This window comes from Caretta caretta, chromosome 4 (assembly GCF_965140235.1).
Source record: "Caretta caretta isolate rCarCar2 chromosome 4, rCarCar1.hap1, whole genome shotgun sequence".
Lineage (NCBI taxonomy): Eukaryota > Metazoa > Chordata > Testudines > Cheloniidae > Caretta > Caretta caretta.
Window position 1 is genome coordinate 129,046,693 of NC_134209.1, and position 115,435 is coordinate 129,162,127.

Below are 115,435 nucleotides of genomic sequence, written 5' to 3' on the forward strand. Positions count from 1 at the left end.
AACTACACCATTATGCTAACAAATGAGGAGATGGTGGGGCTGCGAATCACCTCAGCCAGACAAAGCCAGCTGCGCTGAGACAGACAGACACCCGGAGGGGGAGGGATTGGAGAACACCTGTCTGCGCGCCGGCCCTCCAGGCCGCCCGCGCCATTTTGCCCTGGGCTATATTGCGCAACACGGCGCGGCGGTCTGTCGGGTCGCCCTCTGGGCGGAAGGATACGGGGCGGAGCCGCTGGCTCCGTCCGCCGGGGCGCTGAGTCCTGTTGCCGGGTGACGGAGCTGCCGGCCCTCCTCCCTCCCCGTGGCGCTGGGAGCCGCCGCCGGTTTACGTAACGCCTCCCAGGGCAGGTCCCAGCTCCGTCCCGCCCGCCTCACTCGGGGACGGCAGCAGCGGGACGGAGTCCGCCGCCGCCGCCTCCTCCGGCTGCTAGAGGCCCTCGGGCCCCGCTGTGCGCCTCCACCGCCACGGCAGGTAACTAGCCGCCAGCGGGCTCGGGTGGAGGGGCAGTTACAGGGCGGGCCGGCCTCAGGGACCCGGGCGAGAAAGGGCCCCCCGCTGAGGGCGAGGCTGGCGGGTCCGGTGTCCCGAGATGGTCCGGGTGGGCGGCGGGAAAGACCCGGGGCTGGCGAGGCCTGAGCCGGCTCACTGCTCTTGGCGCACCCGGATGGGAGCTGTGGGGGTGCCGGGCAGGTTCGTGTCCTTCAGCGGCTCGGGCGGGGATTCCGGCGCAGGGCTCCCAGCTCCACGCTGCCCGGAGCCTGTCTGCAGGAGCGGGACCGGGAGGCCCAGCGCGCAAGGGGAGGGGCGGGAGGGGCCGGCGAGAGGGGCTGGCGAGAGGCCGGTTAGGAGGGAGGGCTCGGGGGCGGGGCTGGGGGGCCCGTCCGGGGTTCCCTGGCCCGAGCGCGGACTCTGCCTGGGAGGTGATTCCTCCCCGGCCCTCGGCGTCTCCGGGCTCACCGTGGCAGGTACGCGGGGCTGGGCATGGGGCTCAGGGGAGGGGAGGACGGCCTGTCCCGCGGTCGGGAGCTTTGTGTAGGGGCCTCAAGCGTTGCCTCCCTCCGCTCTGATTTCCTCGGGCCCAGACGCTAGCAGGGGGCAGCGGCCATCCGTGCGCTTCCCTGGCCCGCGCCGCTGTCCCGATGTCATCTAGGCGCAGCGGGTAGAAACGTGGGATTTTGCCTCGGGAGTATTCAACGCCCCAAGCTTTTGATTAAGATAAGCAGGCCCTGCCCGGCTTGTATGTGGCGGCGGCCACCAGGCCCAGATCGTGAATAGATGGGGTTCACTCCGTGACCTTTTCTCCTGCGAGTTACTGTACAAGACGTAGGCGGCGGCTGGTGCTGCCCTATCGGGAGAAGCTGTGTGATCGGTCTAAACGCTAGTAATGAGGGCAGGATGAAATACTCACTGTCTAACGTACAATGTGTAAGGCTTGCGCTAAGGGCAGACTTGGTCGGACACTCAAGTGTGTGTGTCTTCCAACAGCATTGTCCTTTAGGGGCCTATTGAAGGAAAAGGCGGATAGAGGAGGTTGGGGCTGGGGGCTGCTGCTGTTTAAAGAGGAGGAGCTACGATGGCGGGAGATTGACGGGGAGTTATGTCCTATGGTAACTGAACTGTTCTCCATCTGGGCGGGCTCTAAAGTGCTGCAGCCTCTCACAGGCCATGGGCGGAGAGGCAGGGGTACAAGGTTTGGCGAAGGTTACGGCTGAATGCAGAAGTGGCACAAACTGACACTTCATTTCAGGAAAGTCGGCCTCGCTTCTATCTCCTCCCCAGTCTTTACTGTTTTAAAATCATGTATTTAATCTGCTTTTACTATCTCTTGTTTTAGTTAGTTTCAAATGCTCATTGTCTGTATCTCTACTCATTTGAAGGGGGCTGATTCTGCTCTTTTAATAAGGGCAAGCAAACTATCCTATCCTATGTTTTAATATTGTATGTTAAAGGATTTGGAGTACAGTTGGCAGAATTAAAGATTAAAGGTTACTGTCGTTGTGAGTGTGGTTTTTTTATACCAGAAAAGTGTTGTAAAGGCAACTTCTTCTGCCTTTGGTCTTGCACCATATTCTATACATTACTTTTATAAAGAGGTAGTATTACTGGTTGGGGACGTTGGGGTGGACATTTCTAGGGTTAAACTCGGCGTCAGATTATAGATATGTAAAAGCTTAACCCATCATGATTCCATGGACAGTTTTTTGTAAAATACATATTTCACTGAAGAATAGAAGTTTTGTGCTAATGTAGGAGAATCTGAAAATAGACAGTAGACTTAGTTTCTAGTCAAAATTGAGAAAAATTCTTTGTAATAACATAAGGAAGTCTCTTATCTTTTAAAATGACATGTAATCGAATAGTGTCCCTTGAAATTTTAAATGGTACCAGTTTATGCACCTGCCACATGTTTGTGCTGTAAATAGAATAGACTGTTAACATAGTGTTGTACAGAAAAGGCTAATAAATAAATAATGTGTAATATATGAAGTGAAAGATCCTTCACCTTCAGAATGGAGGTGGTGAACAATTTTAATAAAATAACTGTGCAACACCGCCATGCATTTATAGTACACTTCACATTGTCTGAGATCAAACATTAAAGTGAGAATCTGCAGACTTGAATTGCAGGGTAGGATTTCTGACTGCCTGTTGCTCATCAGCAGGTTGATGTCTAGAATCAGTGGAGGAGGAAAGGGTTTTTGGATGATGCAGTAGGAATGTTAAAGAACTATCCCTGCTTTGACAGGTTTCAGAGTAACAGCCGTGTTAGTCTGTATTCACAAAAAGAAAAGGAGTACTTGTGACACCTTAGAGACTAACCAGTTTATTTGAGCATAAGCTTTTGTGAGCTACAGATGCATCCGATGAAGTGAGCTGTAGCTCATGAAAGCTTATGCTCAAATAAATTGGTTAGCTTCTAAGGTGCCACAAGTACTCCTATCCCTGCTTTGAGATCTGCTGGCTTGGTAGTCTGATCACCTCAAGAGAAGCAGCAGGAAATACAATATCCTTTCCCTCTTCATAAGAAGGAAATTCCAAGGATACATCATGAAGGGCAATGCACACAAGGTATTTCTGATTTGGTCAGCATTGTCCTGCAGTGGTTTGCTCCATGGCTTTAGTGGGAAGTGGGACAAAGGAAGGAAAATGACACCAAGAGCAGCCACCCTACCATCTAATGTGCAGATTTGGATCTTTTTGGAATTTCATACAGTTTTAAGGCGTATACTACAGGAGCCAGCTCTCTTCCCTTTTTTTTAGAGCTTTAACTAGGATTTAGGCTTTGTCTACACTGGAAACTGAAAGACAAAACTTTTGTCATTCAGGCGTGTGGACCCTCTCCCCCACCCCAAACGGCAGAATTTTTGCTGCCGAAAAATGAAAGCGCTAGTGTAAATAGCGCTTCATCGGTCAGAGCGCTCTCCTGCCAACAAAGCTACTGCTGCTCGTTGGGAGTGGAAGTTTTTTGTTGGTGGGAGAGCTCTCTCCTGCCAACAAACAGTGGCTACGCAATGTGCCTTTTCGTGGCACGGCTGTAGCGGCATAGCTGGGTCGCTAAAAGGTGCATAGTGTAGACAAAGCCTTACTAGTTTTGTCTCCCTTTCATTTAACAAAAGTAAAGGAGGGCATTGGGCTATAGTCCAGAATAGTGGGTGTTAAAAGGAATTGATATAGGGGTTGATTAACAGCTTTTAAAAGTATAAGATCTGGCTGTAAACAAAACTCTTATTCAAACATTTCTTAAGTGTTTGAAAGATACTTATTTGTAAAGTAGCTGTTTGCTCAGAACAGGGAGTGAAATTATCCTAGTTTACTTTTACTTAGTACCTGATTTTTTTTTTTTTTTAAATACATGAAAGTTTACAGAAAAGATAAATTCTATAGTGGTCTAACAGAACAATATAATGTCCTTAAAACTGCCTCTGAGGGAAACAGTAATTATACTAATGGATGAATATCACTGTAATAGGAATAAATAAATGACCATGCAGAGTAAAGTGAAATGCACATTAAGAGTAGGAATAGGAAATATTCTAGTTATCCATACCACTTGTGGAACTCGGAAAGCAAATTGCTTTCAGAAAATGCTTACTGTAGTCTCTCTACCATATTTCCTTTTGAACTGTTCAGTGGTGGTTGGAGCCACCATTTAGGTCAATAAAACAGTGTGTCTGGCCTAATAAATCATTTGCAAGTAGAGCTATTATCATAGACAAAAGTTAGACTTCTTGAAATTCTCCAGCAAATCAAGAGGAAAGTAGACTTTACACATAAAATTGTAAAGATTTAAATGGATACTTAATTTCTGTGTTCAATTTCTTTTTTAATGTTAATTTATATTTAAATTGACAACAATTTGAGGAAAAATCTTATTTTCCTGTATTCATCACATTTGTTAAGTGATGTGCAAATTGTTCTTTGGAAGAAATACCTAGTAACTGTAGGGTGGTTTGGTGAATGCCTCAGCTAGCAAGGTTATTCCTACAGTTACTGACTTTAAAGAGGATTTACGATCAATATTTTATTTTGAAGTTATGTTGCAGGAGATGATTTCACAAAAGTGAATTCAGCATATCAGCAGTAGATGTTTAGGGGTTAAATGTGTGGTGTAGTGGTCCATCGTATATGTTGTGGTTTTGTTAAGCTAGCTTAAGCATTTTAGTCAGACAGCTCTTATTTCACGATAGCTAAAACTAGAAATCTAGCTTTTTTTTTAAAGTTGTAGGAGGAGTCACAAAATTTACTATAAATACTCAACTTCAATCTATCAGTTATTTCTTAAATAATTTCAGGCAAAAATATCGGAATTTATGAATTTAAAAACTTCTTGAACTGTCTTCCAGAATTCTTACATTTTAATCTACAGTTAATATTCCAGCTTCTCTGCCTCCACTCTAGTATCTGCTTTGCTGAAGTCTTTGAAGGAAGAATGGTTTATTTGAAAGTAGGTAATTCACCCCATACACTGCTTAAGTTCTAACAACTGTAGTTAAACTATAGCCTGCTGAAGACTTAAATTGGTGCATAGGCCCTGTACACAACTGCTACAGTGTATTTCAACCTGAATGATATAGCATCATTTGAATTTTTGTCTTTTACGTATTGGTCTACAACGGTAAGGGAGAAGCAGTCATTGCTTTCTTAATTGTGTAATGAGTATTTTTTTAATAAATATTTATGTTCCAGTAATCCCTACAACTTTATAGGCGGTATGCATATACACAGGAAGACTCAGCTCCTGTCCCAAGGAGCTTACTATCTAAGAAAACAAATAACATTGGAACCGAGATAAAATCTAACCATACACTTTTTATATACTTAATGTTTTATTCTCTCCAATTTATAACATTATACATGAAACAGTGTTGCCTATTAAGTAGAGTACTGGACTAAGACATGAGAGACCTCGGTTCTACTCCCTGCTGTCAATGGTCTGCTGGGTTTCCTTTGCCAAGTGATAGCACCTCTGTACTTCCATTTCCCCATCTGTAAAATGGGGATATTGATACTGACTTACTTTGTAAAGCACTTTGAGATCTACTGATGAAAAGTACTGTATAAGAGTCGGGTATTATATTACATGTTGTTAGTTGGCCAGTTTCTTGTAGGTTTCATGGAAGAAGTTGCTCTTGTCAAGGGGTTTTGAAGGAGAGGGTAATAGCCTTACATACTGGTTTAGGGAAGGCGTTCTGTGCGTATAAACCATGGAAGGTGGTGTGAAGATGTGTGAGAGATGGATCAGTGGGCAACAGGAGACTGGAGAAGAGGAGGCTGTTTATATAATGCTTTACAATTTTGATGTCAAAGCAGTATAGAAATGTAATGTGAAGCATACAGGGAACCAGTCAAAACTTACGAGCATACCTCTGCATGTGAATTTTTTAATATGTTAGCTAATCACTTTAATAGTAAAGTGATGAAACTGACTTAGCAGGTTAAGGTTTTAAGCTGTTGTGTGTGTACTTTTTTTGGTTTAAGAACACCTAAACTACCTTTATTGGTACTTCAGCTAGCCTTTTGGCTAGAAATCAGCAAACGGATCAAAAGTAGTTATCGTCATTTAATGAGGAACTAATTCCAGTGATCTCTTTTGACACTATAAATTGTCATCAGTTGCTTGAAATAGAGAAATTTGAAATCTGTAGGAATGGAGTAGTTAAAATGTATGGTATGTAAATAAGAATTCTAATGCTTTGAAGTGTTACCTAGCTTTATTAGTTTAGTATTTTGGGATGTGTTTAGGATCCAGACCTTGAAGAGAGAATTTTTTTTATCGTCTTGCCTGATACAACTGAAGATCACAAAGTAAGCCTGTTGCATTAGAACCACATTGTTCATTGCTCTTTTCAGCATGAGATACCATTAACCTCCTAACTTGTAGACTATTTACACTAGAACAGTGTTTTTCAAAGTGTGGGTTGTGACCCAGTACTGGGTTGCGGCATATAAGGTGCTGGGCGCTCTGGTCAGCACCGTTGACTGGGACGTTAAAAGTCCCTTTGGTGGTGCTGCCCAGCTAAGGTAGGCTAGTGCCTACTTTTCCCAACACTGTGCTGTGCTGGAAGTGGCCAGCAGTGGGTCCGGCTTCTAGGCAAGGGGGCCATGGGGCTCCACGCACTGCCCTTGCCCCCAGCACCAGCTCCGCACTCTCATTGGCCGATGGGAGCGAGGGGCAGTGCCTGCTGGTGAGAGTCGAGCTTGCGTGTCTCCATCTAGGAGCTGGACCTGCTGCTGGCCGCTTCCAGGGCGCGGTGCCAGGACAGGCGGGAAGCCTGCCTCTGCACCCTGGCTGCACTGCTGGCTGGGAACCGTCAGAGGTAAGTCTGTGCCCCATCCTTGCCACAGCCCTGAGCCCCCCAAAACCTGGAACCCCTTCCTGCACCCCAAACCCCTCATTCCCGGCCCCACCCCAGAGCCTGCACTCCCAGCCCAGAGCCCCCTTCCACACCCTGAACCCCTCATTCCTGGCCCCACCCCTCAGCCCTCACCCTCAAACCCCTCATCCCCAGTTCCGTTGGGGCACAGGCATCAAAAATTTTCTTCAACTAGGTCACCAGAAAAAAAGTTTGGAAATCACTGCACTAGAAGCATCCCACCCAATTATGTACAGCCATAATTGGGTGTTAGATCTGAAAGGCTGCATGGTTGAGTGGAAGTATATCATTGCTAGCCCAAATAAATTTGTTTTAGAGTACTGAAAAAATTGTACCCTGTTCCTTGTGATTTATATAGTAGTGTACTGTAAAAATCTTTTATTGTAAACTTTTCTGGGTGACCTCATGATGCTGCTTGAGGATTTGGAGTTTGTCACCTAATTAGCTGAAAGTTGCTCTTGAATGACTTCCTGTTCCCCTTTTTTCTTCTCTGTCCAGTCTTCTGGAGTGGAGCAAGTTCATTTTGCTCCTTATTTGGTTGTAATATTAGACAGTATAAATAAGATTATAAAGTGCTTGATCTTACTGCAGCATGTCTAACTGCTTTGCTGAAAATTATACTGAGTTGTGTGGCTAACATGGGCCTGTTGGTCTACACTTCAAAAATTAGATCAACCTAGCTGTGGTGTTCAGGACTCTGAAAAATTTTGCACCCTGAGCCCTGTAGTTAGGTTGACCTAACCCCCTAGGCAGATGCAGCTATGTGGACAGAATAATTCTTCAGTCAGCCTACCTACCGCCTCTCAGAGCGGTGGATTAATAACATTGACAGAAAAACCCCTTCCGTCAAAGTAGGAAGCATCTACAGCTATGGCGCCAGAGAAACACAGCTGAGTGCTATAGCTGTGGTGCTGTAGCATGGCCATACCTATGCTCTACTGCTGGTGAAGTTGCCTAGAGCAGTGGTCTCCAAACTTTTTGGCTCGCGCACCCCCAGGGTGAAGACCAGAAGACCAGCCGCAGATGTGCCGCTGGAGGAAAACACCAGCTGTGGACGTGCAGAGCTGCCGCTGAAGAAACAAAACGGCTGAGTGCCATGCAGCAGCGCTCCTGTTGCTGCGCACCCCCTAAGATCATCTCATGCACCACCTGGGATCATCTTGCGCACCCCAGTTGGAAGACCACTGGCCAAAAGTATCCTGATCAACTGAGTTCAGTTAAATGATCATTTAAAGGGGCAGCATAATTATTTTAATTCATTGTCACTTGAAAATGTTAATTTCCAGTTCAATACTTGAGTGGAAGCCCTGCTTTTGTCAACTGTATATGGCAAGCAGGATAATCTTACAATAAGCTTGAGGGGGAATGTGTGGGCAGTGACTGCAACATAAGACCAGAGTTTGAACTCCAGCTCAAGGCTTATACCCCTTTCCGTCAACGCACAAAGTGTGCTAACCCAGGGTTTGGACCCAGGACCCCATGGGGGTGGATGGTCCAAGCCAGAGTCGAGATGGAACCCAGGGTTCAAGCCCTCTTGCTTGGAAGTATAGATGCAGTCCCACTGGATTCATGCTCTGGGAGTCTGCCAAAATTATTCCATAATCCCTCGGGCTGACTTTCTTTGTCCTCTGGACAGTCATGTTTTGTGGACAGTCAAATTTTTTTATGCTGTGCCTTGAAGAAAGGGCTAGAGTGGCCACATTTTGGGGAGGGCACAGGGAAGTTTGGGTTATGGGTGGTTGGACTTGGGCTTGCTTAATGCAGTGTAGATGCTAGAGCCCCAGACTGGGACCTGGGATTACAGATGAGTGTAGACGCTCAAGCCCTAGGTTAACGAACCCAGGGTCTGCTAACCCTGGGCTTATGTTGCAGTGTAGGTATGCCCAGAAAAACTTCAGAGTTCTAATTTTTAGTAACGTGGTTCAGTAGCTGTGACTTACATACCTTATTTTAAGAACAGAAGTATTTTTCTTGAGGGATGTAGACCTGCCATTTTTGCCACTGTTGTCATCATTTGGTGAAGTGATATGTAAATGCTCAGCATGTTAATAAAATGCTAAGAATGCGCAGTTAAAATACAATTGGCAATGGGAGAGACAAGGTGGATGAGGTAATATTTTATTAGATCTACTTCGGTTGATGGACGAGACAAACTTTTGAGTTTCACAGAGCTCTTCTTCAGGTCTGGAAAAAATAACCAGTATGTGTCAGCTAAAATCAAGGTGGGCTAGATTAAGGATAAGGGCTTGACAGATGTTACAAGAAACCACTTAAAATGAAGTGAGCAATTAATACTTTTATAGTCATAGGACAAAGAACGGTTAGTAGGTCATAAATTGTTGTAATGAGGCATATAACCAGTATCCTGTACTTTTGAGGCCATGATTTTTAGTCTTTCAGAGTTATGAATTTAAATTCCTAGGTTTGTCTTCTGAAGGTGGTGTGATGGTTTCCTTCTGAGGAAGAAGAGTGAAAGGTCAGATATGGAGTGACCACATTGTGAAGTGTTCTCCCATAGGTGATAGGATGTTTTTGTCTTGATCTTTTTTTTTTTTCTGATAGTTCATTCGAGAGTGTAGTGATTGTCTGTCTGATTTCACCCACATAGTTGTTGGGGCCTTTGACGCACTGGATGAGGTACACCACCTGTTAATAGGCTTGTGTAACACCCATGGATCTTGAAAGGTATGTTGTGGAGAGTGCTGACCATATTACTGGAGATATATCTGCAGGTTTTGCATCTGTTGTTCTGGCAGAATCTGGTGCCTCTTAAAGTTGATGTGTCCTGGTCTGTGGGGAGCTTGCTTCTGAGGATCATCTTGGTGGTGATGTGGTTTTTTTTTTTTTTGGGAGGGGAATGCTTGGGGGAAAAATGTTCAGAATGTAGTCCCTATCAAATATGAGTTGTAATTGTTTGATGATACCCCATCTGGGTTCCATTGTGGGGTGGTAGGTGACAATTAAGGGTGGATGGTCGCTGCTTTGTTTTTTTTCTTCCCTGCATTGAAGCATGTTCTCCTGGAGCATTTTATCCTGGAGCAGCCCATTCCATTATGCTATCTACTTCTCTGTTGGAGTGTCCTTGTTCAATGAAAGCAGTTTTAACTTTCTCCTCAGAGCATATTTTGTGATATCTGAATAGCTGGTTGTAGACAACAGATTTCTTCATGTCTGGGGTGGTTACTGGAACTGTGAAGGTAAGTGTGGTGGTCCGTGGGTTTCTTGTATATAGTTGTCTGTAGGGTTGCGTTGCTGAAGCTGATCCTGGCATCAGGGAAGTTGATGCTGATGTGGGAGTATTCTAGACAGAGTTTGATGGTGTTGGGTTGGCATTGCTCATATGCTCAGGGTGTAACTGATTGCCATATGTGGGGTCAGGAAAGACGCTCTTCCCCCCCCCCCCCCCCCCCCCAGTCATATTGGCAGTGACATTGGGCAGATTTCACCTTCCTTTGCAACACAGAGTGGGGGCACTTACTGGGATTATCTGGGATATATCTCACTTAATTCCCTGCCTTTGGGGGCGGGGAGAGGGGAGGCTCTGGGGTTGGTGCATCTCAGTGCCTCCTATTCCATCCCTGTGGCACATGATAGTTTAGTCTCCCATGGGCTGTAATACTTGGGTCCAACTGTGGTTGTTGGGTTTAGTGTATGGGGGCTGAGTGGTGTTGATGGCTTGTGACATAAGGAGGTCAGACTATATGAACTGGTGGTTCCTTCTGGCCTTAACCTCTGACTCTCTTTAGTTAAAAGTTAAGGTACACAGAAAAGTAAAAAGCTCACGTTCATGCACTGACTACATTGGTTTCTGAAGAGTGTGTGAACAGTTTGAATACTCTTCCAGTGTAACATTCTTTCAAATGTGGCTGTTGGAAACTGTGTTGCTTTGTGTACACAGGGCATCTAAATTATGTTGAGTTGGAACAGTGCTTAAGCAGAGGTCAAACGTGACATGGCCTTTCAAAGTGACATAATATAAACCAGAAAAGGGTACTCTTCTGGAATAAGTGTGTCTGCAGTGGAAGTTATCTGTGTAACATCTGTGTGGTATAACTTAGGCCTTCTCTATACTGCTACTTTACAGCACTGCAACTTTCTCGCTCAGGGGTGTGAAAAAACATCCCCCGGAGCACTGCAAATTTCAGCATTGTAAAGTGGCAGTGTAGACAGTGCACCAGTGCTGAGAGCTACTACCCTTGTGAGGGTGGGGTTTTGTTTTTATTTTGTTTTTATTTTTATTTTTTACAGTGCTGTTGCCGCAACTACACAGGCAGCACTTTAACATTGCTGGTGAAGACATACCCTTATACTGGCATAGTTCTGCTGCTAATTTCCCTGTGTAGGGAAGCCCTGTGATTCCTCTCTTAAATGAGGAATGAAATAGATAACAATGTTGACATTTATATTATCATCACTGGACATCTGAGTTAACACTTAAATGATCTAACTAGGATGAATCAGGCAGTTTCCACCTTTCACAGCTGATCTCCAGACACTCAGGGCATGGCTACACTCTAAACTTCAAAGCACTGCCATGGGAGCACTCCCGCGGCAGCGCTTTGAGGTGCAAGTGTGATCATGCGCCAGTGCTGGGAGAGAGCTCTCCCAGCGCTCCTGGTACTCTACCTCCATGAGGGGATTAGCTTAGAGCGCTGGGAGCATGGCTCCCAGCCCTGGGGCACTGTTTACACTGGCGTTTTACAGTGCTGTAACTTGCTGTGCTCAGGCGGGGGTGTGTTTTCACACCCCTGAGCGAGAAAGTTGCAGCGCTGTAAAGTGCCAGTGTAGCCATAGCCACATCTATTTAGGGGACACCATCATAGGGCCTAATCACATCATACACGCTATCAGAGGCTTGTTCACCTGCACATCTACCAATGTGATATATGCCATCATGTGCCAGCAATGCCCCTCTGCCATGTACATTGGCCAAACTGGACAGTCTCTATGTAAAAAAAGAACAAATGGACACAAATCAGAATTATAGTCAAGTCAAGAATTATAACATTCAAAAACCAGTCGGAGAGCACTTCAGTCTCTTTGGTCACTCGATTACAGACCTAAAAGTGGCAATTCTTCAACAAAAACACTTCAAAAACAGACTCCAACGAGAGACTGCTGAATTGGAATTAATTTGCAAACTGGATACAATTAACTTAGGCCTGAATAAAGACTGGGAGTGGATGGGTCATTACACAAAGTAAAACTATTTCCCCATGTTTATTCTCCCCCCCCCCCGTCCCCCACTGTTCCTCAGACATTCTTGTCAACTGCTTGAAATGACCCACCTTGATTATCACTACAAAAGGTCCCCCCCCCCCCCCCCCACTCCTGCTGGTAATAGCTCACTTTACCTGATCACTCTGGTTACAGTGTGTATGGTAACACCCATTGTTTCATGTTCTCTGTGTACATAAATCTCCCCACTGTATTTTCCACTGAATGCATCCGATGAAGTGAGCTGTAGCTCACGAAAGCTTATGCTTAAATAAATTTGTCAGTCTCTAAGGTGCCACAAGTACTCCTGTATTTGCAAAAAGAAAAGACTAACACGGCTGCTACTCTGAAACCTGCCATAGCCTCAGACTCGCATAAAAAGATGCCTATCAGTTACAGGTGGTTGACACTTAGGGCTAGTCGACACTGGCAACGCTAAAGCACTACCGTGACAGCGCTTTAACGTGGCTTGTGTGGTCACGGCAGAGCGCTGGGAGAGAGTTCTCCCAGTGCTCTAAAAAACCACCTTCACAAGGGGTGTAGGTACCAGTGTTGGTGCACTGTCTACATTGGTGCTTTACAGCGCTGAAACTTGCACTCAGGGGCGTGTTGTTTTCACACCACTGAGCGAGAAAGTTGCGGCGCTGTAAATTGCCAGGGTAGACAGGTCCTTAAATTCCACCTCTCTTCCTCCTATCCCCACCAGTTGTAACAACTAGAGCCTTCTTTTTTTTTTTTTTTAAAGCTGAGATTCTGGAAAACAAGTTAGCAGCAGTTTGAGAGAGATGGCAGTATGTTGTAACGGTCAGGGATTTGGAGCAATCAAATTTTTGAATTGCTCCGCTCCAGCACTGGCACCAACAGTGACTGCTCCAGCTCCACTCCGACTCCGTGCTACGACTCAAATTAATTTTTAACTAAATAAAAAAGTGCATACTGTAATTTTAAAGAAAAAATTATTTTTATTCAGACTTTTAAAACAATTTAAATGTCATCAATGATACAAACTAGTCATTCATAATTCATTCTGTAAAAAATTATTGCAGCAATCAAGTAGTCTTCCATTGTCTGCTGCAAATGATTTAAAATTAACTTTAAAGCCAAAAAAAGTCGCTCTACACTAGTTTGAGTTGTTGGCATGCTCAAAGCAATTCTACAGGCAGCCTGAATGTGGTGTGGGTAGCTGTGAATGGCCTCAAAAACAGACTTAACTTTTAGCCTACCAATAGACTCCATTGCCTCACAATCTTCCCAAAAGTTTCTCTCAAATTAATGCTTCATTACAATTACGAATCGCAGAAACTTGCCGGCGTCTGTCTTGTTTATCCAATTCCTTTTTGAGGGCGTCATCTTCTGAAGAATTGATGCTTGAATTATCTCCATTTCTCTGTGATGGTTGAAGACGTCTCAGGGATGAACGCTCGAACAAGTTCAGAGTGGAGGCGGAAGTTGGAGAACAGCTTGCTGTTTCTGAAGGATGTGAACTTTCAGAAACAGCAAATTCAATTGTTGATGACTACTTTTGTTGTGTTTCATTTTCTTCAACCTCTTTCGCTGAGTTCAAACGTAGCAACAGACTTTGTTTTTCGAGTCGTCATGCAATATCAAGGAGCTCTTCCTTTTCCTTTGGTATTTCCCTTGAGGTGAGAAGAATCCGATACCATGGGTCAACATAAACTCCAGCAAGGAAATTAATATTGTCAAAAAGCTTCTCTTCGCGTTTCTGCATGGAGGTTAGAATTCCTTCTGCAATATGTCCACCATTTTCTTGCAAGAATTTTGACAGTTTTCGCCATTCCTTCATTAAAACTCCTGGGGTTACATCTACAGCATGAAGATTCATGGTTGTTTGGTTTGGCTTTGCCAGGAAGTCTTGCAGGTTCTTCACTTCGTCCCATTCAGCTTTTGTTAACTTGAGTTCTCTTGTTCCAGCAGCAGCCACTTGTTCACAGTAAGATTGAAAAATGAGAAGCCGATTAGTCATCGCAAATGTTGAACCCCGACAAGTCACAGTATCCAGTGATTGAGTTACCCCATGTAGATCAAGCAGAACACTTCAAGTACTTGGGGTTCATAGTTTGACAATGACTTGTCAAATTTTTGCCAGAAATTTCTTTGTATGTTCTTTGTTCAGTCCATCCCAGATCACACGCTTCAGCTGGCAAATACCACACCTGCTCAGTTGGACTTCTGAGTTGTCATGAAGCCATGTTGGAAGTATGATGCTCGGGTCATTAACCCATTGCACAGCAGCATCCATGTTGAGTTCAAATTCATCCATTCCTTTAGTTCCTTCATCAGGCAAAATAGCTTCAGTTCTGTCCACATCCCTGTTCTTAGAGGTAGAAATGGTTTCATTGTCCTTGTTGAAATTTTTGACGGCACATGTCATGTTTGCTGCATTGTCAACACAGATGCTCAGCACTTGCATTTCACTGATCCCAAATTTTTCTAAAATAGCTTTTACTTGACTTTTCATGTACAAAGAATTGAGACACCCTTCAGTGTTGTTTATGTCCAGGGTTTTTACCACAGCTTTATCTTTTCCTTCTTTGTAGTACTGAGCATTGATTGCAAGGAAATTTCTGTTTCCATGGGTTGCCACGTGCATTTTCAGGTAGCACAGTTTTTTGCTCCAAAGCTTTCTTGAGCTCTTCGCGACCAGACTCAGCTGTGCTGACATCTAAATGATGAACCGCATCGTGCCCTGTCGAAACGCCAAGCTTCTGACCCATTTCACTTGCAGTTTTTTAGAATCCTTTGTTCTTTAGCCTGAAGGTAGTGAGTGGTGTTGAACTCAAGCAAACCATTTCCATCAGCCCTTCACGGAAAGTATTGGCATCCATGGTGACTGTAACCTTTGAGGACTTCAAATACGAGTCAAGTTTTGTTTGCTCAATTTTGGGTTTCTTTTCAGATGAAGCTCAGCAAAAAAATCTTTTCTCCAGGAGTTTTCAAAGAGCCAGATGAATGTCATTTAGCCACGTCAGCTTTCTTCTTTGCCTTATCTTCCTGGTCCTTTTCTGTAATCAGAGCCGCATAGTTTTCAGGATGGTTACGTTTTACATGCTGCCAGAGGTTGAAACTTTCCACGGCACTTGCTTCACTTGTCTTGAAGCTATATGGTTTGAGCTTGCCATTCACTTCCTTTTCCACCTTGCACATTGCCAATTTCTTCTTTGCTTTTCCCAAAAGACCAAATTTGGGCTTTTCAAATTCAAAAGTAAAGACTTCGTTGAGATCCTTTTCTATAAATCGTCTATCAATCATGGGGGGCAGATTTGATTTTTTTTTTTTTTTTTTGAAGCCATGGCCAAATCTTCTTGTGCTGCTACCGCATCCAAATGTTTCTTGTTATGATCTTCAAAAAGCAATGAACAAAAGCATTACGTTGTTTTTTTTTTTAAAAATGTACCTGCTTGTGATATCTTAACCAATTTTATTTTATTATAATTTATTTTGGATTTTCTGGACAAAAATGGTCGCATTTTCTTTTTACACAAAATTATTATTGGAGTATATTTAATATTTTAACATGTTTCTTGCAGTTTTAATGAAGTAAAAAGGATTTTTAATATACATAAATTTTTATTTATAAATTACAAATTAGTTTTTCTTATGAAATTTTGCAGTAAAAATATTTGAAATTTTCAAAGTTTTTAATTAATATCTCAAAAACACTTTAATATAGATATATTAATGAAATTTGGTATGTGCCATAGCGTTAGTACAAGCTATTGCTGTTCTACAACATTAATTGTTGGGTAGTAAAGAGGCTACACGTTACAAGGTTGAAAATAAACTTTAACAGGAAAGCAGATTCAAATTGCAAGCACAGTCCTCTTAGTAAAGAGAGCAAATTGTCGGAAATTTTTTTTTTCCTTCATCAGGCTGGAAACATTATACAAGATGATAGAGCAAATAACAGGTTCTATCATCTTGTACAATGTTTCCAGCCTGATGAAGGAAAAAAACATTTCCGAAAATTTGCTCTCTTTACTAAGAGGACTGTGCTTGCAATTTGAATCCGCTTTCTTGTTAAAGTTTATTTCTAGCATTCTGTCATACATCGTCATTCAAATAAAAATTATTTAAAGTACAGGCATCGTGAACTGGGGGGACTGGACCAATTTTCTTTAATATTTTTAAAATCTTTGACTATTTAACAGATACGACCCTGAAATATGATTTAATGCTAAAACATGCATTAAAATGGTACTCTTAATTTATTTTGTATAATTAACAGTTTCAAAAAAACTGTTTAAAAATTTTAATCTGCTTAGATGCTTAGAATGATACAATTTTACTTATTAATTTATTACGTTTAAAATTTATGGTTCCAAAGTTGAAAAAGTAATAATTTTTGGTTATTTATTATTATGGAACATATTACCGCTTGTAGCTGAGGCAGTCGACAACCAGCCTTTCTTGAAATATGAAATAAAAATGACCCAACTGCCAGTTCGGGACGCCTATGGTTTAAATAATTTCGGATAATGTAATATGGTAGCACGTACTAACGCTAAGACACAAACAGACATAATTTCATTACTTTATATTATAGCGTTTTTGAGATATTAATCAGAAATTGACTTTTCATCACCTCCTTGAGGGGACTGTAGCTCCCTTAGGAAGAATTTTAGGACATGTTCACAGAAACGTTTTTTCTTCAGATGACCTAACGATTCACCCCCAAAGTTGTGTTGGACATTTTCCAGTCACTCTGGATATATCACAAAAATCACTCCTAATTTATGCAAAAATGTTTACTGTATATTTATATGCTTGCTGCACTCGACTTTTCAGTAAATTTAAAATTATAAACAACGCTAACAAAAGACCGTTGAACAGATGACATAAGTAAGTCCGCCAGAGTGATATGGGAGCATGTACAAATGAACAAATGTACCGGTAACAGGAGCCTAAGTGGTTAATATCTCTTGCGATATCTTAATATATCAATAAACCATTATTTTTTTTGCAATATATACCTGTTTGTGACATCTTAAATGTTGCATCTTGCGTCACACTTTTCCATAATTGCAGCACTTGGCGCGTTTTGTTGATCAACCCTTACAAAAGAAGTATCAACACATACTTATCTAACTCATTTACGCAAGTACGTACTCGCCTAACCTTTGCACAAGGGTGGGAGCAGTCTGAAGTGTTGCTGGATGTCGGATGATTATCTGATTCTTTAATAAAACATATCTCCAAAAAACTTTGTAATTTTGTATCTGTACATTAAATCTTGATTTTGGCCAAAGTGAGAATAACTGTGACATATTACATAAAGTAGATGTTAGTGTCAATTGTTATACAGTCAAACTTTTTGGCACCTTTAGGACTTTGTTGCTAAATATCATTCATTTTGGATTGAAAATGGAAAAAAAACAAAACTGGAGCAGTCAAGATTTTCTGTGCTCCAGCTCCGGGGAAAAACGTGCAGCTCCGCACTCCACTCCAAAGCCCTGGTAACAGTGTACCAACTCAATCCAAGCCTTTCCACAAAGAACTGTCAGAGCTTACTCTTTGCTCAAATATTTCTTTACTTGAAGTCCTGAAAACTAATTGCCAGACATCTGGCCAAGTTCAGTATCCTGACAAAAGAAGAAAGGAGATCAGTAGAATATGTATCCTGGACTTCAGAAAAGCAGACTTTGACTCCCTCAGGGAAATGATGGGCAGAATCTGCTGGGAGGCTAATATGAAGGGGAAAGGAGTCCAGGAGAGCTGGCTGTATTTTAAAGGAGTCTTATTGGGGGCTCAGGAACAAACCATCCCGATGTGCAGAAAGAATAGCAAATATGGCAGGCAACCAGCTTGGCTTAACAGAGAAATCTTCAGTGAGCTTAAACACAAAAAGGAAGCTTACTAGAAGTGAAAACTTGGACACGTGACTAGGGAGGAGTATAATAAATTTGCTCGAGCATGAAGGGGTGCAATCAGGAAGGCCAAAGCGCAGTTGGAGTTGCAGCTTGCAAGAGATGTGAAGGGTAACGAGAACGGTTTCTACAGGAATGTTAGCAGCAAGAAGGTGGCCAGGGAAAGTGTGGGACCCTTACTGAATGGGGGAGGCAACCTAGTGACAGATCTGAAAAATTGAAGTACTCTAGGCTTTTTTTTGCCGTGGTCTTCACAGACAAAGTCAGTTTCCAGACTGCTGCACTGGGCAGCACAATATGGGGAGGGGGTGAGCAGCCTTCAGTCTTGAAAGAACAGGTTAAGGACTATTGAGAAAAGCTGGACATGCACAAGTCCATGGGGCCAGATGCAATGCATCCGAGCGTGCTGAGGGAGTTGGCTTATGTGATTGGAGAACCGTTCGCCATTATCTTTGAAAACTCATGGCGATCGAAAGAGGTCCCGGACAATTGGAAAAAGGCAAATACCGTGCCCATCTTCAAAAAAAGGGAAGAAGGAGAATCCAGGGAACTACAGACTGGTCAGCCTTACCTCAGTCTTCAGAAAAATCATGGAGCGGGTCCTCAGAAATCCATTCTGAAGCACTTGGAGGAGAGGAAGGTGATCAGGAACAGTCAAAATGGATTTACCAAGGGCAAGTCATGCCTGACCAACCTGATTGCTTTCTATGATGTGATAACTGGCTCTGTGGATATGGGGAAAGCAGTGGAGGTGATATACCTTGACTTTAGCAAAGCTTTTGATACAGTCTCCCACAATATTCTTGGCAGCAAGTTAGAGGTGAGGATTAGATGAATGGACTATAAGGTGGATAGACAGCTGGCTCGATAGTCTGTCTCAACGGGTAGTGATCAACGGCTTAATGTCTAGATGGCAGCCAGTATCAAGCAGAGTGCCTCAGGGGTCAGTCCTGGGGCTGATTTTTGTTCAACATCTTCATTAATGATCTGGATGATGGGATGGATTGCACCCTCAGCAAGTTTGCAGTTAACACTAAAATGGGGAGAGAGGTTGATATGCTGGAGGGTAGGGATAGGGTCCAGAGTGACCTAGACAAATTGGAGGATTGGGCCAAAAGAAATCTGATGAGGTTCAACAAGGACAAGTACAGAGAGAGTCCTGCACTTTGGATGGAAGAATCCCATGCACTGCTACAGGCTGGGGACTGACTGGCTAACCGACAGCTCTGCAGAAAAGGACAAGGGGATTACAGATGACAGAACAAGAAGCAATAATCTCAAGTTGCAGTGGGAGAGGTCTAGGTTGGATATTAGGAATAACTATTTCACTAGGAGGGGGTGAAGCACTGGAATGGGTTATCTCAGGAGGTGGTGGAATCTCCATCCTTAGAAGTTTTTAAGGCCCGGCTTGACAAAGCCCTGGCTGGGGTTGGTCCTGCTTTGAGCATGGGGTTGGACTGGATGACCTCCTGAGGTCTCTTCCAACCCTAATCTTCTATGACTCTATGATCTCAGGAGGCCATAAAGAGGCAGTTTGTGTGTGTATGTAAGGGGAGTCAGAGAACGAGACGTTATTAGTGGAATACATGCTGGAAATCTGTGAGAGACACATTCCCTTCCTCCTTTATGGAAGTAAAAGACTGCTTGAAGGTCTCTGGTTGACTGACTTACTTCTGGATCAGAATTACAAAGGTACACAGATGGGACTGAGGGCTTATCTACACAGTCCTGCAGTCTGGACTACGGGGGTGTGAGTTGTTTGCAGTAAGCACTGAAGTGTTGCACTGTAACTGCCCTTTGTAGACCCTGCTAGCATGAACTAAAGATATCTAATTCACATTAATGTAGTCTTGTTTGAAATGGGACTACATTAATGCAAACTAGATAACTTTTTAGTTTGTGCTAGCAGGGGCTATACAGGCAGTTACAGCACAATACTTTAGTGTGTGCAGCAGTTGACATCCTCGTAATCTGCACTGTGGGGTCAGATAGACAAGCCCTAAGTGTTCATCAGAATGTGGACATGCAGTATTTATTTGTGACAGGATGGGAAAAGTGGAGATTATTTTAGCCTGTGTGAACATCTGATTCCTACACTCAGCTCTTATCCTGATGTTCTCAGGGTGCAAATTATGGAAAAGTGGGGAAATTGCCTTGGGGAAGCTGGCAGTGCTGGATAGTTATCGGGCAGTTGGGAAGTCCATGACTGGTGAAAATATGTTGAAAATGTGTCTAGCAGTACGTGCGGGGTGTTTGAAGAAGGTGACAAATATGCCTGCAATAACTGAAGGATATGAAAAATTGGGCCTCTCAAACTGTGCAGGAGCTATTGTTTGAGCCAATCTGTGCCTGCCCTATCAAGCTTAACAGAGAAGGCTAGTACTCTCTGATAATGAAGCCCTTAAAGGGTAGTTGTCTGTCTGATTCCTAGGTTTCCACATGATATAAATATATTAAAAACTCAACATTTCAGACATGGACAGAATAAAAAACTCTTCCCACTGCAGTGTGTTGATATTAATGGTGTATGTATCCTCTCAGTAATCTTTTGTGAAACCACTGCTTTCCTGGCTCATGAAACTGGATCCTGACTCTGCAGAGCTTGGTAGATGATAGTTCAGCAACAGATTGAGCAGATGCAGTGTCATTGTGGAGTATGTATTTAGACAACTTAAAGCAAGCTGAAGTAGCCTGCTGATGATGTGGTATTGCAGTGAGCAATATGGGTATCATATCTTCCTCTTGTATTCTACACAACATTTGTGAAAGCAAGGGTTAGATATCTGAGAGAGGCAGTGTTGTGTAGTAGATGGATCATTGGACTGGGACTCAGGACACTTGTTTTTGTTCTGTCTCAGCTACTGGCCCGCTGGGAGTCACATTACCCGTCTGTGTCTGTTTTCCCCATCTGTAAAATGGGGAGAATAATGCTTACCTGCTTTGTGAAGTCTACTTTCATCAGATCTACTGATGAATATCACTCTATTGGGGGGAGGGATAGCTCACTGGTTTGAGCATTGGCCTGCTAAACCCAGGGTTGTGAGTTCAATCCTTGAGGGGGCCATTTAGGGATCAGGGCAAAAATTGGGGATTGGTCCCGCTTTGAGCAGCGGGTTGGACTAGATGACCTCCTGAGGTCCCTTCAAACCCTGATATTCTATGATTCTATAAGAGCAAGGTATTAAGAGACACATGTTCTGTGAAGTGTTTGATCCCTTCAGTTCAGTAAGTAGCTGGATAGTAAAACAGTGGTACCAGAAGCTGACTGTTAAAGCTGAATGCAGTCCACATCAGGTATGCTTTGATCTTATATTGTGCATGTGCAGGGTTCTAAGGCCTCAGAATTGTATAGACCTAATAATTGCTTTTCCAGATTTCATCTCTGTGCTCCCATTTCATCTATCATCTCTGTGCTTTCTCCCATGTCTCCTCTTATGCACGGGAGGAGCTTCCTACAAAAATCCATGAAGCCACTACATTATCCCCCTTCAGATCTCGCTCTCAAACTCACCTCTGTTACAGTGCCTACAAAGCAAATTACAATGGCTAAGCAGTGAATGTTCTGTGACTGCTACTACTTACACCAATCATAATAGTTTTGCAGGTGCTTTGTGCTCTCTGTATCTATTCCTGTCTGTCATTTCTTGTCTTGTACAAAGATTGTAAGCTGTCTGGGTAGGTCTTCACTGAAGGAGAGTGGTGGGTGGGGGTGTGTGTGTTCATAGATTCATAGATAGTAAGGTCAGAAGAGACCATTATGATCATCTAGTCTGACCTCCTGCACAACACAGGCCACAGAATCTCACCCACCCACTCCTGTGATAAACCTCTCATCTATGTCTGAGCTATTGAAGTCCTCAAATCATGGTTTAAAGACTTCAAGGAACAGAGAATCCTCCAGCAAGCGACCTGGGCCCCATGCAACAGAGGAAGTTCTTACCTCTGGTTAGCTACCCCAAGTTTATAGATTCAAAGGCCAGAAGGGCCTATCTGCTAGACCATCTAGTTTGATCTAGAGCATATATTTTAGAAAAACTTCAATCTTGATTTTAAAGTTGACCTTGCTGGAAAATCTACCACAATCTTTAGTAAATTCCAGTGGCTAATTATACTCACTTCAAAATGTACACCCCAGTTCTAGCCTGAATTTGTCTGCCTTCAACTTCCAGCCATTGGATTTTGTGACACACTCTTCAACCTAGCAGACAAAAGGTATCTTTGTTAAACTAAACAAATTGAGCTCCTTGAATCTGTCACTATGAGGCATGTTTTCTAATGCTTTAATCCTTGTCAGGGCTCTTTTCTGAACACTTTTTTTGATTTATCAACATCCTACTTGAAAGGATTGAAAACCAACTATCTCAGGTTAAAATAGCAGTGAAGACATAGCAACTTGTTTTTTAGCTTAGGTTAGCTGATCAAGTTAGAGCCAGAGGTTGAACTCAAGCTGTTAAGCAGAATCTCTGTATTTTCACTGCTATTTTAGCCCAAGTTAAGAGTTAAAACACTTTTTTTTTTTAACTTTGGTATAGACATAAACAAAACAGTGTGCAATATCTCAAAGTATATGTGCACAAATGGGGCCCTGAAGCCTGTAGGTGCTATTGCAGTGCAAATAATTATAACACTTTAAGTTACAAACGCATCGTTCCTCTGCAATAAATAACTAGTGCAAAACCCTCCACATAAAGAATATGGTTCTGGACTTAGGAAACAAATGATATTGGATTCCAGTTCCTTACTCTGCTCACTGGCAGTGGTGGAGTGTAATCAGAATTCACGAGGCTAAGCAGATAATGATAGTACAGACCAATAAGAGCATTTTGTAGAGGACTTAGTACATGTCAAAAATGTACAGCCCTATGGATGGGCTAACAGTGCAGATTGCCTTTGACTCTGCATGTTTACCCTCATAGTTATGTTGGAACTTTCTATTGCAGCTGCATTTCTGTATTATAATGGATAATCTCTATCTTAGATTCTGTGTCCTATTGCCTAAATATGTTTTATGTTGTCGTCTTCCCCCCGCCCCCGGGTTGATTGTCCGTAGACTTCAAAAATTTTCAGTCTCTTTCATGCCTCTCTGACAGTAGAATAACTCACCTTCTTGTTTGAGATTGGTCAGGTGCTTTGCTCTTCTGTGTGACTGTAATGGTATGGCAATACTTCTGGTTGAAGCCTTGTTGCAGAAGTGGTCTTTGAAATGAGTAATAGGGCAAGGCTTGTTTATGGTGTAAGCATTATTATAATTATTTGTATTACAGTAGTGCTTAGGTACGCAATCCTGGATCAGGACCCTGTTGTGCTAAGCACTGTACAAACACAACAAAAAACTGCCCTTAAATCAAAGACTACAAAGTCACGTGGGAGATTAAGCTGTACCAAGGAATGCAACAAAAGTAACAATTTGTGTATTTCTGAATTCTTGTGCCTTTATTACAAGGCATTCTAACCTGGAAATTGAAATAGTAAGGACATAGATTTCAGTCCATGTGGTTAGGGTGGGCAACGGCAGAGTTTCTCATTACATTTTTGGAAAGATTATCTTCTTCCCAACAAAAGTGAAATCTGTGTATATGCTCATACAAGTATGTGTCTTGTGAAAGTCTTGCAGACTATAGAATACACAGAACAGTATTTTGTAACCAGGTTACCATATGGTGGACAATGAATTTTCTGTGCCGCCTTTTGGTTAAAAATGTTACTGGCTTGGGGGGGGGAGGGGGAGATAATGGGGGAATTCATTTTTTTTCACTTTGCCCTTCCATAAATTGTGTATTATACAACTACTGTAAATACAAAATTATGTGAATACCCAGTCTGTACAAAAAACATGTTCATATTATCATTACCCTGTCCTACCTTTCTCTTCTCCCATCACTGTCTGTCTGTTTTACACCCATCTTGTGTCATGTCTTAAAGTAGGACTAAGTTCATTGGAGCAGGAAGTTTTAGTTAAATAACCAATTCTTTACAGTACCTAACCCTCTGGGTGCCTGACATTTTTGCAGGTCTCTTGATGCTTGTGAAATGCGAGTAATAAGACTGTTTTAGATGTAGTTTGTCTGTATCTGCTTTGTTTGCTTCCCCATGACAAAAGACATATTTCTGTATTGAGAAAAAGATGTGGAGAAAGGAACAGTTAAAGACATGGAAAGCCCTGCCCCAGCTTGCACTTTTAGCTAGTCTACTTTGCTTGTTGATAGTTTGAATATAAATACATACTCCTAGCACTTCTGCAGTGAGCACATATTGAGGACAGTGCTTCAGTTAAGAGTGCAGTGATTATAACTTTTCTACTGTAATCTACCCATGCTAGTATCTAGATAACTGTTTGAAACGCCCATAGCTACAACTGCCACTCTACCGCAAAGCAGGATGGCCTTTTTGTCTATTTTAGGTACTTCCAAGGTCCCAATTACCATAGTATTTGAATACCTCAGTCTTCAATGTATTGATCCCCACAACACAACTAAAGTAGGGAGTTTACTGTTTTTCCCATTTTATAGCTGCTAAACTGAAGTGCAGAGAGACTTTGCCCCAGGCCACAGAGGAATGTCATTGATGGAGCAGGGAATAGCCAACTCCCAGGCTAATGCTACTGGATCATCCTTCCTCTCTTCTACTAGGGAAACTTTAATGTGCCCTAAAGATGTCTCCCTCCAATTGCTAATGAAAATGCAGTAGGCTCAGTTTGTCTGGTATATACAGAGTAACAAACAGTAGAAGATGGTACCTGTGTATCCTGGGACACAGAAAATGTGATGATATATTAATGTACTATTTGAGAAATAGTGTATGATCACGTGTTATAAATATAAAGGGAAGCACCTTTCTATATACAGTGCTATAAAATCCCTCCTGACCAGAGGCAACATCCTGTTACCCTGTGAAGGGTTAAGAAGTTAAGCTAACCTGGCTGGCACCTGACCCAAAGGACCAATAAGGGGACAAGATACTTTCAAATCTTGGGGGAAAGAAGGCTTTTATTTTGTGCTCTTAGTTTAAGTGGTTGGTCTCTCTTGGGACTGAGAGAGGCCAGACAGAAATCCATCTTCTCCAACCCATCCTAATCCAAGCTTCCAATATTGCAACCAGTATAGGTAAGACAGGCAAGGCGATTAGTTTCTTTTGGTTTATGTGAATTTTCCCTGTGTTAAGAGGGAGGTTTATTCCTGTTTTCTGTAACTTTAAGGTTTTGCCCAGAGGGGGATCCTCTGTGTTTTGAATCTGAATACCCTGTAAAGTATTTTCCATTGTGATTTTACAGAGATGATTTTTACCTTTTTTTTTTTTTTTTTTTTTTAAATATCCTTCTTTTAAGAACCTGACTGATTTTTTCCATTGTTCAAGATCCAGCGGTTTGGGTCTTTGACGATTTTGTAACAAATTGGTTAGGATATTATTTTCCAGCCTCCTCAGGAAAGGGGGTGTGTAGGGCTTGGGGGTGGAAATATTTTGGGGGAAGACATGTCCAAGTGGTCTCTCTCCCCATTTATTTAAAACGCTTGGTGGTGGCAGCATACTGTTCGAGGACAAGGCAAAGTTTGTACCTTGGGGAATTTTTGAACGTAAACTGGTAAGAATAAGCTTAGGGGGTCTTTCATGCGGGTCCCCACATCTGTACCCTAGAGTTCAGAGTGGGGGAAGGAACCCAGACATCACGTAATTAAAGTCTCTTGTAATGCATACACACAAGGGACTGAGTGAAGATTATGTGTGCAGCCTTAATTTGACATTTTCTGATATTGCTTAACTATGCAATCTTAAAGTTCTCAAAGTCCATCTTTTACATGGAATTTTGTAAATTTATTGTATATTATACTTGTGGATGTTATTTAGAATTGTCCTTAACAATGGTACTTTTTTCAAAGGGGAAAAGGCAAAGTACCACAAAGGAAAAAAGGAACCAGAAAATTGAATAAACAAGTATTGCCACACTATAAAAACTTCACAGAAATTCTTTGTTTGAGAAGGGTGACCTAACTTAATCTTGTTTCCATTAGTCATGAATAAGGCTGTGAGTCTGTCATGGAAGTCACAGATTCTGTGACTTTCCATGACCACTGTGACTTCTACAGTGTTTGGTGTGGCTGGCTCAGGGGCCACCCGAGTAGCTTGGGCAGCCCCTGGACCAGTGGCACCAGCCACTGCTGGGACAGTCTCGGGTCACCTTCTTTCCCCCCTCCCCAGCAGCAGCAGGAGTTTGGGTGCATGTGGGAGGGGGGGCTCAGGGCTGGGGGTTGAGGCATGGCAGGGAGTGAGGGCTATGGGCAGCACTTACCTTGGGGGACTCCCTGGAAGTGGTGACATGTCCCTCCGTCAGCTCCTAGCTCCAGCCAGTGGGAGCTGTGGAGCTGGCGCTTGGGGCGGGGACAGTGCGCAGAGATAAGAGCTAAGGGAGGAACATGTCACAGCTTCTGGGGAACTGTGTAGAGCCGAGTAGGGAGCCTGCCAGCCAGCCCCCCATCCCCTCAGCACCAGCATCCCCCTCTACTGGCAGTGCCCCCTAGGCCTCCCCCTCCCCAAGATTTAGTCAGGGGTATATAGTACAAGTCCTGGACAGGTCACAGGCTGTGAACTTTTGTTTACTGCTCATGACTTTTTACTAAAAATAACCGTGACTAAAACATAGCCTTAATCATGAGTAATATGTCAACTGTTATCAGAGGTGGTTAATTTGATCCCTTCAGACCATACTGCAGTCTCTCCCTTTTGGGGTGTCTTAAGCCATGTCCACACAGGGGGGAGGGAGGTATATATTTTTTAATGCAGTAGCTAATGCATGTCAATCCTAGTGTAGTCAAGACAAATTTTGTAGTTTTCACATGTATTAAAAATTCAACTTGTCTACATTAGAATACACAGTAGCTAACATGTTAACTGTGATAAAATGTCTTTTTCCTAGTGAAGATGAAGCTTTTGATACCAACGCTTCTCCCTCTAGACTGGCTGATATGTCCCTTCTAAAATCTTTTTTCCACATTTGCCAGTGTTGCTCTTCTCTAAGTCATGTCAGTGACTTCTTATTGCCTTACATATCAAACTGTAACTGCTGGGGGGAACTGGATTTTTTTGTTTTGCAGAGAATTTTGGAACTTCAAAGTTGCTTTGAAATTTCCTGCAAAAAGAAGTCCCAAAATAATGTTGCAGGTTGATTAGAAATGTTTCATTTTGATGAGATTGAAACATTTTGTTTCAATTTTGACTTTCTTTCATTATGTAATATAAAATTTAAAAATTGGAATGAAGTCCTTTTGGAATGGAAAATCAAAACATTTCATTCTGAAAAGGAAAAAATTGAACGTTTCAACCTTGTTGAAATGTTTTTCCAGTTTTTCTTGTTACATGAATTTTCATCAAAAGTGACAACGCTTCTGCAAAATGTTTTGCTTTCTATGACTTGTCATTGTCTGATTGAAAAAAATATTCTGTCGGAAAATTTCCGAATGACAGTGTTGCTTTCCCCTTTTTAGGCTTGCTTAGCCTGATCCCTGTAGGCAAGGATTCTCAGGAACCAAAGAGTACTTGAAGTGTGCTCTATCCTCCATCCCACTGCAGACCTTGTAAGAGGAGAAAGAGGGGAACAGGAATCCACAGAATCGGAATGGGCTTTTTTATTTTGTGTTGAGTCTGCTTTTTATTTTATAATTCAGCTTCTTTCTGCTTGATCCTGCTTTGCAGAAGTAATCCATGTACTTTTCAGGCTACTGCTATAGAAGTTACAGTGCTGAATTTTTACGTGTCCTAGGAATAGTTAATATGAAGACCATATTTTTTGCTCCAAAGAACTTTAGAATCTGAAAAGACACTTACAGGTAATGATGAGGGAAGGGATGCTTCAAAAAAGCAAAGTGAGAGAACTGATAGTGTGGTGAAGTTTGGCATATTTCTTGTTTTCACAATTTCTGTAACTTGTTATTTATAGAGTCTGCCAGTTTTGCTGGCTACTTTGAGGGAAGACTGGAGCATTTAGGCCTCGCTCCGTTAGAAAGAAGAGAGCTTTTGAGGGGATTTGGAGGAGTGGGTTGAGGTAGCACATACTGAGTCAGGAGAGGGGATTTTATCACATGCTGTAGCATGCAGATAATGAGAGAGAGAGACTTGAAGGAAAAGTTAATTGTGCAGCAGTTGACATTGCTGTCGGGCTAAATAGGAGGATGTGGTTTAAGAGAGGTTACTTTTTATCCAACAATTCACATTGATTTCAGTGGGATTTGTTGGTTCCCAGCATTTCTGGACCTCCATCTACTGTTTAGATGCCTAAATATGGTTTTAGGTACCTAACTTTAAGCTTCTAATTTTGAAAAATTTGGCCTCCATATAAACATAATTTTTGAAAGCTTTGATGAACTTAAATGGGCAATACTTTTTACTTTTAAACAAAATGCTTGGTGAAACAATATTTTTCTTTCAATCCTTCATGGCATTTTTCCTGTCAATTGGGCTAACTCATAAGAATCTGGCTGATGTAACTCTGATACTGACCAATTCATGTTGAATATTTTAAGAATAAAAGTTACTATTTTTATTTATTCATTCTCTCTCAAAATTAGGCTTATTATATTCCAACGGACAAGGTGGCAGGGGCTAATACTGGCAACTTTAATTGAAAAGTTGTCTTTGTATTAGGTGCCTGGCTACTAATGCCTGTAGTGTTAGGGTTAAAATGGGTGTCCTGCTTGTGGTGATGTCTATATTGAACCAGTGAACATATTGATATATCCTCCAGGTACTGGAAGCTATAATTGCACAAGGGGCTGTGGAATAAAGAAAGTCATCATGTATTAAGACTTCAGTTATTTTGTTGGCTAAACAGTGTAAGCGTGTACTGAGAGGCCACCCATTGGATCATGAATGACAGGGATTGAATTTGTGGGAGCAGTGGCAGTTTGCAGTACTCTCCCAAGCACTGCCCACAAAATAAATGATGTCCACATGAGATGTCACACGCAGATTGTGCAGATCTGCACAATGATCATGCCTGTCCTGCGAGCCCCTTGGGATCAATTATCTATAGTGGTGTCCAACTATACCCATAGGCTCTGCTGGGCTTCCCCTCAGTGAGACCATATTCCTGGCTAGTCGTCTTAAACTTGACTCTCCCATACTTGGGGGTTGAGGGAAGGAGTAGGGCTCAGATGCTTTGCTGGGCTTCTTGGGTTTGGCTCTTACTTGTAGATAGTTGATAAGAAAAGTTACAGAAATCTGGTAAAAATCGATGGCTGGCAGGGCTAAGGAGAACAAGAAACTTTGTAAGTATATCAGGAACAAAGGAAATCCTAACAATAGTCTAGGTCCATTAGTAGATGGAGACAGTAAAATTGTCAATGATGCAGAAAAGGCAGAAGCATTGAAATATTAAAGGATTAGAAAGCATGCCTTATAGCTGTGGTTTATAAACTTTCCAGACTACTGTACCCTTTTCAGGAGTCTGAAGCATAAGACCTATCCCCATTTCCCAGGTCTGAAGCGTGTAACATAAGGTATATCTACACTGGCACTTCGTCAGCAAAACTTTTGTCAGCACCCCCCCCAAACTCTCCCCCCTCCCCCCCCAAAAAACAAGTTTTACCAACAAAAAGCGCCAGTGTGAACAGCGCTTTGTCATCAGGAAAGTGCTCTTGCCGACAAAGCCTCTGTCACTCGGGGGTGTGTGTGTGTGAGAGAGAGAGAGAGAGAGTGAGTGAGGTTTTTTTTTTCTCTTGTTGGCAGGAGAGTTCTCTCCTGCTGACAAACAGCAGCTGCACTGTGCAGTTTTTAGCAGCATGGCTGTAGCAGCACAGCCGTGTTGCTAAAAGCTGTGTAGTATAGCCAGAGCCTCAGTTTCAAGGGGGCCCCCTATGATGTGCAGCCCAGGCAGTTGCCCTTCTTGCCACCCTTTAATGTCGGCCCTGCACTTGTGACCCCCACCTCCCCAAACTAGTCCTGCAACCTCCAGGTTGAAAAACACTGATCTAGATGAGTTGACATACCCCCAGCAATACATGTACACCTGGTTGAGAACCATTGCCTTTTCGTGATTGACTCTTTGAGTCAATCTATTTAGTTTAACAAAGAGGAGATGAGGGGTGACTTGATTAGTCTGCAAGAACCTACATGGGGAAAAGATATTCCAGCAACTGGTTTTACACCTTTCTTTGCTAGACTGAAAGTTTAAGCCTTATTTCCAGTCTGAATTTGTCTAGCTTCAAAATAATGAGGGTAATTAACCATTGGAACAATTTACCAAGGGTCATGGTGGATTCTCCATCACTGACCATTTTTAAATCCAGATTGGGTGTCTTTGTAAAAGATACATGCTCTAGGAAGTATTTTTGGGAAGTTCTATGTCCTGTGCTATATAGTAGGTAAGATGAGATGATCAATGGTCCCTTTTGGCCTTAGAATTTGAGATACTATGCAAATGTTTGGAAATACTAAGTGCAATTTGTTCTTCTTAGTCTTAAAAAGACTAGAAAACATACCATACAGTGAGAGACTCAATCTATTTAGCTTAACAAAGAGAAGCTTAATGGATGACTTGATCAGTCTGTAAATACCTACATGTGGAACAGAAATTTGGTGATAGAGGGCTCTTAAACAAAGATATAACAAGATCCAATGGTTGGAAGTGGAAACTAGACAAATTCAGACTAAAAATAAGGTACAATTAAAAAAGGGGAGGGGGTCCCTCATATACTTTGGAACAAGCTACCCAGGCTTGTGATGGGTTCAGTGGATTCTTCATCCCTGGAAATCTTTAAACCAAGATTGCCCATTTTTACAATGGGCAACTCTACACTACAAGATTAAGTAAACTTAAGTTATATTGACGTACAGCCACTGCAGTAATTAAATCCATTTTTCATGTCCACGCTAGGTTCATTCTCTTGGTGGTGTGTCGCCTCACCAGGAGCATTTCCACCAATTTTAACTGACAGGCTGGAGCCCTACCGCCCAGGGCTGGCACTGCATTGACCTAAATACACCGACCTAAGTGCTATGCCTCTTGCGGAGGTGGAGTTAAATCTGAATAGTTGGCGACTTACATTGGTGGGAGCAACATTGTAGTGTAGATGCGTATAGAGTTACGTTGACGTAAGCTGCCTGACATCAGCCTAACTTACTTTTAGCCTGGTGTATGCTACAGAAATGCTTGCTAGTTCAACCACAGCTATTGGACTTAAAGCAGGAATTAATTAATGAAAGATTTGTGGCCTGTGTCATGTTGGAGGTCTGTCTAAATGATTTCTGTGGTCCTTATTTCTTCAAAATCTATGAATAGATCAGAAAAGCAACTTTGGTATGTTAGTGGGAGTTATCTTTTTGAGGAGATGTGACTATGATTGTTAGACCATGTGGCCATATAACTCAACAGGGATGATGTCTGTTTACAGAATGGTAATGCTTTCTTTTTCGTTTATAAAATAAATGAAAGAACCCTGAATTTCAACTGCTCAGCAGTCTTCTGTCAGTTGACTAATAAAACTGTTGCTTCCCAAAAACCAAAACCGAGGTGCTGTTGCTCTAAGTGCCATTTCTAAAGCTATGATAACAATGGTAATAAAATTGAAGCTTTCAAACAAAGCCAGGTCAAGCAAATAAATTTCAAACTATGAATTGGTTGTTAGTTGCTTGGTAAAGTGCTTATTATCCCCCCTCTCCTGGTGTGTTGGTGTTTAAATAATGTTGCTTGAAAAGTTTCCTGGAAACTTGGAATTACTCCATAATTTTCATAAGAATAGTATACCTACTGTGTGTCATTTGGAAGTAAGCAACATGTAAATGGCTGCATTCTTGAATGTTTGCTCATTGTTCATATTTGTTTTATGGATACACATCACAACTTTCTTCTTCTTTTTCTTTTTCTTTCTATAGGTCCTGCTGGGGACTTGCATCTGGCCTCAATGTGAAATTAAGGTAGAAAAACACATCTTCATATGTGTTTGCTAGTAGGATTTAGTTTATTCACTGGTCATGCCTGAAGAGTGATGTTCGTCTCTAGATGGCTAACTGCCAGGAAATATAAATGATTGTCCTAGAAGTCAAGCCTCTCTCCTGTTTACTGGAGTGAAAATCACCTCCAGATATCGACGGAATATCAACTACAGAAAATGCTTCACGTTATAAGGATGCCAACCACCTAGATTCATGCGCCCTATCTGTACAATTGTTGTGGATGGTTTGCCATCTGAAAGCTCCTCAAGCTCTTATCCAGGCCCTGTATCTGTTTCTGAAATGTCTCTGCTTCATGCTTTGGGCCCAGTGCAGACCTGGCTGGGACAAGAGCTAGAGAAGTGTGGCATTGATGCCATGATATATACTCGGTATGTCCTCAGTCTTCTGCTGCATGATAGCTATGACTACGACCTGCAGGAACAGGTATTTACATATTTTAGATGTTGTCCAGTGAAAATGGATGCTTGTATCTCTTATGTATTGTGTATTATACATTGGATACAGTTCAGATGTTTTAAATGTCTCATCATTGAAAAACCATGACAGGATCCGATTTGATTAGATGAAAAATCAGGTTTGGTGTAGCTAGCTTACTCTAACAGCAGATGTATTGCATTAAAGCATTTTATCACTTTCTGACTTCTATTACATTATGAAATAGACCTTTGTAATCAACACTGGTATTTCATGAAGTATAAAAATAGAGCTTTGACATACATCCATAGGATGCACTAATTTGGTGTAGAGATTTCTATAAATTGAGAGAGCTGTGCCAACACAGATCAAATTGGGCTGGATCATAGTAATTTGTAACACCTTTTCCTGATGGATGTAGTCTTGTATTCAAGAATGTATGCTGGGACCAGGGATAACTAGGGTCTAGCTTTTTGTGTTTATAGATCTGCAGTTAACTTGAAACAAAAAGCTGAGGTATGAACTGCATTTATTTTAATGGGATGTCGGCTGTGTAGCCTAATAAAGAATATACAAAAAACTTGCTGTGAAACAGTTGCTACATTTATGATTCAAATCCAAAAAAGCAAGGAAATGAAAAGTTAAGCTGCCTAACACTATGTATAACTTCTGTTCCTCGACCCACAGGCGCAAAACTTATTATCAGCTGTGGAACATCAGACCATGCACTGCAACCTTAATTTTGCCCTCAACCTTTCCTTTCCCACCCCCCCATTATCCAACTACTCCTTCCTAACAATACTAGGTGTAATAATGTGTTGGTAGTGGGGGTTAGGGGGAGGGAGAAGAGAGGTGGCTTGGTAAAGGGAGTGATAGAAGGCTGGCATCCACAAGGCAGGGATAAGGTTGTGGTGTGTGGTTCATGCTATAAGGTAGTTGTGGTGATGGTAAGGATGTGCTTCTGGGTGGAAAAGTATGAAGTATTATCAGATGGCTTAACTTGTCATATCCATGGGGATGGTTTTGAATTTAGTAGATACAGAGTGTGTGGTAGAAAGTCTAACAATCACAATGAAAGATTTTTGTGTATTTCCCACTGGTGGGGTTTTTTGTTTGTATTTTCTAAGCTTAAGCAGGTGCAGGGATTTAGACTTGTGGAGGTGGTCTAAAGACAGCCCATGCCAAAGATTTTATGCACAAGGAGCTGCTGCTTCTGCACATAAGGTCTTGTGTCTTTACATTAAAACCTCTTCTGTTATGCACAGTAAACTTGCATATCTGTTGGTGCATAAACTCTTGCTTTATGAATGATAGCAGCCAAAAATGACCTGAAATTCAGTTAATACTCTTCCCCGCAAAAACCCTGTGTATTGAACCAGTTCTGCTCAAGATACATTGTCTGAATGTCAAGGAAATATCTCAGCCAGAATCCAATTTCTAACAAACAAAAGCTGCACAGAAAATTCAAAGGGCCTAAAATTTAACACTCCAAAATCTCACAGGAGACAGCCACCTACTGTTAGAGGAAAATACAGATTTATGCTGTATTTTAAGCCCACTTTGAAACACAAGCCTAACTCTAGAGTTGCTACCAGGAGCCTACATAATGATTAGGTGTCAAAATTATTCATTATTTATCAGAGCTTGCAAAAAGCAGGATAATCATAATCTGAAGATCTGTACAACTTACTGTGAATGACCTTTCATTTTGGTGCCTCAACTAAGTACAGCTTGGGTTGTGAGCAGAGCTTGGAAGAATGCTGCACTTTTTAAATCTTCCACCTCTGCCACCCAATCTAACACCTAGAATCTAGTGAACCACAGGGGAGGAGTAGAGCACAGGAGCCATCTGAATGCTCAAGTTACCTGGAGGGTCTCACAAATGGATGCCAACGTCAGGGCCGACTGTTACAAATCAGGGCACAAACACAAACTGGTTATGTGCTATACTTGGATTTCACCAATCAAGTATCAAGTCTGAACTCCTTTATTACTATAACAGCCTTAACAAGGAGTTGCAGACAGTCCCCTTGGGAACTCTGATCTATCTTGCCACCGAGATAAGCCTGCCTTTGTGATAGATGGTTCCTTACACCAAAAATTACAATATTCAGGTTACTCTGAGTCTCAAAGGACGAGTCACTTACACCAGGTGAATTGTACCTTGTTTTTGGTGAGAGAGCTAATGCTTGTAACCAATTGTCATGGGGTCCACTCACTGGTAGTGGCACCTCCTCCTGACCATTCTGGGGATTAGCTTTGCCAGGTGCTGTGCCCCCCTCTGTTGGTGCCTTTTCTGTCGTCCTCTCACCTTGCAGACCCCTCTGACTCCAGGAACTGCAGTCTCCCCTTCGTGAATTGGTCCTCCAGCCAGGTCACTATCTGTGTTTCCCCCTTTCAGCTATCAAAGCCCTGCTTGTCAAATGGACTCAGGCAGCATTCCTGCTCACTGGCTCCGCAGTGCCACTTTGTCAGAAGCTGGTAGGGGAACCAGAGCCCACCCTCTACTCCAGATCCTGACTCAGGGGCCCTCTCATGAGCAGGCAAGGTTTGACTTTCCCCTTAACCTTTTCCTACCTTCCTGGCTCTCCCTCTTCTCTGGGTTTCCTAGCCCAAACTCCCCCCTCCCAGGTTACTTGCCTCTAGCCCCAAACACATCTCCCTTCTCCCACAAAGTGAGACTTCTGCTCTCAGCTCCTGGGCTTTATACAGGCCCCACTGTTCCTGCCAGCTGAGCCTGCTTCCGTCAATCCCTGCTCCCTGGCTTCTGCCACAGGTGCAGCCTGGCAGTTAATTGGGCCTAATTTACCCTCTCAGGGTCAGTGTGGGGAGTACAATCCATCACCCTAATCCTATATTAACCTAACTAAAGATTTATTAACTAGAAAAAAAATGAGTTATTTATGAGGTAAACATACATATACAAATGAGTTAGTCTTCAGTTTCAAAAAGTTAATAGAAGCTGCTGTAATGCGCAAACTCTATATGTCTTTAGGTGTAATCCAAGATAAGCAGCATGGGGGATCTCTTGCTTACGCTTAGAAATAGTGCTTACTCCAAATTCCAAGCAGCGTAGTGATCCAGTTCTTTCTGGTTAAGGATTTTATTCACTTCCCCCAGAGTTCAAAGTGTGATTGTGCAAGTCCCAGTCAACAAAGTCTTTGTCCACTGATTTTTCCACAACGGTTTGTCTGGTGCATACAGGCCTTTTATTGGGCAGGAGATGGCACCTTTTGTGGTAAACTAGTATTTCACACTTGGTAATGCTTCTCTCTTGAGTGTATGGGGGTTACCAGTTTCATAGCAAACACTTTTATACAGTTACAAAGCAAACACTTTAATATTACCTTATAACATGGGCTACAGATATTGTACGTGAGATTAATGCAGGCAGCATCCTACAAACATTTTGTTCTTATAAATTTAACATCTATTTTAACCATGCTAACACACAGGTGAGCCAGCTAGTTTTCAGCTATGCATTTGTCAGTGTTCAGGGAGGCCTAGGGCATTGTCATGAGCTGGCATCTGGTCTGCCAGTATCACAAACCCCACCAAAGACAGGGTAGCCAAAAGCCACCTTGCCCAGCACACCTACTATTTAACATCTGTATAATCTACTTTTGGGTGTGTTTCAAATGGACAGAGCTTGAAAGAGTACAACTCCCCCTTCCACTTTGATTCCCAACTTGTAAGGAACCTTTGTGTTGCTTCTGCCCTCTATCGCACACAGCCTTTTCTTAAATTGGATAAGCTTCTGTTTTCCTTCAGTGATTTTGCACATATACATTCCACTGCAGGTTGTGTGTGCCTGTTACTCCTGGGGGAATTCTGTGCCAAAAAATTAAAAATATTGTGTGCACAAATTTAAAATTCTGCGTATTTTATTTGTCCTAATAGCACAATATAATCAGACAAGTTTCAATTATTTTTGGTCATTTATTTCAAAATACTGGTCAGCAAGTATGTCTGTAACAGTACAGACAACACAAGATTCAGGAAATGTTTTTTGACAAATATGAATCTATTTGAATTATGCATATTAATGAATTACTAGGTGGGGAGGGATTGTTAAGGAGCTTTCCCCGTGCAGACCCTGGCTGACCCATAGCCTCTCCCATTCAGTCAGGCACATTTGCCCCATCCCCATGTGTTCTTGCACCCCCTGTCCATGTGTCCCTTCACCCCCACTCGCACTCCCTTCCCCCTGTGTAGCTCTGCACCCTTCCTCCATCACCATGTGGTCCTGCACCTCCATCCCCACTGTGGCCCTGTGCCTCCATTCCCATTCAGTGCCTGCCCCAGTCCTGTCTTCTCCCACTAGCTCTTATGAGCTACTGTCTGACCTCCCCAGCACCCCACGCTGTCTGTCTCCACATAGCCCCTGTCTCCTGACCTGGCCTGCTGCGAAGAAGGCAGACTCTGTCTCTTCCCTTGCGGGCAGGGAGCTGCTGCTTTGCTCTATCACCACAGTACCTGCTGGTGGGCAGAAGGTGGATCTGCAGCAACATTTCAGCAGAAGTTTTTTTTATGCAAAAAATTAAAAATATGCAAGGCTCATTAATTATGCACACACGCAGTAACATAGAATTCAACCAGGAGTACGTTTGAGTTGACTTTTGTAAGCAATTCCAGTAGGCTGCTCATGCATCCTTGCTATTCTTATTCTTGGAGGAATTTTGTGCCAAAAAAAAAGTTCTGTGCACAAATTAAAATTCTGAAAAATGTTGCATATTTTATTTGTCAAAAACACAATATAATCACACCAATTTCAATTATTTTGTTAAGTTATTTCGAAATACGTGTCTGCAAGTATGTCTGTGACAATACAGAGGACTTTATACAATACACAGGACATATTTTTTGACAAATAGATTCCTTATTTGGCGTATTAATACAGAACTTTGAATAATTTATTTAAAGTACATCACAGAAACATATTTCCCGCACCCCTCAGAAGCAGTGCAAAGGCTTGGGGGAGTCAGAGGCAATGAAGGAACTGAGGAAGAGGGAAGTAATTGCTGGGAAGGAGCCTAGGAATGAACTTGGAGGGCAGTTTGTTGTGGGTGGAAGAAGTAAGAAACAGTTTTGATTTTTGGGAGGGCACGGGGGTAAGAATTGTTAGGGAATGGGGTGCCTCCTCCATGCAGACCCTGACTGACCCCTCTCCCATTCAGTCAGGCACCTCTGCTCCTGTCCCCATGTGTCCCTGCACCCCCACTCTCCATTCAGTCCATGGTTCAGTGTCACCCCACTAGCTCCTGTACCCCAGCCCCAATCTGTCGTCCTAACTAGCCTGAGCTGCAACAGCCCTGTGTGCCTCACTCTGTCCGTCTCTACATATTCCATGCTACCTCCACCTGGCCCCATGGGCAGAGTGCTGTGATGAAGGCAGCTTCTGCCTTCTCCCTCTCTGCGGCTGGCTGATCTGGCCTGTGAACCAACTGCCCTCTTTTCTGGCACCACATCAGCCCCTGGTGGGTGAAAAGTGTAATTGTAGCATGACCCCTCTCACGGCTTCCCAGAATAATCTGTTATTCTGGGGTGGGGGAAATCTGTGGGGGACATTAATTGTGCGCTTGCACAGTGGTACAGAATTCCCCCAGGAGCATCTCTTCATGCTCTCAGAAGAAGGCATAAAAGGGGCATGGTCACCACCTCCCTTTAAGGCTTTGTCTACACTAGTGCTTTTGTTGGCAAAACTTTTGTTGGTGAGGGGTGTGAAAAAAACCACACCCCGACATAAGTTTCACCAATAAAAGCACCGGTATGGACAGTGCTATGTCAGCTGGAGTGTCTCTCTGGCTGACATAGCTACTGCCAACCATTAGGGGTGGTTTAATTATGCTGGCAAGAGAGCTCTCTCCCACCAGCATAGAGTGGCTATGCAGGAATAGAATCATAGAATATAAGGGTTGGAAGGGACCCCAGAAGGTCATCTAGTCCAACCCCCTGCTCGAAGCAGGACCAATTCCCAGTTAAATCATCCCAGCCAGGGCTTTGTCAAGCCTGACCTTAAAAACCTCTAAGGAAGAAGATTCTACCACCTCCCTAGGTAACGCATTCCAGTGTTTCACCACCCTCTTAGTGAAAAAGTTTTTCCTAATATCCAATCTAAACCTCCCCCACTGCAACTTGAGACCATTACTCCTCGTTCTGTCATCTGCTACCATTGAGAACAGTCTAGAGCCATCCTCTTTGGAACCCCCTTTCAGGTAGTTGAAAGCAGCTATCAAATCCCCCCTCATTCTTCTCTTCTGCAGGCTAAACAATCCCAGCTCCCTCAGCCTCTCCTCATAAGTCATGTGTTCCAGACCCCTAATCATTTTTGTTGCCCTTCGCTGGACTCTCTCCAATTTATCCACATCCTTCTTGAAGTGTGGGGCCCAAAACTGGACACAGTACTCCAGATGAGGCCTCACCAATGTCGAATAGAGGGGAACGATCACGTCCCTCGATCTGCTCGCTATGCCCCTAGTTATACATCCCAAAATGCCATTGGCCTTCTTGGCAACAAGAGCACACTGCTGACTCATATCCAGCTTCTCGTCCACTGTCACCCCTAGGTCCTTTTCCGCAGAACTGCTGCCTAGCCATTCGGTCCCTAGTCTGTAGCTGTGCATTGGGTTCTTCCGTCCTAAGTGGAAGACCCTGCACTTATCCTTATTGAACCTCATCAGATTTCTTTTGGCCCAATCCTCCAATTTGTCTAGGTCCTTCTGTATCCTATCCCTCCCCTCCAGCGTATCTACCACTCCTCCCAGTTTAGTATCATCCGCAAATTTGCTGAGAGTGCAATCCACACCATCCTCCAGATCATTTATGAAGATATTGAACAAAACCGGCCCCAGGACCGACCCTTGGGGCACTCCACTTGATACCGGCTGCCAACTAGACATGGAGCCATTGATAACTACCCGTTGAGCCCGACAATCTAGCCAGCTTTCTACCCACCTTATAGTGCATTCTTCCAGCCCATACTTCCTTAACTTGCTGACAAGAATACTGTGGGAGACCGTGTCAAAAGCTTTGCTAAAGTCAAGAAACAATACATCCACTGCTTTCCCTTCATCCACAGAACCAGTAATCTCATCATAAAAGGCGATTAGATTAGTCAGGCATGACCTTCCCTTGGTGAATCCATGCTGGCTGTTCCTGATCACTTTCCTCTCATGCAAGTGCTTCAGAATTGATTCCTTGAGGACCTGCTCCATGATTTTTCCAGGGACTGAGGTGAGGCTGACTGGCCTGTAGTTCCCAGGATCCTCCTTCTTCCCTTTTTTAAAGATTGGCACTACATTAGTCTTTTTCCAGTCATCGCCACGAGTTTTCAAAGATAATGGCCAATGGCTCTGCAATCACAGCCGCCAATTCCTTCAGCACTCTCGGATGCAACTCGTCCGGCCCCATGGACTTGTGCACGTCCAGCTTTTCTAAATAGTCCCTAACCACCTCTATCTCCACAGAGGGCTGGCCATCTCTTCCCCATTTTGCGATGCCCAGCGCAGCAGTCTGGGAGCTGACCTTGTTAGTGAAAACAGGGGCAAAAAAAGCATTGAGTACATTAGCTTTTTCCACATCCTCTGTCACTAGGTTGCCTCCCTCATTCAGTAAGGGGCCTACACTTTCCTTGACTTTCTTCTTGTTGCCAACATACCTGAAGAAACCCTTCTTGTTACTCTTGACTTCTCTGGCTAGCTGCAGCTCTAGGTGCGATTTGGCCCTCCTGATATCATTCCTACATGCCCGAACAATATTTTTATACTCTTCCCTGGTCATATGTCCAACCTTCCACTTCTTGTAAGCCTCTTTTTTATGTTTAAGATCCGCTAGGATTTCACCATTAAGCCAAGCTGGTCGCCTGCCATATTTACTATTCTTTCGACTCATCAGGATGGTGTGTCCCTGTAACCTCAACAGGGATTCCTTGAAATACAGCCAGCTCTCCTGGACTCCTTTCCCCTTCAAGTTAGTCCCCCAGGGGATCCTGGCCATCCGTTCCCTGAGGGAGTCGAAGTCTGCTTTCCTGAAGTCCAGGGTCCGTATCCTGCTGCTTACCTTTCTTCCCTGCGTCAGGATCCTGAACTCAACCAACTCATGGTCACTGCCTCCCAGATTCCCATCCACTTTTGCTTCCCCCACTAATTCTACCCGGTTTGTGAGCAGCAGGTCAAGAAAAGCGCCCCCCCTAGTTGGCTCCTCTAGCACTTGCGCCAGGAAATTGTCCCCTACGCTTTCCAAAAACTTCCTGGATTGTCTATGCACCGCTGTATTGCTCTCCCAGCAGATATCAGGAAAATTAAAGTCACCCATGAGAATCAGGGCATGCGATCTAGTAGCTTCCGTGAGCTGCCGGAAGAAAGCCTCATCTACCTCATCCCCCTGGTCCGGTGGTCTATAGCAGACTCCCACCACTACATCACTCTTGTTGCACACACTTCTAAACTTAATCCAGAGACACTCAGGTTTTTCTGCACTTTCGTACCGGAGCTCTGAGGAGTCATACTGCTCCCTTACATACAGTGCTACTCCCCCACCTTTTCTGCCCTGCCTGTCCTTCCTGAACAGTTTATAACCATTCATGACAGTACTCCAGTCATGTGAGTTATCCCACCAAGTGTCTGTTATTCCGATCACGTCATAGTTCCTTGACATCACCAGGACCTCCAGTTCCCCCTGCTTGTTTCCAAGGCTTTGTGCATTTGTATATAAGCACTTGAGATAACCTGTTGATCGCCCCTCATTCCCAGTATGAGGCAGGAGCCCTCCCCTCACAGACATTCCTGCCTTAAGGAGACCTTAAGGTCTGAAGTGTAGACGTAGCCTAAGTTCCTTCTCGCCCACCGAGATACAGGTTGCATTTGCTTCGATTAGCAGTTTTCAGAACTTTACTGAACATAATTATTGTTTTAGTTTTAGTAGTTACTTGAAGGATTTATTATGAAGAAATCCCTGGGAATTAAGCAGTGTGTCATGTGCAGTGCTGTTTTCCCCGTCACAGATAGATACAACAGATGCATGATTTGTCTGGGTGAGGGCCGTGTGAAGGACAAAGCTCCTTCCCCACCAGGACTTAAAAAGAGGGACTTTCGTCTTGAACTTCACCTCGTGAAAGAGATGATTCATCTGAATCAAGCCCCCACCATGATGCAGGGGAGTCAGGATCAACCAGGAGTCCCCCAACAACTACTCCTGATTTGAAGCACAACCCTGGTGACAAATGTCACACTTTCTCTTCACTGTCAGGCTCACTGAATCACTTTGTGCATTCTGATGATGACAAAAGCAAGAAGTCTTGGACTTTACCCAGAAAATCTGGTAAGTCCTCCAGTACCAATTTAAGGCTTCACAAGTTCAAAGACTCGTCAGCACTGTCAGTTCCAGCTCTTCATGCAGGCCGGCCCCTCTTTCGGCTCCACCGGTACTGTTGGTACACTTACCTGAAGTGCTTTCCACTCAATGAGCCTCCTTGTTCTCAAGGGATCTCTTTTGCTTTTCCCTACTGGACTCTCCTTTTATACAATCAATGACAGAGTCCTCAGCTCTATTGATACAGACCACCCCAGTCCATTTCAACTTTGTTAGACTTTGCTAGCTTTCTGTCACCCTAACTCTCACTTTCTTTGAAGCTTACTGTGTTTCCCATAGCCAGGCCACCTAGAACCCCAATTGGAACTGTTGCTCCCTATTCTAAGGAGGTTTATATTCTTCTGACTCTGAAAGCAAGGAACTTGTCTCGCCGTTATGATTGCTTATGATTGTTTGTCATCTTACAGGTGACATCTTACAGGTCTTTGAACACTGAGACCTAAAGGTCAGGCCTGGTTATCTTATAGGGAAGCCCTGGCATGGGGTGTCCTGTCATTCAACCTATGCAGTAGCCTCTGTGCCTTGTTGGTATTGGGCTGCTCCAAGAGAATGTAGACCTCCATCATGGTCATTCTCTAGGAGGAAGTCTCCTACTCCCCTGCTACTGGAAACCTCTATTCGGCATCCTGTTACCATCCCTCAACCCTCTGAGCTGGACCCCATGGAGGAGGGAGAATTAATGAAGGAACCCTTATATCTTTCTCACCATATTTCTTCATCTTCACCATGTGTAGCTGTAACTCCAGAATCCTTGTCTCCCCACGCTTCTCTCCCCAGAGGACTTCATAGTTTTTCAGAATCTCATGAGGAGTGTGGCCACTTCTCTAGAGGTGCAGGTGGAACTTGTGCACGAGAATCTGCACATTCTCATAGATCTTTTCCATACGTGCACCACAATCAGGAAGGTGAACTCTCGTGAAGAAAGAAAGCTGGGTGATGCGCGTTCAGTTCTATCAAGGATGTTCTCCAAGGAAAAATCAACAAGGCAACACATGCCAACCTCTTCAACTCAATAGTACTGCCAGCAGTGTGGTACGGCAGCAGAAATGGGCGCTGATGAAGATAGTTCTCACAGAGAGGGCAATGGAAAGAAGAATTCTGGGATTTTCAGTCTGCAACAGAGTCCCCAATGAAGTGATGAGACAGCAGAGTGGAAATCAATGCACTGCAGCTGTTACTGAGTGGTACCCATCAGAACTGAAACAATCACTCGGCCAACCCCCAAAGAGATGGGAAGTTTTTATTGTGAAAAGGCATGGTCGCACATGGAGAAGGAAGGCCAGGGTAAGAGAAGAATGGAAGACATGTTATGATCAGTGCAATCTATATGAGGGCTGAAAGACCAATTGATCAAGCTCCTGCCTCAGGAAGGGTTCCGCTTCCCATCAATGAAGACTTAGTGGAGCCTCTGAAAACTCTCTTGCAGATGCTAACCTCTGTACCTCCTACAGCCAAGCAAGTGGGCTGTTCCTTTACCCATCCAGTTCCTGCTTCTTTGGTGGTCACAGCTTCTAATGAGTAGTCCCATCAATTCCACCATAAGGCCACTCTTATGGATAAGGAATTTAAAAGGCTGGATTTCTATAGCTGAAAGGTTTATTCCACTGCTAATTTTCAAATGATTAGCTAATTATTAGACTTTTGTCATAATATAGTTTTATTTAATTTCTCTGCGGTTTTTAAATTTGCTGACAAGTTGCCAGAGGCATATAAGGAACAGTTTTTAGCTTTGGTTTCTGAGGGATATTTTACAGCCCATACATCCCTTCAGGTAGCAACAGACACCCCTGATGTACAGCCTTGTGTTTCATAGCCACTGCAATCTTCATGCAGAACACAATAGAAAACGTAAATTTTGTGGGTTCTAAACTATATTCTGCTAAAACAGATACACTTTGATTCTCCTGCAATACTTCATTTGTTAGGGGTTTATGCTCCAGTTACAAAGAGGAAACTGTTTAGCCGCAAACTTACTCCAGATCTCCTTTCTGATAAAGGTCAGTGATTGCCTCTGAGGCAGAGGTGGGCAAACTGCAGCCCGCGGGCCACATCCAGCCCGTAGGACCATCGTGCCTGGCCCTTGAGCTCCCGGCCAGGGAGGCTAGCCCCTGCCCCCTCCCCTACTGTTCCCCCTCCCCCGAAGCCTCAGCTTGCCGTGCTGTGAGAGCTGCCAGGTGTAGTGTATTACGGAGCACCAGGACTGGCCACCATAAGTAGTGCATCGTAAGTAGGACATTCCTGTGGGGAGCAGTTTAATATACTACACCCAGGTTGGGAAGGCTGTGCCTCCCTAAACAGCCTGGTCCTCGTCCCCTATCCATCCCCTCCCACTTTCCACCTCCCCTACCGCCCCCGCTTCTTGTCCCCTGACCGCCCCTTCCTAGGACTCCCGGGACTCCACCCCATATCCACCCCACCCCCCCGCTCCCTGTCCCTTGACTGCCCCGACCCCATCCACACCCCTGCCCCCTGACAGGTCGCCCAGGATTCCAACGCCTATCCAACCGCCCCCTGCTTCCTGTCCCCTGACTGCCCCCCGGAACCTCCTGCCCCTTATCCATCCCCCTGCTCTCTGCTCCCTTACCATGCTGCTCAGAGCACCAGGACCGGCAGCCGTAAGTAGTACACCGTAAATAGCACATTCCTACAGAGGGCAATTTAAAACACTACACACCCCTCCATACACTTTCGGAACCCCGATGTGGCCCGCAGGCCAAAAAGTTTGCCCACCGCTACTCTAAGGTCTTGTCTTCAGTACCAGGATAAATCGACCTACGTTATGCTACTCCAGCTACGTGAATAATATAGCTGGAGTTGATGTAGCTTAGGTCGACTTACCCTGCTGTGTTCACTGCGCTGCATCCACGGGAGACCCTCTCCGGTCGACTTACCTTACTCTTCTCTGGGAGCTGGAGTACTGGAGTTGATTAGAGAGCACTCCGCTGTTAATTTAGCGAGTCTTCACTAGACCTGCTAAATCAACACCCCCTCATCGATTGCAGTGCCGATCTCCCCGGTAGTGAAGACAAGCCCTTAGAGAAGGTCTTCTCTTCCTATTCCCAATCCACCTTCTTCCTGTATTTTCTCACGAGATTGTATTTCTTCAGGAAGTTCAGTCTCTTCTAGAATTGAGAGCAATAGAATTTCCTCACCAAAACAGGAAAAGGCTTCTATTCCTGGTACTTTCTGGTCCTAAAGAAATCTTGTGGTGACTGGCCCATTCTAGATCCATGAAAGCTGAACTGTTTCATGAAGAAAATCAAGTTCAGGATGATCACCCTCACTTCTGTTATCCCTTCCCTGGAGATTGGTATGCTGCCCTTGCCTTACAGGACTGATTCATACTTCCATGTGGTGATACCGCCTTGCCACAGGAAGCATGAGCAGGCAACAACCATTACCAGTACACAGTGCTCCCCTGCAGTCTGTCACCAGCCCCAAGAGTCTTCACCAAGTGAATGGCTGGGGTAGCAGCCCATCTCTGCCAATTGGGACTTTCGAATATTGGGTAGTTCTTGGAGCAACCAGGTCCAAAAACAGCTTCTGTGTCACTAGACAGCTGTTCTGAGCCTGAAACTGGGCTCTCTGGGCCTGAAACCAAATTTGGACAAATCATAATTAAACCAATGCAGTGTATAACTTTCATAGGAGCAGACCTTGACACTGGGATTGCCTTGGCTTACCTTTCAAAGGAAGGAGTATGAATCTATAGCCTTCCTTTTCCAAAAGCCTAGTGTCCAGCCCAACGGCAACAGTGCGATGCCTGCATTCAGCTCCTGGAGTGCATGGCCTCATGTGCTTATGCAACTCTGCATGCCAGACTTCACCTTTGTGGTCTGCAAGCCTGGCTCTATTCAGTGTATTACCCTTCCAGGCACCCTCTGGACATGCAGATATGCGAACCTGCATGGCTTGTCAGTCAGTACACGAGGCATCTACTTCTGGGAGATACGTACATAGTGGCTAGCATCAGAGAGACTCTGCCTTGAAACTTGGCACCTGCCTCAGTGTTCTTGGGCATGGTCACTTGGGCATATCATTTGTTTTTGTCACCTCCTTGACGCCAGTCTCAGTGTATACTTTGGTTCCCATGTCAGAATACTGATTGTGTCTTGGCTCTTGATACTTGCCTTCTTACATTGGCATTGTGTGGGCGTTGGCATCAAATTTGGTTGACATATTGCCATCTTTTGCTCATGCTCCAAATCTGCAAAGTTGCTTTTGGAATGACGTACTGTATCGCCTCTTTTGGAGGAAAATGATGGTCTTTATGAAGTAGATACAGGTCTTACACATCTGTGAGCTGGGAAGTGGGCAATCCTAAATATACTGAGGACCTTAGAAGTCTTGGCACTGTAAATGGTGATCTAGATGCACACAGGCCGCGGGGTCAACTGCTCTAAAAAAACTGAGCACAATCACAGACAACTTGCTGTAGACACTTGTGAAGGATCTGAGGATTGGAATCTGAGGATTGTTTTCTTTGTCTGGTAAGTGAATTCAAAAATTGATCTCATTATATACCTGAATGAGCAGCTGCCAACTTTTTTCTCAGGAGACCTGGAGGAACACATTTAGTAGGACACTCAGCAACTGTAGGGAATCTCTCTCTGATATGTATTTCCACTCCTGGTAGCAAAGATTCTTGCAAAATTGGAGATGAAAGGGCCACACATTTTGATACATCATTATTGTTGTCATGTATGGCTCTCCCTTTCAGAGAGAGCCTATGATATTTTTCTCCACCAGGCTGTGAATCTGGTCTTGGATGATCACTTATCAGTGAAGTACCTTGATCTGTCTCATCCAAATGAACACTCCACTGTTTAATGTGACTTCTGACAACGTAGAGTTTCACAGGTATAGCTTTTCTGCAAGTGTTCTTGCCGCCTTGTTTGGTCATCCTTTTCCAGTGTGTCCTAAAGGGTAGATAGAAGGTGTCTGTACAATTAGGCCTGTGTATGTATTTGAATTGTCTGAAATGCATTACCTGGTTGCCTTCCTCTTAGGCTGAGAGCTCTTATTAAAGACTACCCAAAGGTAGGACAGTGTCTCTAAAGACCTGAATTGCAGTATTTTGTATTCTAATGGGTGTGAAGCCCATAATATGATGGGATCGCCATGGGATCTGAATAAACCTATAAAAGCTCTTTGGGTGTGTTTTGGGGTGGGAGCCCATTTTGGTGCTGTGGCATTATTGACATGAACTGTGACCATATAGATCATTGTTGCAAACAAGGTCCTGTAACTGGCACCAAATCTTTTATAAAGGGGGTCAAATACGGTGTCTAAGGTTATGGTTTGCTGATTATGATTATTCTATATGTATGCATGTATCATTTTTCTATTTAAAGTTATAAGTATACTGTCTGTATTTCAAACTTACGCTATTCTTCTGGGTGACACCCCAAACAATTTGGTGTCAGCAATGCGTAGCCTACTTGATTTAAGGAGATTTAGCTATACAGTTGACCCATTGAGAGAAGGCAGATACACCTTGTGACTCAGCAAGGCATGCAGGGACATGTCTATGGACAGAACTCTGAGGCTTTTTCATGCCATGTGCTGGATAGCTTGTCTTTGGAACAAAGAAAGAAAGGCCACATGGCAAGAGACTATAAAAGGCTGCTGCAGCTGCTCCATGTGGTCTTCAGTCCTCCTTCTGACCTCTGGAGGGACTTTGCTACAAGCTGAAGCTCTGAACGAGAAACTGAATGACCTATCCCAGCTGTGGATAGCATTCACTATCTGTGACCATCCTTTGATAGTTCAATGTGTATGTACAGTGAGATAACTAATTAGTACAATCTTTATCTGTACTTGTATGCAGAGGGGTGAGTTATGGTTTCCATGGGATCCGTTGCTTCTGAATTTCCTTTTTACATATTTATTTATTTTAGTAATTTAAATTCTCAACCATAGCACTACATTGATGTAGTTTCTCCATTACATTAATATGTTTACCAAGCTGTTAAGTACGGTTCTGTCCTTTTTCGTCCTGCTATGGAGGCAGAATCCAACCTGTTTGCTATACCTGAGTAAATGGCTATTCACGCAACAGGTTTGTAAAATTTCTGCCTTCATTTAGCAGGAGAGTTGATTTACTCTCTCAATATTAGTTTTCTTAACACTTGGTTAGTTTTACTAGTTGTATAACTTCATACTGGAAAGATCAAGACAAGCAGAATTTGTTTTGTTTCATTGAATATACAGGATAAATAGTGTGAATTATGGATTTATAATACCTTGCAGGAATTCTGCTGCAAGTCAGTGAGAACAGAGTCATTGTGGCTTGTGCAACTTCCAGATGATACCTGAGATGTAACTATAATCTACATAATTCAAAATTCAGAGGGGTAGCCGTATTAGTCTGGATCTTTAAAAGTGGCAGACAGTCCTGTGGTACCTTATAGACTAACAGACGTATTGGAGCATGAGCTTTCGTGGGTGAATACCCACTTTGTTGGGTGCATGGAGACATGTATCCGATGAAGTGGGTATTCACCCATGAAAGCTCATGCTCCAATACGTCTGTTAGTCTATAAGGTGCCACAGGACTCTTTGCCGATAATTCAGAATGTTTGTTTGAACCATATAGACCAGGGATCTGCAACCTTTGGCCTGCAGCCCGCTGGAGTAAGCACCTGGTGGGCCGGGCTGGTTTGTTTATTTGCCGCATCCACAGGTTCGGCTGATTGCGGCTTCCACTGGCCATGGTTCACTGTCCCAGGCCAATGGGGGCTGCGGGAAGCGGCGGCCAGCACATCCCTCAGCCTGTGCCGCTTCCTGTAGCCCACATTGGCCTGGGACAGTGAACCACAGCCAGTGGAAGCCCCGATTGGCTGAACCTGTGGACGCGGCAAATAAACCGGCCCACCCCGCCAGGGGGCTTACCCTGGCGGGCTGCGTATCAAAAATTGCCAATCTCTGCTATAGACAAAGAACCTTAAAACAAACAAATATAAACTCATTCCTTTACATAGGCCCAACACAAGGTGCCACTTTCTGTTCTGTTCCTCAAAATGGATATCTGTAGTTGTTGAAAGAAAAGGAGTACTTGTGGCACCTTAGAGACTAACCAATTTATTTAAGCATAAGCTTTCGTGAGCTACAGCTCACTTCATCGGATGCATAAAGTGGAAAGTACAGTGAGGAGATTTTATATACACACAGACCATGAGAAAAATATACATTGTAAGGAGAGTGATCACTTAAGATGAGCTATTACCAGCAGGAGAGTGGGGTGGGGGGAGAGAGAGGTTTTCTCTCCCCCCACCCCACTCTCCTGCTGGTAATAGCTCATCTTAAGTGATCACTCTCCTTACAATGTATATTTTTCTCATGGTCTGTGTGTATATAAAATCTCCTCACTGTACTTTCCACTTTATGCATCCGATGAAGTGAGCTGTAGCTCACGAAAGCTTATGCTTAAATAAATTGGTTAGTCTCTAAGGTGCCACAAGTACTCCTTTTCTTTTTGCGAATACAGACTAACACGGCTGTTCCTCTGAAACCTGTAGTTGTTGAGTCATCTTCCCTCCCTCCTCCTCCCCTCTTTGTTAACCACTGCCATACTAGTTTTTTTGTCTCTTGTTCCAGCAAATCCTTAGTGCTGCTGGAAGGTTTTGCTACCCTTGTACTCTTGATTTGGCAGAGTTTTGCGAGTTGCAAGACTCTGCCAAATCAAGTCACACCTATTAATTAGAAACTTTTATTTATATGGATTTTAAGGGGTTTAACACTGCATCTGTATGTTGGTTATTGAAGGTTGAATTTTTTTAAGTACTCCAAAGCATTGGAATTGCTGAAACATAAAGAATTATAAGGTTTTGGCAGGGCTGTTAAGAGTGATAAAGTATACAAATTATAAGATAATAAATATTGGCTATGGTAACGCTAAGTTGTCCCTTTTTTAAGACCTTGCTTCTGGACCTTCTACAAAACTTGGCACTTTCAACATTTTATACAAAGTTAAATTTCCTCCTGTAAAGTTGTCCAGTTACTAGGAAGTTTCTGGTGGTTAAAATGGGACATTGGAAAGTGGAAATTGGGTTGCCTAATTCAGATACACAAGTCCTGATTTTCAGATGTGCTGACAGCTACAGCTCTCATTTGCTTCAGTCTTGGGTGTTTGGAACCTCTTGAAATTGGAAGGTTAGGTTTCTAAAATTGGGTACCCAAAAAGTCGAGGCTAACATCGAAAATTTGGGCCTTACCATTGCTGTATTTCTGTGGGTTTTTCCCCCTGTTGATCTGTGAAATTGGAATGATACGTGCCTTTGTAAAGTGCTCTGAGATCTTCTAATGAATGGTACTATGAAAGTGCAAAGTTATATAAACTCTAATTTCAAAGTAACGGTTGTTATGAAGTGCTATTTCTTCAGCTCTATACAAATGAGTCATGCTGCTATGAATACTTAGTTTAAAAACTAGAGAAAAGGTAGTCTCATGGTGTACTTACTGAGGACCAAATCAGGAAGGGCAGCTAAGAGCAGAGGGGAATGCAAGTGCTTGCTAAGACAGCAGTGGGAGGCAGTGTTGCTGCCCCTTGGTGAAAGTGAGCAGGAGAGAGACTTGGCCATAGAGAGACAGCTGAAGAATAAACACCGTGTTGCGCTTTCTTGATCAGTTAAGCATAGCCATGTGTACCCACTGGTTAGTGAACATAAGAATGACCATACTGGATCAGATCAATGGTTCATCAGTCCAATATCCTGTCTTCTGACAGTAGCCAGTGCCGTCTGCTTCTGAGGGAAGGAACCGAACAGGGCAGTTTATTGAGTGATTCATCCCCTGTCATCCAGTCCCAGCTTCTAGCAGTCAGAAGTTCAGAGATACCCAGAGCATGGAGTTGTATCTTTGACAGTCTTGGCTAATAGTCATGGATGGACCTATCCTCCATGAACTTAACTAATGCTTTTTCAAACCCAGTTATACTTTTGGCCCTCACATCATCTGGCAATGAGTTCTACAGGTTAACTGTGCATTTGTGCGAAGAAGTACTTTTTTTTGTTTGTTTTAAACTGACTGCCTATTAATTTCATTGTGTGACCCCTGGTTCTTGTTATGTGAATGGATAAACGATGCTTCCTTATTTGCTTTCTCCACACCATTCATGATTTTATAGCCCTCTGTCATATCCCTCCTTAGTCATTTTTCCCCTAAAATGAACAGTCCCAGTCTGTTTAATCCCTCTGCATATGGAAGTTGTTCCATACCCCTAATCATCTTTTTGATCCTTGACTATATCTTTTTCAATTCCAATATATCTATTTTGAGATAGGGTAACCTGAAATGTATGCAGTATTCAAGGTGTGGGGTGTATCATGGATTTATATAGTGGCATTATGATGTTTTCTATTTTATTTTCTATCCTTTTTCTAACGGTTCCTAACATTCTGTTTAGATTTTTTTGACTGCTGCTGCACATTGAGCAGATATTTTCAGAGAACTATCCACAATGACTTCAAGATCTTTTTCTTGAGTGGTAACAGCTAATTTAGACATCATTTTATATGTATAGTTGGCATTATGTTTTCCAGTATGCATTACTTTGCATTTATCAGCATTGCATTTTATTGGCCATTTTGTTGCTCAGTCACCCAGTTTAGTGAGATCCCTTTGCAGTCAGCTTTGCATTTAACTACCTTGAATAATTCAGTATTGTCTGCAGATTTTGCCAGCTCACTCTTTACCCCTTTTTTCTGATGATATATGAATATATTGAACAGTATTAGTTCCAGTCCAGATCTTTGCGGGACCTTGCTATTTACCTTTGTTCATTGTGAAAACTGTCTATTTATTTCTACCTTTTGTTTCCTATCTTTTAATCCATGAGTGCTATTCAGGCTGGATAAAAATGAATGAGTTTTTTAAAAAAACGAAAAAAGATAAAAAATCAGATTATGATCACCAAGGTTAAGGCCTAAATTTACTATAATTTTTTAAAATAATTTAACTTAAATAATGTCCAGGCAGTACATGTTTACTGCTAAAGTTTTAAAGAAATTCAATTCACTCAATTGGTGGAAGTCAGTGGCTAAGCATTTGGAATCGGTGTGTGTTGAAGTGCCAAACCAGCTTTTGACTGCAGCAGCCTCTTCTGCAGGTGCAGAGAGAATATTTTCTTAATTTCAGTTTATTCCAATAATTCAGTTCAATAACTAGTTTATGCAAAGTTGAGAAAGTGATTGGGACTTTAAAAAAGCAGGAAATCTTGTTTTTCTCTTCCAATCTCAATAAGAACTATGTGTGAAGTTAGTATCTTCTAGTTCTGAATTTTGAAGAACATTGGTGACCAGAAAAAATCCGTTCAATTTACTGACTACAGTAAATACTTCTTTTGTTGAATACATAAAATTGTTTATCAAAATATAAAATTAATTTATCCAGCACATTTAAAGTAGTTTTATTTATTAAAAAACAATTTTAAAATGCTAATTCTGTGCATTTTAATTCCAATTTCTAGCCAAATGCAGATTTACATAAATCATGAGCAAAAAAATTTGTAAGCGTTTTGTAGACAAGAAATGCATCATTCACCATTTTCTAATAAAAATAACAAATAAGACACTAAATAAATGTATATTAAGTAATGTAATTGCTTAAATGAGTGTGTATAGACATAATGTATCCTCCTGGTTAGCAAAACAGAAATAGCAAATTATACCATGCAATTGGAATCAAACTTTCTTTAGGAAAATAACTTCAAATATGAATGCAAAAAAATTTTTAAATAAATGAATTTAATCATGATTTAAATCAGCAAGTAGGAAACCTTGATTTAAATCAGTCCATCTGGTGCTATTCCTATACTAACAGGTCTCACTGATCAGTATTCCATTTTAATCTACTTAAAAGACTTGGAGGGCAGAGAGGACTTTCTAGAGGAGTGTATCCCATTCTAAGTTGTATATTTTATATTAGATGAAGTGCCTGGCACCCCAAGGGGTGTCTTTTTTTATTTATTTATTTCATTCAGAATGGTTCAAGTGCGTTTGCAAACAAAATCTGGAGAGGGATAGAAAGTATTTTGTTTTCATTATTTAAAAATATATCGTAATAAAATGTGTCTGGTGTCCAAAATGGTTTTGTGTGGAAAGACAATTTCCCTGCTAAGTGTTGCCTAAGTGTTCTTGTAGGTGAGGTAATATCTTTGATTGGACCAACTTCCGTTTGTGAAACAGACAAGCTTTTGAGCTCAACAGAGCTCCTCTTCAGGTCTGGTCAATGTAAATTTTGATTTGAGAGTATTAAGCCTTTCAAAAGTTTACTTCTTGCATATGTAATGCATTTTGTACACCTTTTTAAAGTTTTGTGAAGCGTCTGCCTTAGGAGGTGGCAAACTTAGTTATGCATTGAGAAATTGAGACTGTGTGTGTTTTCAACACCAAAAACTCTGTGCTGAGTACATTAAAATTCCCAGATGAAGCATGGGGGAGCCTGATTTCATTGAAAATAGTTTGTGATGGGGACAGAGTTTCCATAACAAACTCTGCATCTTGTCTAGAGTGCCGGGATAGAAACAATGCCCGTGTTGGAGCAAGAGGTACTGTGACTGAGGATAGAGCAATATAAATCTGCAGTTCCGTGAAAGGTATTGTCTCTGATAAGGTGGAAAGGTATTGTCTGGCAAAACATTTCCATGTAAGGGAAATTACTTTTTCCTTCAAAAAGTAGGAATTTCCATAAAAAATCATTGTGTTCAAAAGTCAGAAAGTGACAAAGTTAAGGTTGAACACTCTTAACTCTGCACTCTTGGGCATATGAATTAGTCTTTTATTACATCATAAATACTATATTCTATCTTGTAAATAGAATGTTTTTTTCTACAACCTTAGGTAAACAGTAGTATTTTTTTAGTGCTGCATATGCTAGAGATTAAAAGCACATATGAAAAATATGTCACTAATTATTCTTGCACAATACTTTATAAATTAAGTATAACATGGAGTAATAATGAAAATTTGCTAGAATGCACAGACTAAATAGAATGAAGTTGTTTTTTACAAGTTGCTATTTGAGTACCCAAGGTTACAGGAAAAATCTGTTGATATTAGGGAGGTAGTAACTGCAGCTCCATATTTAAGACTGAGTTGAGTCTTGTACTGAAAGCAGGAATTCAGCTTCTTTATTATGTAAAAAAATAACATATTCTTTTCAAAATTTCAGTATTTATTGAGTATAACATGAATTTTCTAAGAATTTACAAGGTACTTCAATAAATGTTTTGTTAAAATTAATTAAAAATGGGCTCTCTCAGAAACTTTTCAGTTACCTAAGATGTTTTTTTTCATTAACGATGTTGTTAATGGAATAACTCAGACTGTTCAAACTTCTCATATAGTTAATTTTTACTGAAATGTTATGCATATACTACATTAGAAAAATGTTGTGGGGTTTTTGGGTTTTTTTTTTTTTTTTTTTTTTTTAGGAATTATTGGTAATTTTTCCGTGTTGTTCTTTAGAACCAAGTCTCTGCTTCAGCAGAGATGGATGAATAGGGTTCTCCTTTTGAGAAACTCTTAAAAAAAAAAAAAAAAGGCCCTCTGTCAAAATGGGAGTCATTTCCTTTTGTTCTTAATGGAACTGAGACCATAAACTGCCCTTTGCAAAGATGGCTGCTGTCTTCACCTTTATGTTTCTCTCTGCCTCCTGACAGCATAGGAGACCCGCATTATCTTCCCTGAGAGCTTGTTGTCTTTATTCCAGTTTGGAAATATGGGAAGGGGTGGCAATTTGAAAGAAGGCCTCTTGTGTGAGGGCAGTCCCTAGCCTCAGTTCCATTAAGAAGAATGGAAAATGGTAGGCATTCAGAAAGCCAGCAATTCTTTGGGTTTTTCTGAGGAAGGTGTGTGCCAGACTTTGCAGAAAAAAAACCTTTGTTATTAAAAATAACAGCAAAAAATGACTATTTCTGACAAGAAACATTTCGGATTAATGATCATTGCACCCGATCTGCCCAACGGGGAGGGAGGAAAATTGTGTGAGTACACATCCATGTTGAGGAATGTAATGAGTGGAAGAGGGATGGGGAATCTGGGGTGTGTGCATGTGTTCAGAGGAATGGGGAATCTGGGGTGTGTGCATGTGTTCAGAGGAATATAGAGGGTTCATGCATGAAATTTTTAATTGAAGAAAAACAAGGAAATTTTCCCCATGGAGATGGGGATGAAAAACTCTTATCTTCAGAAATTATTTGAATTTAATCAGAAACAACACATACTTTCATCGTCCTGATTGCTTATGCTGTCACTACAGGGCAGAGTTAAGGTTGTTTGTGGAACATAACTGTGAATTTCTATACCTCAACATGTTTGGCTTTCTTTTAAGTTTAACCATAATTTTGAATTCTGAATTTTCCATGTTTGTTTTTGAGATAATTAACATCTGTATAATGAATTTTAACTTAAGTTACTGATGTAATTTAACACAGTTTGGGAATATATATTATATTTGATAAATACTGTGTGATAAGGTGGTTAGACCACATTGCTATACAAGAGGGTAGAATTAAGGATCCCCATGAAACCTTATTTTTGACTTTATTTGACTTTTGAGTGCTCAACTTTAACATTTTTGTAACCGTTTTACTTTTTAATGTAAGTATAATCACTTATAATTTGAGCAAACAGCAGATTTGAGTGTAAGGGTGGAATGACTTTTTTTTCATTTACAAAATAGACTGTCCTCCCGTTGTGACATTTTGGGGCTCACCCAGACCAGTAAGAGTTCTGTCAACCCCTGCCTTGTAACCCTAAGTGCCTTCGTGCTATGCTGCTATGGCTCAGACCCTAATACCAGTAGCAAGCTGAAGAGCATTAAGATCTCACCCTGGCTTCCACTAACATAATTCTCCTGGCAGGCTCATCACCCCAGAAGGTGTGAAAAAGCCCCTCCCTCCCCAATATGAGTTCATTTTTTGGGATACGCGTCTCACAGTTTGCACAACAGAGACCTGTTTGGGGTAAAAATAAACACAGACTTATTTAATAGAAAAAGCATAGATTCAAAGATGAAATCCTAAGGAAAAGCAAACACATACAAGTTACACAGAAAATAAACATAAAGATGCATCTTTGCGCTTCATACTTGTACGTTACCTAAATTCCCCTTTCTAATTCAAGTTACCCATTGCCTCTGCACAGTTTCCCAACGGCCACCCTGTCCTATAGGGGAGCCACTGTTTCACGGACTATACCCTGCTTAGATGTTGGTCCTCAGTTTTTGGATTAAAAACCGAGACCCAAGCCTGTTTTTAAAATGTCTTTTCTCTTGTCTTTGTGACTCATAGTTATTCTGGGTGGGAAGAATTCATTTCTTTCTTAGTTTTCCAAGACTGATTTTATTTACATTTTCAGTTTGTTTCAATGTTTTCCCATTAACTTGAATGGTCCACTATTGTCTCTTCCTTGCTGGTCAGTGGATTGGTATTTGAAGTTGGTTTCCTCTAACATATTGGCTTGGAAATCATAAGAATGACCATACTGGGTCAGACCAAAGTTCCATCTACCCCAGTATCCTGTCTTCCGACAGTGGCCAATACCAGGTGCCCCAAAGGGAATGAACAGAACAGGTAATCATCAAGTGATCCATCCCCTGTCACCCATTCTCAGCTTCTGGCAAACAGAGGTTTAGGGACACCACCCTTGTCTATCCTGGCTAATACCCATTGATGGACCTATCTTCCATGAACTTATCTAGTTCTTTTTTGAACCCTGTTATAGTCTTGTCCTTCACAACATCCTCTGGCAAAGAGTTCCACAGGTTGACTGTACGTTGTGTGAAAAAATACTTCCTTTTGTTTTAAATCTTCTGCCTATTAATTTCATTTGGTGACCCCTAGTTCTTGTGTGATGAATAAATAACACTTCCTTCTTTACTTTCTCCACACCAGTCATGATTTCATAGACTTCTATCATATCCCCCCTTAGCTGTCTCTTTTCCAAACTGAAAAGTCCCAGTCTTATTAATCTCTCCTCATATGGCAGCCGTTCCATACCCCTAATCATCTTTGTTGCCCTTTTCTGAACCTTTTCCAATTCCAGTATATCTTTTTTGAGTAGGGTGACCACATCTGCACGCAGTGTTCAAGATGTAGGTGAACCATGGATTTATATAGAGACAGTATGACATTTTCTGTCTTATCTATCCCTTTCTTAATGATTCCCAACATTCTGTTCATTTTTTGACTGCCGCTGCACATTGAATGGCTGTTTTTCAGAGAACTATCCACAATGTTTGCAAGATCTCTTTCTTGAGTGGTAGCAGTTAATTTAGACCCCATCATTTTATATGTATAGTTGGGATTATGTTTTCCAATGTGCATTACTTTGCATTTATCAACATTGAATTTCCTCTGCCATTTTGTTGCCCAGTCACCTAGTTTTGAGAGATCCTTTTGTAGCTCTTTGCAGTCTGCCTGGGACTTAACTATCTTAAGTAGTTTTGTATCATCTGCAAATTTTGCTACCTCACTGTTTACCCCTTTTTCCAGATCATTTATGAATATGTTGAATAGGACTGGTCCCAGTACAGACCCCTGGGGGAAACCACTATTTATCTCTCTCCATTCTGAAAACTGACGATTTATTCCTTCCCTTTGTTTCCGATCTTTTAACCAGTTACCAATCCATGAGAGGACGTTCCGTCTCTCTCATGACATCTTACTTTGCTTAAGAGCCTTTGGTGAGGGACCTTGTCAAAGGCTTTCTGAAAATCTAAATACACTATATCCATTGGATCCCCCTTGTCCGCATGCTTGTTGACCCCCCTCAGGAGGTGTCTCTTGCTGCATCATTGCTACATTACCCATGTTGTGAGGTGATGCTGTAGTTACATCATGGTTACAGTTTCTCTCTCTGGTGATGCAACTACATGCACACATTCTTTAGATATATATTATACAAACATTCATATTTTCATGACCATAACCTGTATACATATCTGCTAATGGCCATCAATTTCAGAACATTACAAGTTTTCATAAAAGACCTTACTTGACATGTTTTTGTACACGATAACATTACACACAACCAGTTGAGTCAGTTGTTTATTCTTTGGGATTCAGAGACCCCCTGTTCTCCCCTAGAAGTGTCTGGACCCTGATTGTCATAGTCAAATGTGAACAAGTTGTGAGAGCGCTGGAAAATGAAGTTAGTCTGTAGCAAAAGTATTGTTTTTTCCTTAGCTTTTAAGTGATAAAAGGAAATATTTACTGAGTAGCATGTGTTAAACAGGGACAGAACTATAAGTAAGTCTGTGAGTGTGACTTTCCATGCGCTCCATGATTTCTGCAGCAGCCGGTGTGTCTGGCTCAGGGCAGCTCCTGCACCCACTGCACTGGCCACTGCGGGGACAGTCTCGGGACCCCGCAACCTTCTTGTTCGGTGCTTACCTGGGGGGGCTCCCCGGAAGTGGCAAAATCCCCCTCGCTCACCTGCTAGGCGGAGGCATGGCCAGGCAGCTCTGCCTGCAGGCAACTGCCCCCGCAGCTCCCATTGGCCGGGACAGGTCATGAGCCGTGAATTTTTGTTCACTGCCCGTGACCTGTCCATGACTTTTACTAAAAATATCCGTGACTAAAACATAGCCTTAACTATAAGATAATACAAGTAGTGAAGTATAACCTGGAGTAAACATAAAAATGGGTTGACATAGGCAATTAAAGATCATTTTAAGTAGCTGTTTAATGAAGCGTAAATAGTTGAGAATTTTAAAAAAGACACAGATTAATGTTAAGGAAAGAGAGCACTTTAAAATGTAGGCTATAATATTGTACATCAGCAATGTTTCTGCCCCCTTGTCTTCCCCATCTTATCTGATGTTGTCAGTTCCAGATGTTTATTCTCATTGCTTTAACTGTTAATGGAACAGCTTCTCAGCAAATGGGTGCTTAAAGCTTATTTCAAATTCGTAAATTTTCCTTTCAGGTATTGTAAGGGAAGATATTTTTCAATGAGGTATCACAGTCAAGTTCACGCAACTAAGGGTACGTCTACACTGCAATCCAAAGTGTGATGGCCGCAAGGGTAGACATACCTGTGCTAATATAGCTAAAAATAGCTATAGTGGAGATGTGGCATGCTAGTGCTGGTAAAGTTAGCAAAGGTATCTCTGCCTGTGATGCAGTCACCGTTGAGATTGCAGTGTAGGTATATCCTGAGTCTCAAGAAACAGCATGGTCTACTGGACTAAGCAAGGTATTGGGAGACAAACTTCTCTCTACCTCATTTATCTCAGATCTGAAATGATAGCTGTCTACTCATTTCATGTGGGTGTTGAGAAGATTATGTAAGTGTTATAAATTATGTTTAATGAAATCTTCTTTCAGATAATTTTGATCCTTTTTCCTTTAACTTATTTTAGGAGAATGACATCTTCCTGGGCTGGGAAAAAGGAGCTTACAAGAAATGGGGAAAGAGTAAGAAAAAGTGTTCTGATCTAACACTAGAGGAAATGAAAAAACAGGCAGCTGTCCAGTGTCTTCGCTCTGCTTCTGATGAAGTAAGTGTGGATTATTTAGTTGATTCTTTAATAGAATACTGTAATGTTCTTCCAAACTGGCTATATTAACTTTTGATGTTTAGCCTTTTAATAAATGGACTTTTTACTTGAGTTAGATGTTAGGGGTTTATTCCTTCACCCACTTACTTCCCTGATCCTTCTCGCATGAACAGAGAGCAACAATACCCGAAGTCCAAAGGTGCAAACAATTTGATGTTTATTGGGGTGAATTTCCAGCAAGCATGATTCCAGTTTCCTTCCTTAGTGTCCCCTTCCCAGCTCTGACACCACAGAGCCTTACCTGTGTCCCTGTTCCTATTCCTGCCCTTAGCAAAACATGATTCCAATTTCCCCACCCCCATTCCCTGTTCCCATTCCGCCCCACCCCCACTTCCTGATTGACTGCAGACTATATAGTAAAACTTGAGTTCTGCTTAGCTATAGCTTAACCAATCATTTTCCTGAAATTTAACTAACCAATCCTAACATTTTGTAACATTATTTAACCAATTATATCCCACCACCTTAATTAGTTTACACCCAGCAAAATTAATTATACAGCAGACAGACACAATCACAGAACCAGACAGAGGTTATACAGACAAACAATAGGGAAATGGGGACTACAGTGATAGAACAAACACAGAAATGAGGATTTCACATCGCAGCTATTGATAAGTGAGTTCTTGCCAGACAGGATGCTATCAAACTAAGTTTCCTTTTACATCTTCTAGGCACTTCCCTTTCTCTGGAGGCGATAGGCATTATCAGGGCAGGATTTTATTCCTAACAGCCCATTAGCACCTTCTTTCAATGTGACTAGTTTGGAATGTAAGGATGTGACCGCTCGCTTCCCAGCTTATGGCTGCCTCTGCTGCTTAGCCAAAGGTCTTACCCTAAGAATAGGGCCTCAGGCTGTCACAGTAAGAGAAGGACCTTACACCAGCAGGCAGTGATTTTGATTCTTTCTTTTATACCTCTATCACTAGCCAAGTGATAAGAATACACCTAAATTCTTAGAGTATAGGCCTTTACAGACAGGCCTGAATGTCTGTATCCCAACATTAAATTGTTTAATTAGTTGCCTTAGGAGTCTGTGAGAGCTCTTTATGTCCCTGTATGATGTATGAAATCTGGGTACAGAATCAGTCATCTCTCTACGTCTTCTATAGTATATACTGTGTGTGACAGGTTGTTCTTTCTACAACCCTCGCCTGCTCTTGCCAGGGTTCTTGCCCAGGCCCCAGCCACCATTGAAGTCTCTGCACTGCCTATATAGCAGTAGACTTGCATAATGACACTTATTAAAATCTTAAATTTCACTTTGTAGTTATGGATATACACCAGCACTGAGGAATGGATTAGCTGGCTCTTATAGCTCAAAGAGCATTAATGGCTGTGTTTTTTTCGGTGGGGAGCAGCATCCCTGATCTCTCATGTCATTTCCGTGAACAAGATAGGAATTGCTTGGTGGCTCTGTCTCTGAGAGTGGAAGATGTAATTGAAACAAGAGTTGGATACATTTATTTTGTTTTTATTTACATGTTTGCCAGTTCTTTATTTTCTTATTTTATAATCATAAATCACTAAAATGGATGTATTATAATTAATTAGTTTCCTAATTGTTAGTAGAAAATCAGATTTTATACATATATATTTTTCTGTTAAACTTAATATTTAAATATTCATCTGTAACAGAAAGGGAAGTTCCAGGACCCATTTTGTGTGTGTGTGTGGAGAGATTTCAGAGGAACAGCCGTGTTAGTCTGTATTCGCAAAAAGAAAAGGAGTACTTGTGGCACCTTAGAGACTAACCAATTTATTTGAGCATGAGCTTTCGTGAGCTACAGCTCACTTCATCAGATGCATACTGTGGAAACTGCAGCAGACTTTATATACACACAGAGAATATGAAACAATACCTCCTCCCACCCCACTGTCCTGCTGGTAATAGCTTATCTAAAGTGATCAACAGGTGGGCCATTTCCAGCACAAATCCAGGTTTTCTCACCCTCCACCCCCCCCACACAAATTCACTCTCCTGCTGGTGCTAGCCCATCCAAAGTGACAACTCTTCAAATCCAGACTCCAGTGAGAAACTGCTGAATTGGAATTCATTTGCAAATTGGATACTATTAATTTAGGCTTAAATAGAGACTGGGAGTGGCTAAGTCATTATGCAAGGTAGCCTGTTTCCTCTTGTTTTTTCCTACCCCCCTCCCGATGTTCTGGTTTAACTTGGATTTAAACTTGGAGAGTGGTCAGTTTAGATGAGCTATTACCAGCAGGAGAGTGAGTTTGTGTGTGTATGGGGGTGGGGGGGATGTGAGAAAACCTGGATCTATGCAGGAAATAGCCCGACTTGATTATGTAAAGAGTTGTCACTTTGGATGGGCTAGCACCAGCAGGAGAGTGAATTTGTGTGGGGGGGTGGAGGGTGAGAAAACCTGGATTTGTGCTGGAAATGGCCCACCTGTTGATCACTTTAGATAAGCTATTACCAGCAGGACAGTGGGGTGGGAGGAGGTATTGTTTCATATTCTCTGTGTGTATATAAAGTCTGCTGCAGTTTCCACGGTATGCATCTGATGAAGTGAGCTGTAGCTCACGAAAGCTCATGCTCAAATAAATTGGTTAGTCTCTAAGGTGCCACAAGTACTCCTTTTCTTTTTGTGTGGAGAGAGTACATCCACAAGTCAATGAAATTGAAAGGTTTCAAACAGGCTTCCTCTTCATCAGGGTTGATAGAGACTGGACATCTTCTGTATTAAATATTTTAACAGGAGAAGACCAAACAGTTTATAGGACCTGTTAATGAGTGCATGTGAGAATGTGGATAGGTGATGTAAAGTTAAAAAAAAAATCTTGTGTTTTCTACATGTGATAAAATAACTGCTGGGCAGGGTGGATAAAAATCAATGATTTTTTAAAAAAAAATCAAAAAAATCAGAATTTTTTATTTAAATGGGATTTTTTATTTAAATCGAAATTTTTGATAAAAAGGTTTTCCCCCTCAAAAAGCAATCTAAAGATAGTTTTAATTAAGATACATTATAGCTCAAAGATATCTCATCATGGAAGAGGGTTTAGAAATTCTAATTCTATAGTATGAGACAATATATTCATGTAATATTTAAGAAAAGTTTTTTGTAAATGAGTTTCAGTAGTTCATGGATTAGGGACCTAATCTTATGGGATTCCGGGGGCTTCTGTAAGGATTATTTAGGTTAATCTTTCTATCTACCCTGTTGGACTCAGTGCTCAGTCTAGAAGATACCATCAGTGATGCTTAGTTTTGCAGTTCTCAAACTGTGCATTTGTGTCTCCAGAGATAACATGCTTGTTAACAGCAAAAATGGTTTTAAATAAATAATAAATAGAGGTGAGAAATAACAGACCTCTACCCTATTGTCCATCTGCAAATTTGTGTACACAGAGTCAATCCCTTACCTTTATCTAAAAGTGCAAAGTTTTGGGAGTGTTGGGGGTGGAATAGATCTGGACAAGGAGAAGAAGTCTGGAGATAAATGTGAGAAGGGAGGGACAGGGAGTAGAAACAAAAGTGAAACTATTTGAATAGCATATTCCAGAAGTCTTGAGGTCTTTCTGAGGGTAGCCTTCATTGATTTGAGATCTACTATACCATTCTCTCAATAGAAGGGAAAACCTATAATGGCAGCAGGCTGCAAAAGAGAACCAGTTTGGGAATAAGAACCATTCAAGAAATATATGTTTGCTGCAAATGTTTTAAAGAGAATCACACCAGTGAACTGGTGGAAGTCATTTAAGCAGTTGGATTCAGAGACTGTTGAAGTGATAATCTCACTTTTAACAACAGTAGCTTCTTCTGCGGGTATAGAAAGAATATTTTCTTCCTTTGGACTAATTCATTCCAAATTGAGAAATAGTTTGGGACCTGAAAAAGCAGGAAAGCTTGTTTTTCTTTTCCAGATTATGAGCAAACAGGAAAATGAAGGTGAAGACAACTGTGTTAGCTGCAAAAGCCAATATTTTAAGTTTCTCGTGTTGACCTGGCTGACATAGTTGATTTAATTTTTTTTAAACATTTCATTTAACTATCTTAGTTAAAAACAATTTTAACAAACAAACCTGATTTTAAAAAATGTGAATGTTTAACTAAATTCAAAAATTCATATACTTGTTTTGTTAAAATATTATATGTTTGCTGTTGAAGGAAAAAAAATCCAGAATACATAACGTTGTTGTTTTAGTTAAATAAAACAATTTTAAATGTCTGTCTGGTGATGTTCTCCTTCTAATACAGCATGGCAAGAAAATCCTCCAGATATTAATGATTAACCTGTTGAATTGGAGATAGTTCACCTCCCAATGACTTCATAAATATCTGCTTCAATTACCTTTGGTAAATGAAATAACCAAACAATCATTCATTTTCTGATATAGCTGTAAAACTAATCTGAAAAGTTTTCAAAATAAATCACTTTAAAAATGTATAGTGTTTACCTTCTAAAAATGAAACCTACATCAATCAACCCGTTGGGTTGGCTGGGAAGCCCTCTGGAGTGGTGCCTCAATGGCATTCAATATATGACCCTGCTGACTTGGCACCACCTCAGTTCCTTCTTATTGCCAGTGATGGTCATTGGAACTGTGGTGGCTTGCTAGCAAGTTCTCCTCCCATTCTCCTAGACTTTCAGTTTGTTGTTGTAGTGTTAGTTGTACTTGTATTTAGTTATTAGTGGTAAGCTGTTGGGAGTGGGGGTTTCCCTTCCACCTAAGTTCCCTGTAAGCTGTGCGGCCGCGCAGCAGCCTATTTAGTGCTGTGCAGGCACTCATGGAACCCATCCTGGGACCTGCTGGGGACTGGCCGGGGAGGGGCACCCCAGCCTCAATCTAGCCCGGCCACCAGCCTGCTGCGGCCTGGACCTGCTCCAGGCGCTGCCCGGGCGCCTCTCCACCGGTCCGAACCCAGCCCCGGCACAGACCTGTTGGGGCAGGGGTGCCTATTCTGCAGCCCCAGCCCTGGAGCTGTCGAGGTGGGGAGTGGCGCCTCTCTTTCCCTATCCCCCCAAGTGGTGGTGCTGCTGCGGGGAGAGAGATATGGGGGGAAATCCTCTCTCCCCGCTGTAGCCACAGAGTACACTCCTGCACCCCAAACCCCTCATCCCCGGACCCACCCCAAAGCCCGCATCCCCAGCCGCCCTCACACCTCTGCACGCCAACCCTCTGCCCCAGTCCTGAGTCCCCTCCGACACGCCAAACCCCTTGGCCCCACCCCCACCACATGAATTTTGTTATGTACACCAATATAGAGGTGATGTATCACACATCACCTTTATATTGGTGCACATAACAAAATTCATTCCACACATGGATGTGAAAAAATTAGAGGGAACATTGCTCTCCACCCCGACTGCCTATCTCCCCTTGGAGACTCGGGGCATGCCTTGGTCCCAAGAGTTCAAACCCTGCAAGTCCTGCAATAAGCCCATGCCAACGGGCGACCCCCACGACGCTTGTATAAAGTGTCTGGAGGAGGCACACCAAGCTGATAGGTGCAGGATTTGTAAAGGGTTTTGCCCTTGAACAAAAAAGGACCAGACTTCCATTTAAAGCAGCTGCTTATGGAGGTGGCTCTGAGACTGCAATCTGCCTTGGTGTGGCAAGACCCGGCACCGAGTTCGTCAGTGGAGCGCTGTGCCATCCGTGGCAGAAGCGACACCGTGGAAGGATACAGAGACCTGCGCCACTGCCACTCCCCGGTGGCCAAGCCGTTGGGAACTGTCCAGCACTGGTCCCATTGCTGGGTGCCACAGGAGCAGCACCAAAAGCAGGTTAGGAGTGGATCTCCGCCTTCGAGACCCACTCCTTCGGAATCGGACAACGGGGTGTGTCCCAGGGAGGAGCACCTGGCACAGGGAGCTTTGGAGTCAGCACCATCGACTTTGGCAGTGCAAAGGGGACAGTTGAGTCTGGTGCCATTGGTCTCCCCAAGACACATAGTGAAGAGATGGGGCTACCATGCACCCTAGACACCTTTAAGGCCACGAGGGACCTTGCTGCCATGACACATCACGGTCCCCGGCCCTCCGCAACAAGCCTCCCGTGCCACTGAAGGCAGTACCGTAACGGGGCAAGCTGGCAGTGTTGCGTCCGCCTGCATCTCCAAGGCACCGCTCACAGGCACCAACAAGGAGGCACCGCTCTGAGTCCCAGCACCAATCCCAACTCGGTGGAGATCCCATTCTTGGCACCAGGCATCATGGCACCGTTTGAGGACTTGTCGCCAGTCATCGTCACAGTGCCACTCCGGATTCCAGGACCACTCCCCATCTTCGCGGCACCAATCACCAGCCTAGCTTCGCTCAGCACCGTGGCCATCTAGATCCCGGTCCTCATCTTCGGAGTCAGAGATGGGGTCCAGATACTCATGCTGGAACCGGCACAGTTTGGCACATAGATGTCTTGATGTGGGCACAATGCCATGGCCGGCGCAATGGCAGGGGCTTGCACAGTGGCCCTTTTGGACCCCCTGGGCATATCACCAGGCCCAGGGTATCTTGTCCAAGGGCTCCCGGTCAGTGTTTGACAAGGCTATGTGTCTCAGGCTGCCTTGCATTAGATATTTGACAGTCTCGCAACAGCAGACTTCTGTAAGACCAGTCCTGCCATTCGAAACTAGACAGGTTTATAGTGAGTACTTGCATGAAGAGATATTGGGCTTATGGATCCCAAAATAGAAGACAACAAATAGAACTTATTCTGCTGGCTGGTGCAACATCCATAGTTTTAACTGTTGTGTTAAACCAGTGAAACATAGCCTTGAGTTACTCCAGCAGGGCTTTATTTTGCGTGTATAAGCATCCAAGTAAAAAGATCAGCTCTCTGTAGTATAATGTTCTCAGCATTTTCAAGAAAAGGAAGATTATACCAATCCCAGCACTAAATGCTTCCTTAGGGCATCCACTGTATTCCAACCTGCAAGGTTATAGAGCATAATCTTGAAATCTCATTCTGCTCCTTGCAGGACTACCCAGATTGAAGCCCTGCAGGAGATGACATTATACCACAAATCTTTTAGAGTAGGCCTTCTGATGTTACCATCTCTAATTAGATAAGGGTTTTTTATTTGAAGTTGGGAGCTTTCTCTCTCTATCAAGACCCAGTATTGTACTTTTAATTCAGGCAGGTGAACCTCACAACTATCCTAACATTCATTCCCTAAGTAAATTCAAGAAATATTTCTTTTTCTGGCAATTATCAAAGCACTGTCAACCTCAGGGCAGACAGTCATGTCTCCTATATTGAAATCTGCCAGTCATCCATGTGTTCATCAGATTCTGCATTTTGGTTACCTAGTCTTAGCAAATACCATTTTCTTTATTTTGGGAGAAGTCTTTTCTGTGGTTTAGTACTAGGGGAAGATGAAGTTATTTATATGTAATCTGTCTTGTTTTGGATGCCCATAGTCTTAAGGATGATCCTACCTCCCACCCTGTGGGCACACTGCTTTGAAAATTCCATGGTAACTGATCTGTGGACCTTCAAAAAAGAATATGAAAATATATCTGTGCTTACCTGAAAAAATACTTTAGTCAAATAATAAGGTCCACAGATCCAGCCGAAGACAAATGGATCATCTTGCAGAGCAATGAAAATTGACATACAAGGATTTAGGTTCATTGTCAGTTAGTGGAAATTACTGTGCTCTGCAGTTGGAAAATTGTTGTTTTTCCCCACAAATTATATTTATCACAATCTGTGATATAGGAAAGTAGATTTGAATTCCCTGGCTGTGAAAGTTATCTCAGCCGGAGGGAACGTTAGGAGTCAGGGCTTTCCCTTGCTGCCAGTGGCTGACTGACTGGTCTGGTTCTGCCTCCAAGTTGGAAGCAGGCTGAAATACCCATTTTAACAGATCTGTGGACTTTACTACTTGAAAGAAAGGAAATTTTCAGATAAATATGGATACATTTTTCTATTCTTTGCCTTACATTTATATTCAAACTTTTAAACATGTTTTAGAGTATAATTTGTATTTTGTAACATGTAAGCAATTTTTTAAGAAAATGAAAACATTGACTCTTTTAACAAACTGTCTACATTTGACAGAGTAAGTTTAGCAACAAATGTACAGTTGGGGTGAATCACATTTTGTAGTCAAGTCATATGTCTTAACAGTTGATTCACCCAGAACAGCTGCTTAATCTTTCACTTGGTGACAGGCCACATGCCAAGAAAAGTAATCTGGTGCGCTGTAGTTGTGCACTGTCAAAAAGTGAAACTAGGAACTTGTATTTCATTGTTCAAAGCTGTATTTTATAAAAGTGAAGAATTGCTTTTTAAGATTTTCAAGTGTACTATGTACCCAAAGGGAAACTGTAGTGACATTCTCATATCACTATATTATAATTATCATTAACAATTAAAATATATAGTGCCTTTAATTTACTATGATGCTTCACCAATATAGAAGAGACTTGTTCCTTGTCCCACAGACCTTATAACTAAATAAGACATGATGGACAAAAGAAAAGGCTAGGACACAATTCAGGGCAGGACAAGAAAGACTTTACCTTACTTCATGTGGAACAAGATGCAAAGTCATAGCTAGCTAAGTAGATTATATTGTGCATATATTTAAGTAATTTTAGAAATATGTCTTTTATAATATCTAGCTCCGAATTGTTCAGATTTCTCAGTACAGGCAGCTGTTTCACTGATATGTCATAGAAGGTAAGCCCAGTCAGCTGGCACATAGCCAAATAATACCATTGGGAGGAAATAGGCAATGACTACTTAACAGAGCCGCTGAAAAGAGAATAAAGAGCCATATATCCTTACTTACTCATGCTACCTTCAGTTCTGTAGATTAGAAACTTGGTGAAATAATCATGAGATGTGACCATCATGGTATCAGAAACTCTGGGAAAACATGCTAAACCTACTGGATGATAACTGTATTCAAATAAACTTTAGAACGAGTCTGCTGGCCTTGATATACTTACCTTGCAGTTACAGCTAACCTTCAGACTCTCAATGGGACCCAGTCTCTTAAAACTCCTGGCTGAAGCCTTAAAGACACAAAATATAATCTCTCCTGCCTACAGATGTAACTCTGACAATTGCATTTTAATGGGCTGGAGCTTGGCGTAGATAATTGTTGACAGAGACAGGTTTTGTCTTTGTGAGTTAAAATTGGTTAAATCGGCATTTTAAAATTATATAAAGTATTCCAAAAGCAGCAAATTGGTGGACTTACTTTTTTAAAGGCAAATCTTCTGTACTAATTGAAGACCACAATTTTTAAAAAGTGTGCAGGCTCTCTTCTCTTTAGAGAATGTCTTCGCCTTTTTTTCCTCTCTTAAAAATATCAAGAGATACTTAAGTTTGGAAATGTGTATATGAAACCTACCACCTTTCATAAAGTTATCTAAAGTGTTATGTTTCAACCAGATGCATTTCATTGATATTGCATCTAGTTGTACAGGTCACTTTGAGGGATTTTACAGTAGAGATATTAGTTATTTGTTTAAACTAGAAATTAAATCCTACAAATCTCATATTTAAAGTTATTTCTCTTCACCCACTGCAGGAGACTCTTGACAGAGGAGTGTAGTATCTGTGCTCATGAATATAGACTTTTTCACAGCACTGGCAGGAGTCTAGTAAAAATGTTGAACCATCACACCAGTTTAGTTCATCTGTGGGTGCTGTTGAAAAAGGTCCTCTGCAGTGGAGTAGAGAAAAGGAGAGAGAGTAAAGGAGACTCATTCAGTGGTCTAGTACTGGGGCGGGAAAACTTTTTGGCCTGAGGGCCACATCTGGGTATGGAAATATTATGGCAGGCTATGAATGCTCACGAAATTGGGGGTTGGGGTGTGTAGGGGGGTTGAGGGCTCTGGGGTGGGGCTCAGGTTGAGGGGTTGGAGGTGCAGGAGGGTGCTCTGGGCTGGGACCGAGGGGTTCAGGGGTATGGCTCAGGGGTGCAAGCTCTGGGTGGTGCTTACCTCAAGGTGCTCCCAGAAACAGCGGCATGTCCTCCCTCTGGCTCCTACACGGAGTCGCGGCCAGGCGGCTCTGCACCCTGCCCCGTCTGCAGGCACTGCTCCTGCAACTCCCATAGGTTGCAGTTCCCAGCCAATAGGAGCTGCGGGGGTGGCGCTTGGGGCGGGGCAGCGTGCAGAGCCCCTTGGCTGTCCCTGAATGTAGGAGCCAGAGGGGGACATGCTGCTGCTTCTGGGAGCCATGTAGAACCATGGCACGTGAGGAGTAGGGAAAGCTCCCAGTCCGGCTTCCCAACTGGAGCTTGAGGGCTGGATTAAAATGTCTGAAGGGCCAGATGTGGCTCCTGGGCTGTAGTTTGCCCACCCTGGTCTAGTAGCAACAAATGAGAGTTTGGGTGTGAATTCAATCATCTCCTTTTATCTTGCGTGCTTGAGGATTGCTGCCTTGATTTCTCTCACTCCTTAGTTAACTGAAAGAGCTATGTTGATTTGCTCTGGATAAAGCTCTGCTATTTTGTAAGCAAGAGGTAGGTTTATTGGAAAAAAGTCACAGAACTCTTAATTTAGCACTGGGCAAATTCAGAGGCTTAATTTATCTATTAGAATCATAGAATAACAGAGTTGGAAGGGACCTCTGGAGGCCATCTAGTCCAACCCCCTGCCCAGAGCAGGACCAATCCCAACTAAATCATCCTAGCCAGGGCTTTGTCAAGCCTGACCTTAAAAACTTCTAAGGAAGGTGTCATAAATATAAAGGGAAGGGTAAACCCCTTTGAAATCCCTCCTGGCCAGGGGAAAGCTCCTCTCACCTGTAAAGGGTTAAGAAGCTAAAGGTAACCTCGCTGGCACCTGACCAAAATGACCAATGAGGAGACAAGATACTTTCAAAAGCTGGGAGGAGGGAGAGAAACAAAGGGTCTGTGTGTCTGTCTATATGCTGTTTCTGCCGGGGATAGACCAGGAATGGAGTCTTAGAACTTTTAGTAAGTAATCTAGCTAGATATGTGTTAGATTATGATTTCTTTAAATGGCTGAGAAAAGCATTGTGCTGAATAGAATAACTATTTCTGTCTGTGTATCTTTTTTGTAACTTAAGGTTTTGCCTAGAGGGGTTCTCTATGTTTTGAGTCTAATTACCCTGTAAGGTATCTACCATCCTGATTTTACAGAGGTGATTTCTATTTACTTCTATTTCTATTAAGTCTTCTTGTACGAAAAGTCAATGCTTTTTCATTGTTCTCAAATCCAAGGGTTTGGGTCTGTGGTCACCTATGCAAATTGGTGAGGCTTTTTATCCAACATTTCCCAGGAAAGGGGGGGGGTGCAAGTGTTGGGAGGATTGTTCATTGTTCTTAAGATCCAAGGGTCTGGGTCTGTAGTCACCTAGGCAAATTGGTGAGGCTTTTTACCAAACCTTGTCCAGGAAGTGGGGTGCAAGGTTTTGGGAAGTATTTTGAGGGGAAAGACGTGTCCAAACAGCTCTTCCCCAGTAACCAGTATTTGTTTGGTGGTGGTAGCGGCCAATCCAAGGACAAAGGGTGGAATATTTTGTACCTTGGGGAAGTTTTGACCTAAGCTGGTAAAGAGAAGCTTAGGAGGTTTTTCATGCAGGTCCCCCCATCTGTACCCTAGAGTTCAGAGTGGGGAAGGAACCTTGACAGAAGGGGATTCCACCACGTGCCTAGGTAACGCATTCCAGTGTTTCACCACCCTCCTACTGAAAAAGTTTTTCCTAATATCCAACTTAAACCTCCCCCACTGCAACTTGAGACCATTACTCCTTGTCCTGTCATCTGCTATCACTGAGAATAGTCTAGATCCATCCTCTTTGGATCCACCTTTCAGGTAGTTAAAAGCAGCTATCAAATCCCCCCTCATTCTTCTCTTCCGTAGACTAAACAATCCCAGTTCCCTTAGCCTCTCCTCATAACTCATGTGTTCCAGTCCCCTAATCATTTTTGTTGCCCTTCGCTGGACTCTCTCCAGTTTCTCCACATCCTTCTTGTAGTGTGGGGCCCAAAACTGGACACAGTACTCCAGATGAGGCCTCAACAACGTTGAATAGAGGGGAACGATCACATCCCTCGATCTGCTTGCAATGCCCCTACTTATACACCCCAAAATGCCATTGGCCTTCTTGGCAACAAGGGCACACTGTTGACTCATATCCAGCTTCTCGTCCACTGTCGCCCCTAGGTCCTTCTCTGCAGAACTGCTGCCTAGCCATTCGGTTCCTAGTCTGTAGCGGTGCATTGGTTTCTTCCGTCCTAAGTGCAGGACTCTGCACTTGCCCTTGTTGAACCTCATCAGATTTCTTTTGGCCCAATCCTCCAATTTGTCTAGGGCCCTCTGTATCCTATCCCTACCCTCCAGCATATCTATCACTCCTCCCAGTTTAGTGTCATCCGCAAACTTGCTGAGGGTGCAATCCACACCATCCTCCAGATCATTAATGAAGATATTGAACAAAACCGGCCCCAGGACCAACCCTTGGGGCACTCCGCTAGATACCGGCTGCCAACTAGACATGGAGCCATTGATCACTACCCGTTGAGCCCGACAGTCTAGCCAACTTTCTACCCACCTTATAGTGCATCCATCCAGCCCATACTTCTTTAACTTGCTGACAAGAATACTGTGGGAGACTGTGTCAAAAGCTTTGCTAAAGTCGAGGAATAACACGTCCACTGCTTTCCCTTCATCCACAGAACGAGTTATCTCATCATAAGAACCAGTTATCTCATCATTAGTAAGGCTACGTTTTAGTCACGGGTATTTTTAGTAAAAGTCATGGATAGGTCACAGGCAATAAACAAAAATTCATGGCCCATGACCTGTCCATGACTTGTACTATATACCCCTGACTAATCTTGAGGGAGTGTTGGCGGTGGTGCAAGGGGGGAGGGGCGGGAGCTGACAGACCTCCTACCCGGCTCCTCGCAGCACACCCAGATCAGCGACATGTCCCTCCCTCCAAGTGCCAGCTCCGCAGCTCCCATTGGCCGGGAACAACAGCCAATGGGACCTGCGGGGGCAGTGCCTGTGGGTGGAGCTAGGAGCTGACAGGGAGGGACATGTTGCCACTTCCGGGGAGCCTGTCAAAGTAAGCGCTGCCCAGAGCCCTCACCTACACCCAAACTCCTGCTCCTGCTGGGGGAGGTGGCCCAAGACTGCCCCAGCAGTGGTTGGTGTAGCTGGCCATGGGGCTGCCCGAGCTGCTCAGGCGTCCCCTGGGCCAGCTGCACTGCAGAAGTCATGGAGGTCCCAGGAAGTCACGGAATCCTTGACTTCCGTGACAAACTCGCAGCCTTATCTACTAGCATAGTTACTCCCAAACTAGTAATCTGGCACCTATCCTTATATGAGCCAGTCTAGCCCTCAACAAGAGGGCAGAGTGCCAAAAAGTAAAACCTTTGATGGATTGGGATGGAAGTAAAAAGAGGAGGGATGGGAGTAAGTGGATCCTGGAAGACACTAGAACAGAGAGGGAAAATGAGGGATTGATTTGAGGGAAGGGAAAAACTAAAAATACAAAATTTAAAAGTGGTGGGTTCCTCCAGATCTTGAAGGAGGCAAAAAAGAGGGACTATTATTGGAAGCTAGTTTAGTAGCTGAAATAAACTCAAACAATATTTCATACTCCACCCGAAGACAGAAATTGTGAGAGTTAACCACTTAATATTGTTGCAAATGCTATTGTGATTAAGTTCTGTGTATTTCATGTTGGGATAAATACATCTTAAAATAATCACAAACCAATATAAATCTTGCAGAGCTTAAAACTAAGAAAAGCAAGGCACTTCAGGGGTAGATAATTTGTAATGTTTTAAATACATATAATTACATATCCTACTGAGACAAACAGACGGTAGCTGGGTTACTTTAGATTTTTCTAAGCTTGGGGTGTACCGGCTAAGACATATCCCTTAGCAAAACACCAGAAAATTACTTTTACATTGTACTGATTTGTTAAATGCATCTCTCAGTCTGCAAGAGACTATTAAAGCATTTTAGCACGGCTTGTGAGGTGTTACTTTCCTAATCTGCAGCGTGTTTTACACAGTGCAGTAAGGAGTTAAATAAATGATCTCTAGAGGCTTGACATTCTGCACTGTAGGCTTTTTTTTAACCTAGTGCTCGCTGTATAGGATTGCTGTGCATAACAGCATGCAGTATGTCAGCTGATTTAAGTATTAGTTTTGTGATGCAGGAGGAAACTGAGTGTGTGATTCCAAAACGTTTTCATTTCTTCAGCATAATGGTAAGAAGATTATCTTTTTCTTACATGTATTTGTGTTCGGTTAGTTTAGTGATTTTAAATTGCTTAGCTTTTATAAAGTTGCCACAGGTTGTTTTTCATTTAGCTATTCTTGAGAGCAGAGTGAAATCAAAACCAGCTCTTTCTGTGCTACTTTTTAAAACAAACTAACTGCTGTAGATGGTGCATGTATATACTGACAGCCACTGCAACCACACAAGTTATCCATAGTATCCTATTCTGTTCTACTTTTTTTTAATAGTAGGTAGTTTATAAACACAGAAGATATATCCTAAAGTTCAATATCGCTTCATCATCTTGAGTCAAGTATATGTTGTGAAGTTTTATATTTAGCGCTTTCAACACTGCAGTTGCAGTTCACTGGGTTATAAAATTGCTTTGTCACTTTAACTTCAAATAATTAAACTTCGAACTTAAAGAGCACAAGTCATTACTTCAGTATGAGTTTTCAAATGAGCATCATTTCAGAATGGAAAAGCTATTTTAATTGTACAGTTTGGTCCCTTTTCCCCTAAAACTTCATTGTGTATCAGTATCATCTTATGTTCTCATTCCTCCCATTTCCTCTACTGAGAAGTAATGGGAGAGGTCGGGGGGAGTGAGTGTGTGTATGTAAATCTTTTTTAAAAGAAATGCATTGCGCCAACATGATGATGCAGGCAAGTCTGCCTCTTTTGCATCTGTTTCATCACTTGTTAACCTCTGTGTGCTGTATGTAGTACCTTTTGGAAAGAAGTGTACATCACATTCATATATACACAAAAGGTCAGAAAGATGTTTGGGTCAAATTCAGAAGGTAAATGGTGGTGGTAGCTGTGGCAAGTAGGTTTGTCAAAGTCACAGTAACTTCAAGTGCTCTGAGGACTGAAGGTTGGAGTTGTATTAGGAAAAGCAACCTACAGGTGTTTTTAAGAAGTGTGACAGTGTAAAGGGGGCTGCTCATATAGCTTCTTACATTCCTCAGTATGTTGCTTTTCCTATTACAACTCCAACTTTCTGCTTCTGAGTGTAAGTTGCTATACCATATTGTCTCTAAACTTGACCCTTTCAATTGGGTTTCTCTTTAAATATTTTTCAAGATACACCATCATGCTCTGCTCTCCCCCAAATGGTCATTTCAGGCTGTGGGTTTGCATCCTGTATTGTATTGACTGTCACACACCTTTTATTCCATTGGAACACTACAGAATACTACTCCATCAGATTGCTGGTAGTATTACTAATGTGCTGCACTTCTAATGTTTAACATCTAACATTGGTAGTACAGTTTTCTCTAGTTCTAGAACTGTTTTCCAGTTGACGGGAGGGGGTGGATAAAGGAATGAAAAAAGTTTGGGGTGAGAGTAATGAAGGAAAGGCAGCTAATAGAAAAGAGGCTGGAGATAATGGGAGGCCAACATCAAAAAGGAGATGGATAATAAAAGCATGAGAAAAGAGAGGATGAAAAAATCACTTACAGAAAAGCTAGTTCAGGCATGGTAAGTAGAAAGAGCAATAAGGTAGGGCCTGAACTGAAGTAAGAACTTTGAAAGTCGTCTTCACCTTTTTACTCATTTTAAAAAGTTTTTTGTTCTTATTTTTACTCCTCACTATGCTGGGACATGATCCTTTTCTGAAAAATATTTTAGGTGAACCCTGCAAAAGAAGTGTAATTCAACTTTATTAAAGTAAATTCCATGATCTACTGATATGATTTTTACTCTGATATTCAACTCAACCTTAATTGACAATAGTGTGTGTATACATAAAAGTATACAAGTGATAAACTCACGAATACTTTACAGTAAATTGCATAGTATGATCCTTGCATTTGGAAAACCTCTTTATGTTCCTCTAAGGTGCCACAAGTACTTCTATTCTCTTTATGTTCATATTTATTAACTTGTTTCACTTGATCACATTGACCCTTACTATGACACATTTCTTCCTGGGAACAAATGCATAATTTTAACTGTTTTCTGGTGCAGTGTGATGCATACTTAGCCTGTGAAACATAGAAAATTCATGACTGACTAGATATTTATACATTGTTTGCAGAATTGTTGTAGCTGTCCCAGGTTCCAGGATATGAGAGAGACAAGGTAGGTGAGGTAATATCTTTTATTGCTCCAACTTCTGTTGGTGGATTTGTCCAAACCATGGGAACAGGCATGGGTACTAGGAAGTCTCCCCAATATGCAAGCCTCTTAGTGGGCCACCTTGAGGAAGAATTTCTGGAAAAACACACCACAAAACCAACAATATACATGAGATACATCAATGATATTTTCATGTTCTGGACAGAGGACCTAAACTCCCTCATTGATTTCTGCAACAACTTGAACAACCATCACCGCCGTTCATCAAACTCTCTCTTGAACACTCCCACACCAGATTCAATTTTGTGGATGCCACAATCAGCTTCAACAAAGGAACTCTACCATACAGGGTATCATCAAAGAATTACAAGCCATTCTTGATGGGGACCCCATCCTGAAAGAAAACGTTACCAAACCCACTCTTCTGGACAACAAACAACCCCCTTAGCCTTGCCAAGCTCATGGTCAAAAGCAGGCTCCCCATAGACTAGGAACATCAACTCAAAATGGCACCAAACCCTGCCAGAACAGATGAATAACCTGCAGGCCTATCTCCACTGTTATGATGATCAAGACTGCCCATATAACATGTTTGAAGATCCATGGGTTCTACACATGCCTGTCACAGCATGTGGTGTACCTCATCCAGAGCACTAAATGCACCAACCACAACTGTGGGTGAAACCAGACAATTACTACACTCTCAAATGAATTCTCATAGAAAAACGATATACTAAAAATGCCAAATCACCCATGGGTGAACACTTTTCACAAAGCAATCACTCTGTATCTGACCTCACTCGTCTTCCTCAAAAGAAACCTGCACAACATCTTCAGAAGCTGAGCTTGGGAACTTAAATTCATAGTTCTGCTGGACACTAAAAGCCATAGACATAACAGAGATATTGGTTTTGTGGCTCATCACAACAATTTTGTAAAACACTGTACTGCCTGCTATCTCTTGATTGCCCACTTAATTTTAAGTGATCTCCTACAACATGTGTGAACCCCTTATGCTTAATGATTTGTCCCACGTTATATCCAACTTGGACATTCTAATTACCTTCCTCAGAGTTGAGAAAGAGTTCTGTAAAGCTTGCAGGCTTGTCTTTTCCACCAACAGAAGTTGTTCCAATAAGAGAGATGACCTCATCTACTTTGTCTCTTAGATATTTATATTGCATTTGTAATTTGGTATACATATTCTTTTTAGTAATTTGCACTTCTGTTTTTTGTTTGTTTGTTTGTTTGTTTTTATTGTACAGAGCTCTGGGATCGAAACTTTAGTGGAGGAGCTTTGCTCTAGACTAAAAGACCTTCAGAGTAAGCAAGGTGAGACTTATACTGCGTGTTTTGAGGCCAAAGAGCACATTTGTAAAGTATACAGTTTGGGGGTTTTCAGGTTGAGTAGTTCTGGTCCCATTACTCTGGTCCCTTTAAATAAGGCGAACAGTTGGAAAATAAGATGAATAATCTTTTATCAATATGTTCTTTTACCTGAAAAATGGCTATCTTCAAATGGCACTTCCTTTATGAACAGATATGCTTTTGTGTGTGTGTTCGGTTGTACCTTTTGCTTGCTTTGGTGAATTTTTATTCCTGGTCACATTGCAGCCTCAACAAAGATAAGAGATTGTGAGCTAGATTCTGTTCGTTTTTGTACATTACCACTCATTTACTAAGAAGGGATTACTAAATTACAGTTATGAAACAATCAAATATGTCTGTGAAAACCCACTAACATGAAGTGGGCTTGCTTAGGTGTCAGGTCATAATTTAAAGACTACATTGAATGTAACTGAGGCTGTGAATGCGACTGGACAGAACTAAGGGGAAGAAGCTTTTGTTGACATTTGATATCAAAATTGAGACTGTAAAAGTGGAACCTCACAGTGCCACTGTTGCACTTTTGCGTCTCAAAATGCTACTACTGCACTATTTTCTCTCCATAAACCTCTCTTGTTAAACGCTTGATCTTCATTTATACTAAAGTTCTGCAGTCCTATAATATTCACATATCATTTGGAATGACTTTGTACTACTTTACATAAAATAGTTGTAGAGTCTGCAACCAGAGTTCACAGTAGCTGAACATTCATCTAACCATAGAGTAGCGTATTCTGACCAATTCAACAGCAGTACACATTCAGTCAATTTAAAATTGTCTTGCTCACTCATGAAAAATAGAGATAATAAATAAAAATTAATAAATATTTCACTCTTTCTTAAATAAGACTTTTCTCTCTGAAAATAAAACAAACCAAGAAAGTTGTATTTTAGTTGTCTTGTTTCATTGTGCAGCCAAAAGGCTGTTGTGGCAATACTTCTAAACAGAAACCCTTTAAAAACCCCCAAAAACAAAAAAGTTAAAATCAAGTAAAGGTATTTTTCCCTTTTTGATAGTTCTCTTTTCATACTTATATATGCAACCCTGATTCACATCTTAAACTGTTACTTTCTTTTGCTTCAGTTTTTCAGAAGTAAATAAATCTAACTGTTTTAAACATGATTTCAGATGTTATAAGTCATGCTCTTTGGATTTCACTGTTTATAAGAACATCTGTGTATCACTGTGAGCACCAGGATAAGTATAACTCTTTTTAAGCATGAAAAGGAGCACACACTCAACATTCACAGTGAGTTCTTCAGGTTGCTTTTCAGAGACCCCCTCGAGCTGCCTCTGTGTTGTTGATTATATAAAACCATTTATTTTGATTTGAGTAAAAAAGATAAGTATGTACATCAACTGCATTTTTATATCTTGTACATTTTCATAGGAAAATTCAGAATACTGGATTATACACAGCCCTTGCAACTAAAATCCCCCCTCTGCACTTCTCCCTCCCACCACAAAAATAATTACACTACTTGCTCTGGAGTTTAATTTTTTTCCGCACTGATATACATGAGCAGTTAGATGCCGGAACCAATAGCGATTACGTATTAAATAAATGGACAATTAGTTTTTTATTTTACATGTAGAATTTCCAAAAGAGGTTAAGGACATTGACAAACTAAGTAGAGTATAAAGCTGAATTGGAAAAGAGTGTAGCTAGGGCATAGTGTAGCCCACAGTTGCATCCTGGTCATCTTTGGTGAAATTAATGGGGCTTAATGAGATTATTTTAGAAACTCTCAATCTTAGGTTACACTCTATAACAATTTTTGTACATGAAATTGTTTTTATTGCTAAGTAGTAATAGGTTACCATATATTATTGTAAATATCTAACTACTGGAATATATCCTGTGTTTTTGTTAGATACTTTTAGTTTATATTTAATTTTCTGAATTTCTCTCTAAAACTAAGGTGTAACTTTCTGACGTTTTGTTTCATAACAGAGGAGAAGATTCACAAAAAGTTAGAGGGTTCTTTGTCTCCTGAGGCTGATTTATCTCCCACAGCAAAGGATCAAGTGGAAATGTATGTTTTTGTTTTGTTTTTTAACTTGAAACTTAAAATCTTCTAAATACAGTAGTTAAAAAGTAAAATGTTTATTGAAAATCAGGAAATTTAAAGTTATTCCTAGAGTCCCCTTTTGCACATGTAGTGTTCTAGGTGTTTGATGCCTTATATATTTGCAACAAAGCCAACTTTATTTTTGTTGACACTTGTGGAATTGAATTTTTAAACTGTAGTGTTCTATTTATTTAATTTTTTCTAATTTTTATTAAAGGGACTGTATCAGCTAGACAACTTAAAGGGCTAAAAGTAGTTTCATGTACTATTCCAATCTTTTTTCCCTATGCCAGATTTGTGGTGGTATAACTATGGTATTATATCTTTAAGACAGTGTTGTCTTCCATACAAAACGGGGAAAGTATGAAGTCGACTGTAAACAAAGTGCTGGTACCACTGAAAACAATAGGAGTTTTGCTTTTGACTTCTTTTGGGGAAAGAAGGAAGATTTTGTCTTCATCTTTCAATTAAAGAATTATAAGCAACCTTTCATGTCCTGAGGTAGCAACAGGTAAAGTATGTCAGACAGAAGTGTCATTAAGTTGACAATATCTCTTTTTTAAAAAAAAAAGAGAAAAATTATGATACCTTAATGTTCAAAATGATATTCAAAGAAACTTACATAGTGAGTTGAATGTTCAAATAACTGACCTCAACACTGCTTATTACAGCATCCACTGATAATTGTGCCAATTTACAGATCTCAGAGAATTGTAAACGTGTATTTGAACGGGTAGTCACTGGAAGAAAAAATTCCCTGTATAGATATCTTGAATATCAATCTCAGAAATCATTTAAAGTTAAGGAAAATAATTTATTTCAGACTTGTCTGCATTGGTGAAACTTAACAAAAAAAAAATTGCAACTAGTGCAAGCCCTAGTGTACTTAAAGCTGTGGTAGCAGTGCCTCTTTTTACCATAGAAACATAGAATCATAGAACTGGAAGGGATCTCAAGAGGTCATCTAGTCCAGTCCCCTACATGTTCATTTAAACTTCACTAATTTAAAGGAGACAGTTTGTTTGGCATGCTGTACAAACAAGTACAAACTATTATCTAAGCAGATCATATGCATGTTATGTGGTTTGTTAGTGGGAGGCTATTTTTGAAATGGGATGGGGCATGGTGGTGGATTGAGAAATGTGACTTTATTAAAGTGGCTTTTAAGACTCTTTTTGGATCCCATAATTTTACAGTTGATCTAAACTATATATAACATAATAATTTTAAGAACATACGGGGATTATGGTGTTCCTACTTGTGATGTGCATGCCAGAGAGTCTCAGGTAACATATGCTTAGGACCCTGATTTTAAAGCAGTATTTGAGTAGGCTGTTTCCATGGCTTGGCTCAAATGAAAAATATATTTGAAAAGCTTATCACAGTGGCTATAACAAGCATTTTATACAGATATTCCCAGAGTTTGGGGTAACTAGAATGTACATTCAAAACTTCACTTGTTAATGCAAATTAGTATCATGTATTAGTCATAATTTGCTTTTCTTTTAAAAAATTTAGATATATCAAACTATAGAATCATAGAATTGTAGGTCTGGAAGGGACCTCGAGAAGTCATCAAGTCCAGCCCCCTGCACTGTGGTAGGACCAAGTAAACCCAGACCATCCCTGAAAGGTGTTTGTCTAACTTGTTTTTAAAAGCTTCCAGTGATGGGGAATCCACAATCTCCCTTGGAAGCCTATTCCAGTGCTTAATTACCCTTATAGTTAAAGATTTTCCTAATAGCTAACCTAATCTCCCTTGCTGAAGATTAAACCCATTATATCTTGTCCTACCTTCAGTGGACACAGAGAACAATTGATCATCATCCTCTTTAACATATTGGAAGACTGTTATCTGGTCCCCCCTCAGTCTTCTTTTGTCAAGACTAAACATGCACAGGTTTTTCCACCTTTGCTCGTAGGACAGGTTTTCTAAACTTTTCGTCATTTTTGTTGCTCTCCTCTGGATTCTTCCCAGTTTGTCCACATTCTTGCTAAATTGTGGCCCCCAGGTTTGGACATACTACTCCAGCTGGAGCATCATGAATGTCAAATAGAGTGAGACTTTTACCTTCTGTGTCTTACATACAATATTCCTGTTAATACATCCCAGAATCATTTTAGTCTTTTTTGCAGCTGCATCACATTGACAACTTATATTCAGTTTGTGGTCCACTATAATACCCAGATCCTTTTCATCAGCACTATCTCCTAGCCAGTTATTCCCCCATTTTGTAGCTGTGCATTTGAATTTTCCTTCCTAAATGAAGTACTTTGTACTTCTCTTTATTGAATTTCATCTTGAATTCAGACTAATTCTTCTAATTTGTCAACATCATTTTGAATTTTAAATCTGTCCTCCAAAGTGCTTGCAACCCCTCCCAGTTTGGTATCATTTGCAAATTTTATAAACAAACTCTCTACTCCATTGTACAAGTCATTAATGAAAATATTGAATAGTACTGGACCCAGGACTGACCCCTACAGAATCCTACTGGTTATACCCTCCCAGCTTGACAGCAACTCTTTGCGTATGGTCTCTCAACCAGTTTTGCACCCATTTTATAGTAATTTCATCTAGACTCCATTTCCCCAGTTAACTTATGAGAATGTCATGTGGACCTATGTGAAAAGCCTTACTAAAAAGCGAGGTACATCACATCTACTGCTTCCTCCCTATCCATTAGGTCAGTAATCCTATCAAAGGAGGAAATTAAGTTGGCTTGACATGATTTGTTCTTGACAAATCCATGCTGCCTATTCTGTATAACCCTGTTATCCTCCAGGTGCTTACAGTTTGATTGTTGCTGATGTAGGAAGTTTCTCATGTTGCATATATGTAAGTCATTTGACAATTGATAGATTGGCTTACAGCTTCTGTGGAGCATTGAGTAGTGCAGTTTTAATAGGGAAATCATAAATTCCAAACAGTTAAAAGTTAAAAATTCCTAGTGAAAAGCTATGTCATCTGATAACTTCATAACTGAACCTTCATGGTTTTGAGCATCCTCAGCTCCCATTGGCTTCAGTAGGAATTGAGGGTGCTCAGCACCTTTCAGGATTGTATATATTATGGGATTTTAAAATATAATTATCTAAACATAGTTCTGTGCACACTTTTAGGTGGTTTTCTGTTGTATCATCATTCAAATACACTAAATTATGCTTGGTATTTGGGCTGTCTTGGGTTGTAAAATATTCTAGTGATTATGAAGTAAAATAACGTGAAAAAAGCAAAATTGGAAATTAAGTATTTCAGAAGTGCCCGTAGAAGTTCTAAAAACTAAATTTAAATATCACTTTTCTTTTTCTTTCAGGTATTATGAAGCATTTCCTCCTCTTTCTGAGAAGCCAATTTGCCTGCAAGAAATTATGACTGTATGGAATAAATCCAAAGTTTGCTCTTACTCTAGCTCCTCATCTTCATCCAATGCTCCACCAACTAGCACCGATACATCCTCTCCAAAGGACTGCAATAGTGAAAGTGAAGTAACTAAAGAGAGAAGTAACAAAGTGTCTGCCACTGTACATGAAAGAACCCAGCAGAAAAAAAGTAAAACTGAGAGAGAGAACAAGTTCAGTAATGGCACTGTTGAAGATAAGCCTGCTTTATATAAAAAGCAAGTCCGACATAAGTCTGAGGGAAAGATGCGTCCTCGCTCCTGGTCGTCTGGTTCCAGTGAAGCAGGCTCAAGTTCAAGTGGTAATCAAGGTGAATTAAAAGCATCAGTGAAATGTATTAAAGTAAGACATAAAACAAGGGAAGTTCGAAATAAAAAGGGGCGGAATGGGCAAAGCAGGCTTTCAGTGAAGACTGGTGAAAAGACTGAAAGAAAAATCCATAGTGGAAGTAGCAGCAGCAGTGGATCGATCAAACAGCTGTGTAAAAGGGGTAAAAGACCATTAAAAGAAATTGGAAGGAAAGAAACTGGCAGTAATGATGGAAAAGATCTGTATTTAAACAGCAGAAATGAAAAGGAATATAAAGAAGAACCCTTGTGGTATACTGAGCCGATTACAGAATACTTTGTTCCTCTGAGCAGAAAAAGTAAGCTTGAGACTACATACCGCAACAGACAAGATACGTGTGATATAACATCAGAGGCTGTAGAAGAATTGTCCGAATCAGTGCATGGTCTTTGTATTAGCAACAATAATATTCATAAAACATACCTCGCAGCAGGTACTTTTATTGATGGTCACTTTGTAGAAATGCCTGCCGTTCTAAATGAGGATATTGACCTCACTGGGACCTCAATATGTTCTCAACCAGAGGACGACAAATATTTGGATGATGTTCATCTGTCAGAACTAACACACTTCTATGAAGTGGATATTGATCAATCCATGTTGGATCCTGGTGCCTCAGATAAAATGCAAGGAGAAAGTCGGATTTTGAATATGATTCGACAAAAAAGTAAAGAGAAACCTGATTTTGAGGCAGAATGTTGCATAGTGTTAGATGGAATGGAGTTGCAAGGGGAAAGTGCAATATGGACAGATTCAACCAGCTCTGTTGGTGCTGAAGGGTGGTTCTTGCAAGACCTTAGTAATTTAGCTCAATTTTGGGAGTGCTGTTCATCTTCTAGCTCTGGTGATGCAGATGGGGAAAGTTTTGGAGCAGATTCTCCTATCTTAGACAGCACAATGCTTAATTCACACATGCTTGCTGGCAATCAAGAGCTCTTTTCGGATATTAATGAAGGGTCTGGTATAAACTCTTGTTTTTCAGTGTTTGAAGTGCAATGCAGAGATTCTGTTTTACCATTTTCTTTTGAAACACTCAATTTGGGAAATGAAAATGCAGATTCTAGTAGCAGTGCTAATATGCTTGGAAAGACACAGTCTAGATTGCTAATATGGACCAAAAATAGTGCCTTTGATGAAAATGAACACTGTTCCAATCTTTCAACAAGAACTTGTAGTCCATGGTCACACTCGGAAGAAACACGTTCAGACAATGAAACTTTAAATATTCCATTTGAAGAATCCACACAATTTAATGCAGAAGATATTAATTATGTAGTTCCTAGGGTGTCTTCAAGTTATGTAGATGAAGAAATTCTAGATTTTTTTCAAGAAGAAACCTGCCAGCAACAAGCTAGAACTTTAGGAGAAATACCCACTTTGGTTTTCAAAAAAAAATCTAAACTAGAATCTGTCTGTGGTATTCAGCTAGAACAAAAAGGAGAAGGTAAAGATTATGAAACAACACAAGTGTCTAGTGAAAGCAGCCCACATGGAGATGGCTATAGCTCAGGGGTTATTAAAGACATTTGGACAAATATGACAGACAGAAATTCTGCAGCAATGGTAGAGATAGAAGGAATAGAAGATGAATTGTTTTCAACTGATGTAAATAATTACTGCTGCTGTTTAGATACTGAAGCAAAAGTTGAAACCCTCCAGGAACCTAATAAGGCAGTGCAGAGATCAGAGTATCATCTTTGGGAAGGTCAAAAAGAGAACTTGGAGAAGAGAGCATTTGTTGCAAATGATTTATCAGAAATAGATGGTGGTGATTATACTACACCGTCAAAACCTTGGGACATAAACCAGGATAAAGAAAACTCATTTATACTTGGTGGTGTGTATGGGGAGCTCAAAACATTTAATAGTGATGGAGAATGGGCACTGGTGCCCCCCAGTCACACAAAAGGAAGCTTATTACAGTGTGCAGCTTCTGATGTCGTGACAATAGCTGGTACAGATGTCTTCATGACACCAGGAAACAGCTTTGCTCCTGGTCACAGGCAATTATGGAGGCCATTTGTATCATTTGAACAGAATGAGCAATCGAAGAATGGAGATAATGGATTGAATAAAGGGTTTTCTTTTATCTTCCATGAAGACTTACTGGGAGCTTGTGGTAACTTTCAAGTTGAAGAACCTGGACTTGAATATTCATTCTCTTCCTTTGACCTGAACAATCCATTTTCACAAGTTCTTCATGTAGAGTGTTCATTTGAACCAGAAGGAATTGCATCTTTCAGCCCTAGTTTTAAACCCAAATCAATTCTGTGCTCTGATTCAGACAGTGAAGTTTTTCATCCCAGGATATGTGGTGTTGACAGGACGCAGTACAGGGCTATACGGATTTCTCCAAGGACTCACTTTCGCCCAATTTCTGCATCTGAGCTTTCTCCAGGGGGTGGAAGTGAGTCAGAATTTGAGTCAGAAAAAGATGAGGGAAGTATTCCAGCCCCTTCTCAAGTAGATGTGTTTGAAGATCCACAAGCAGATCTCAAACCACTAGAAGAAGATGCAGAAAAAGAAGGGCATTACTATGGAAAGTTAGAGCTTGAATCTGGAAAATTCCTTCCCAGATTAAAGAAGTCTGGAATGGAGAAAAGTGCACAAACATCACTGGATTCCCAGGAAGAATCAGCTGGAATGTTGCCAGTTGGAAACCAAAATCGCTGCTTAAAGTGCAGTGTGAAAGAATCACTCGATATGAGGGATATGGAAAATTCCCAAATAAACTGCAGAATAGTGGAGCAACGTGAAGAAATTAACAGGTTTTGCAATTGCAAAGCAGGTTGCCATTTTCCTACGTATGAGGATAATCCTGTTTCTTCAGGAGAGCTGGAAGAGGTATGTGTAGATGTAAGATTATCGGAATTGCAGCTAGCAACAGTCAATAAATAGATTGTTTATCCAACACCAATTCTAGTAATTTGGTATTTTGGTTTAATGGATGAGATCTGATTCTTCGATAGCAAAGTTAATGATCTAATGGTAGTAATTATTTGGGTCATCTTACATAAGCAAATATCTCAATGTTTTAAAAATTCATGTATTGAAAGATTAAGTAAACTTTTCCTTTTTTTGGTTTGTCTGATTTATATGTAATCTGATGAAAAAATGTGTTTAAATTCCTAGCTTGACAATACTGAAACATGAAGCGAGCATGTTAAAATAGAATATTGTAATCCTAAATCAGTTCTTTCAATATCTTTACTAACAGAGCATTATATATTTTACGTAGTCAGAAGTTTTACATTTTTACACTTGAGTAAAACGCATTCATTTGCCAAACAGGACAATAATCAATGTTTTGATCATGTCTGTTTTAGTTTATTGAATTGCCATGTCCTGGTCAATACTTCAAAGGGGAAAATGAATTATAGGCTTGGAATATTAATTAAATTCTAGAAAAATTAGGTTTATGCTGAGCAGAATCTTTCAAAATGAAAATACAAAAATATTGTTAGCCTCTCAGGTTAAATTTATGTGAATGTGTTCTTGTATTAAGGATTAAAAAATTAAATCCTTTATAGAAGGATACTAATTACACTTGATGATTAAGTGTTATGCTTAAACAAAGCACATGAGATCTTTTATAGGGGAGAAGGCAACGTGCCGCATTTATTGAGAATATAGCAGTTAGCATATGCTTTTTAGTCACACACACACACACCATGCACACAGTCCCACCAGTCGATGTTTACAGTTACCCGTCCAGAGTTTGGATCAATCTAGTGGCCAGCCAGATTGGTCGCAGAGGGGAGCTGGACTCTGTCGGTCACGATCCAATGTTTCTGGAGTAGTGGCAAGATGAACAAGCAAAGCACCCTGTTCTTATAGTCTTTTTGTTGTTGTTGTTGAAGTCTATGGATTTTGCTGTGTCACTTTATGACCGGTTACTTCTTAATTGGTATTATTTGTTGATGATAACATTCCAAAACACCTCTGAGAGGGTTATTCTGTCCCAGATTTGATTTAATCAATTGTCTTTAGGGGTGCCAGCCTCCACCTCAGGGTCATCAGTCTGCCCTTCCTCAATCATGGATGCGCGTTAATGATTCTCTGGCATCAATAAGTCTCGATAAGTGTCTTTGCTCCTCCTTTTTTGACCATCTGGTTAACAATGGCCTTTATACCTTTTTTTTTTTTTCTGATGCATGCATTCCTTATTCACACAAACAGTCTTTTACAGAGACCTCTGAGAATAAAAACAGCAGTATTTTATATCGAGTGAAAAGACATTGTAAATTAAACCTTGCTAAATTTTATAACCAAAACAATTCACATTGAGGCCCAGGCCTTTAATGTTCCTCTAATCTACTTAACATAGACATGATACAGGAGGGCCCAATTTGTAATGAATATGGGAAACAGAATCCCATAGTCACAGAGGGTCATTCCTTTCTGCTATTCAAAAAGGTGGCTGGCAGGATTTAATCAAACCATACATTAATTCTCATAGTACAATTATAAAATCCTGCTCCTACACAAGCACTATCAGACTTAATAAAAAACATAATAATTTTAAGATTCATCATTTATACAGAATTTTTATTTAGCCATGGCTTGACATGATTTACTTAGCTTGATGTGGTGCAGTAGACTTCTCTTGTACACATCTGTAGTCACCACAAATATACTCTCAAGTTTCTTTTTTTCCCCTGCATGTGGAATGACAGGATGACAGCACAAGTTGAATTCTCATGAGCACAGTTCAGACTGCTGGAATATCACTCCCTTTGCCCCAATCTTGCGACAGGAGTCACCAAGATTGTAACTACACTTCCTACATCTGTTTGGAGTAGAAATGCTGGAATATCATACATAACCCCTCCCCCCTCCGGTGGAGAGAACCACTAGGCTCTTTATTCCCGTCATTTTTCTTCCCTGCCCATCCATCCATCCATCCATCCATCCAAAGCATGCATGTCCTTGATAAGGAACTTTCCTGCATCAATTCCCCTGCTCAGTACATGGTGCCTGGTGCCAGATAATCACAGTGCTTAGTAAGAACCTTTGGCTTGAGCTGCTAGTTGAAATTATCCAGTGATGTCTTTCCTCCCTAATCTTCGTGCTTTGGGGGAACACCAAGGGGCTTCCCACTCTTGGATCTGCTTCTATCACACAGCCAGGTGGGAACTCTCTATAGCTACAAAGTTCTAAGCAGCTGAGCCATATGAAGCTCTAAATCACAGTCATTTGATTCATTGCTTTAGAATATAGAGTGCAGCCTAAAGTTAGCTCCTTCCTAAAGTGGACAGAGGAACCTTGTTGCAGCTTCAACTGTGGAGAGGCTGTGGGCCAGGTCCCCAGGAGTAGCTCTTCCAACTCAGAACAGGTTGTTAAAGGGCTTATTCCTTCACCCACTTACTTCCCTGGTCCTTCTCGCATGAAGAGAGAGCAACAATACCCGAAGTCCAAAGGTGCAAACAATTCGATGTTTATTGGGGTGAACTTCCAGCAAGCATGATTCCAGTTTCCTTTGTTAGTATCCTTCTTCCCAGCTCTGACACCACAGAGCCTTACACCTGTGTCCCTGTTCCCATTCCTACCCTTAGCCAAACATGATTCCAACTTCCTTACTCCCATTCCCTGTTCCCATTTCCCCCTTTAGCAAAACATGATTCCAATTTTCTTACCCCCATTCCCTGTTCCCATCACACACACCCACATGCCCACCCCCACCCACCCCCAGTCACTTCCTCATTGACTACAGATTATATAGTAAAACTTGAGTTCTGCTTAGCTGTACCTTAACCAATCATTTTCCTGAAATTTAACTAACCAATCCTAACATATTGTAACATGATTATGTAACCAATTATATCCCACCACCTTAATTAGTTTACACCCAGCAAAATTAATTATACAGCAGACAGGAACAATCACAGAACCAGACAGAGATTATACAGACAAACAATAGCAAAGTGGGAACTATAATGACAAAACAATACAGAAGTGAGGATTTCACATCCCAGCTATTGATAAGTGAGTTCTTGCCAGACAGGATGCATCAAACTAAGTTTCCTTTTACATTTTCTAGGCACTTCCCTTTCTCTGGAGGTGATAGGAATACAATCCTGTCCTGTATTCCTAACAGCCGAATAGCACCTTATTTCAGTGTGACTAGTTTGGAATGTGAGGATGTGACTGTTTGCTTCCCAGCTTATGGCTGCCTCTGCTGCTTAGCCAAAGGCCTTAGCCTAAGAACAGGGCCTCAGACTGTCACAGTAAGAGAAGGACCTTACACCAGCAGGCAGTGATTTTGATTCTTTCTTTTATACCTCTATCACTAGCCAAGTGATAAGAATACACCTAAATTCTTAGAGTATAGGCCTTTACAGACAGGCCTGAATATCTATATCCTAACACAGGTCAAGAGGATAGGGAAATAAGAGGCTTTACAACTCCCTGATTCTGTTTCCTGGGTGTAGTTTAAAGCAGTCTCTGGTCTTCTCTCAGTTACACCGCTGGGTTGTGTTGAAATCAGTGTGCCAGTCCTGTACCATCTGAGGATTCTTGCACATTGAGAGAATCATTGGGTAGTTAAGATGAATTTACAATGGACTTACAAAAATGGCTCATCAGAGGCCATGTCTTGACCCTGTTTCTTTTTAACAAGAAGTCTTTTTAAATAAATGATTTTTTTTTTAAGTTGAGTAGAGCAGGAGAACAAGGTGCCATAGGCAGAATACCTGGGGATTGTTACAGAAAGCTTAAAACTTTCACTCTAAGTCCATTAGTAAGAGAATAGAGTTCTAAGAACTGAAGCAAACTTTTTGATGACCTAGACTATTTAGTAAACTCTAATGAGTGTAGAGGACTACTATGAATTCTATTAAATGTATAAACTCCATATTGCTAAGTCTTCTGTGAAATGGATTTGTTTTATTTAGGGGTTGGAATTATTTTATTTGGTTTGATTTTATTTAGTACTCATGAAACTGAAAATTCTAGAGCTGGGATGACTCAGGCATTTGGCGGGCAGGGCTCCCAATACATGTGAATATTATTGGTAATACAGTTCTTCTTCAAGTGGCTCTGCATATTGCCACTTACGGGTAATGCATTGCCTGGTGCTGCCTAACAGTAGAACCTTTGCCAAGCAGTGCCCATTATAGCGCATGTGCACCCCCTCCTACCTCTCCGTTCAGCATTTCCAAACATTCTGAGGGAGTGGAGGGGAAAGGAAAATTAGTGGATCCTTGGACTCATGGAGTGAGGAATAGCTTTGGTTTTCTTGGATTTAGTTTAGCTTAGCCCTTTGGCCAAATTAAAAGCCAAAAACAATAGAAGAAACAAAAATCGAACAATCTCCATTTCCAGATAAACAATTTCTGAGAGTCAGAGGGAGACTGCCATCCAGCCGGAGAACTTACACATGACTGCAGCCTGTTCAGGAGAGAGAGATGACTTTGTCAACCCTGGGAAACAGGAGATGATAGAGACAACCTTTCCTGTTACCTAGATTACTCTGAAAAGCTAGAAGACTCTTCAGGTGCACTACTCCTTTTGACTGAGACTAAACAAGAGGGCAGGAGAATGTCTCCTCCCTAACTTTCACCCTGGGAGGATACCACTATCCTTGAATTTTTTTTTTTTTTTTACTCGGAAGGCTGTGGTTTTAATCCATTTATTTCATACATCTGCATACGCTCCTGGGCAGAAATGTGAAATAATAATAAAGTAATAAATAAAAGGTCCCTTGCATTGTATCTAGAGTGGACTAAAGCTCCTAAAATGTCCATAAAAAGAAAAGGAGTACTTGTAGCGCCTTAGAGACTAACCAATTTATTTGAGCATGAGCTTTCGTGAGCTACAGCTCACTTCATCAGATGTATACCGTGGAAACTGCAGCAGACTTTATATACACACAGAGATCATGAAACAATACCTCCTCCCACCCCACTGTCCTGCTGGTAATAGCTTATCTAAAGTGATCATCAGGTGGGCCATTTCCAGCACAAATCCAGGTTTTCTCACCCTCCACCCCCCCACACACAAATTCACTCTCCTGCTGGTGCTAGGGCTAGCACCAGCAGGAGAGTGAATTTGTGTACTTTGGATGGGCTAGCACCAGCAGGAGAGTGAATTTGTGTGGGGGGGTGGAGGGTGAGAAAACCTGGATTTGTGCTGGAAATGGCCCACCTGATGATCACTTTAGATAAGCTATTACCAGCAGGACAGTGGGGTGGGAGGAGGTATTGTTTCATGATCTCTGTGTGTATATAAAGTCTGCTGCAGTTTCCACGGTATACATCTGATGAAGTGAGCTGTAGCTCACGAAAGCTCATGCTCAAATAAATTGGTTAGTCTCTAAGGTGCCACAAGTACTCCTTTTCTTTTTGCGAATACAGACTAACACGGCTGTTACTCTGTAAAATGTCCATGATGCTCTACTGCTTTTGACCTTGGATCAGAAGGCTTTGAAACAACCATGGCTGACTTGATTGCATTTTTTTTATTGCTTCTTGGCAGGCTTTCAGCTTCTAGGTCATGTTAAGATACATTCTGTCCAAGGCACGCGTACTTCTGAAAACAGCCTGAGGTCTGTTCCAATTCAAGAGAGATACAATACAGCCAAACAGTTATCTTTGATATACAAGATGGGATTACCTGAGTTTGGTCTCCTGCTACAACTCCAGCCTTGGTTGTTCAAGTAGCTTGAACTGATCCCTGTCCAGATTAGGTTGATTATGTTCATCTGTAATAGACTGGACTGGATTTTGAATGTGTAGTGAACACTTACATGTGAGTAAATTTACAGAAAGGACAAGTGTATCCTCAGAATCTAACACAATAATCAAATATCTGCATTCATTTTTTTTCACGTCTGCTTCTGTCTCAAGTTTTGCTTGAAGTATCTTGCATAGGAAATAAAATGGCTTTTTCTTTCAACTTCTCTCTGCTACTTCTGGCAGTTGCGCTTTCATTTATTCAGCCCCAGGGTTTTAGCTTTGATAATTCCAGGTTTACTGTTGGAACATCCAGCAGAAATAATATGTAAGTGTGCTTTCATAATCAATATAAGGGCCTAGTCATCCTCAGCTTTATATTGGTCAGTCTCTTTTACTCCGTAATATCCTTGCAAAAGCTAAGCGTGGAAGAATCCAAGCTTTGGTTCTTAGCATGTCTATCAAATATCAGCTTAATCTCTTACAAGATTACAACTAAATCCTATCCAGGTCTGTTAACTGATTGTGCAGTTTACATGTGGTATTCATTGGGCTGCCAGTTAGTCATAGTAGAAAAATGTAGAGTTGGATACAATCCTTACTGTAGCAAGTGTGGAACATTCTATGCAAGCAAAAGCAGGAATGTGTGTGTTTGTGTGTGTGTGAGAGAGAGAGATGGATTGAAAACTCAGTCTCTGAAGGAAGAGGAAAGCCAATTCACAGCAATGAAGGAAAGGTAGAAACAACAGTTATTGTACTGGTCTTGGTGTTCTACACCTCTTAAAATAATTGATATTTATGTAGTTGTTTACCTGGTGTCAGGGCAGCAGTGTTCAAACTGCTGAGCAGAGTGGTCAGGATGGGCATTGTGGGACGCTGTCTGGAGACCAATTAGTGCGCTAAAATCAAGCATGGTGTCTACACTAGCACTATGGGCGCTAAAAGCCTTATGACTCATCGGGGTGGTTTTATTACAGCGCTGTAACTGAGGAGTTTCGGCCCAAAAAGTGGCTTTGCAGTGTGTATGCCTCTGCTGTTTGGTCGCCAAAAGCTGCGTTTTGACGAAAAAACTTGCAAGTATAGACCAGGCCTTAGATCTGGTCTGTACTACAGTATTGTTGACAAAATTCAGGTTTGTCGACAGAGCACTGGAGGTGTATACGCTGCAATGCTCCTTGTCGACAAAACTCTCCTGCTTTGCCAACAAAATAAAACCACCTTGACGAGAGGCATAGCGCTTTTTGTGGCAAAGTTATATCAACAAAGTGTTGCTGTAGGCACTGTGTTTGGTTATGTCTTTGTAAATGGCCTCCAGGTGGTGTCCCACAATGTCCATCTTGACCGCTCTGGTCAGCAGTTTGAACTCTGCTGCTCTGCACCCAGGTACACAGGCATCTGCCCCCTCCCCCTTTAAAGACACAGGAATTTTTGAAATGCCACTTGCTGTTTGCTCGGCATGTAGAACTCACATTGCATCTTCCCAGCTGACTACGGCAGCTCAACACAGCAAACGCACGCTCGCCCGCTTAGAGCACATCTGAGTTGTTGGTTCTGCTGGCACTGTGGGGAGAGGAGGCTGTGCAGTCCCAGCTCTGCTCCAGCTGTAGGAACTTAGATATCTATGGTCAGGTTTCTCATGGCTTGTTGGAGAAGGGCTATGAAGGGGACGTGGAGCAGTGCTGATCGAAGATAAAGGAGCTGAAGCAGGCATTCTAGGAGGCAAGGGAGGCAAACTGTCACTCTGGTGCTGCGCCGAAGACCTGCTGCTTCTGTAAGGAGCTGGATGCCATCCTTGGGGGCAACCCCACCTCCACCACTAGGAGCCCTGTGGATACTTCATCCGGGCTGGAGGCAGTGGACAGTGGGATCAACCCCAAGCCTATGTTTCTCAAGATGCATGCGTCATGCACCTTCCCCGACCACCCTATTGATGTCAGTGAAACACCCACAATGATCCATAAGTGCCTGCAATACCATAGAGAAGTAACCCTTTCTAGTGATGTACTCTGTTACAAGATGGTGCGGGGCCAAAATTGGAAAATGCATGTCATCTATTGCCCTGCCATAGTTAGGGAATCTCATTGGTGGAAAGCCATCCAATTTTTCATGCACATTGCCCAGAGTCACAGTGCTTCGTAGCAGGATGCAGTTAATGGCCTTTCACACTTGAGTTAATGCAGCCCCAACAGTTGACTTCCTGACTCCAAACTGATTTGCGACCAAGCGTTAGCAGTCTGGAGTCGCCAGCTTCTACACAGTGATCACCAGTGAGAGGGCAGTTCTCATTTTGGTGTCCTGGTGCTGCAGTGCTGGGGCAAGCTCCGCACATGGTTCCTGGAAGGTGACTTTCTGTATCCGAAAGTTCTGCAGCCACTGCTCATCATCCCAGACCTGAATAATGATGTGATCTCACCAGTCACTGCTTGTTTCCTGAGCCCAAAAGTGGTGGTCTACCGTGTTCAATTGCTCTGTGAATGCCAAAAGTTATCTGGCGTTGTTTCTTTCCACAGCACGCAGCAAGTCAGGCAGTTCTAATTCCTGTTCAGATTGGGAGCTCATGATTAAGGCTGAGAGTTTGTCACAGAGGTCATGGAAGTCACAGTTTCTGTGACTTTCTGGGACCTCCGTGACTTCTGTCAGTGTGGCTGGCCTTGGGGGGCAGCCCTTGGGCCAGCCGCACTAGCCGCTGCTGGGGCAGTCTCGTGCCACTGTGCCGCCCCCCCCTAGCAGCAGCAGAAGGTATGGGAGGGGTGAGGGCTCTGGCAGCGCTTTCCATGAAGCTGGGGAGCTCCCCAGAAGCGGTGACATGTCCCTCCCTCACTCCTAGCTCCATGCACTGCCTCTGCCTCCAGGCACCGCCCCCGCAGCTCCCATTGGCCATGGTTCCCGGTCAATGGGAGCTACGGGAGCAGCACACGTTGCTAGGAGCTGAGGGAGGGACATGTCGCTGCTTCTGGGGAAACACGACGAGCCGGGCCGGGAGCCTGCCAGCCCCGCTAACCCACCCCCCTTCTCTGCAGCACCAGCAGGGGTCCCAGGCCACCTCCTCCCCAAGATTTAGTCGGGTATATAGTAAAAGTCATGGACCATGAGTTTTTGTTTACTGCCCATGACCTGTCCATGACTTTTACTAAAAATACCCATGATTAAAATGTAGCCTTTCTCATGATATAGTGCATGACCATCCATGATGTGTTCATAACAGTAACTACAACAGTAGAGCGCAGTGTGGGATCCATCCTTTCAGACAGAGATGGTGGGCGTGCAGTAAACAGAGGCCATTGAAAAATGTTGTGAAATGCAGTCGGAAGCCCATGGAATGCTGGGACAGAAAGAACTGCATCATGGGACATGCCCAGGATGCACTGCGATCCACTCCACCTTCCCACAAATCCTAGCTGCAAAATGTGGCGAGTACCACAATGGGATAGCTACCTGTAGTTCATTGCTATCAGTGTCAATGCTAGAACACCATCTGTGGATGTGTTCTGCCAGCAGAGGGCGCTTAGTATGAACATGCATAAGCATTGTAATTATACTGGTTTCTGATTGTCGGCTTAACTTGTGTCGACAAAACTCTCTAGTGTAGACAAGACCTCAGTATGTTTCCCAGACCTGAAGAAGAGCTCTGTGTAAGCTTGACAGAAGTTGGTCCAATAAAAGAAATTACCTCACCCACCTTGTCTCTCTAATTTACTATTACTACTGAATCTAAATGGCAACAAATCTTTTTCATGAGAATGTGGTCCTGCAGACGCTTCTGCGTACAGTACTTTCTTGTGTGAGTAGTTCTGTTGATTTCAGTAGGAATATACACTCAGTAGTAAGTATTCCTCTTCGAGTGTTAGCTCATGTCCATTCCATGTCAGGTGTGTGTGCTTGCCACATGTACTGGTGCTGGAAGTTTTCCCCCAGTGGTATCCATAGAGCCAGCTCTAGCGCCTTCCGAAGTTGCACGCCTATGTGCCAGTATAAAAGGCGCCGCTGGCCCGCCCCCCCCCCCTTCAGTTCCTTCTTACCACCAGTGATGGTGCTGAAATGTCCATACCAGTGGTCTTTCCTATCTTTTTTCAATAGTGATTTTAGTGTATATAGTTACTTCAGTGTAAGTTATAGATAGTCCCCGAGGGACTTAGCCCAGGGATGGGGCATGCCCCGGTCCCCAGGCTTCAAGCTGTGCAAGAAGCCCGTGCCTGTCAGTGATCCCCATCAGAGCTGCTGAAGTACTCTGGGAAGACCCCATACGTGACAAATGCAGGATCTGTAAAGGATTCAAACAGTGCACTAAGAAAGAGTGGGACAGCAGACTTAGAGCGCTTCTGCTGGAGTCAGCCTTCACACCGGCCTCCGAGCAAACCTGCTCAGACTTGGCACCGAGTACATCGGCGTCTGTAAGGCGTGCCCCTTCACCGTCGACGACCTCACGGCATTCATCCCAGTCTCCGGTACCTGCCAAGAGACATAAGACGCATACAGGAAGAGGGCACGTCCCAGTATCCTGCAAGGGGAAGGTGGGGGATGAGCCGAGACCTGTGCTGGGCTGTTTATCTTTCCCAGAACTTGTTGAGGCAACAGCCACATCCAGCAGACTGCCAAGCATGTCCCAGGACCTGTCTCTGACCCCTGGGAGCAGTAGGGGTGTCCAACACCTGACAGTACCGTCTATGCCCAAAGCATTTCAAGCAGCCAAGGACATTGTTCCCTTGCTGGTGATGCTGACACCTTATGAAGGGCGGTCCTGGGACCTCCCATTGGTACTGTGGGTGGTGGTCTTGTCTAGAGGCAAGCTGGTGATGGGGCCCCTGTAGCGATCCCCATCCCCACGGCACCGCGCTGGTCACCAGAGTCTCATCAGTGATCCCTAGAGCCATGCAATCAGTTTTCAGAGACCCGATACTGCTCGCTGAGTTCTTGGCATCAGTTCCTCCACAGTGGTCCCCAGAGGCACACCGCCGGTCCCAGGAGTGCTGCCACCGATTCCCTGAGCAGTGTCATTGGTCGCCAGACATATGGCATCGCTCCATGGAACCGCTATACTCCTCCCCAAGCACTAAACACCAGGCCTCTCAATACTGTGACGAAGCAGAGACAGCAGCAGCACCGCCCTGGTCACCGAGGGAGGACCCTTGCTCTGAGGGCGAGGAGATTGTTATGCCCAAGAGCAAGGTGTACCCTGCATTGCCAGTGGTTTTCTCCAGGCCTGTCAGCAAGCACATGGCCACAAGGTTCTGGATCCCCTGGGGATTTCTCCCTACCCTGGGATCCCAGGTACAACGCTCAGTCTCTGGGGCCTCAGAAAGGTGGTCAGCAACGGTATACCGCCTGCTTCCTGACTCAGACGAAGGTCCAAGGTGCCCAAGTGCCTCCACTAGCCTCGGACAAGGCCGCCCTGACTGGGGAAGTGGAATTGGTACCTCCCCCCCATTCTGGCCTCTTCCTCACCCGATGAGGCAGTGGTGGGACCATCTCACTCAGTTCCACAGGAGGACTTTAAGGCACACCAAGAATTACTTAAGCGTGTGGCCTCAAACTTGGGCTTAGAAGCGGAGAAACTAAAGGAGCCCACGGACACCCTGTTTGATATTTTGGCAGCAGCGTCCCCATTGAAGGTCGTCCTTCCCATCCATGAGGGAGTCCTGAAACTTGTCAAGGCCTTATGGCAGACCTCCTCCTCTCTGCCCCCTATTTCTAAGCGCACAGAGAGAAAGTACTATGTTCCTGCCAAGGGCTTTGACTGTCTGTACTCTCATCCCTCCCCTGGGTCCTTAGTAGTTACAGCTGCCAATGAGAGAGAGAGACTAGGTCAAACCAGTTCAACCCCCCAAAAAAGGAGGCAAAGAGGCTAGATCTTTTTGGCAGAAAAGTTTATTAGACTTCCAACTGCGCATATTGAATCACCAAGCTTTGCTGGGGCGATATGATTACAATGTGTGGCACTCTATGGCCAAGTTTGCTGATTCTCTGCCGCAGGAGTCTAAACAGGAGTTCTTGGCCGTACTTGACAAGAGCAAGACTGTAGCCAGGGCCTCCCTCCAGGCAGCCTCAGATGCTGCTGACTAAGCAGTTGGAACAAGACCATTGGCCATATCCATGAGACTGGCATCGTGGCTGCAGTCATCTGGCCTGTCTGAGGAGATCCAACCATCCATCAGGACCTCCCCTTACATAGATCAGCCGTGTTTTCAGAACAAACTGACAGCAGGCTGCACAGACTAAAAAGATTCTAGGGTCACATTACGCTCCCTGGACCTTTACATTCCCACAGCCTCAAGGAAACATTTCAGGTCTCAACAGCCTCAAGAGATTCAGGGGCCAGGCCAGGCTTGAGCCCTATAGAAAAGAGGACAGGGGCTACAAGCGCTGCCAGGGCCAACCACCGGCCACATCGACCCAATCAGGCTCTAGCTGCCACCCTCGTGGGGAAAAAGCAGGAATTTTGAGGGTGCACCCAAGGGCAACCTCCCAGTCTAAACCCAGGATCCAACCCTCCCCCTCTTATTTTCAGACTGGCTATTGCCCTCCCTTCCTGCTTAGACTGTTATAACATCAGACCAGTGGCGTATACCCTCCAATTTATTTCCATTCCTCCTTCCCACCCTATATCTCCATCCCTTTTCAGGGACTCTTCTCACGAGCAACTCCTTGTCTAGGAGGTGCAAGCCCTTCTATGGGTGGGGGCCATAGAGGAAGTTCCCAAAGAACTAAGAGGGAAAGGCTTTTACTTCTGCTACTTCCTGATACCGAAGGCCAAAGGGGGTGTCCGACTCATCTTAGGCCTACGAGGCCTCAACAAATACCTCAAGAAGTTGAAGTTCTGCATGGTCTCTCTGGCCTCCATTATCCCTTCCCTGGATCCTGGGAACTGGTATGCCACCCTTGACTTAAAGGACGCATACTTCCACTTTTTTATGTTCCATGGCCACGGAAGGTTTCTACGGTTTGTGGTTGGAATGACTCGCTACCAGTTTGCAGTGCTCCTGTTTGGTCTACAGCACCAAGAGTGTTTACAAAATGTATGGCAGTAGTCGCAGCCTACTTCAAACGTTAGGGTATTCAGATCTACCTGTACCTTGACAATTCGCTCATCAAGAGTCACTCGAGGGCACAAGTCCAACGCGGCGGCGTAGTACTATGAGCCACCTGCCAAGTGTTGGGCCTGTTAATAAATGAACACTAGTCCCGGTACAAAGAATAGAGTTTATCGAAGCAGTCCTTGACTCTACCCAAGCCAGAGCTTTCCTACCAGAAACCAGATTCCCAGGGATGTCAGATCTGATTGCCCGAGTCACGACTTACCCACTCACCACAGCCCAAGTATGCCTCAGACTTCTGGGGCACATGGCAGCGTGCACCTATGTAATACAGTATGCAAGGCTACATCTCAGACCCCTACAGATGTGGCTGGCGTCAGTCTACTCTTCAGGCAAACATCACTTGGACCTCACAATACCACCGCAAATTCTTACCTCCCTAGCATGGTCAAACCCGCACCATGTGACAGAAGGGGTTCCACTTGCGACTCCACATCCCTGGTGTCTGATGCCTTGGACTTGTGGGCAGCCCACCTCGGTACACTCAGGACCCAGGGCCTATGGTCCCAAGAGGAGCTGTTGTTACATATAAACGTCAGGGAACTCAAAGCCACCCATCTGGCTTGCGAAGTGTTCCTTCCCCAACTGTGAGACAAAGTAGTGCAGGTATTTGTGGACAACACAGCATCGACATTCTATGTCAACAAGCAAGGGGGAGCACAGTCATCAGCTCTCTGCCAAAAAGTCCTTCACCTGTGGGACTTCTGTATCCAACATGCTATCCATCTTGAAGCCTCGCATCGCCTGGGGGTCCAGAACACTTTAGCAGGTTGCCTCAGCAGGTCATTCTTTTCACTCCACTCTCCACCTGGATGTCACTGGGACATCTTCCAGAAGTGGGGAACTCCCCAGCTGGACTTATTTGCTACCAAACAAAACAGAAAATGTCATGGGTTTTGTTCTCTTCCCGACCTCAACAGGGGCTCGCTTTCACATGCCTTTCTCCTGTCATGCATAGGCAACCTGATGTACGCCTTTCCACCAATGCCTCTCATCAACAAGGCTCTTCTGAAGATCAAGAGGGACAGGGCATGAGTCATCATGATACCCCTGGCATGGCCTCACCAATACTGGTTTGGCATGCTTGTGGACGCTTCCAAACAGCCCGAACCTGCTCTCGCAGGACCACGAACCATTGCTGCACCCGAACCTTGCCTCCCTGCACCTGACAGCATGGATGCTGCATGGCTAAGCGTCGAGGAGCAGGCTTGCTCCAGACATGTCCAACTTGTTCCTTTAGAAAGTAGAAAACCCTCTACCAGGACTACTTACCTGGCTAAGTGGAAGCGCTTCCCCTGCTGGGCATCTGAATGGAACCTCTCTTCGTTTGTCATCTTTACAATCCATCTGAGAATATCTGTTCCATCTAAAGCACCAAGATTTGGCACTCTCATCGATCAGGGTACACCTGGCAGCCTTCCACTCTCACATCCAGAGCAGATCAGTCTTCTTGCAGGCAGTGATGATCAGATTTCTCAAGGGCCTGGAAAGACTCCACTGGTCCGTGATCTGGTCCCCCCAATGAGACCTCAGTTTAGCCCTATCTAGGCTCACTGGGCCTCCTTTCGAGCCATCGGCATCCTGATCACTTCTGGACCTATCATGAAAGGTTGCTTTCCTCATAGTGATCACTTCTGCGAGATGGGTCTCTGAGATAAAGTCTGTAACCTTAGAACCCCCTTAAACAGTGTTCTATAAGGACATGGTTCAGCTGCACCTCTACCCAGCCTTCATGCCAAAGGTGGTATTGCAGTTTCATGTCAATCAGGATATTCTCCTGCCGGTGTTCTTCCCAAAGCCACAGAACTTCAACGAGGAGAGGCATTTGCATGCTCTGGATGTCGGACATGCCCTGGGTTTCTACCTTGAGCGAATCAAGCCTTTCCGTAGGTCATCTCAGCTTTTCATTGCAGAGGCTGACAGGATGAAGGGACTCCTGGTGTCTTCTCAGAGTATTTTATCCTGGATCACCACCCATGAGTAGGCAAAGGTCATACCTTCGCCAATAATGATAGCTCATTCAACAAGAGCACAGGCTTCATCAGCAGCATTCCTGGCTCATGTTCCAATCCAGGACATCTGCAGGGCCGCAACATGGTCATCTCTCCATACTTTCATGACCCACTATGCCATCACTCATCGGGCCTGAGATGAAGCTGGCTTTGGCAGAGCGGTGTTACAGTCGACCTGTCCATGAACTCCTGGCCCACCTCCAGAGGCACTGATTGCGAGTCACCTGATGTGGAATGGACATGTGCAAGCACTCGAAGAAGAAAAAATGGTTACCTACCTCTTGTAACTGTTCTTCAAGATGTGTTGCTCATATCCCTTCCTTGACCCACCCTCCTTCCCCTCTGTCGGAGTTCTGACAAGAAAGAATTGAAGGGGAGAACTGAAGGGCCCCTTATACCAGTGCATATGTGTGCAACTCCAGAGGGCACAAGAGCCAGCCCTACAGATACCACAGGGGGAAAAACGTCCAGCACCGGTGCATGTGGCAAGCATAGACCCTTGAGATGGAATGGACATGAGCAACATCTCTCGAAGAACAACAGTTACGAGAGGTAGGTAACTGCTTTTTTCAGGATTAGGCTCCAAATTTGTAATTACCACTTATTGTTATTACCTTTTATTCAGCTGAAGGATGGACAGAGCAACTTGTTCACATTAGTGAATTTTTTCCTATTTCATGATCTTCAGCTTTACATAAAAGTGGAATCTGGATGTCGAGCCAGTGTTGACGTTAGAAATATGGCTCATATAAAAACTACACAGGCTAACTTCTTGAAAAGGCATTACGTAAGATTCACAAGCTGTCACAAAATACAAATGCTGTTACTACAAATCTGATTACAGAATTGCAGAGTCATGCCTGTTTTGGCAAGCTTTCAGTATCTCAGCCATGTGCATTTGTGCTACAGGAACTAGTCTGTGGTAAACATAAATGAAGCATTAGAATTAAAAAATAAAAATTTGTGACATTTTTATTAATGGATCAAGATTTTTTTAAACATAACTGATTTTTTTTAAAGAAAGATGGAGTCGTTTTATAACCAAACTGTCACTAATGAACTCCTTAACAATCTAGATGTCCTTCAGTGTATTCAATTGATGGCACTATTGCTACATCCACTTTCGGAGGCATTAGAGAGCAAACATTAGGAGGCTAAGATCGTGTCTACAATACAGGTTACTTGGGTATAACTTGCATCGCTCAGGGGTGTGAATAATCCACACACCTGAGTGACATAAATTAAATGTGTAGACAGTGCTATGTCGGTAACAAATCTTCTCCCACTGACATAGTTACCATCTCTCAGAGGCAGGAGTTAAGCCACCAGAAGAGCTCTCTCCTGTGAGCTTAAGAGCAGGGGTGGGCAAACTTTTTGGCCCGAGGGTCACATCGGAGTGCAAAACTATATGGAGGGCCAGGTAGGGAAGGCTGTGCCTCCCCAAACAGCCTGGCCCCTGCCCCCCTCAGAACCTCCCACCCATCCAACACCCCCCCCCCTTGTTCCCTGACCACCCCCTCCTGGGACACCGCCCCCTATCTAACCCCCACTGTCTGTCTCCCCCCGCACCTCTGCCCTATCCAGTGCCCCCTGCTCCATGTCCTCTGACCGCTCCCTGAACCTCCGCCCCATCCAATCGCTCCCTGTCCCCTGACTGTCCCCTGGGACTCCTGGCCCCCTTACCCTGCTGCTCAGAGCAGCATATCTGGCAGCCATGCCGACCAGCCGGAGCCAGATGCACTGCCCTGCATGAGCACGGAGCCCTGCAGCGCAGAGTGCTGCCCACGCGGCGGCATAGGTGCGGGGTAGGGAGAACAGCGGGGGAGGGGCTGGGGCCAGCCTCCCCGGCCAGGAGCTCAGGGGCCAGGCAGGATGGGCTGTAGTTTGCCCACCTCTGGCTTACAGTATTTGTGGTGGAGATACTCTAAGTGCTGTAGTGTAGATGTAGACTAAGAAAACCCTTTTCCAGTATAATCAGAAATTGTACCATGTTATTTCCATAGCTTGACAGATTGTTTTCAAGAGAGACCCTTTGCCCTTGGGTGTCAGAGTGCCTTGTTATTTATGGGATATTAACATATGATTATTGTCTAAACAGTTTCCTATATTGAACACTGATCTGCAAACAACGAGTGGCAGCCAGGAAAAGCAGTCCTGGTGGGAAAAAGCACTCTATTCTCCCCTCTTTCCTGCATCACAGTGTGAAGGTAAGAAGATACCGTTCTTGAACTAAGTGTGTTAAAATTGCTTACTTTACAGATGACCAGAAATAGAACTACCAGCTATACATAAAATTAATTTGTTTTTATTATAAATGCTAATTTGCGGGATAACAGCAACACGGTCAGATTAAATCACATTTTTAATAAACAGATCTGCTTATCCATATCACTGATAACTTTGGATTTATTTAAAATGAAAATATTTTTTAAAAATCCTTCTACATTTTATGCCAGTTTGTTCACTTCCCCCCCACACACACACTTTGGACTATAAAATAGATGTCAGTTTCACTTCTGTTTCTATTTATTTTCTAATTATATTAACACAGTGCTGCAGTGTTTGGATTGCTCACACAAAGGGGAATGCTTTATTTAAAAAAAATAGGGATTTCTTAAAGATCTCTGAGCTGTAAGAACTTGTCTTTTGAAAAACTTACATTTGGGGCCAGAATTGACCTGATACCATCCCTTTAACATATCTGATTTTGAGAGCACTTCACTAAATTTTGGTACGTTTGTCAGACTGGGTATGTTTGTAATAAATTGTCGGACTGGATTTTTAATAAATTCAGACTTTTTTTTCTTTGCTCCAAAATTTTAAAAAACTTTGGATACAATTTGAGATTGCCTAGTAGTCAATTGTACTTATTGTAGACTAAATTGATTCAGCATTTGGGGAAGTAGTGGTAGAGGCCACAATAGTAGCAAGGAGAGAAAGTTAGTTGTCAAGGAAGTAATTGTAATTTGGCCTGAGATGCTGCAACAGAGGGTCTGGCAGGAGGGCCACAAGGCCTTTGTTGACTTGTGGTTGGAGAGGAAAGGTTGCTGATTGATTGCCCTTCATGAAATTGCATATTGAATACGTTATTCAAGGAAAAGATGGTACATCTCTCCTTTTGGGGACTGGATTTGATTTTGGCCTCCATTAATGTGTAAATAAGGTGTAATTTTTTAATGGTGAGTAATTAACCATTGGAACAATTTACAAAGGATTGTGGTGGATTTTCCATCACTGACCATTTTAAAATCAAGATTGGATGTTTTTCTAAAAATCATGCTTTAGGAACTATTTTATTCTATGGCCTATGTTATAAAGAAATTCAGACTAGATAATAATAGTCCGTTCTGGCCTCGGAATCTTTGAATTGGGGAAGGAATGGTTAACAATCTTGGGATTTGACAGGGTGTTTGGGGGGCTGCCAAACAGATTCTGGGACCTCCTGTTGGCAGGTGCCTAGTGAAAATACTTGTTCTATAGAGGATCCATTCCCTGATAAACTGGAATTGGAAGCTGATTAGGAGAAAGCATCTCCTCAAGAGGATGGGGCTGGGGCTGCAAATGACTTGTACATCGAGGAGACAACAATGGATGTTGAATGACATGTGAGAGAACTTGGGTTTCTGTTTCTCCTGTAGGAGTGTTGACATCACATAAAGCACCACCACAATTGGCACTTATTGGCAGTTTCTTGGCATGCTCAGGAGAGAAGTTAAGGGATTGAAATAGGCCTGGAGACTGAACTATTCTCCCATTGTTAGTACTAAAAAAAAACAAAAACCTCTATGAATACTTTACATTTATTATTTAATTTCTTAGGAGTGGTAAGAGAATTTAGTCATTCTGTAATTTTTAATTATATTTTGTAATTCTTAGTAATGTCTCATATTTAAACACTATGTAGCTGAAGTTCTTAAATCAAATTATCTAACATTTTATTGGACTTCTTATAAGAACTTAGAAAAAACAATACTAAGTAAGTTGGTTAATTGTTTGTTATTAATTACCAAATATTACTATATATTACTTGCAGAATGCACAAGTTATTTTAGAGAGACAAGGTTGGTGAGTTAATATCTTTTAATGGACCAACTTCTGTTGGTGAGAGAGGCATCTTGTCTCTCTGATATCCTGGGACCGACACGGCTACAACAACACTGCATACTCATTTTTTTTTATTCTAACATTAAATTACTCATTTCAAGTGTTCAATGCCCAGTAGTAAAAAGTCACATTTCAGTATAACTACAGAATTATTGCATAACAGCAAATAAATGGAGTCAGGGAAACAGATAACACAACAGAGCTTAATCTTGAACTACACTGTGCTACAGCATTGTACACATACTAACCAATGCAGCTACAGTTGGACCATCGCTAGCCGAGAACTCCGTTAAGCAACCTTTGCTAGTACAAGTTATGGTCACAGACCTACTTTTCAATTTGTTTGATGAAGATGGTGTCAATCCGTCTAGAGTTCAAAATGTTTTTAAAATATATTAATGTAATTGTGTTAACATAAACATTTTTGGAAAAACCTCTAGCTGTATATGTGGTAACTCCCAGCATTCCTCTAAGTGAAATTTACCTGTTTTTCACTGCCACCTTCTGGTGAGCTGTCATACCAACTTTAGTGGTAGAATTTATTTAATCTGAGGAAGAGGGAAGACATAGAAAATATGGGTGAAATCCTGCTTCATTTAAGTCAATGGCAAAACTTCTGTTCCGTTAACTTTAGTGGGGCCAGGGATTTCATCCTATCTATATAAAATCTGACATTAGCTCTTACAGAAAGCATTAGTTTTTAAAGAGATCAGTCTTTCACAGAGTAGATAGCTGTACCCAACTATCTATGGTTTTATACATGCAAGACCTACTCTGATAAATTTTGAAGTAACCCCAGTGGACCAAATTGAGATATTAATTAATTAGGTTACAGTAATGCCCAGTGGTTCCAATCAGGATCAGGGCTTTGTTGGGCTAGATTTTTTACAGACAGAGGTAGAACTGGTCCTAAACAGTTTACAATATCAGACATTAAAAATGTATGAAGAAATTTCTAACCAAAATGGGAAAAAGTGATTTAGTCATTTTATAATATGTTACTTTTTACAGGTTTTTAGTAATTAAATTATATTTTTCTCTTTTTTAATGTAGTGGTGTCCCTTTGAGGTAAGGTTTGAGGGCACTCTGGTGAGGTGAAGTGCATTGTACTTCAGTGTTTAAAGCTGTCAAACCAGACCATTTCAGTTAACACACAACTTAGATAGATAATTCTGAAGAAAACTTATTAGATGTTATACATTTTAGTGAAATGTAGATAAACTTGTTTCTTAATGAGATTTTCCTCCTCTTTTTTTGTCTCCTCCATTCTGAAACAAAAACACCTCAAGAATGTTACACAAATGCCAAGGGAGAGAATGGTGTAGGAGAATACCCAGATGTAAAGGAAGTTCCCAACAATGAAGAACATCTTTTAGATTTTAATATGGTGAGTGATTGATTTATTTTTATCCTCTGTCATCACAATATTTGTGGCTGGCCCCAGTTATATTCCAGACTACAAATTCTGATTTTCTCCACATTTTCATTTTGAAGCCACTTTCTTGCCCTGGCATTCTTTGCAAACTCCTCGCTGTACTTACCTGTCTTTTGGCCAAGAGGGTGGAATGTAAGCCCTCTGGGATGATTGTGAATTGATTGGTCAGATTTGCTGGAAGAGTGCTGTATTTTTTCTTCACAGAGCTTACTTCCAGTAACTAGGGTGGGACAGTGTGCTCCTGTGAACCACACACAGCCACTGTTATGGGGAGTTAACAATATGCATGTTGAACTTTGTGTCCTTCTCATAAGTGACAAACTACTTATTTGGTGAATGGTACTTTTGCAGTAGGAGAAAATGCCTTTTGTCCCAGTTATTGCTACATTTCACTTTTGCCAGAGATGATACTCCTCTACTTAGTGAATTGCCCAGTAGGGCATATTATGTAGTGCTGCTAACATCTAGATTTTGCACTCGACATACTCCTGTAAGATCATTGATGCAACTGCAAATACGATGTGTTTCCAGAAGTGCGGCTTGATGAAGACAAACTAGCATGATGTGAGACCTTAAGATTTGGGAATGACTTGGAGAGTCACTCTCCAGTTAGCAGTGATAATAATGTACTCAGAATAAAAATGTGGTTCAGAAATTGGCAAGAGAGTCAGAAATGGAAGACTTCGAATGGAAGGGTGGGTGAAAAAAAATGCTGCCCTCAACCTGGATTTGTCATCACAGCCCAACCCTCGCTATTCACATCTAAGTTAGAAAGGGGAAGTGGGAACTGTAACTCTGAATAACTGTGGCATCTTTCCCCTAACATAAAAAATAAATTATAAAATCTGCCAGCTTATAAATAGACAAATATGTTTTGTTTTCCACTGTACCAAATAAAGTGTCAATTTAAATCCTTAGGTCTCTTCTGTTCATGAAGCAAGGTGTGCAGATGATAGAAATTCTGGAGCAAAACCAAATGGCTTCAGGAAGAAAATATACTCCAGTGATAGCTCCAGCTCTGAAGAGACAGCTTCAGAAGGTGGAAGTGAATGGGCTGATCCTTGTGAGGAGGAGCTTTTTTCTCGAACTCACCTATAAAACTGCAGAATACAACAAATGATTTAAAAGTAACATGAGATGGAAAACTGTCCTTCCTGAGGGTCTGTAGCTCTAAAACAACAACTTGAGTTTCCTCTTCAGTTAACGGATTCAGATATGTATTTATCTTTCTCTTCTTGCTTATTTTATAGTTAGGGACATAACTGTCCTGTTGAATATTTTACTTTCTCCAAACTGTTAAATTCTTGGCTATTTGAACTAGATTAGATTGTGTTGTCAAATCAAGAATGGATGTGCATGTGCTTGTCTTAGTGGTACCACTGCTTTTTTGCATCTTAACTGCAGTTATTGTCATTCGTAACTGTAGCCCTACCACTATTACTATCTTATTAGCATTGCAGTGTCTACAACTACTTCTGCTATTCAGAGACTTTAGCTTTTGGCACATTTAGGATTTGTTCTTTGAGAACAGGGAGATAAATACTAAACACTGTAATCTATCAGTGCCTTTCTGAATGCAGGAGAAAAGCATGAATGACTTGTCCAGTCTTCATTCAGTAACTCTCATAACTTTGAAGTAGGAACAACAGGGTTGTGCTTTAGAGACTTACAGAAACTGTGTTTTCTATCCTATGATTTTCCCCTCCCTCCCCCCATCCTGCAAACCAACACTGAAGATGCTATGGTTTGTAGTCTTCTTGCTAACTGGAAAAGCCAAGGATTTTTGTAGGTATGGAGGCAATGTGGGTTTTTTTTTTCTTTTTTTTTTTTTTTCTTTTTTTTGTCCTTTTTTAGTGACCTGCCATTATAAGGTAGAAGTATTTAAAAAAAAAAAATCCCACCAAAAACCCCCCAAACCACTGGGGTTATGTGGGGATTGTTGTAAACTTTGTAACAAGTAATAAGGATTTTGTCTTGTTGCAAATTATTGCATTCATGTAACCTGCAAATGCATCCTATATTGAATTTGAGCCTGATGACTAAAACTATCTAAAATGCTCAGAATGTTCAGTGTTTTATATGCAAAAGGTCAGTGCTTCACTTGAAAGAAATCCTGTGGCTGCTGCAGTTAGCTGCTGTTGTGGCTGTAATTTAGTAAATCTTGTAGTTCATTTTGTGTTCCTGAGAGAATGTTAGGGGCAAGTTATGTGTGTGGTGGGTGGGAGGGTGGGAGGGAAGTGATGACTTACAACATACATGTGTGATTGCAGTAGTGATTGTTGCTTTACGTGACTTGCTTTTAAATTTTATTTTGTTAACCTAGAAAGTGAATACATCATCAAGTTGCATCTGTACAAGACTATCAGCTCCTTGTGCTTTTTAATACATTATGCAAAATTTATAAGCCAGGAGGAGCAATATTTGCAAAACTAAACATCCTAAGTTTTTACCAACTAAGTTTTTAAAAAACTAATCTATACAATAGCAGCATGTCTATAACATCAGGAAGTGCAGAGAGTCTAGTACTGACTTGAAAAAGCTTAACCGTTAATTTTGACAGGCAATAAAAACTCCTAAGAATTATAGCTGTTTGAAATATGATCTGAACGGGCTGTGAAATATGTTCTGTGGCAGGGAAGTGAATTGAATAACTGGGTTTTGTTGCCTTTTCTTAATTGATAGTACAAGAATTAAGATCTGCTGTTATAAAACCGTGCAAGGCTGCATGTATCCTTTTTGCTGAAACCCTTACTTAATTGGCTTTGTTTGTTCTTACCAGGAAAATTTTTCTGATCCTGCTATTAAACTACATATTCTTAGGGTTTATATTCATACAACAAATCTTTTGACACTTTAAACTTTTTTAAATTTTTATTTATTTGCAGATTTTGGATAGGTTTTTATGTATTTTACTTTCTTCTGGAGCTTCCTTAAGAGGTTGTGTAGCACCTGCACTGAAAACTATTTATCTGTAAACATGAAAGTAAAATGAACTTAACATGTAAATTCCTCAAATCACTACAAGGACGAATGGAATAGAGCTTCATTCTAGAATAAAAAAATGACCAAATGAACATATTTCAAACACAATCTTTAGCTCAGTTTATATTCGATAGAGCTGCTTTTTTAGTAAGAAAGGGCTCAAAAACAACAAAGGTGTTGACTTTAATTACATTGTGGTGTAATATTCCAGCACCTTTGGGGAAAAATAAAATGGTATATAATTGAGCTTGGGCAATAACAAATTGTCTGTACTTGTTTTCATAGTTTAATGGCTAAAGCTCTAAAGCTTTCAGTGAGAGAGTTGAGGTGTGGTTTTTAGTTTTTCTGTATGGATAGAGACACAAAAAAGCATTAAAGGTTGGCAAACGCTGAACTGCACTGTGGTATGAAGCGCATTGCATATCCATAGCACTGAAATATCAGTTTTCCATTCCTGGGCTGAAATTTGTTTCTACTGTTTTGCTTCAAGTGGTTGTATTTGTTCTGATTTCATGTACACCAGAGTAACTGATTTTGTTTTCTTGTGGGGTTACTTAACACCAAATAAAAATATAAAAGGACAATTGGATGGCCTGTGTGTATTCTTTTTGCTTTAGTTAAGATATATAATTCTCATTCAAATTTGAACATACAACACTTAGTAATTAAATATTTTGAGGTAGAGGACACAGAGTGCAGATATCTAACACAAGTCCTCTTTCCATCACTATAATGTCTTTCTGCTCTGTCCCTGTGTTTTAGTCTAATTGAGACAAATATGCACTGCATGTGTCATTAAAATCTTTGGACCCTTGAACTTGTCTCAGAAAAAAAAGAAATTTCAGAAGAGATGAACACACATCAGAATTCCTGCCTAATTACTATTGTAGAAAGCGTCATACCCTTAGGTTTAAAACAGTGAGAAACCTGTTGTTGAGAGAAGATACTGGATCACTACAAAGAGAATAAGAATAATCAACTGGGAAACACTAATCTAACCTCCCTGATCAGTGAGATTGAGAATTTTTTACATAGCACTGGCGGATGAAAGACAAGGTTTTGTTTCTTCCCCCAACCTAAACTCAGCCATTCAGACTCAGAATATATTTGATTTGTAGAACTATGGTGAATACGATTCTCGCTTTTTGAAAACGATTAATCTCAACCAAGTGCCTGAAAGTGAAGTAGAAACTTCTCTTGTGTGTCAGCTTGAACTACAGAGCTAGGATTTTTTTTAAATTTATAACTGTGGATATAGGAAATTTAGTTAACACCTAAACTAAATGGCTTCATTTTCACTGATCTCAATAGGGCATATAATACCCATGATCTATAGATTTCCTAAGTTTGTAGCTCAAACACACAGAGCATAATGAAAAGTGTAACTTGGCCCTCCACACAGAATGAGTCTGACTTTCCTGGACTAGACAATGTGGAAATAGTACAAAAATACACACTTAGGTATGTGAGACACATCCGTACAAAATTTCTTAGAGAAAAATATTTAATGGATGGTACCTGTTTTGCGGAGTGCCAGTGTCTTGGTCATTTTTTCTCAATGACAGTTGTTTTCATCTCTATGTATTTAGATAACTCAGCTCCTAAGTTTCACTTCTTGAAAGGATGGTCATTGCATAATCTTCTGTGGCCACAAAATCAATAGGTTGTGTACTGGAGGTACATATACTTCAGAGAAAGAATTCCAAACAATTCCCAGAGATTTATCTGTCTGAAGGTCCACTAAAGTCAGTGCCCAGCACATCTAGCAACATTTACCTCTAATTTCAAAGGTTGCAATAATTTCCAAATTGAAACTCTAATCCTAATAATTTCAGACATTAATTGTTCTAGAAATAGTTTTTCTTTGTGATTATAGAGGACTTTTGTTAAACGGATTAAATTGGTCAACCAGGCCTTTTGATCATTATATTTGAATGATTACTACAGATTTCTCAGTCAGCTTCCCCTTCCAGTATGTGATACAAGCAACACCTTCCTTTTGCAAGGACAGCAAATTCTATTAGTCATTTTAGTGCCCAGTCAGGTCCATCTGGTTATAGTTGACTTTAATGTGCACTCCCATCAGCTATAATAGTCTTTAGCAGCAAATAAGACTTTTTTCAGTAAACAGCAGTGCTGATGCTTAAATGTTAGTTGCTTTTAAGAAGTGCGTGAAATTCTTTTCTTCCTTTGGAAATGTCAGAAAAATTATTCTCAGTATAATTTTTATACCAAATGCCTTTGCCAATAGGAAAGGGGTTTTAGAAAGTACCTTTTGATCCATGGGACCAAATCAGCCCCACTGTACAAGGTGTGATCCTTAAAATCAAACTCCAGTGAATGAATTTGACTATTAAGGGCTCCCTTCCCTCCAGCTTTTGGATGTCTTTAGCTTGTTTACTTTTTGTCTCAACCTTTCCAGACTACTGTACCCTTCAGGAATCTGATTTGTCTTGCTTACCCCAAGTTTCACATCACTTAAAAACTACTTGCTTACAAAATCAGACAAAATACAGAAGTGTCACAAGAAGCTATTATTGAAAAAATTGTGTACTTTCATTTTTACCATGTAATAAAATAAATCAATTGGAATATGAATATTATACTTCCATTTCAGTGTACAGTATATAGAGCAATATAAACAAATCATTGTATGAAATTTTAGTTTGTACAGACTTTGCTAGTGCTTTTTAATGTAGCCTGTGATTAAACTAGGCAAATATCTAAATGAGTTGATGTAACCCCTGGAAGACATTTGTGTACTCCTTTAGTATAATTAATAATTTGTATGTATATGACATCTTTCACTGAAAATCTCAAACTGCTTTACAAAGAGGGTAAGGATATTATCTCTGCCTATTGAGCTGCCCCACAGGAGGGTAGGTCTAAGGCACTTGCAAGTTAGGCAACCCCCTTGCTGGGTAAACAAAGAGCTAGGAGTGCTCAGCTCTTTCATTTGCTGGAAAGCCAACTAGGGAGCAGCTCATCCTCATGGCTGTCCTCCCCACAGCCTACTTTGTTTTCTTTCATCCTTGAGGTCACTGGCAAAGCTCATCCCAATTTAGCACAAGTTGTAGAGGCAGAAGTAGAAGTAACTGATGTTGCATCGCTTCCTGCTCTTCTCTGCAGAGGGTGCTGTGTGCATTGGAGACTGAATACAGTTCATTCTCCCTTCAACCCTTCTGTGATGAAGGAGGAAAAAGACTGCAAAAGGAACCTCAGAGACCCAGGGGGAAGGGTGGGGAGAGAGACCCACAGTAGTGATAGAGAGCCTATTCCACCTATGAAATAAGTAGTAGTTTTCAAGCTTTCCAGAGTGGCTCACAACCACGAGTGCTATCCTCAGGGCACAAACCCCCAAACTGGTTGCGCTTTCTATACATAGATTTCACCAACTGAGTATCAAGTGTGAACTCCTCAAGCACTATAACAGCCTTAACATGGAGTCACAGACAGTCTCCTTGGGTACTCTGGTCTATCTTGCCACCTAAGCAAGCTTGCCTTTGGGATAGATGGTCCCTTACACCAAAAATCACAACAATATTCAGAAAAAAGGAAAGGAGTACTTGTGGCACCTTAGAGACTAACAAATTTATTTGAGCATGAGCTTTCGTGAGCTACATGCATCCAATGAAGTGAGCTGTAGTTCACAAAAGCTTATGCTCAAATTGGTTAGTCTCTAAGGTGCCACAAGTACTCCTTTTCTTTTTGCGAATACAGACTAACACGGCTGCTACTCTGAAACCTAACAATAGTCACATTATGCCTAGTCCCCCCAGTCACTTAGGGCAGTTGTACCTTAGATCTCTCACCAAAGACAATGCTTGTAGTCAATCCTATAATTAAGAAAAAGAAATGTTGTTTACATGGTTAAAGGAGGTAACCATACACAAATGAGTTACTTAGGTTTCGAAAGATAATAGAAGATGCTGTAATGTGCAAACACTATGTCCTTTAGGGCTAACCTAAGCTAAACAGCTTGTGGATTCCTTTCTTCTGCTTAGAAACATTGCCCTCTCCAAATTCCACGCAATTTGATAGTGATAATTTTTCTTTACATGGATTTTTATGTCCCTCCCCCAGAGCTCAAGCTGATGGGAGAAGTTTTGTGCAGGTCTCCAAAGGCATGGGGGAGCAATCAACAAAGTCTTTTGTACACTGATGTTCCAAAAGGGCTTGTCTGGTGTCTATTGGCTTTGTTTTGCTGGGCAGGAGATGACACCTCTTGTGATAAATTAGCATTTCACACTTGTAATGCTTCTCTCCTGACTGGGTTTTACAGTTTTAGCAAACACTTTTATAGTTACACAGCAAACACTTAACCTATTACCTCATCAAAGATCTACAGACTATCCTGAAAAATGATCCCTCACTCTCACAGATCTTGGGAGACAGACCAGTCCTCACTTACAGACAGCCCCCCAACCTGAAGCAAATGCTCTCCAGCAACCACACAACATAAACGCTAACCCAGGAACCTATCCTTGCAACAAAGCCTGATGCCAACTCTGTCCACATATTTATTCAAGTGACACCATCATAGGATCTAATCACATTAGCCACACCATCAGGGGCTTGTTCACCTGCATATCTACCAATGTGATATATGCCATCGTGTGCCAGCAATGCCCCTCTGCCATGGACATTGGCCAAACCAGACAGTCTCTACGCAAAAGAATAAATGGACACAAATCTGACATCAGGAATCATAACGTTCAAAAACCAGTAGGAGAACAGTTCACCCTCTCTGGCCACTCAGTAACAGACTTAAAGGTGGCAATTTTGCAATAGAAAAGCTTCGAAAAACAGACTCCAATGAGAAACTGCTGAGCTTGAATTAATATGCAAACTAGGTACCATTAACTTGGTTTTGAATAGAAACTGGGAGTGGCTGGGTCATTACACATATTGAATCTATTTCCTTAAGTTAAGTATACTAACACCTTCTTGTCAACTGTCTAAATGGGCCATCTTGATTATCACTACAAAAGTTTTTTTCTCCTGCTGATAATAGCTCATCTTAATTAATTAGCCTCTTACTCCACTTTTTCATGTTCTCTGTATGTATATATATCTTTTTACTATATGTTCCATTCTATGCATCCGACGAAGTGGTCTGTAGCCCACGAAAGCTTATGCTCAAATAAATGTTAGTCTCTAAGGTGCCACAAGTACTCCTGTTCTTTTTGCGAATACAGACTAACACAGCTGCTACTCTGAAACTTATAACAGTGGTTCTCAACCTTTCCAGACTACTGTACCCCTTTCAGGAGTCTGGTTTGTCTTGTGTACCCCAAGTTTCATCTCATTTAAAAACTACTTATTTAGTACAGTACTCAAAATCAGACAAAAATACATAAGTCTCACAGCACACTATTACTGAAAAATTGCTCCCTTTCATTTTTACTATATAATTATAAAATAAATCAATTGGAATATAAATACTGTACTTACATATCAGTGTATACAGAACAGTATAAACAAGTCATTGTATGAAATTTTAGTTTTTACTGACTTCACTAGTGCTTTTTATGTAGCCTATTGTACTCCCTGGAAGACCTCTGAGAGCCACTGCCTTATAACATACAATACAGATAGTATTAGTAAGATTAATACATGTAGCATCCCACAAGCATTTCATAAAGCCTAAACACATTCTTATCAACATAACAACTATTTTAACAATGCTAGCACACAGGTTAGCTAGACTGGTTCCAGCTATGGATTTGTCAGTGTTCAGTGAGGCCTAGGGGCATTGGCATGAGCTGGCAACTGGTCTGCCACTGTCCCAGTAGTATCCCCAAGAAGAGGAAACTGTAGCACTGGGAGATGACATGATTTGCCTCAACTCAAAGCAAAACTGGGACTCAGGATAGTTTCTGTTCCTAGCACTGTAACCGTCTTCTCTAACCACTGGAATTTCTTGCTTCTTTTAAAAATAATTCAAAGTTAGTTTGTTACAATTCAATAGAGCTTGTTTTTCAAGTTCTGAGCACTTTCTAACAAACTAGAACATACTACAGCTGGAAAAAGCATTGCTTTAGTGGCTTGTTGCGTATGCTGAACACTGGGTGATTTTGATTACACGGATTTCACTGTGGAATTGCTGGGTGTGTGTGTTATGATAAGACTATTGTCTGTCCAGGGGATATTTGAAAGTGCTACAATATCTTACTCCATCTAAGAGTCTTCCCCCTTTTTCCTGTCCCCCATTCACCTTGCCACCCTACATGGTTAAAAGCACAATAAAATTAGGGTCCCCCAGCACCTGCTAAGGTGCTCCCCCTCACCTCTGCCAATGATAATCTAGGTGTTAACAATAATGGTGCTACATGCCTGATTTTACTTAGCCCATCCTGCTGCATGAAAAAGTT

General features: G+C 42.0%; 1 protein-coding gene across 3 annotated transcripts; it reads left to right on the top strand.

The window, feature by feature from the left end:
• Positions 1–247: 247 nt before the first annotated feature.
• KIAA0232 (KIAA0232 ortholog) lies at positions 248–109,645 on the top strand. Of its 3 annotated transcripts, none has more exons than XM_048848934.2 (9): positions 248–475; positions 31,842–32,345; positions 59,073–59,210; positions 76,822–76,888; positions 78,898–78,979; positions 82,333–85,609; positions 102,639–102,747; positions 105,934–106,031; positions 106,998–109,645. In XM_048848934.2, the coding sequence occupies exons 2-9, from the start codon at positions 32,115–32,117 to the stop codon at positions 107,175–107,177; spliced, it is 4,182 nt and encodes a 1,393-aa protein (XP_048704891.1). In that variant the 5' UTR covers positions 248–475; positions 31,842–32,114; the 3' UTR covers positions 107,178–109,645. The 3 variants fall into 3 exon arrangements, with proteins under 3 accessions (XP_048704891.1, XP_048704894.1, XP_048704892.1); XM_048848937.2 differs by having other exon boundaries at positions 249–475; positions 31,842–31,883; XM_048848935.2 differs by lacking the exon at positions 248–475 and adding an exon at positions 882–969.
• Positions 109,646–115,435: the final 5,790 nt, after the last annotated feature.

Bases quoted from the DNA above. Each gene is read 5' to 3' on its own strand.
- KIAA0232 (XM_048848934.2), top strand. From the start codon at position 32,115: ATGCGCCCTATCTGTACAATTGTTGTGGATGGTTTGCCATCTGAAAGC. The intron at 76,889-78,897 runs GTGAGACTTATA...GTTTCATAACAG, and splicing joins AGACCTTCAGAGTAAGCAAG to AGGAGAAGATTCACAAAAAG. The intron at 106,032-106,997 runs GTGAGTGATTGA...TTAAATCCTTAG, and splicing joins ATCTTTTAGATTTTAATATG to GTCTCTTCTGTTCATGAAGC.